The sequence below is a fragment of the Lissotriton vulgaris genome, unplaced genomic scaffold (assembly GCF_964263255.1).
Source record: "Lissotriton vulgaris unplaced genomic scaffold, aLisVul1.2 SCAFFOLD_3898, whole genome shotgun sequence".
Lineage (NCBI taxonomy): Eukaryota > Metazoa > Chordata > Amphibia > Caudata > Salamandridae > Lissotriton > Lissotriton vulgaris.
Genome location: NW_028251505.1, coordinates 73,539 through 198,497, shown reverse-complemented (window position 1 = coordinate 198,497; position 124,959 = coordinate 73,539). Strand labels below are relative to the sequence as shown.

At 44.3% G+C, this 124,959-nt stretch overlaps 1 protein-coding gene across 4 annotated transcripts; it reads left to right on the top strand.

Moving 5' to 3' along the window:
• The first annotated feature begins 11,813 nt into the window (after positions 1-11,813).
• Positions 11,814-92,043, top strand: LOC147662867 (C4b-binding protein beta chain-like). Of its 4 annotated transcripts, XM_086950840.1 has the most exons (5): positions 11,814-11,954; positions 23,246-23,422; positions 57,317-57,501; positions 84,665-84,784; positions 91,877-92,043. In XM_086950840.1, exons 1-4 carry the CDS (start codon positions 11,897-11,899, stop codon positions 84,782-84,784), a joined length of 540 nt encoding a protein of 179 aa, XP_086806966.1. In that variant the 5' UTR covers positions 11,814-11,896; the 3' UTR covers positions 91,877-92,043. The 4 variants fall into 4 exon arrangements, with proteins under 4 accessions (XP_086806966.1, XP_086806967.1, XP_086806968.1 ...); XM_086950841.1 differs by lacking the exon at positions 84,665-84,784; XM_086950842.1 differs by lacking the exon at positions 91,877-92,043 and having other exon boundaries at positions 57,320-57,501; positions 84,665-84,831.
• The last annotated feature ends 32,916 nt before the right edge of the window (positions 92,044-124,959 follow it).

The following is a 124,959-nucleotide window of genomic DNA, read 5'->3' as shown; positions in this document are numbered from 1 at the left end:
CTTTCCTCCCAAAGGTAGGGGGAAGACTTGCTTCTTTCAGCCAGAACTAGCTATCAATAACAAACAATGCATGGGTTCTAGAAACAGTGAAAGGTTTCAAAATAGATTTTGTTTCTACTCCTCACCGGACCTCATCCCCCAGAGAATTAGTCTTAGATCAAGATCAATCAATCCTAGTAGACGAGGAAATTCGTTAAATGCTGGAAAAAGGGGCAATTTTCATTGTGTCCAAGGCTGGCCCCGGCTTTGTGAGCACAATTTTTCTCTCGTGAAGAAAAAAAGACAAAGGTTGGCGTCCCGTAATAAATCTAAGGCTTTTGAACTCCTTCCTTGTGTACAGACACTTCAAGATAGAAGGTATCCATCTTTTGAGAGATATTCTCCAGGAGAGAGATTGGCTCATAAAGCTGGACCTGAAAGACGCTTACTTTACTGTCCCTATGGATACGGAATCTCAAAAATATCTGAGGTTTGTATGGAAAGGTATAACCTACCAATTTCGATGTCTTCCTTTTGCCTTCCTTCAGCTCCTTGGTGTTTCACCAAGATACTCAGGCCGGTTGTTGCATCTCTAAGGAGAAGAGGAGTTCGTTTGATTATATATCTAGACAATATCTTATTGATGTCCCAAAATCAGGACGAACTCCTTCTCCATATGAGGTGGACTGTGGATCTTTTGGAGTCTTTAGGCTTCCTTATCAATGTAGAAAAATCTGTCATGACTCCTTCGCAAAATCTAGAATTTCTAGGTTTTCAAGTAAACACGTCTTTGGCCCAACTCCAACTTCCTTTGAAGAAATTGACAAAAATAAAGAAGGAGGTCTCCTATGTTTTATCAAAAGATTCAGTGAGTTTAAGGGAATTAGCAAGAGTAGTGGGTCTCTTATCATCATCCATCCAAGCGATCTCTCCAGGACCGCTTCACTACAGAGCCCTTCAGAGGTTGAAATCCTTAGGCCTGAAGAAAGGTCTTTGGTATTCAGACCACATTCCCTTGTCTCCAGAAGCTCGAGCAGATCTTCTCTGGTGGCGGAACAACCTAGACAGTTGGAACGGAAAAGCCATATTCGGGAATGCGCCGGACCACATTTTGGAATCCGACGCGAGCAATTTTGGCTGGGGTGCCAGATTGGGAAATTTAGAAACAGGTGGAAAATGGTCCCAAGAGGAACTATCTTTACACATAAATTGTTTAGAGATGATGGCGAGCCTGAATGCTCTAATGAGTTTCAAATCAATTTTGAAGAACAGTGTAGTCTTGATCAAATTAGACAATTTTACAGCCGTCTCCTACATCAACCGTTTGGGAGGAGCAAAATATTTTCTATTGGCAGATCTAGCCAAGAAAATTTTGTATTTTTGCTGGAACCAGAAAACTACGTTGAGAGCAGAATTTCTTCCAGGCCATCTAAATACCAGGGCAGACTGGAACTCAAGGTTCCTGAGGGACGCAAGCGATTGGAAGTTGAATCCTCTGATTTTCAAGAAAAATTCAAGACTTATGGGGTCCTTTCGAAAAAGACTCTTTGCCAGCAGACTCACTTTTCAAATAGATCGTTATTTCAGTTGGAGACCAGACCCATTTGCATTGGCAGTGGACGCTCTTCTCCAGCCTTGGAACACTCTCAGTTGTTATGCCTTCCCTCCTTTCGCTCTAATCCAAAGAGTCCTTCTGAAGGTTCGTTCAGAACGATGCCGGGTTGTTCTGATTACTCCCTTTTGGAATTCCCAAATTTGGTTCCCAGGTGTGATGGAATTGGCGATGGAAGTTCTCGTTTTATTCCAGGGAATTTGGATCTCCTCCTGGGTCTAGAAGGAGACTTTCCTCCCCTTCTCTTAGAAGGAAACATGAACCTTCTTGTCTGGAAGATTTCAGGGGTTCTGCAAGATACTCAGGCCTTTCAGAGCAGGCTAAGAACCTTTTGGATGAATCATGGGCTCCCGGAACAAGGAGAAGATATACCAGTGCTTGGAAAAGATGGTGTAGTTGGTGCATGGAACGGAATTTGGATCCCGTGGAGGCACCTGTAGTGGATGTTGCTAATTTTTTAGCGGACCTTTTTAATTCAGGCCTTTGTTATAGAACAGTTAATTGCTATAGATCGGCAATTTCTGCAGGTCATTCCTTATTGAACGACTTTTCTATTGGTACCGATCCTTTGATTCGTAGGGTAATGAAAGGTATAAGACTGAAACGTCCTCCTAACCCACATATAGTTCCTTGTGGAACGTTAATGTTATTTTTGACCTTTTTTCATCCTGGCCGGACAATTGTTTCCTTACAAGAAAACAATTGTCCATTAAACTAGCTACTTTACTTTGTTTAATCTCTTTCAGGAGAGTATCTGATGTTAAAGCTTTAGAAATATGTAACAGATTTTATTCTCCTGATGGAGCATTATTCGAGATATGGAAAAGAACCAAGACCATGTCTGACTCTGAGAACATATTTTACCCTTATTTTTTAGATTCTCCAAAACTGTGTGTTGTAAGTTGCATGAAAGCATATGATCAGAAAATGAGTATTTTTAGACCTTGTAATGAAAATCAATTGTTGATTTATTTTATCAAACCTTATAAGGCGGTCTCTTCCGCGACAATTGCCAGGTGGGTAAGAACTGTCATGTTTGAGGCTGGAGTAGATTTATCTAAGTTTGGCGCACACTCCTCTCGTGGCGCTATGGCGAGCAAAGTATTTTGGGGTGGGGGATCCCTTTCTGATATCCTGAAAGCAGCAGATTGGTCTAATGCATCAACTTTTGTTCAATTTTACCTTAAACCTGTTGAACATGTGAGCAATGTTGCATTGAGAAGCTTTGAACTTGCATAATGTAGCCTCCGGTCTTGTAATGAAATGTCGATTCTCCAATTAGCATGCAGAGAGAATCTTGATTTCATTAAAGACAACGGAGGCTGATATTATCCCTCCCACCACTCCCTGGTGGATGTTTTATTAACTGTATCCTTGGACTTTGATTAATATGTATTTTACATTTAATCTTTTCTACCTCCTGGAACAAGTATTACTCCTTTTGTCTTTTTCCTTTTTCAGATTCAGCTTCTTTATAAACCTTTTAATTTGATGATGGAAGATTTTGAAACTACAGTCCTTTCCTTCGCAGCTCTAAGAGAAAGTTATCTGGTTGCTATGACACTTGTCTATGTTCTGTGGAATTTTTTATTTATGATGTAATTGTTCCACTTTAAAGGGCTGCATATCTTGGGCAGCAATAAAAGTTATTGCATAATGTCAGCCTCCGTTATCTTTAATGAAATCAAGATTCTCTCTGCATGCTAATTGGAGAATCGACATTGCCATAAAACCTGGTCGCAGTATTGTAGAAGCTCTGCTTTGTGTGGAATCTGTGGTGTTGTGTGTTTTGAGAAGGGTGCACCTCTGTGGGTGCTTATCATTGTACAAGGGGTTTATAGTCTGCTATCAGGAAGTTTATTTCCACATACCCTGCGAGTGTCCAGACTGTAGTGGAGTCTGACATGCTGATGTACACAGGTAAATAAAAAGGCTGGTGGTGCATTAGGTGTGGTCAGTAAGTTCACCAGAACAGCTGCCTCTTTGTTGACTTTGTTCAGCCCAAAAGTCCCACCATCACCTGTGGGCCCACACACAACATTGGCAATGAGGTAGGTTGTGCCCCGCATTTCAGCAACTGCCTTTATTGTGCTGGAAGATTCTCCGTGTAGCTACACACACCGTGGCCGAGTCCCTGAGGGCAAGAACTTCAATGCTGGCTCTCCAGCCCGCTACAGCCTCGCTGCACGCCGGTGTGGGGTCGGCGGCCCCACCAAGGCAGAGTGGCTCCTGTCCCTGGCCATGAACGTAAGCAGGGACTTGCGCCAAAGGCCCCGCGGTGGTGGCCTCGCCCCTGCACTCAGCTGCCATGCCTACAGGCTACTCCAGTCACCCTAGCTGCGGGAGGTGTAAATATTGCCCCTAACCCTTGGGGTGACAACACCGGCTTCAACCCAGATGACTCACTCCTCCATCTGGTGGTGTAGTCCCTCAATGTGGATAAGCCCACATCTGCTTATACCGACCTGCCCCCACCTGAAGGACTGGGTTATTGAAGACCCAGCGGTGCCAGGGGACAACACCTGAAACCTTCGTGGGTAACCTGTTCCGGCGTACAAATGACAGAGGCACGGGACACTTCCTTCGGCGTCAAAGATTCGAGGTTTATTTACTGCAGGGAACACAGAAGTCACGTGAAGTACACAGCATGTAAGTTCGCGGGATCTGATTCAATTTGCTACTGTGGATCGCTCCTTTTTATACAGTTTTCGTTCATAGGTTAACATGGTACACAAAGGTTCACAACTTGGTTCCCATCATTATCCCCAAGAGGGGTCGCTTTGATGTATTCAAGGTCCGGAACATAAGTACAGAAACATTTGGTGGTTCCCAACTGTAAAAACCCATCTTCCCACCATTAGTACATTCCAATCGGCAATAAACAGATCGAAGAAGGAACAGGGACAGGTGTAGAGGAAGGCAGAAACAGTGGGGAGATCGGAAAGGGTGTAAAAGGGGTGGTATTGGGAAACACGAGCTGCAGGCATCAAAGGGACGTGCCTAATGGGATGCACGGCTAAGACAATAGACCGGCACGGCAAGATGTGCCTCGAGCGGGGCCATCTGCCTTACAGTATCATCCCCCTCATCATAAAGACACTTTCAAAGGAAACGTGTCTTCCGCAAGAGTCTTGGGAATCCCAGGGTCGCGAAGCGGACAGCGTCCGTTCGCTGGCTACTTGAGGGCAAGAGACAAAATGGATGCCGTATCTAAGATGGAACCCGTGTGTACAGATAGAAACCCACGAAACAAACGAACGGTTCAGGTTAGCACAGCGAAACTGCGCACACCCACTAAACTCGTCATTTGCGGTTCATAGATACCAGACTCGACTATATCCGTGCGAGTCAAAAACACCACTTGCGATCGTCACGGAACCTCACACCAAGGATGTAGAGAACTCCTGCGACTTCAAGGATTGTAGTTTGGTGAATGGCAACCTGGCTGTGATTTGTTCATCTGCGGCCCCAGGACTTCGGCATTTGGTCGTGTCCCACATCCAATCGCTCAGACTGTGGCACATAAACTGGTAAGCTGCAACCACTACCCACACAGTCACCAGGGCATTGTCGATCATGGTATCCATCCCAGCCTTAGAGCTCTTTGCAGTGACGGGCCCATTTCCTACCCAAGCTGCAGGGTAGAAGGTGTGGATTGAATGCCTTGAGATGTATTTTCTAGTGGTGGGCACAACCTACAAAAGGAAATTCCCGCTGCTTCTCCACTTAGGAGGGGCTGATATACACAAGATCTCTAAAACAGTAGTAGAGGCAGGCCCACCCTGCACATACATGATGCTTAATTCTTCCCATTTTCAACCGTTCGCTAACACGGACTATGAATGTTTCCTAGTATGCCAGCACTGTCTGAAACCCATGAATCTGTGGAGGTTTTCTATGCCAGGCTGAGAGAACTGGCCTGAATGTGTACCCTGTCCAATGAGGATGACGGAATTTGGGTGCAATTTACACAAGGGTGCACCTCTATAACATTTTGAGAGCAGATCCTGCAAGTGGACAACATATCAATGAGAGACATTCTCGCCCTAGGACAGCCCAAGGAGGTGTCTAAGGCATGGGCAGCACACATGGACAGTGCTCTGCAACTACCCATCAAGACGGCGTCGGTTAATGCCGTCAGGCACCCCATCCAGGTGACTTCCCAGCGTAATGGAAAAAGTGTGGGGCTCTTAGTAAACTCAATCACTTTGCCAAAGTCTACCAGTTGACTTCAAAGACACCCAACTCCCATGTCACCCAGACTGCATGCACTGTCGATGCTCAACCTGTGATGACTGAAGAGAGTGACATGGACGATGATGAACAAGGACTATCCATGTGGTGCACACAATAGAGTCTCATAGGTTCTCTGCCCACACAGGAGCCTCCATCAATCTAGTGCCCGCTGATCTCTATCCGAAAGTGATTGCACTACAGAAACTGAGCCCTTTAAGAGTCAGAGTCTACACATTTGGCACTCACACAACTCTCGGTCTGGTGGATGTTTTCCACACTGCCCTCAATCACCTGGTTGGCACCACGAGAGCCAAGGTTTACATGTCCAATGACGGCAGTGGGTTTCTATGCAGATGCCAAACAGCCCCAGAACTTGGCATAGTGCGGTTTGCATTTAGCATCTGTTCTAGTGAAATAGAATGCCTGCTGTAAGAGTTTGCCCCACTGTTTGACAGCATTGGATGAACTTGTCATAGTGCGGTTTGCATTTAGCATCCATTCTAGTGAAATAGAAGTCTGCTGTAAGAGTGTTCCTCCCTGTTTGACCGCATTGGATGCTTAAAGGGCCCAGCAGTCTGGCTTCATATTGACAAGTTGATTGAAACTGTGGCATTCCGCCACATGAGTCAAACACCACCTTCGTCCCAAGGTGGAACAAGAATTGCAACACAGAGAGCAAGCCAGCATAATTTAAAGAGTTGTTGACCCAACTCTATGGGCTTCTCAAATTGTGGTTGCTAAAAAAGCCCAAGGAGCCAGACCAAATGAGAATATGCATAGACATGAGGGTACCGAATGTGAGCATCAAGCAAGGATGCCAGCTCACACCCATAATAGATGATATCATTGGGGAGCTGGCAGGGCTACAGTGGTTTTCCAAGAAAAGTAGAGATTCATGGCTTAGAGCCTGCTGTAGGCTTTCCCCCTGAGCAGGCTGATGAGTGGCTCTCCCTCTGGGCTGCCCACGTTGTTGCTGGTAAGGTCTCTGCTGTTGGGTTTGCTGGCGACCTTGGTACCAGGGAGCGGTTTGACCCCACTGTAGGAAAAAACACCGTAGATAGGGCTTGTAGGGTCTTCGTTTTTCCTTCTGTTTTTCAAGGCCTACTGCTTTAGGGCCTCCATTTTGGATTTCATACAGGCCATCGGTCTGTATGACAGAGAATGGAAGGTTAGGGATCTGTTTCTGGGATTCATGTATCAGGACCATAAAACAAAGCCATGAATGCCTCTAGTCCCTGTGTGTTGGGTGAGGAGCATGGACTGGCCTTTAAAAACACCAAAGATGCTCTGTCTACCAAAACAAACCTTGCATACTTCAACCCAAAGAAAGAGTCCAAACTGGCAGTGGATGCAATCCCCACAGGTTTGGGAGCTTTGCTGTCACAACTTCATAGCTATGGACAATGGGGCCAGGTCAGCTATGAAAGTCGGACTCTGACACTTATGGAGCAGCAATACTCACAAATATAGAGGGAGGCCATTGTAGTCCACTGGGGGGCAGAGGGCGGGGGTAGCAGCGTTACTATGTCTATCTCTGTGGACATCCATTCTTGGTCTACATGGACCACAAACCTTTAGACCCACTCTTTAAAGGATCGGTGCCCAAGCCACCCCCATTGATGGAAAATGGATAATGCAATGGAAAGAATTAAATTTCAAGTTAGTGTACAGATCAGGCACACAAAATCTAGCAGACTTTCTATCCCAGCATACCAGGCCAGTTACTCAAATAAAAGCCAGAGAAGCACACAAAATGGAAGAGTATGTGTGATTGGTGGTAAGATGGTCCATGCCGCTATCCATGTCCCAGGCAGAGGTAGTAACTTCCACAAAGAAAGACGACTGCATCCAGCTGGCAATCACCGCAGTCCCATCCAGTGACTTGAAGACCCTGCCCTTTCACTCTGCACGAAGAACTGTGGAGGCCAGATCGACACTACAAGCCCTGCTCTTAGTGAACCAAGAACACAGAAGGTTGTTTGATGTGAGGGCCCTGGCTAGCTCTACCTTTAAGCCTCTAGCAAGAAGCAATTCAGTGGCTCACGATGCACTCTGGGGAATGGTGAAGATGTTGAGCAGACTTTGCATCAAAGTCTGGTTCCTGAGTTTAGATTAGACTGTGGAAGCTGCTGTGAGAGACTGTACAGTCCTATCATCACAAAAGAGGGACACACGGTTCCATGGCAGCGAGTGAGTGCCGACTTTGGGGGGACGAGCTTTTAGTGTGGCAGCTGCACAGCTTTGGAATAGCCTTCCCTTGGACCTTGGACAGATGGAAGACCTGCTGCAGTTCAAAACGAAAATAAAGACTTCGCTCTAGTCTGTCCTAAAGCATAAGTCTTTGTTTGGCTCCTAGCTGCACCTTGGTGTTTTCCTAGTCTGTACTCATGCTGGTAGGACACATGCCTCTTAGCGCCAGGATGCCCGTTGGGTTATAGTGCGCTTTGTAAGTAGCAATAACATTAACATTAACTTTGGGAGTTTACCCAATGGCACGCACATCTTCATCATGACTGATGGCTTCTCTCGATACCCCGAGGTATCTATCACAGCCTCAGAGGTAATCCAGAAGATGGAAAAGATCATAGCTACGCATGGTCTAATAGGTGAACTTCACACAAACAATGGGACCCCATTTAACAGCTGTGAGAGGAACGACTACCTTTAGTCCCGCAACAAAAAGCACCAGTGCATTACCTCATGCTGGCCTCTGACCTATAGAGTGGCGTAGAAAGATTCTCGGACTATAACAAAAATCATCAGGATTGTGACTGCTGAAGGCAGGAATGTGGAGGGTGCCATCTACTCATTCCTGCAGGAGTACCGGTTAACCCCACACTCCCTGACTGGAGTAATCCGTAGTAGGCTATGTCTAGGCTGCAGTATCAATAACACAATCCCCTCATCACCCAACATGGGTTGAGCACTCCTTCCTACAAATTAATCAGACATTTGTTGAGTCTGCATCAATGAGTACACCTCAGGGAGGAGACAAGTAAAACCACGGCTCATCCTGCAAGGAGATCTTGTGTTGGTGCGAGACAGACAACCAGCTGGAAAATTCTGTTAACTTTTTGAATAGGCCTGGGCGGAGTTCGTGGAGTTCCGGTACGTGAAACTCCGCAAAATGACCAAAGAACTCTGCCGCGCTACACAGAGTTCTGCATGCGGTGGAGTGTGTTAGGTCTTACTGTTCGCACTGAGTTTTAACACCAGGTGTTTGTCTCGCACTGGAAAATCAGCATGAATCGCACCATGCGCAGCACGAGGGAGCTGCTTCCTTCAGGAGCTTGGGTAGATGTTTTAATCGAGCAGTAGCTTCCTTAATGCGAATGGAAGGTTTCTCAACACATGCGGTAGTGGCCATCAGTGACCGCCCGCCTTGAGAAATCTCACCGGGAGGTGGTCTGGAGTGAGATTTTCATCGCTCGCCAACTTAACATTGGCGAGCGCGAGTAAGGAAAAACTTCCTGAGAACTCTGTGCGCTACGCGAAGCGCAGAGTGGGAAAAACTCTGAGAGCCGCAAGCACAATTTCACGCCCAGACTTACTTTTGAACCATCCCCTTGGGTGGTCACTGCCAGCAGAGGAACTGAAACTGTCCGTCGGAACATTTCCCATTTCAGACAGATACAGAGAACTTTGAGCAATTCTGAGGAAGACAGCCAGACAAAGGAATCGGACATGTTTTCTGATCTCACTGACACGGGTCCGAGCAATGGCAGCAGCCCAGCCTTCCTCATGTTATGAGTAGTACCACCCTCTACTCAACCGGCATCTCACCCTCAGGCAGAGGCCCTGTTTGTGGGGTCACATATGTCTCCATGCGTTGCTCTCCGAGGATCCGCTGACTGATACCATCTCTGAGCCAATCCGGTTCCATTCCAGTAGTTTAGAGACTTTGGGCCAGATGTAGGAGCCTTAATACCGGTCGGAAACGGCCGATTTCTGCCGTTTCCGACCGGTATTTGGGCTTTTGAGATGTAGGGGGCATCTGATTTAGAGAATCGGTAAATTTACAGATTTTGTAAATCAATATGTAGGTGGCACTTCACAGAGTGCCACAGGCCCTTTAGGAGTCGGTATTTACCACCCAATCCTATTGGGTGGTAAAATACCGAATTCAGGTGTGCATGCACATCTGTGCATGCACACCTGTGCCATGTGACACACAGACATGCCCTTAGGGCATGTATGTGTGCCACATGTCACACAAGCCTGTACTTGGGGTGCTAGAGGGTGTCAAAGTGACACCCCCTGCACCTTTGCAGGATTCGGTATTTACCGATTTGGGGCCATATGTAGGTGGCCAAATACCAGTCGGTAACGGCCGATTTCGGCCGTTACCGACTGGTATTCGTAATTCCAGATGTAGGGGGCCTGAAAATTACCGATTCTGTATATTTACCGAATCGGTAATTTTACCGAATCGGTAAAGTACCGATTCGGTAAATGTACAGAATCGGTAATTTGGGATGTAGGTGGCACTGGAAACAGTGCCACAGGCCCTTAGAAATTCGTTATTTACCATGAAATACAATGGCATGGTAAATAACGAATTTCTGTGTACATGCAGATCTGTGCATGTACACCTGTGCCATGTGGCACACATACATGCCCTAAGGGCATGTATGTGTGTCACATTGCACACAAGCCAAAATCAGGGGTGCAACAGGGTGTCAAAGTGACACCCTGTCCCCCTTGACAAATCGGTAAAATTACCGAATCAGTATTTACCGATTCGGTAATTGCCATTGATTCCTATGGGCATCAAGGCCCATAGGAATCAATGGCAATTACCGAATCGGTAAATACCGATTCGGTAATTACCGCATATATAATATTTACAGAATAATTACCTACATGGCATTTACCGAATTGTAAATACCGAATCGGTAAAATTCGGTATTTACGATTCGGTAAATGCCATTTACCTACATATGGCCCTTGGTAAATACCGAATCGGTATTTCCTATTGATTCCTATGGGCTTCAAGGCCCATAGGAATCAATGGGCAATACCGATTCGGTATTTACCGAATTGGTAAATACCGAATCTTTCAGATTCGGTAATTGTGTTTTAAAAATTACGTACATCTGCCTCCTTCTAATTTACCGATTCATAAATACCGAATCGGTAAAATTCGGTATTTATGAATCGGTAAATTAGATTTACCTACATCTAGCTTGTGTTGGATTCGTAATCACTCTTCTGAGTTAAAACTGCAAACTGTGCTGTTAATCACTGATACATATTAGTTACATTTGTTGACATCACAAATGCTTTGTTTTCACATTTTTGTTAATGACACACCCTTTTGGTGGCACACCATTGTACAAGGGGTTTATTATAGTCAGCCATCAGGAGGTATGTTCCCACATACCCTTTGGGCGTTCCAGACTATAGTACAGTCTGATGCGTTGACGTGCAGGGGGTTGCGCGGTCAGTAAGTTAACCGGAACAGTTGTATCTGTGTCTGCTTTGTTCAGCCCTCAAGCCCCGCCGTCACTTGTTGGCCCCGACACGACAGAACCCTGTGATTTTTTTTGCTGTTCCCGCCCATTTTGCATAGATGATAGATAGACTGGCGCTGACCTACTCAAAACAAGGCTCTCTGCTTCTGGCAACATTCAGCTTAAACTACCTTTTGCTCTCAAGAGCATGAGAGCTGCAGTTTACATTACTTCGCATGCGAAGCACTGCTTAGAGTCGCATGAACGCCCGTGTGAAACATTAGTAAAATATGACCCGAAGCCTTTTCATCTTTTACTCCCCGAGCCTGGGACACTCGGATTAGCATTTTTAATGTAAAATAAACAGAATTAAATCAATATAAATAATAAAGATACAAAAACTGCCCCAAAAAATCTGCTTGTGCATTCCATTAGCAAATGAAATCTCATGTCTCATTCATTCTTGTGTGCAAATAACAGAGAAATGACACGTCTTGACTTTGCATTCTCGTTTTCCTCCTTTCTTTGCAGCGTACAGAAGTTAACTTGTAGCTCATACAGAATTTTCAAATCGATTAGAGAGTTTTCACGGACTACTCCGAAGCATAACAAAAAGATGGAAACCTGGAAGCTTGTTCTTTTCGTATTTTTTCTGTGTTTTTCAATATCACAAGGTAGGTGTATATTAGTTTCAGAACAATTCAGGATGAATAGTAATTCTTATTTTGCCTGATGTCTGTCTACATCTATCCAGGCATGTCCTCGACATGTGCTTTTGCAACTGCAGTGCTCTGTGCTTGATATATTTGAAAGAGGCATGTTCCATTTTAATTGTTTTATACAGGTAAAATGTATTGAAGGGTATATTTGGCTTGTTTCCTTTATGTTGAATTGTGTGTCTGTGTACTAGGGGGGTGGGGAGGTGATATTTGTTGGTATTCAACAGTATACAAGGAAGTTATTCTAAAAATGCATTGATTTTAGACTAACACGTCTCTCGATAAATCCCTTGGGCACTGATTAAGGGACCCCCCGCCTTTCTTACTCTCATTTATGGTGCCAGGATATATGTGGAGGTAATACTGTAAAGTGGGGAGCACCAAAAGTCTAGGCCATGGGTGACACAAAACTGTCTTCTGTGTCCCTGCAACATACACATTGAGCAGCAGTGGCCACATACTGTTTTTTTAATCCTTAGGGTAGGTCCAAACATTTTTTTCATTTACAAAATTGAGGGCGTTGCCTACCAACCCAATTGTGTGAAAATTCTGCTCGTGTCATTCCCAGAACCTGTGCTGGCATCTGTGGGTGTGTTGAGTGTTGTTCGTGTATGGTGCCTGAAAGCAGGACTCTATGTTGGGTATGACTGTATCTGTGTTGAAGCCAGTGGAATCCACTTTGGATTGCCATTGGTTTTGACATGGAACAAGATTGAGGTATTGATACAGCCACCACAAACAGGAAGTGAATTGCCTTCATTCCTCAGCTTGAGGGTGTATTTCTAGCCACAGAAATGTGGAAGGGTGGAGACACAGCGGCCCCTAGAAACTCAGTGTGGCCTATTTAGCAAGGGGTTGCTGATTAGCCCATACTCAGCAATTCCATTTGGGGACTGGTAGATGAGTGGGACTGGTGAGCAGAGTCAGTTGTTAGATGGAGTGACGTTTCTAGGCGGGGCCTGCACTTTTTTTCTTTCCTTGAGTGGTCCATCGTAAAAGTCTGATGGCATCCAGGTGCAGAGCATCACACTCATTATGCTTATGTTATGGGTAATCTGCACGAAGCGTCATCACTACCTCCTGTGATAGTCATCACTTTACTCAAATAATTGTCTGCCTGCAGAAAGAAGAGGGTGCACCCCAACTTTACACAGTGGCTCCACACCCCCTATCTAGATATTCTTTATAAAAGTGTGACCCAAACCTTTCCACTTGATTACAATTTCTTGCTGCTTTAGTGACAAAGGACAGGGGTATCAGACAAAGTACTTGAAGAGCTGCTGTCATCCATGGCTGGTATCGCTGGGAGTCAGTATCCAAGATGTGAGAGGACATCACTTGAAATTTTACATATTTGCTGGTGAAGCTGTGAGTCTGCCTAAGACCCGAGAGCCAGTCTACCTGCTAAGGGAGCAAAAGGAAAGTGTCTTGTCCTGTAAGAGCTATCTACTTGAAGAGGAGAAGCTCAGCCTCAGAGTCTGGAAGAGGAGCGTCCAAGAAGAATTAGTTTACCGAAGGGAATGTGCCTGAAGCTGACCTGCTCAAACTCAAGGTTCTCCCGACCGCCCTATTCAATAAAAGATCACTTTAGTCATCAAAGATTCATTTAAGTCCCTGCTTCTATAACCACCACTGAGGAGGACCTTAAGACTGTATCTTAGACTGGTATATCAGTGTCTGGACTCGAGTAAACATACTCCCCATTGTAAGTGCCAGGGTTGCGTATCCTTCACTGAGCCTCTGCACCCATAACTGGTCGACATGTAGAGCAGGAACCAGGGCTGGTGAGACAAGCCCAGGTGCCCACAAGCACGACTGCTTCTTCTCAGTAGGGAACAACTGGACAGTGCGTCCTAAGGATCCAAACACAAACTTATAAGGAACATTAAGTGTGAACTGGCTAAACAGAACTGTTTTGTGGGACTTTGAGTTCTCTCTGACACCTGTAAACAAGAACTGCCTACTTAAATATATGAACTGACCTATGGATCACAGAATACAGGAAAGCATCTCCACTTTACGCATTATGAGCCTGCACCTGCACTTAATTAAAAAAGTTCTGTTTTACTCTGTAGGGAATCCAGAAAACCCTGTATTGTTCACCTCTTGAAGGCAACTTATTTTTTACAAGCCATATGATGTTTTGGGTGTGATTGAAGTACTTTCTTTCTAAAATGAAATGCACTTGGCTGGAAATTTGCTAATTGGGGTCTATTCACAAACAGCATTTTGTAGTACATTTAGTAGTTCTACAATAGTACTGCTGAAGCCCTACAATATCTTATTCCCAGAGCTATGAGCCTAACTCTCGATCTACACCTCACCTATCGTTTCTATAGGGATAGCCTCACACTTGTAAGTTTACTACTTAAGGACTGATTCCGATGTCGTTCGGAAACTGTACCGTACGAATTGGTCTCTGAATCGTTTTGCAACAAATCGGGTCCTGCAAGTCCGAACGACCGATTACAATGCCTCCCAATGGACTCGCATTGACTTCAATGGGAGCCTCTGTTCCGAATGAGAACAAAGGGGTGGTTGAGGAAAAGCTTGCAACCTGTGGCAGGCACTCTATGGTGCCTGCCACATTGTGCATGGTTGGGAATAAGGAAACCCTTGAGTATCCCACGGGCACCAATCAGACAGCTCCAAGTGAAGGGGGCCCTCAATTGGCCCCCAAAGACAGAGTCATACAGCAGTTTCATGTCGGGCAGACCGAATCGGAACGGCTGTCCGAATCGATCATCGTAATCACTTGGTCGGAAACCGTGTCCATACAGCTTTATGATTCGGCTCCGAAAGACTGACAGTCTGAATGCCTTTTGGAACCGATTTGGACTGCCCGAAAGGTTTCTGGACATCGTAATCGTTTATTGGGAAATGTGTACAATTTCTTTCGGAAACAAGGGTTCCTAAATGGATTCTGCAATACGAATCCCATCCAGAGCCTTTCTGAACAACATCAGAATCGGCCACTTAGCAGTAAATGTTTGTATGTATGTAGCCAAAAAGCAGCAGAGCACTGCACATGGTCAAAGGCAGACTTAAAGTTGATGAAAAATAGAAGAGGATGATAAGTTGTGGATAGTTAGTGAATTGTGATGTAGTGCTCTTTAAAGAGGTGAGTCTGATGGTGTCCTGGCTGTGGGAGTGCCGAGAACCACCAGAAATGATGAACTTGTTCGGAAGGTAAGCCGTTGTGCTGGTCACGATGGCTTGTAAATGACACAGCTGGTTTTGAAGATGGTGAGGTCTGGCAAGGGAAGCCAATGGAGTTCCCTCATGTGAGGGTGAAGTCATCATATTTCCTCAGGCTCTGGTTGAGACATGCTGTTGTGTGCAGGATTCCTCTATGGTCTGCAATGTGCAGTGTGGGAGTCCATGGTGTAGGGAATTAACAATATCCAGATGCAAGAATTCAAGGTCTTGAACAGTTCTGGAAACAAGAATGTGACTTTGTTTAGAAAATAGAGCTAATACCAGGTAATCTTTGTATTTCAACTACGTGTTGCTTGAGGGACAGTTTGGTGTTCAGGGTGAATCCAGGTGATTTGTCATTCTGTGAGAGTTGGGGTTTGAAGCTGTCAATGTTCACGTCATTGAGCTAGGTTTTTAACCCGTTCCGTGCTTCGAACGTCCAACGGTCGTCGCGTGCACTACCTCGCTAGTGCTGCGCACGACCGTTGGACGTCCGAATCCCGTTAGCGCAATCGAACATCCGCACTGGGGCGGAATGTTTGCGCGCGCTTAACGGGTTAACATATCTTGTTTGTTGTTCTTGGCACATTATAAGAATTTTGTTTGACTGGTTTGAGCTTCAGATAGGCACTGGACATCCAGCTCTGAATGATGTGCAAGCGGTGTTTGAGGTTTTGCATGTCTGAAGTAGAAGAGTTTTTCAAGTAGAGTTGTGTATAATTGGCTTACTGGTAAATTGTGATGCTATCATCTGTGAGTAGAGCACCAGGTGGCTCTTTGCAAAGGTTAAGGACAACAGGAGACAGTATGGGCCCCTGGGTATGACATATGTGATAGGGATCTTTTGTGACCTAGAGGTGCCCATGTGAACAAACTGGTTTTATTTGGAAAGGCAGGAGGAGAACCATAGAAGGCCATTATCAGATAATCCCATTCACAACTCAAGAGTGTGTTATGAGGGATGGATGGTTGACTACATCCAAGACAGCTGAAAGGTTAGCAAAAATAGGAGAGTGGAGGTCCTCTTCATGTGTGGTCAAGAGCAGGGGGAGGCATGAGGAGACCGGGGGAGCATGATGTGGGAGGAACCTGGGGGAGTGGTTGGAAAATGGGTCAGACTTATTACAAAATAGGTGAGGTTTAGTGAGGAGTAAGGAGCAGTTTAGGGAGGGTTAAGGACAGGTTTGGGGAAGCAGGTCCACCCCCTCCACAAAAGAGTAAGTCCATTGCTCTCACAAACTGCACTTGTTAAGTTACTGCTGCCAAAAAGGGACTCAAAACAGTAGCAGATTGCTTCCGCTCAGTGCTGAAGAAGTCCAGCTCCATGCATGGCCAACCACAGGTACTGAAACACCCTTGCCTATAAAATAATGGAAGTAAGGACTTAAACTAAGCCCCATGCCCCATAGGAAATAATATTTATGTATTTATTATAATAGTTAAAATATAAATTCATATAATGTATTGTTAAACAATATTTAAATTAATGCATTTTCATTATTTAATTAGAAAATATTTATTTAACCTTTTTGAAATAAAATTAATGTTACTTTTTTATTAAAATGTAATTAAATTACTTTTTTAAATTCTATGCATCACTTGTAATAATTATTTAAGCGTAATGAAAAATGTTAACTTGTTAATTTAGATAGGAATTTATATTTAATTTAAACTACTTTTAATGTAATATATTTAAATGAATTAAAGATTTAAGTCAATATGAGTTAATGGTGCTGTAGCATTTTTCTTCTGCATTTAAAATACATTTATAAAATTAATTTACATTATTGTTTAGCATTAACATATTTTCTCGAATCTTTTGAGATTTGAGTCAAATAAACACTTTTAATTTTCACTTTCGTTTACCAAAGGGAGAATCTGCATTAAAAATTAAAATTACATTAAAATCATTTTTCTGAGGTTTAAGTTAGAAAATAAATTGTGGTTTAACAAAAAAATGATGCATTACTAAATATTAAAATTGATATATAGAATTAATGAAAATAAATTTGATTATATTTTATTAAAATGTAATGTTGCAATCATTTTTACATTGTAAAAACACTGTTAACATTTTCATAAATAAATAACACATATCTTTTATTTTTATATTTTTTAACTTTAAAATATATTTATTTATAGTTTTAACTATTTTAAATAATGTGATTTAATTTAACTTTATTTCCTATTAGGTTTTATTTTATTTCCATTATATTCTTGGGAGGGTGTTGCAGTATCAGTAATTGGCCACGTATGATGCTGGACTTACTACGGTTTCCTTTTGGAATTAGTAACTTTTACTTACGATTTTGGCTCCACACCTTTTTTCAGGAGTTTGAGACATGTTAAGTCTATGCTTCTGAGTAACTTTACACTCAGATTTTGTGAACAGCCAAAAGTAGTAAAGTTACTCAAACATGTACGAGTGAACTGACCTGTGTAACCTACTCACAAGTGTAAAGTCCTATTTGTGTCTATTGTGCAGTTGTTGAGTTTAGAGACTCAACCTCTCTGAAAAGCATTGGACTGCTTGTCCTCTCTATACTGAGAAGCAATTGCAATAGGGATGTACTTAGCCCAATTTGCAGGTCCATAGTAGGTCCGACCCCATGATATAATTTGTTAATGACTCCAACCTCCATGGTTGAGGCCCAGTAACTTCTGCGTGCCCAGTGGCCCCCTAAACAGGGTGATATGTACAACATGTGTAGTATTAGGGCATCACTCCAAAATTGGGAAAGGGCAAAAATGCGCAGTAAACAAGCTACTACACACCCTGAATACGTGACTACATCACTCTTAATGGGGCCTTCTGTCAATCTTTCTGCCTTTCTGTTTATCCATTTGGTGTTTTCTCTATTCATCTAAGTCTCTCCGTACATCACTGAATTTTAGTTGAAACACTTTCTACCTCTATCTGTCTTCCTCTAGGTATCTCTTTGTATTTTTGATTCTGTGTGCCTATATGATCTGTACACTTGGAATGAGGATAGTGTTTGCTTTCCTTGAATCATAAGACTGGACCACACGTTTTTGACTGGCACTATTTCGTGTCCTTCCTTGGTGGTAAGTTAAGGAAGTACTTGGTGCAAACTCCTTTTTCCCCAATAGTTTGCAAGCAGGTTTATAAAGGTGTCAAACTCAGCAATTGGAAAGAGGGTCCGAGTGCAAGTTTAACGACCCATAACTAGATACATACCTCAATAAATAGTACTCATTACAAAAATTATATCTAGGGGTCAAGCAAAAGTGAATCTCAACTGTAAAGACAGACCTTGACACAGCAAGATGTTTATTACTAGTGGAGGTGAAAAATCCAAATGTGCAATTAAGTGTGACAAGAAATATGTGAGCTAAGACTCAAGGGCATAGGTGAAATTTTCCATCAGTAGCCGTTCTGTACCGCCCTTTTTAACATCATATGGGTTCTCCTTACCCAGAAGACAAAGTCCACAACCTACAGGTGTTCTCAAGGCTGTGCCTTAACCTTTTGCGTGATGTGTTAATAAATGGGAGGTGCAAAAATTGTATAAATATAGGTGGCAACTGAGTAAGCTGTGCAAAAGTGTAAGTGAATGTAAATTAAAATTGGATAGGACAGAGTAGATGCTTAACTTTAATATTATCTCTCAGCTCTTCCAAAGCTAAAAATAATGTGCAAGAACAGATTTAACAGAATATCTGTGAGCAATGACGGTCGACATGTTTCAGCATTAATGGCAATTATGCCAATGCTTTCTTCAGGACCAGGTGATTGCTACTGCTATATAGTGTGAAATAAAATAATGTCACCTGCAAATTCCAGGTTACAAACTCCACCACAGACTATTGTAGCGTCACGTCGAGGATATGAAAAAACAGGAGAAACACAAAGGACAAAATTAACATACTCACAGACAAATTCACAATACAATGATGTGGACAACATTAGGACATCATGTAAGGATTGTCTAGGATATAAATGCGTTTCTTAATTGTACAACTGCAAAATTTGATAGCCACTCACCCATTAGTTGTGGGGATGGCGCTTCACCCCACCTGGCTGCAGTTCAGGTATAGAGGAGCACAGCTCCGGTTTAAAATAAGGAAACATTCAAAAGCATTAGTAGTTGGGTTTATACGGAAGGTATTCCAAAATGTATGTGATATTATCTCTGCGCAGCAGGATATAAGCAAACAAGACGCCCGACCACAGCTCAAGCGGGTCGAGACTGCTGTGATCGTGCAGCTTCACTAATGACTGGTCAGCTGTTATCGATAACTCGCTATCTACTGTTTGAATTATCTAACCAGTATTAGAAGTCATTACTTCAATGCACGGTATCTCTCAAGTTATTACAAATGATATCTGCTTGACCGTGCTCATTTAGTAGGTTTTTAGTCGGAAAAGCATAACCCTATGTGTCTCATTCAGGCTGGCAAGAAAGTAATGAAATCTCGACTGCCTTTCGCCGTGTAAGATATGGGCGGCATATGTCGGCTGTTGCCGTTCAGTTGTCATAACACCAAGCTCCATAAGTATAGCCCTTAGTGTTTCATATAATGGAACAATAAAGTTTTGACAACTCCATTCTATTGAGCCATATGTAGTGCAAGCGGCATTGATCTGCTTTTGCTATTCAATGATCATAACACCATGCGCAACGGGCCCTGCCATATCTGGTCTTTGTTTGCATCCAATTCTTTTGAGCCATCACTTCTATCATGGTTGCAATAGAGTTAAAAATTGCAACCTTGTGGAGCCGCATGCAGTACCGGCGTACTGACTATTTGTATTCAATTAATCCTAACTTAGGAAACCACAAACCGTCCTGGGCTTACCTAACCGTCGGTGTCTCCAGACTTCCTTCTGTGCTGTCTGGGGAGGCACTGGCCGCTTGGTTAGGGCCGTTTTTGTTACCAAAATATTTCCGTGCCCGTGACTTGCAGTCACCGCCCATAACATTGTGCTAGCCACTCCTCCCTTAACCGCCCACCCTCCCGCCCCCAACCAGGGAATCAGGAATACCCTTCTGCTATCTCGCAGTGCGAGAAGCAGAAACATAACATGGTTACCATTTTACGTTTCTGCTTCTCGCACTGCGAGCAAGCAGTGGAGCAACGCCCCGACGCCCACGTGGTGGGGCCGCCACTGAATCCATAGTTTCTTAATCAGAGCAGAACCATCTCTGGAACACGTGAATCAGTACATTAATCTCACAGAAGAACTAAATATTACACAAATCAACGGATTGTAACACAGGGTTATGAGATCTAAATTGTGTTTAGCCATGATACACTATACCCGCGCCACCCCTTTCGTCTCTCTCCCTGCTAGGGCCTGGATCCTGTATCTATAGTGCAATGGTTTAGGCATCATTTAGGGACAGATGCAGAAGCGTGGTGTGTGCAGCTGTGAATCTAAATTCAGTGCTGTGTGTCTGATGCTTCCCTGCCTCCGTGGGTCCATCAGCCCCGACCGGCACCATAGCCCGGATACCCTTGGCACCAGCTCCCATTGAAGCCCGTGGTGTGGCTGTACAGCGCCTCTTTCAGTGAGCAGACAGCGAGGGATGGCATTTCATGTTTCTTCACTTGATAATGATAAGAATGCGTTAAAAAAAATGTAACGGGGACTATTAAGTTTAATGATGGTTACCATTTTACATTTCTGCTTCTCGCACGCCGAGAAAGCAGTGGGGCAATGCCCTGATGCCCACGTGGTGGAGTCGCCACTGTGTGTTATGCTGGGTTGCATATTGTATTGTGTTATCTTCAGTTTGCTTTAGAAATTTCAACATATAATGCTACATTTTTTGCCAAAAGCAGCATACGCCTTTTAAGTTTGTGTGTCAAGCATCCATTTACCTCAGCCTCAGGTGGTAAATTATCGCTGCTCCGACTCTTAAAGTATTTAAGACAACTGTCGCCCCAAAACTGTTTCAGAGAAGGGTGTTAAATTACCATTTGCATTGCACACTTTATATGACATTGCCCATGGTCTCTTGCTACATTCTGGCATTACTTAGCATAGACAGTAATTACAAAGTAGTGTAGGTACGCGAAGTAAAGTAAATTGAAAATTCTAAGCAGAACTCCAATAAAACATACAAGGCCACATGCTAGACACAGCATGTCTCCAAGAGACAGCGCAAACGCTGCCTAGGCAAGGACATGTTTCCTTTCAGGGTTCAGGAAAATTAATTTTTTTTAATGTTAAAATCTGCAAAGAGCTTAACGTAATGTAGACACAGTGTTTATACAAAGCAGGATGAATTACAATCTCACTGCCACTTACATTTCAGTAAAACATTTTCTCAAACTGGATATTTGAATTGGGTTGCTGAGAAGCACATGCCAGTTCTACATTAAACCAGTGTAATATGCCATAGAAAGCTAAAAATAATTGTCCTGATTATGGCAATTTGTAAAATATATTGCACATATAACAAAAGCACTTAACATAGAATTGTTTTTTATACAATTATCATTTGCCACTAATATGTGTACTAAATGTATCGACCTCAAAAGGATGAAGGTCTAGGTCGACTCTGCTGGGCTTCAAATATAAATAACACACAGAAATGTCACCAGAGAGCACCCACCAGGCTGTGCTATATGTACAACATCATCTGTTCTATTCTTCTCCTCAACATCGCTCTCACAGCTAACCTTTGCCAAAGGTTTTTTGTTTTACCCTAGAAGCTGTCCAGTAGGATATTTATTAGTTTGTTATTATGTTATGCCCCTGCCTGTCCAGCTCCTGCTATGTATGCCTTTCCTTTACAATGTCCTCACGTAATTATCTATTAACTTGGAAAAGCAGTGTCCAGTCTAAACTTAAACTAGAGCCATTATCAATATTAATTTCCTGTTGCTTATGCATTTTCTTGTGATCTTCTGCTAAAGCATGTTTCCACTCTGTCCATCTTCCGTTCACTAATTTTAGACACATGACAAAACCTCAGGGATATCATGCCTGCTCTACTTTAATCAATTGATGCCAGCGTTATTTACATATGTAAGCAAATCAAACCTTTTTGTAAACCTTTTCCGGATGAAGATAGTTGCTATTACCCTTCCACTCTTGCTTCACATCTCTGGGCGCCATCTTAGTGCAGGTAGGTTTTTACAGTTTTACAGTTTTATATACTGTGAATCAACTCCCAAAATCTCAAACTCCTCGCTCTCCATGAACTGCCAGATCAACGCCGTTTCATCATCTTGCTTCCATATGCTATGCCTGCTCCGAAAGATCTTCAAGTGGATCACCACCGAGTCCAGAAAGACGGTTACCCACGCACTTATCCGCAGCAGACTCGACCACGGCAATGCACTCTACGCCGGCATCACCCAGAAACTCCTCAAGTAACTGCAAAGCATCCAGAACGCCTCCGCCAGACGCATCCTCAACATCCCCTGCCACAGCCACATCACTTCCCACCTTAGAGACCTCCACTGGCTCCCAGGCAACAAAAGGATCATCTTCAAGCTCTTCGCACACGCCTACAAAGCCCTACACAACACGGGACCCTCGTACCTCAACCACCGCCTCTCATTCCACGCACCCACCAGAGACCTCTGCTCAGGTCAACTGGCCCTAGCTGCCATCCCTACCTTGCAGCAAAGACCTGGAACACCCTGTCTCTCTCCCTAAGGCAATCACCGTCACTACCCTAATTCATGAAGGACCTGAAGACCTGGCTCTTCGACTGAACCACAGTGCCTTGCGACAGATCTGCAGCCATTACCCCTCCCCTCCCCAGCGCCTTGAGACCCTTACGGGTGAGTTATCGCACTTTACAAGCCACTTGATTGATTGATTGATTGAAAATAGTAGTCATTTTAGCATTGCACAGTACAATTTTTAACCTTTACATGGATAATCTCTGCTTGTTTATTCAGACATTCGTATTGTAGGTCATTTACATTTACAAGAGTTGCAAGAAGACTGGTATATCTAACAACTTGTGCTCTGTAAAAGTCTAAAAATGAAATGAAGTACATATGCATTGTGTGATGCTATGCTGGAAAACCCTGGAATGCGAACATTCGCTCTGTTCTTCTAGGCTGTGACAGCATTCCGGAGGTGGAAAATGCTGCGTGGGTAATTGAGAGTGACGCCAGTGGCACAAGGGTGACCTATACATGCAGGTGCGGCCGCCTGATAGGCAGCAGCGTCCTTTCCTGCAATGCCTCGCAACAGTGGGATGCAGCTCCACCGCTCTGCATAGAGCAAAATTACAGTAAGTTGCTTTTCCTGCATCACCGTCTTGGCCAATAAAGCTCCTAGTGCTCCTTTGCATAAAATGTTGTGCATCAGTAAGGGCTGTACATAAGATGTTTTCCTTTAAGATTACCGAGGCAGCTCTTCGTTTACCTGGATATCTGTACATTCCCTCCAAATGGATTGGGTCTGCATGCTTACCTACTTATTTGAAATACTCACAAAGAAAGGAGTTCACTGAACTCATCCACAGTCGCCTCGGGGTTCAGATTTGGTCCAGTGTTTAGGTTGCTGCCCATGAAAGCAGAGATCCCAGATATAATCTTGGGTTTCCAACATTGTCTAGTGTTGGGCAATCACCCTCTGCCTCTGTCTCAGCCCACGCCCGCACACCCTGAAAACTTTGGTAGTGGTAAATGAAAATGGAGATGTATTTGCTGAGGCCTTTGTGTTAGTATGGTGTGCATGTTGTTGTTTTAGGAAGTCATGCTTTTTTTCTTTTCTCCCTAGTGGGCACCCATGTTATATAACTCCACTTTCATCTCTCTCTTTATGGCTTCCAACATTTTCTTCTCTGTAAATCTCTTGCACACCGCCTGGTCTCCTGCTGTTCCTTCCGTGAAGTCAAGCATGTCACGCTCCTGGTCTCACCCTCTTTGAAAAAGCAAAGCCTTGATAGTTGACGTTGGAATGGAACAGCCATGTTGGTTTAATGCTTATTTGACTGATTATGCCTTTCTACAAAGTACAGATATTGAACATATGGTGAACCCGAAAAGAAAGAAAAATAAGCAGGACCTCATAGCTTCCATTCAGGCAATGTGTAGGTAACCAGTCAGAAGCAATGGAAGGAGGGAGTCAGTGCCTTAACATTGACCACAGACAGAATTCTCCTTCTCCCACCCTGTCATATCTTCTATCCAGAGGCCAAATGACTCTCTGGCATTTCTACTGTTGTCGCTTAAATTACGTCAGAGAACTTTGAGGGCTTCTTGGGACAGAGAAGTTGTGAATTTCTCAGTGTCTTAGATGAATGGGCGGAAGGTAGTGAAAAGTAGCGAAAAGTGCTATGACAGTATTGCCCTGATGTAATGGTGGAATTTTTTGTGCCAGCACTTCTGGGCTTTGTGATTTCCTTTTGGTGCTTTTTCATTACATTGCTTTTCTCCTGGTATGTGTGAAGGTGTGTTATGCATGAAAGAGGGACGCAACAATGAACCCATTTGAAGAGCTCAAGATGAGAACCGAGAGTGGTAAATCAAGTGTAAAGGCGGAGAGTAAAGCTCCTGGTGTTACAGTATGTATAGAAATGAGCAGACTGGATAAATCCCAGTGGACCATTCCTGCAGTATCTCTATATTCCTCTTTATGGGCCCGATGCAGGTCACCAAATACCGGTCGGTAACGGCCGAATTTGTCCGTTACCGACCGGTATTTGGTGATTGAGATGTAGAGGCCATTATTTTACAGAATCTGTAAATTTACCGATTCTGTAAATCCCAGATGTAGGTAGCACTGTTTACAGTGCTACAGGCCTTCAGAATTCAGTATTTTATCACCCAATACAATTGGATGGTAAAATACCGAATTCAGGTGTACATGCACATCTGTGCATGTACACCTGTGCCATGTGACACACAGACATGCCCTGAGGGCATGTATGTGTGCCACATGGCACACAAGCCTGGAATTGGGGTGCTACAGGGTGTCAAAGTGACACCCCGTTCACCCTTGCAGGATTCGGTATTTACCGAACAAACGCCCCCGCAGGCCCCGCGGTGCGGGGGGCTCACTCCCTTTAGTAAATGAAGGGCCCCCCTCAGCTCTTCGATGAGAGAGGCTTTCTTTGCGCTGAAGCTAGACTCCCTCTGAAGCAGGTGCAGGCTGTCTGCAGCCTGCTCCGAGCCCCTCGCCCCCTCCCTCTGACTGAAGAAAAACAAAGTATCAACATACTGTATTTCTCTTCAGTCAGAGGTGCCAGGCCCGAAAAGAGGTTGGGGGTGGGGGCCCCAGAGAGCAGGAGACAGCATAGAGCACTGCTGGGACTCTGACAAGGGTGGGGTGGGGGCCCCAGAGAGCAGGAGGCAGCACAGAGCACTGCTGGGACCCTGACAAGGGTGGGGGTGGGGCCCCGGAGAGCAGGTGGCAGCACAGAGCACTGCTGGGATCCTGACAAGGGTGGGGGTGGGGCCCCAGAGAGCAGGAGGCAGCACAGAGCACTGCTGGGACCCTGACAAGGGTGGGGGCAGGGGCCCAGAGACAGCAGGAGGAAGCACAGAGCACTGCTGGGACTCTGACAAGTGTGGGGTGGGGGCCCCAGAGAGCAGGAGGCAGCATAGAGCACTGCTGAGACCCTGGGGTGGGGTGGGGGCTCCAGAGAGCAGGAGGCAGCAAAGAGCACTGCTCAGGATCCTGACAAGGGTGGGAGTGGGGGCCCATAGAGAGCGCATTCTCCAAGCCAAAGCTCATATGAGAAGGGATGAGGCAGCAAAATGGTGCCCTCAGGTAAGCACTCTTGTTAGAAGGCACCATGTGGGCGTCCGCAGGGGGGGCAAAGGGTGCTGAGAAGGGTGAAAGGCAGAGGGGAGAAGGGTGCAAGGTAGAAAGGAGAAGAGTGTAAGGCAGAGAAGAGATGGGTGCAAGGTAGAGAAGGGTTCAAGGCGGAAGAGAGAAGGGTGCAAGGCAGAGAGGAGATGGGTGCAAGGTAGAGAGGAGAAGGGTTCAAGGCAGAGGGGAGAAGGGTGCACCGGGGAGGGGAGAAGGGTGCAAGGCAGAGGGGAGAAGGGTGCAAGGCAGAGGGGAGAAGGGTGCAAGGTAGAGACAAGGGTGCAAGGCAGAGAGGAGATGGGGGCAAGGTAGAGAAGGGTGGAAGGGTACAACGGGGAGGGGAGAAGGGTGCAAGGCAGAGGGGAGAAGGGTGCAAGGCAGAGGGGAGAAGGGTGCAAGGCAGAAGGGAGAAGGGTGCACAGCAGAGGGGAGAAAGGTGCAAGGCAGAGAGGAGAAGGGTGCAAGGCAGAGAGGAGAAGGATGCAAGGCGGAGGGGAGAAGGGTGCAAGGCAGAGGGGAGAAGTGTGCAAGGCAGAGGGGAGAAGGGTGCAAGGCAGAGGGGAGAAGGATGCCAAGCAGAGGGGAGAAGTGTGCAAGGCAGAGGGGAGAAGGGTGCAAGGTAGCGAGGAGAAGGGTGCAAGGTAGAGGGGAGAAAGGTGCAAGGTGGAGTGGAGAAGGGTGCAATGTGGAGTGGAGAAGGGTGCAAGGCAGAGGGGAGAAGGGTGCAAGGGGGAGGGGAGAAGGGTACAATGGAGAGGGGAGAAGGGTGCAAGGCGGAGGGGAGAAGGGTGCAAGGCGGAGGGGAGATGGGTGCAAGGTAGTAAAGGGTGCAAGGGGGAGAAGGGCGCAAGGGGGAGGGGGAGAAGAGTGCAAGGGAGAGGGGGAGAAGGGTGCAAGGGAGAGTGTGAGTAGGGTGCAAGGGGGTGGGTGAGAAGAGTGCAAGGGGGATGGTGATGAAGTTAAAAATGCGCCCCCCCCGGAAACATTTCTGCGGCAACACACACTACTTTGTGAGAGAGAGGGGAGAGAGAGTAGAGTGAGAGAGAGAGAGTGGAGATAGAGAGAGAGTGGAGAGAGGGAGTGGAGAGAGTAGAGGGAGAGAGGGGAGAGTCGGGGGAGAGAGGGGAGAGAGAGAGAGTGGAGAGAGAGAGAGACACTGGAGAGAGAGACACTGGAGAGAGAGAGAGAGAGAGAGAGAGAGAGGAGAGAGAGATTTGAGAGAGGGAGAGTAGAGAGTAGAGGGAGAGAGGGGAGAGTCGGGGTAGAGAGGGGAGAGGGAGAGAGTGGAGAGAGAGAGAGTGGAGAGAGAGAGACACTGGAGATAGAGAGAGAGAGGAGAGAGAGATTGGAGAGAGGGAGAGTAGAGAGATTGGAGATGGAGAGAGAGTGGAGAGAGTGAGTGGAGAGAGAGAGTGGAGAGAGAGAGTGGAGAGGGAGAGAGTGGAGAGAGAGAGAGTGGAGAGAGAGAGTGGAGAGGGAGAGAGAGTGGAGAGAGTGGAGAGAGAGTGGAGAGAGTGGAGAGGGAGAGTGGAGAGAAAGTGGAGAGAGTGGAGAGAGAGTGGAGAGAGAGAGAGTGGAAAGAGTGGAAGGAGAGAGGAGAGAGAGAAAAAGTGGAGGGAAATTGGGAAAACTTCCACGGTCTACTGATTGCAGGGCCCCTGTAATGAATGGACCACCTCCTTAGATAGCCTGCGGGCAGACTAAGCCCAACCTTTACCTCCACCATTCAGTGTTACTTATAGCTACTGGATTGGAGACTGTGGCGTAACGATCGACCCGCATCTCCTGCAGTATGGCGGGTCGCTGGCCTGAGAGCTCTAGACTGGCACGGAGAATGGGGGGGCCCCCTCCATGTAGTTTGCAGGCGGGCCCCCTCAAGTTTCGTTACGCCACTCGACAGTAGTAGATATATATGATTAGCAGTACAGTGAATATAAAAGGATAGTACAATTCTACCATCTTGCAATGATCATGAATACATACATAAATATAAAATGCATGATAAAAGTAAGCACATACTCCTACGATGCCTGTCTAGATATACCTAAGTGTGAGTAGGTGTGAAGCCAAAAATCTCTCTAGGATTTAGTCTAACCCCATTACCTGAAATGAGAGAGTGTGGGACCCCGTCCTGGTCTCGAGTTGTACACCCCGCGAGGGATGTGTCAGACCACTGTCAGCTGGAGCGTCTGCATGCAGGAGCCTCAGCGTCTCTGGTCAGTGTGTCAGATGGAAGTCTCGGTCTCCTCTAGCTAACACTAGCAAGATGTGCTGTTTTATACAGAAAGTCTAGGGTTCCTTTGTCCCTTGTTTCTTGTATTAGCGATTGTGGGATTTGAGGATGACATTTGGGATGAACCTTTTTAAAATGTTACTTTGTGTGTGTCTAGCGATGAAATTATAGGATGCTATTGTTCAGGGAGAACCCTCCTTCTGCGCCCAGGACTAGAACTAGGTGAAGGTTCAATCCTAAAAGGCTTGTTACTGTGTAGGGTAGGGGAGGTAATATAGGTAAAGGTGTATGATATTACCTGGGCACATATTAGGGTTCCTATATGCAACATAACACCCACTCCTCTTCCGAATAGTCAACAAAAATAAAATGCTAGCAAACTATTTTTTTTATTAGGTAGCAGCGCATAAAACTATCAGCGAGCCCCGTACAAACTTTTTAAAATGTTAAAATCTTTTAAAAATAATCTGAGAGGGGGAAAAATAAATTCAGAAAATTAGTTTTGAGACTTGTTACTTAAAATAAAGTCCTAGATGAGTTCATTTATATAAGTCAAACCACTACAAGCGTCAGAAGGTCATGCTTTTCCAGCGAAAGTGTCACATTTTTAGGAAATGTTCCAAATTGAGTTTTGAAACCAAAAAGGAAAAATTCAGATTTCTTTCCCAGTACACGATAAGCCAATTATAGATTAAATGTCTTGGCTGGGAGATGCAACAACATTGTCGCTCACAGCTTCAGAGAATGGTCCCTGTAACACCTCGCAGGGTACGTCCATGGAGCACAGATGATATTCAGAACGCCAATAGCTGGTGCAGAGGCTGCTAGTGCTGTGGTCGATACCGGAGTGTTAGTGGAAGAGCTGATGCTCAACCCAGTTGTAGCAAAAGGCACCTGTGAGTTCTCGAGGAATGCAAAAGACACACAATTGATAGAACAAACCAAAACATTCACCCCCAGTCAAGAGATCTGGGTTAAATCCATCATTCTTTTGCTCACCATGCCACCCCAGTTTAGACCTAAGGAACGCAGCCATCAATATAGGAATACTCTGGGGACATTGTCGAGCATGGGATCTCACGGGTTCCAGCCTGGTATTCAAGTCCGTAGGCGTGTCCGATGCAAGTGTCAGACAGAGATCCAACATGCATTCTTCTCCGCAAACAGGCATCGAAGAACAGGTAAGATGCAGTCCATCCAGCCTGGTCTAAAGGATAGGAACCAAGAGGCTCTTAGTTCCCATAGGCGAGGTGTGGCCAGATGTTGTACCATGCGCTCACTGTATTTTCCTCCAGGAGAGCTTTTGCCATCTTGTTGGTGATTGGGCCGTCCATTGCGTATCAGAAAAATAACAATCAGGATTCCTGCTATTGAGAGCAGGATCAGTGGAAGACCTCCAAAAATGCTTCCAAATACGGAGTGTATAAAACTTGGAATAACTCAGAGGACTGTCTGAAAGGTGCTTAGAAATCCTGACCCTGTGGTCTTAAGAAGGTGTACAATACCACTCATATCAGACATATTAAAGATACGACCCACCATTTCTGCGAAATGAAAGGGGCAGTTTGTACGTATAAGTGCCTGTATCTCAGTTGAGGTCCTTGCGATTTGAAGATCAAAGATCTCTCGGGCTGAGGTTTAAGGGTCCGGTTTGCTATAAAAGCATGGCTTTCAGTCTTCTCAAAGTATCAAACTGTATAAAGGAAACATTCAACAAATGCCATAATGGCGCCTCCCTGACTGTATTCATTGGGGCAAACAATACTTGCATACAGCAAGTAACCCTGAAGTTCACAGTGACCAGATAGGCAAGGCCCGGAAGAATCCCACAGCTACCGTGATCATTCAGCATCAAGGAACTCTCATTCAAGAGCAGCTTGAATACCGGAGTAATCACGGCTGCTGGAGTCCCTATCATACGGCAGGACAAGTTCGCTACTGAACCATTACAAGCTCTGTGCAGTGAAATATCCTGGCACATGAGAGAACTGCTTAAAGCGTTCTTGCAGTGTGTACCGCTTAGAAACACTTCTCGATCCCCCCCTCCAGCATCGAAATCTGTATGGTAATTCCCAAGATTCCTTAATGTATTCCTTACCCATTTCTTCATATTTGCCCGCCTGCCTTTGCTCAAGGCAATATTGAAACTGAAAAGTAGTGACCGGTAGAGTTATGTGGCCATGGATTAGCCATTCTGTTGATGGTGATTCTGTCACCGTAAATGGTAATCTATCCAGTTTCTCAATACGCAGGATTGTATACTTTGCTCCCCTCTGTGCCATTTCTACCTGTTTATCTGTTAGATTGTATTCAGAAAACAGAGATGTACTGTTGATAAAACGCCAAGGCACAGAGCCTGCACGCAAAGATTGCAGCGTCCAGCTTCACAACTTAATAGAACGTATATGAGCTTGCCAGGGTTTCGATATGGCCAAATCTTGTTCCAGTACGTCTATAGCAAAAGATACAATGTTGCCTAGGGAATAAATTATGGAGGCCGAACTTGCTAACCCATTGTCTACTACAGCCAACGCTTTTTCTAAGTTAATACAGTCTATTTCCCATATTCTCTCTCCGGACTCTTGTTGGGATATTTTCCAAATTTCATTATAGGCAGCACAAATGGCAGCATATATGAAACGTTTCTGTTGGGGTTTCCTGAGACCTAGTAAAACATCCCTAAGACTCATGTCTTGTGTGAGTAAGGATACGTGTTGTTTCACTTCTATGAATGTGGAGGTTTCTAGCCAATCAAGGCACAACTTCCCAACACTGTAGGATGTCACTACCCCTGGGTGTTCTCTTTGTACATAGCGTGGGTCTAGCCTATCGATACTGAACCCTTCGGTGATACCCAAGAATCTTTTCTGACATCTGTTCATGTCTAAGGGCCAAACCAACCATTCTTTCCAATTAGGGTCTGATCTACTGTACTGTAAAATGTCATCTACTGTTGTCCCTTCCTGTGAAGTTGAATTGTGCCACCCCTCCATCTGTGATGGTGTTGGAAACCGAGGTGTGTTAAGGTCTGTGTTCTTGGCTAGTCCAAGACAGGATGTCTGTTGCACAGTGTCATTTAGAAATATCATCTGATGTGGAATGAGGCATGCTCTAAATAGCTCTTCCGTTCCTTGGACTTGCCAGGCCCTTAAACCCCAGACTGATTTTAAGTCTATTGTGTCCTTCCATAGGGCGAACCCCTGTTCAGACAATTGGGCGATAAAGGAAGCAGAGTAAATCTGTTTGGTGTTTGTCAACATAATTTTCAGTGCTGATGTCGGTGTACCTTTATAATAAAATGACGCCGGGCCAGAAGTGTTAAACCCTGAAAAATATTAACATTTCTGGCCAAATGTTTGTGAACTGCTTTTTGGTGGTGTAGGGCAATGTTCCCACTGATGGTACTCAAAAACATTTCTAGGTATTATAGATATGTGCAAGAAATTATGACCATAATGTTGGTAACAGTACAAAGTGTCATAGTCTGAAGTACATTCTAGCATTTCAGTGTTCGGAAATGCTGCAGTTTTCTCTAAATCAGACAACATGTCATTAACAGTTTCAGAGTCCCAATCATCAGAAAGTGTACTGGAGGTAATGATATCACTCAATGAAAATTTAAATACATCAGAAATTTTTAAAAGTTCAGTTGGACTGAATATTTTGAAATCAACCTTGTCCCAAACTATACCGTCCGGTATAGGAAATGCTGTAATGTTCACTGATGACAAGTCTCTTTGTTCATGATGAGAAGATTGAAGTGGTTTCAGAATCAAATATACTTTTTGGGCTGTAGAGCTTTGTTGAAGGTATCGGCCATTAATAAGCATGCTAAAAGTCATAACTAGGCCTAGCCAGCAAAGAAATAACAGTATCCCAGTAATTACCCATAGTTCTACCCAAGGCGATATCAGGTAAGTCTTTTTGAGAAAGTTCAGAAAGTCCTTGACTTGTTGCTTGTGTGTTTGTTGGGCTGGCGTTGTTTCTGGTTCACTTGGATCCAAAACATATCAAGGTTCAAGAAGTAACCAGAAGCAGTTCCATCAATTGTTGGAATTGCATCAGGATTTGTTGAAATTTTATTTTGCTCTTGTCGAGGCATGTTGACGTCTGTATTAGGTCTAATTGCAACTTGGTTGTTATTTTGAGTTTTATTTTTAAGTTGAACTTCTGGTTCAAGAGGAACGAGTTCCATAGCATTGTTGCATTATCCTTCATTCCGTACAGGTGACTCTTCGAACGTGATGACTCTTTCCATTTGAACTTCTTGAATTGTAGCGAGAGGAGGGTGTCTGCTACTTTGGAGTCCACATGGCCTACTACTCAGTATCGACCATATATTGTAGTTTGATTAGGTCAATTGAGAATAATCTTTTCTCCTTTGTTCCAGCAAGAGGTGGCAAAAGCACAGTTCTTGTTCCCTGAATTGCTAAGACTGGTACAGGCTTTCTGTATGATGGTCCAAATTCTTTTTTATCCGCTGTTTTCTTTCTGACCAGATCCCCGACTTTTAGGATCCAGACAGGTCTTGCCGGGACTGCCTTGACTTCCCCAGTGGCTGTTTGTTTCACCTGCACATTGCTGTGCAAGGCTCTTGCTTCATTTAAATCCTGGGAGATAGCCAAACGGTTATGGATGTCAAGAGGTTTTTCATCCGCCACTGTGCCTTCACAATCAAGATCAGGTACCCGCATTCTTGTCCCAAATAGGACCTCGTAAGGAGTGACACCCCCTTGAGAACTTCTTGGCTGGTTGCTGAGGGCTCTCTGTACCTCATACAGATCATTGACCCAACTACCTCTCTTGCCTAATACCCTAGTTGTTAAAGATAGTTTTGGGTCACGGTTTTTCCTTTCCACAATCGAATTTCCCTCAGGATGGTACAGAGAGGAGTACCGCAATGCTGCACTCATTCTTTCCATGGCCTCTTTGTAGGCCAGAGAGCTAAATACTGGGCCATGGTCATCAGCCAATGAATTCCCTTCAACGTGAACGCCATCACGTTGGTGACTCAGTGTATGAATCACGTGAGCCCATTGTAGTTCGTTTCTCAACTGAACTACCTGTGCCCATAGCATTTTATGCTTAAGTGTGCCACCTTTCGCATCTTTGAACCCGTTCTGTTCCCAATGATGTAAATATTCATTGTATGATTGCACACAGTAAAAAGAATCATACACTCTCAGTGTGGGTAATTCCTGATCTGCATTCACCAGTATCAATGCTTTTAATTCTGCCAGCTGTGCCATACAGTCCACTAGAGACTGTGTTTTCGTCCAACTTGGATAGAACTTTCCATCCCACATACGACCTTTAACGATTGTGCATGCCCCACTGTATTCCTGATTACTCCCTATGGCCGGCTGAGCAGATCCGTCAGTGTAAATTATATATTCATACTGATCTAATGGCAAGATTTCATTTGGTAGAAGGTATTCGTGTTCGTATTGCAGAAATGCGTGTGTTTTTGGACTTGGATCAAATCTGTATTCATCATCCGTTACAGTAAGAGAATTACCCCATTGTATCCATTTCGGATGTAAGGCTTTTGCATTTGGAATGCTAGCCTTTGCGACAGTTTTGAAAGCTGGTACCAGAGTTACGACAATTATGCGGTTTCCCTGAGCCAGTGCTCTTTCTCTTGCTACAGTGGTCTGAACTGCTGTCAGTGGTTTCTCTGTTGAAGTGAAACGCATTTCTGCGTTTGTGTGCAGGTGTGATTTGTAAGCGATTGGTACTGTTTCACCTTCATTGAAGGTTAAATAAGTTTACCTGTATTGACCTACTATTACACGGATCACTAAGTTTCGTACGTTTACCTGTGTCTGTAAGTGTTTTGAAGCTATCATGTATTCTGATATAAAACATAGGATGTTTTGTGTTCCTGTGTCCATTGTCTAACTGAAAAGTCAAGTTTTATTAAGTCGTAGAAAGGTTTTACTCTTTCTGCGTAATCCAAAATGTATGTTCTGCCGAAATTTAGGAATCCCAGTATTGATTGTAAATTTTTTTATGATTTTGGAAGTTGGAGCAGCTCACACTTTTCTAAAAAGTTAGCTGCCAGACTTTTCCCTTCACTTGTCCGCTCATATCCTAAAAACAGGACATTGAGGTGCGTGATTTTTTATTTTTTTTAATTAAATTTGAGTCTTCAGAGGCGAATGCCATAATTATGGTGCTCACCCTGGTTAAGTGCCTTTCTTAGTCATCGTCCGTCAGATAAATATCATCCACATAGGAGAATGCTTTCTCATCAAAATGGATGTAACTCAGTTACAGTTGCTGAAAATACCCCCAGGCTGTTCTTAGACCCTTGAGGGAGACAACAAAATTGCTTTCAGGTGCTATATTGTGGCAAAAAATTCCATTTGAGATATCAAGTGTAGTTTTGTATTTTTTCCACACAATGTTATTAATTAATGTGGCACTGTGTGCATTTTGGATGCAAATGTCTTTGTGCATGTGTTTAAATGTTTGTAATCTAAAACTAGACAATATGAGTTGACCGGTTTCATTTTAGGAAACAAAGGATTGTTCATTGGTGAGGTGCATGCTTCAATGACCCCTTGATATTCAAGTTGATCTAAGATATCCCTAACCTGTTTTTTAGCTTCTTGGTTTATTGGATATTGTGTATTTGGTGAAACGTTTAACGGGATCACGTGCTGGGTTCAATCCTCATTCCTTCCGGCATGATTTTTGTATAATGCTGGAGCTAGGATAACTGCCCACTCCTATGTATATGTGTGTTTAATATGAATGGGAAGAAGGTTAGAGAAAGCTGGAACAATTATATTTTCTCCCCTGGGGCACTCCATAACGAATGCTGGCAGCCAATTTAGTTGAGCTAATAGAATGTCATAACCAGATGACACGTTCTCCCAAAAGAGACCTTTACCTTTCCTGGGCTTGTCCCCCTCCTTTTGGAATGTTATTTCATGTAACTTATGTAGGACGCATACCCTTGTATCTGGTGTTTCCATCGTGATGTAATCATTCAAGTCTGCTAACACCAGAAATTCCATCAGGTTCTGGCGAGTTTGTTATCTCTACCACACTGTCTAGCATCGTCTGAGCCCATTTCCCGTTCAGAAGTTGTGTCCTCAGAAATCTGGGCATGTCTGATCTTCAGACCTGCAACTTTCGTCTTTTTGAACTAAGGTTTTGATTTTGGCTTTTCTTCTTTTTTGGAAGTATAGTCTTGAGGGTGCTGCTTGTCTCTGGACTTAGGATGCTCTTCTTTGTGTTCGGACCGCCCTTCTCTCTCTGAGTTTTTTGTTGAGCCCTGAAAGGAACGAGAGGAACGTGATACCTGTCAGGTTTCCTAATATTATCCCTATACCTGAGGTTGTACCTCCTTTCGAAGGGCTCCTGTGGAGGAGATCCACCTCTGGATTGAGATCTCTTTTCTCTGTTATTTATTTTATTATTATTATCCCATTTCTTCTTAGGAGAAGCAGGTGTCTGCTTGAAATTGCCCTTTTCAGGACTGCCCACCAATTGTGGATTTAGAGCTTTCCCACCCAAAATGTCTCTGCCTAATTCTGCGTATGCAGTTTCTATCATTTTGGGTAATTCACGTTCTTGTTGCCACTTATGCTGCCACTCCTTTAATATTTGCTAATACTATTGCTGACACCTGGGTGTGGTTACCTAGTAATTTCGTCCCTAAGTTCATAGCAGGTTCTGCCCCGTACTCTATTTGTATTTGTCTTAATACATCTGGTATTACAGCTAAGGATGGTATACCATGAGTTATGGTATAGTACCCCAAGAGGTACAATCCTATAATTGTGGTGTAATCCCCATGGGCAGGCATATTGTTAGCATTATGTGTTTCTCATACTGGCTAGTTTTGGGAATACTGCTTCTAACTGTGTTATTTTCTAAGTTATCCAGAATGGTATCTGTTCACATTTCGTAGGAATTTTACCCATTACTGCGTGTGCTGTTTGTGGAGTAATTTTAGTTGCTGTACTTTGTGTAGGAGCTGTGTTAGTTGTAGCTACTGCTGGTTGAACAGTAAGAGTCCTCATGACAAATAGCGTCATGTTTCTGTAAGTTTTATCAACTCTTTGTGTTCGAGTAATTCATCTTGTGGCATTGTATCAATGTCAGGATATGGTGTCTGGCTGCTAATATTGGCCATGTTGCTCCTGGTCTTCCTTGCAGACCAAGCCTTACTCTCCTTCTTGTATGGGGTAGAGCACCTTTAAACCAGTAATCATGTTCCTGGTATGTTAGTGGAACTTCAATGTCCTCATTCGGAATGTATTCCACTGGTATGTCATCATGTGTGTAATAATGAAACGTTTTTGTTCTTGCATTTGCTGCTGGGAATGTAACCCATGAATAAAATACCTATGTTTGGAAATCTTCGTACGCCTCTATCACAAATCCTACTGTGCCATCTCTGGCTGTCAAACCGTATTTAAGTAGTTAGAGGGTGAGTGCATCCATCATATGTGGATGAAAATGTATTCCATTCGGATCTTCCTCCTCTTCTGAATGAGGATGTGCTTGTGTCAGCGGGTCAATTTCTCCTTCTTGGTTAGTCATTGTGTTTTAGAACACAACATAACTTTCCAAGGAAACTAAGATAAGGTATTTTGCACAATTTAGGAACAACGTGTCCTTATTTATTTATTTATTATTATTTATTTATTTAACTTTTAAGGCGCACAGCTACCCATACAGGGTTTCCCGGCACCAAGAGATAGTCTAAAAGGGTGAAAAGAGAACAAAATGCAGCCTGTTGCAGAAAAAGCCATGTCTTGAGGCCCTTTCAAAAGCTGAAATAGATGGTTTCAGTTTTCAATGAAGTAGGCAAGGAATTCCAAATCTTAGGGCCTAAGTGGGAGAACGAGCGGCCGCCCATTCTCACCAACTTAAATCTGGGAATCACTAAGTAACCCTTTGAGGAAGACCGGAGAGAACGTGTAGGGAAATAGCCATGAATGTGCTCCTGTAAATATAGAGGAGCAACACCCTGTTTGATCTTAAAAATATAGCAAAGAGCCTTAAACTTAACTCTACTTTCAATCCTGTGCCAATAAAGATTCAGGAGGGACTGGGATATGGAGACACGGGACATGGCATAGGAGACGGGCAGCCGCATTCTGCACCACCTGAAGCTTTCTAAGAGCTTCATGACACCCCCCCAAATAAAGAACGTTGCCATAATCCAGGCGAGAGGTGACCAGGGCCTGGACAACCATCGTTTTGGTGGAGTCAGGAAGCATCCAGAGGATTTTATGAAGCTATCTCAAAATGGTGAAGCATGTAGCGGCCACTCTCACCACCTGCTGCCGCATAGAAAGGTTTTCATCAATGAGAAAGCCAAGGTTGCGGACCTGGGCAACAGGTTGGGGGGAGGACCCATTTCTTGGGGCCGGTTTTGGGGGCCCAATAGGCCTTGCGTTTGCCCAAGATGACAACCTCTGTCTTGTCCCTGTTCAGCTTCAAAAAGTTGTTGCGCATCCATTCTGAGACTTTATACAATCCCTGTTTGAGGGCTGAGATGTTATCATCTTCGGTGGCGGAAAGAGAAAAGATGATTTGTGTTTCGTCAGCATATGAAAATACAGAAAGACCAGCAACCTCCACAATGGTGGCCAGGGGTCTAATATAGATATTAAAGAGTAAGGGACTCAAAATAGACCCCTGGGGCACTCCGTACACTAAAGAACAGATTTTAGAAGAGGCTTTAGAGGAAAAAACCTGAAAGGTGCGGCCACTAAGGAAGTAGGCAAGCCAGGCCAAGGCGGGACCTTCCTCTCCCAAGAACCGGAGAGAGGCAAGAAGAATGGAATGCGACACAGTATCGAATGCGACACTCAAATCAAGTAATAGGAGTGCTGTTGTCTCTCCGCGGTACATGCAATGACGCAATCTCTCAGTGACTCCAAGAAGAGTCGTTTCTGTGGAGTGGTTAGCCCTAAAGCCCGATTCGGAAGGATGCAGGAAACCAAATCTCTTCACATGGTAAGTTAATTGATTGTTGACATGTCTTTCCAGGATCTTAGAGAGCACGGGAAGTAACGAGATTGGCCTAAAATTTGACAGTATCAAGGGGTCTGTGCCAACCTTTTTTAAGAGTGGAATAACCATTCCGTGTTTCCACTCAAGCGGGACAAATGCATTTCTCAGTGTGGAATTAAGAAGCTCTTTTAGGACGTTAAGAGAGTCAGGAAGGAGTTGACGCAATATTTTAGTTGGCAAAGGGTCACGTGGAGAGCCCGATTTAATGCTTAACAGACAGTCATAAAAAGACTTTTCATCAAATGGTAGGCAGATACATAATTTGGCTACGGAGTCAAGCTCACTTGCAAGCTTGATTAACCAGCAGCCAATAAATAGGAAAACTAGCAAGATTTGCTGTATTTATACAGAAAGTATCTGGTGGTTCCTTTGTCCCTTGTTTCTTGTATTAGCCATTGTTGGATTTGAGGATGACGTATGTGAGGAACATTGTACATAGATATTACGCAGGTGGTGTAGCTCCTGCCTGGTTTCTAAGAACCCTTATGAATATTCATTCATACTGAGTGAGTCTATTGATGAAGTTATAGGACGCTATTGTTCAGGGAAAACCCTCCTTCTGCGCCCAAGACTAGAACTAGGTAAAGGTTCAATCCTGAAAGGCTTGTTACTGTGTAGTGTAGGGGAGGTAACATAGGTGAAGGTGTATGATATTACCCTGGCCTATTTTAGGGTACCTATATGGAACATAAAAATAGGTTATACTCTGCTGTAGCATATAAGATGGTGTCTTCTACGAGGCATACATCCCTCTGCCCCAGGCTGGAACTTCTAAACCTGTGCATCCTAGATGATGGAGGCTCTGCAGAGCGCAGCTGTGTATGCTCCAATATCCACCCAGGCCTGTTGTTGGTCATGGCTCATCATTAAGGACATTTAATTAGGTGCAACATTTTGTGTCTCTTATTTTGTCACAGAAAAGGGGTATGTGATTGAAACTGGATATGTATCGGGCCGAACCAGACAATACCTTCAGTCTCTTCTCTCAACCATGAAAGGTAATGGATCTAGACAGAGCAGTAAGGCATGAAGAATGGGGGCCACGCACCCTATAATGGCATAACTTCAGAGTTAACAACTGCAAGAACCCTAGAGTGGGCAGAAGCCTTTTTGCCCACAAAAGACAATCAAGTAGGCGATATTAAGACTGGCAGTTTAGGAAAGTTTTAATTCAAGTCAGTCTGTGGTCTGAGATAATTTCATTTGATTAATGTATTAAAAGTGATTCAAAGCATTTCAGTTTTATATGCCAGCCAACACATGTTTTGCCCCTTATGCAGTGCGCAGGCCTGGAGCTTTTTCAAGGCTGTATAAAGTGATTGTTAAGAGTTACATTCATCAAGTTTTAAAATAGTAGTGACAAATGCAGTAGACATGCCAAAATAAACAATTCATTTAGGTTTAAATTAATATACATAGAAAGACAAGGGGACGGGAAATATCAGGAGGCAACAAAAGAACAAACAAAATTACCATTACAGACCGCAGACTTACTTGAATTATAATTTGCTTCAACTCCCTACCCATAATATACCCTAAATAACCTGTAATGAAGTATGCACCAACTTTTGTCTTAATGAACGATTTTGTTTTATTTTGTCTTAATTTCATCTTAATTTCTCACATTCTCAAAGAGTCGAATTAGCACCTTTTGTGGTGATGCTCAGAAGTATTTTACAGTTTTAGTGATCGACCAGGGTTTGCAGCCCATGAGCGCCTTGCCAGCACATTGTTAGCCATCACACTTCATGTGAATTCCCATCTAAAATGTCTTTAGCCTTAGAGATCCAGATGCTTCAATTCTGATTTGTTTTTAATTCTGGGCCATGTTGTGAAGCTCATCGCCTAATGCAGATTGGATGCCACGCAGCATACCTTATGAAATATATGAAGTGTTTATTGTGGAGTTCAGCTAAAACACCAGTCATGTCAGGGTCAGGATTGCTTTGACAGTAACATTGGAATCTTGGATATGTCACGTATGACACATGCCAAACACATGGGTTATGCCATTCATTACATTCATTACAACTGCTTCTAAACAGATTGTAATAGTCATAGGGGAACTGCATTAAAGGCTGCACAAACAAAACAAGATATAACATGCACAATTGATTACAGGCCTCACCTGATGTTTGCAAAAGGCTAAACATGGGAATTTGGTGGCAGCAATAGCGACCCTTGCTTTGCGTTCTCAGCCTCCTTGAAGTGCAGTGCAAAATCTATGATTCAGTCATAATACTGATATTTTCAAACTATGAACATGTGGATTTTGCTTGTTGTAGTAGCTCGCCCTTTGAGCTTATTATCAATCCCCATCATCAGTATGCTACAAAATACCACAACATTATATTTTCAAAAAAAGATTGTTTTATAAAAAGAAACCCACAAAGAACTGAGGGTCTGATGTACAAAGACACTTGGTGATCAGAAAGCCTGACATTTGCAAAATCACACAGTTTGCAACCACAAAATTGCTTTTCTAAATCCATTTTGTGATTCAGCAAGATGTTAGCAAATCGCAGAATGAGTTTAGAAAGGTGCAACGAATTTCTATCTGGAAGTGACTAGTTTAGGGCATCCCTACAAATAGAATTTTTTTAATGGTATCTATCAACGTTTTGTTACCATAATCTGATCGCAAATCCTTGAAAAGTTACAGATTTCCTAGTTGGGTTGGTAACACATGCACAATAGAAGAGATCCAATTAGACCTCTTTCCCTCTGTGTTTCCAAAAACGTTAAATAATAGTTTGGAGCGCATTCATTCAATATGTGCCATGCAAGATTCAAGTCAAGAGCACCCATATTCAAATATAAAAACCTTCCTTTGTTGTTCATTCCATTTTGAAATAAAAACAGCCAACACCTTCCCTCACTTTTTTGTAGCAGAACTTCTTCAGGATTGTGGACAATATGAACATACACATCTAACTTCCAAGGGATTGTGGACAACATGAACATACAGAACTTACTACTTCAGGATTGTGGACAATACGAACATACAAAACTAACTTTTTCAGGATTGTGGACAATATGAACATACAAAACAAACGTATTTGGGACTGTGGGCAACATGAACGTGCAACATTTACATTAATAGACATTCAATGTATAATTCATTGAAATTTGTATGCACAATTTCCCAATTTTTAGTAAAACTTTAAAGCTTTCACAAAAATATATATACAAAAAAAGAAAGAGGCAACCAACCTTGGGATGCACATTATAGAAAGAAAGCAGCTTTTTTTGACAGTTTAGGCTATAGAGGATGGCATAGGACTTCCTATGCTAATCACACTCATTTATGATACATACCGCATTTAAACAACTTATCACGCGTAATACAAGTGTAGCTACAAGGTCACTACACATACCTAATTTATGTCATAGGAGAAAATCAACAAATCTCTATGGATTCGGTTAGAGTCGTTCAACTGCAGTATTTTTACATGCATATGTGCCTTTTCCTAAGCACAGTACCTTTAATGGAATGAATAAATGAACAAATAAATGAGTGAATAAACACTTGTCTGTTCATTAAGTCACCTCAATGCGATTTCTGACCAGGAATAGTGGGTGTAAATATTTCTTTCAAAAATACAACACTGGCTACTCTACATTCATTAGTATGAACTGGTCTGGCAATTTAAAGTACAGAACAGATACCCAGTTTGGATAAGTTATTTGTCATGATCTGATTACTGGGGGCATAGCTTGGGAAAACATAGCCACTAGCTCGCAATCACTTCTGCTTTGTGAGCACTTTGCCCTACTGAAAGTTTGGGAGAGTATGAGAAGACAAAATGTTTGTTTTACCAGAGTCTGGTGCATGCAGTCTCTCCTCGTCCTTACGGATCTGACCTCCTAATGTACAATTCCCAATTTGGTACCAACTGGTGTGCGAATGGGAATGCAGTCTGCAATGTGTTCGGCCTCATGAACATTAACTAGGCAGGCTGCAATCTGTGATTGACTGCAAGTGCAGGGACACAGGCCTGCAAGAGACTGCAGAACTTTTCCTGCATTTGCTGTTGGGGCTAGAGTTTTTCAGTCAAACCATCATTGAAAGGTTTTGCCCCCAACTGAAAACATGGCCTTCGTATTCCTTGATCATCTTCAGTTCCTTCCACACGGAGGGCCTCATCGTAATGGTGGACGGACTTAAGTCTGTCCACCATCTCAGAATGGGGACCAACACCCCACAAGGCGGCAAACCCACACTCCTAATTACAATGTGACCGCCACCATGTCGGTCGCATTGCCTATATTTTGTATTGCAGCGGGGATTCGGTCAGCAGCCCCGCCGCAATACAAAAAATAGGGTGTTTACATATCCCTGCACTATGTGACAGGCACCATGGAGTGCCTGCCACGTAGTACAGGGATATGTAGGGGGGGGACCTAGCCCGGGTACCAGCCCCAAGGGGTAATGCAGGGCTGTCCGCCAGGCGGTCGGAATGCTTCCGATCATCAGACCTGTGGCGGTCGATCATTCCGACCGCCACACATCTGCCCGCCATTATAATATGGCAGGTAGTAAACTTGGTTACTATGATGGCGAGTCTGCCACCAACAACCTGTTGGCGGCAGTCGCCACGCCATCTTAATCAGGCCCTTAGTAGTCTTTGAGCGACTTTCCCAGGATTTTTGTCAACTCTTAAAACTCGAGTCCTGCCTCCATTTCTACACACTTGTGCAAAATGTCCTCTTTTCCCACAACACGACACCCCTTTCCCACAGGAAAACAATTCTTGTAGTTACATGATTGAAAAACGTTCCCTCATCTATAACATGACTTAACTTCAGATGTAGGAAGAGTAATGGCACTTGCATTTGATCTGTTTCTATAGTTCTTACTGGAGTTTAGCATGATAATTTTTATCCTTGCTTCATTCACCTCATCTTTCTTTTCATCAATTGTATCAACTCCTATAGTTTTTTAATGTCTATTCTTTGCATTTCCTTTATGCATGTTTCTGATTCCTCAACTAAATTATCAATTGTAATAGTTTTTCTTTAGGGTTGGATTACTGAGAGCCCACAAATGCTCTTGCATCTGTTTACTCTCACACTGCACGAGCTGATCTTTAATTAGTTTGTCTGTTACAGCACCAAATTGTCACCTAATAGCAGGTCCTCTCAGTCTGGTTACTTATTCAGCCACGGTTTCTGTAGGTTTTTGTGATTGTGTAAAGAGCTCAGCTATACTTCTGGCAACATTGAAAGATCTTAAAAACCTTGTATCATTTTAGCCTTTTTATAAACATCCTGAATGATATTTCATTGAGTCTCTGTCATTGAAAGACTATGCTTGAATATATGTCGGCCTTCTTTCTCAATAGCACTTAACATCAAGGCTTTTTAGCCCGAAAATCCAAACCATCTAGTGCCTCAATATAATTCTCAAACATTTTGGTAGATCCAGCCCTCCAATTCCATGAGAGGTGAACCAGGTTTCAAAAGAAAGAAAAAATTGCAGCTTGTGATATATTCCTACTTTAGGTAGCATAATGCTGGGAATTTTCAATGTGGTGAAATAACGTTTGTGGTACCATATTTAGACTGTACGTGTCAAAGTTTTACTAAAACGACGTGACAGATAAATAAAATGTAATAAAGCTGTGCAAACAAATGTTGGATGGGATGCTGAACAAATCAAATTTTTACCCCTGGTCAAGAGATCTGGGTAAAATCCATTATTCCTTTGTTCACCATGCCACCCCAGTTTGGACACTGCAGATCAGTCTTCACCCTGCTCCTCATGGGAACAGCCCTAACTGCCAAGAAAGGTCCTCCCTGGACCGGAAACAGGCATTTTGGGACCGTTTTCGGGGTATCACCCCTCATCAGCCAGGCTAGCTTGAATATAGTGGCACAGCAAGCAAGGGGCCCATGTCTGGACGTGTCCCTCCCACTTAGGGCATAAAATGCTGCAAAAACATATGATGGACGGAACGTTGAACAAATCAAACATTCACCCCCAGTCAAGAGATCTGGATTAAATCCATTGTTCATGCGAGCAGGGTCAAGACTGATTTGCCTATGGATGGGTCCAAACTGGGATTGTGTGGTGTGCAAAACAAAGGATTAAACCCAGATCTGTGACTGCGGGTAAATGTTTGATTTGTTCAGCATTCCGTCCATCATCTCTTCCTTTTGGTAAAATGTAATAAGTCATATAGAGGCAGTAGACCTCACATTCTGATTGCATATGCACTTGTTGCGTTGCACATTGAGGTGAGAAGATCGGAAGAGGCATGAGATTTGAATGGTGGGTATTTTATTGATGAAGGTTTGTTTTTAACTTGTTTCATGGGCACGGTGCTGTCACTCATGGCAGTTGTAGGAACAAGTGTGCAAGAATATTGCAGCTTAGGATCACATGACAGCAGGGCTCGCTCTGATGTGCTTGTGATGGGACGCTTGTTGGAATTCCTGAAGGATGACAGGACGAAGAAAGATTCAAGATAACTGTTTAATGACCATCCACTCTCCTCACTAGAATACACACCAACATTCCACAGTGAGCTTCAGGATGGAAGAGTCAAACAAGGGGCAGGGAATGGGGGTGGACGGAATGTACCAACAAGGCTAATTGTAACACATCTCCCTTCCTTATAATGAGGGCATTTGTAAGAAAAGAGGAGAGAGGGTTAGTGGTAGGCTGGACGCACCAGCAGAGGAACACAAGGTACCCAACAAAACACTTTATGATTGTGCCTTTACAATATTGTCAAAACTACACCATTGACCATTTTCGAACTGTGCTACATTTTTCAACACTTTAACAATTTTACAGGGAGAGTAAAATTTGCTGGGGGCAGTTCCTGACTTGGTGTTTCTTCTGGCTTTGGCCATGTCTCCTACCTCCCACTTTTGGAACTTCGCTCCATGTTTTTGGTCATACCATTGTTTGTACTTGGTTTGATGTTGTCTGACCTTCTCTCCTGCCTCCTCCCAATCTACTTCCCTGACTTCACCACCATCTAACCAACCGGGATTGAACTTGGTGCATGATTCCCTCCCACGTAAAGACACGAAAGGGGAGACCCCAGTTACTCTGTTAGGTGATGTGTGATAAGCCCACAGACATTCCCTCAAAGAGTTTTCAACATCATGTCCATTGATGACAGCTAGCTGGATATTTTCCTTAATGACCCTATTAGCTCTCTCCACCAGGCCATTAGCTTTCGGACAATAAAGAGCTGTGGTTTCATGCCTTATGCCTGACATTTTCAGAAAATCCTGCATCTCCTCAGAGGTGAATTGTACCCCATTGTCAGTTATTAGTGTGGAAGGGATACCTTCCTCACTGAACACCTCTTTTAGGAATTGGATCACCGATTTGGTATTGATGCTGTGCACAAACTTTTGCTTGATCCAGTGTGAAGTATAATCGATCAGAACTAACATGAATCTTTTCTGCACAACCTGATTCTGCATAGGTCCAATGATGTCCATTGCCAACTTGCTCCATGGCTTGGTTGGAACACTTACTGGAGACAACGGAGATTTGTGTACCATTTTTGTTTTATCACTTTTTTCACATGCTCCGCATTCTCTTACTACCTCTTCCGTCATGGCATCCATTTTGGGGAACCAGAAATTGGTTCTTACTCTTGCCTTAGTAGCACTGCGTCCAAGGTGGCCTTCATGCGCCAAGTCAATGACTCTCTTTCGTAATTCTTTGGGAGGTATCACTCTATTATTGCGATAAACTTTCCCTCCAATGATACTTAGTTCATCTCTGACTTCCCAAAATTCTTCCACTTCTGCTTCAACATCTATCTTCTTGTTTGGCCATCCATTCTTGACAAGCTCTTTTAGGACACTGAGCTCATTGTCCTTCTTCATTCCATCTTCCCACTCCTTTTCCGTGATGGCCGGAAAATCCATCATCATTATCGGACTTTCCAGAGCTTCCTCTGTTACATCTTCTTCTGGAAGGGGTGATCTAGAGAGGAAATCTGCAATGGTATTTTCCTTGCCCGGCACATGTTCAATCTTAAAATTGAAGTGTTCCATCCCCAGTATCCATCTGCTGATGCGTGGGGTGCAATTCTCCAGGCCTTTCACCGAGAAAATATATGTGAGGGGCTTGTGATCTGTCCGTATAGTAAACCTTAAACCCCATAGAAAAAACTTAAAATGCCTGACCGCCCAAAAACACGCCAAGGCTTCTCGTTCGATTACCGAATAGTTCTTTTCTGGTGGAGAGAGGCTTCTGGACGCGCAGGCAATAATCTTTTCTTCATTTCCGTTTTTCTGAACCAGAGTAGCACCCAGCCCATAGTTTGAGGCATCAGTTGCTAGAATAGTTTTCTTAGTAGCATCAAAAGTCCCGAGGGCTGGGGAGTTGATTAAATCTTCCTTCAAGGCATTAGCAACGGCCTCCTGCTCCTCGTTCCACACAAACTCTTTGTTTTTCTTTAACATCTCTCTCATGGATTCGCACTTAGCAGCAAAATTTTCCACATATTTTGACATGTATTCCATGAGTCCCAAGAAGGACTTTCGCTCATCTTTGTTTCTTGGGTTGGGAGCTTCCTTTACCGCCCGGATCAAACTGCTCTTTGGCCTAAATCCTTCTTCCGAGATCGAATGGCCCAAGTATTCCACTGTTGTACTTTTATCTTACACTTTTCCTTCTTCACTGTTAGGCCGGCATCTGTGAGTCTTTGGAAGACTTGCCTCAATACTCCAACGTGTTCTTCTGAATTTTTTCCGAGACCAATATATCATCTTGCAAACACATTGTGCGTTCCACACCTTCCAGGATCTTCTGCATAGCTCTTTGGAAGATTGCAGCAGCCGATGCAAGGCCAAAAGGCATCCTTTTGAACATGAATGCTCCAAAAGGCGTGATAAACGCCGTGAGTGGCCTTGAATCTGGATGTAATTTGATCTGGTGGTACGCCATGGATAGATCTATTACGCTGAAATACCTTGCAGGGCCCATGGTGCTTAGCATTTCATTTATTACTGTCAAGGGATGTCTTTCTACCCAAATACTGTCATTTAGACTGCGCAAGCCCACACAGAGGCGGATGCCCTCTCCATTGGGTTTGGCCGCGAGAACTATCGGAGCCAAGCACTCGGAACAGTCTATGGGTTGAATTATATCCAAGTCACATAACTTGCGCAGCACATTTTCTAGGGGTTCTCTCAATTTATAAGGCACAGTTCGCAGGCCGTGCACCACAGGTTAAGCTTTTTGCTTTAATTTAATCCTATGCTGAAAATTGTGCAGACATCCCAGTTCCTCTTTAAACAGCTGTTTGAATTCATCACAAATCTTTCCCCCCCCCGGAAACTTCTCTGTAAGTAACACTTGTTCAGCACTATTGGGGTCCAGTATGATTCCCAACTCCTTTTGATGAACCAATCCTAAAAGGTTTGAACCCGACTTCACAACATATACAGTCCCATAGGTTTTCTTATCCTTGAATTGTAGCTGCACATCCTTCATGCCCAAAAGAGGAATATTACCCTTGTTGTACCCTGAGGGGGAAATATCTGGGGTTTTAAGCTCACTAATCTTATTCTTGCCCGTGGACATATAATCATCCTTATTTATTAAAGTGAACGGAGAACAGGAATCTGCAAACATTTCAACTAGATCATCATTAATTAGTACATCACATTTTGGATAAATAGAATTCACTGTGTCACTGACATCTTTCACTTGCAAAATAAATGTTTCCACTTTTTGTTCAATGCATTTCACTTCTCTACTAGTGGCCCTATCTGTATTCTTTTCATGATCTCTGGTGTGCAACTCTCCATCATGACACACCCTGGCGAAATGCCCCAGCCTATTGCATTTCTTACAAGTGACATACCTGGCTGGGCACTGGAAGTAGGTGGCAAAATGGTTGTTGCTACCACAACGGTAACACTTGGGACCCTTCTCTTTGTAATCTACCTTGGTGTTTGCATTTTCTTTAAACTTCATTTTATACACGTCATTCCTGTCTTCTACATTATCAATGGTAGCCACTATCTCCCCATCAGGCTTCATTTCTTTCACACACTTAGCTGTGTGTTCCACTGACTTGCCAATTTCTATAGCTTCTCTGAGCCCTGGATTTTTTGCCAACAGTTTCTCCTGGATGCGCGGATTATTCGTGCATCTTACCAGTTGGTCTCTTATTAAAGAGTCTTTGAGATCACCAAATTCACATAACTGTGTAAGTCCCCACAACACTGCAATATAATTCTGTACTGACTCCTGTTTCCCTTGACACCTTTTAAAAAATTTGTGGCGCTCTAGAACCACATTGATTCTATCCCCAAAATGTTTTTCTAACTTCTCCATGGTCTGCACATACACATCTACCTCTCCAACAGCATTACCATCCTGCTCAGGCACAGGTAGAGATTCATACACCTTACGCCCTTGTACTCCCAAATTATGCAGCAAAATATGTTGTTTTCTCACTGAATTGAACCTTTGACCACCTATGGCTATCAGATACGACTCAAAAAGTTTCACCCATTCTTTCCAGCTAATCTCGGGTTCCCCTATATCGTTCAGGAAAGGCGGGGGTTGATTCATGCTTGCTGCTGCCATTTTAGTGACTCTGGAACAATAAACAAGAGGGACTAGAATAACTGTAAATTACAGTACTGCACAACTTTAACTTGTGATGGATTATATGGTACAGGAATTTTTTTCAACAGTACCCCATTTTACTATGATGATGCAGGAAAAACACAAAAACGCTGCACACTTTAAAGTTACTGTGGTTAGGTATGGGACCACTTAAATCCGTGTAGCACCAGTAGTCTGTCAACTTTTTCCCGTTTTACCAGTTCCTTACTTGTAATCTTCTCACCCGACTAAACTCGTTGGCCTTTAGATAAAAAGTTCACACAACTTCTGAATTGAAATGCTGCTCCTTTGCTCCTGGTGCGCCGGCTTGAATCGGAACTCCTGATACAGCTGATCTTCTGAGGCGAGTGAGAAAAAATAGGCGGCCCTGAGCTCCTGATGCGCACGTAGGATTTTTACGGCCAGGAACCACTCGACAACCCAGCAATCAGCTTCCTGCCGGCCGACAAAGAGGTTGGGCGCAGGCGCCAACCAAGGACACTATCCGTCAGATCTGTCAGGAAATCTTGTCAGGCACTAGGAAATCACTCGCTGAGGGGGGTTTAGCGCAGGCGCCAACCCGGGTCACTACCGTCGGAACCTGACGGGAAACCTTATTGTAGCACCATGGAAACGCTCGCTGATCTCCCGCTGCAGATAAACATAAACGGACGGCACTCTTTCATCTATTCATACACCACGGGACTCCCGCAGCGCAACAGGTACGTGTGGGGCTAGCGGTGCTTTGTGCTATGAAAAGTTGTTTCTTCCACACTGCACGTCACGCGTTGCACACACAACGGGGAAACCTACTCCTCTCGTTCACTTATTACAAGGGTTTTGGTTTACATCCGCATGCCATTCCTTAAAGAATTATTAACAGTAGCTCTTGATCTCAGGCTGAACTGCAAGCCTTACCCGGTTCAAAGGCATGGACACAAAGTGCCTCGCACGATCTGACTCCACTCGCCCCTCCTGGTGAATAAGTCCAAATACAATCGAAATGTAATTTCCTTCTACACGTATGGAGAGACTACTCAAAGGGGAGATTGCCAACACTGCCCCCTGCGCAGTTCCGTCGCCAGTGTTGGAATTCCTGAAGGATGACAGGACGAAGAAAGATTCAAGATAACTGTTTAATGACCATCCACTCTCCTCACTAGAATACACACCAACATTCCACAGTGAGCTTCAGGATGGAAGAGTCCAACAAGGGGCAGGGAATGGGGGTTGACGGAATGTACCAACAAGGCTAATTGTAACAACGCTCATATATTTTTTTTACCTTGCATTTGTGATAAGGAGGTAAATTCAGTTTGGGGACACTCCACTGGCATAAAGTGGAAGAATGGAGTATAGAAAAGCAGATGTCAAAGTATAGTGATAGATCCTAAAGAAAATAATTTCAACAAATGACTGATGAAAGCTGGTATTTTTCATAGCGTTAATGATTGCACTATTGGGGTTGACCTTGTTCCTGATGCTGCTGACCTAATCATCGCCAACATGTTATGATTAAATTGGCTCAACAAATTGTAGTACTTAATTGAAGAGTTTACTCAGGAACAACCCTTTGATGCTGCCTTAAGTAGGCTCTAATCCAGCAATTTACAACCCTATTTCCAAGTTACATGCAGCATGGAACCCTGTGATCATTGTACTTCATTTAGAGAAACAACAGAGTACCAACAATATAACTGTTAGACCGGACATTCTTGGCATGGTATTCCTGCAAATCTTTTGCCTTCAACCTTCCAGTTTGTTTTGTTGGCTTTAGGACTCTGTGCGCTTTACCACTGCTAACCAGTTCTAAAGTGCTTGTGGTTTCTCCTTAAAACATGGTAAAATTGGCATACACCTAATTGACATATTGATTTTACTTGTAAGTCCCTACCAAATGGTACTACATATACTTAGGGCCTGTAAATGAAATAATAGTAGTGGGCCTGCATCCTTACTCTGGGTATATATATTCAAGTACTTATAACAACTTTATATATCTTTCTTACTGCCCACTGGGAACTCCCTTTTTTAATGGTCAGAAAAAGACTGAGGAATAATTCACTTATATTTGTCTTTATGAAACAAACATTAGTCACAAAAATTTACAAAATTAAATTAACATCACAGTATTACAAGGACATATACATTCAAAGGTGCCAAGTATGTACTTCATATTAACTAACATACAAAACATAAAAAAGTGACCAGCAGATATTAGTCTTTTTCAATCATATAATCAAAATTCCCATTCTCATTGATTAAAGAACTCAATAGGCCAAGGGGTAGGGTATTTTTCAATCTTATTATTTGTTTAAATTAGGAATCAGTCACCATCACTCCCACTGAATGACGCTGATGCATTTCAATTTTCTTAGGGGCCATCTTTAAATGAAGGTCTACTTCAGGGCTGGGAAATCGTATACCTACTATCAATCCAAACCTTGGGCTGGTTCAGAAACGTATATGTGGTTGACATCATGGTGCTAATCCGTGTTAAATGTGAAGTTAGCAGACTTCCTAAACATCCAGTCACTATCATGTTGTCCTGTGGCCTTGAGTGGCCCCAGGCACCCCACCCCAGAGGCCGAATATAGTTTCTATGGGGAGGGAAGCTGGGAGGCCCCCTCCGATGCCTTAAGAAACCCCAGGTAGACCATCCCCGGGTCCGAGACGAATGTTTATGGGGAGGTGGACCCTGGGGACCCAACACCCCTGGGCACCTCAGAGGCTATGTCCCAGGGAGCCTACCCCCGGGATATAGCAGTTTCCCTGAATGCAGTGGTGTGGGCAGGAAAACTGTGTTTGCTTCTGCTTGGCAGGTGTGAAATTTAAATCTCATCCCAAGTTGGAGCAAATAACAAGTACGCTTCCAGCAGGCAGGAGCATAAAAAATGCTCCTTTCAGCTGGAAGTGGATTTTAGATCTGCAGAGATGCGGGCAAGGAAACAGATCTAAATATTACTCCCACCTGCAGGAAGCAGCATTATAAACTGCTTCCTGCGGGCAGGAGCCCCTCAACCCTGAACAACAGTGTGGTGGGTGCCCTGGGTGGGCACCTGGGTACCCAGCTTTTGATGAGCTGGGCCCTGGGAAATGGGCACTCCAGGGCTGAAATCAGCCCGGGAAGAGGGGCCTACAGTCAGGGCCTGCGACAAACCTGCCGCATGCATCTAACCCATGCACCCCCCCCACTTGGCCAATTTTGACCCCAGGGACCCAATACCCCTGGTCTACCACTGTATCTATAGGGGACGTAGGCATGCAGCCCCTCTCTCTGGGACAATTTTGGGCCCTGGGGACCCCACCTCCCAGGGCCCAGCCATATTGTAAATGAGGGGGGGGCATGCAGCCTCCCCTCCCTCGGCCAGTTTTCTCACAAGGAACACAATTCCCAAGGACCCGGCACCTTTTTAATTGATGAGGGCACAGAGCCTTTGGCCATGCATTGCAGGGGGTTGGCCACAGGGCTTGGCAAATTAGGCAGGAGGGAGGGGGCTACGCATCCCCCTCCCTGGTTCGTTTTTGACTTCTGGGACCCCATCCCATGGGGCCCCGCCTATAAAGGATAGGTGCCCTTGAGCCCACCCTGGGTGCCCAGTGCATCTCTTTATCACTAAATTAGAAAAAGGGCTCTTTCTGGGCCAAGATCTACCTTTCAGACAAATTTAGTGTAATTCTACCTAGTAGTTCGGAGTGTAGTCGTGAAAAATCCCTAAGGAAAATTGCATGGGGAATACACTTTTGGATACTACCCCTTTTTTTCTTTGCCCCTGCTTAATGAATCATCCCTAAACTTTTCAAACAGCAGCTGAGGTGAGTGGCATACTAGGTTAGCAACTATTGTGAAGATTCGTTAAATGGCAACAAATTTATTGGCAAAACAAAAAACGCTTTTCCTGTACAAACTAGGTTCTTACTATAACTACCTACTGGCGACTGCTGGTAGGTAATATATCTATATATTCACTGAAAAACAAAGGTTAAAGTGATATGATAGTTAGGGGAAAATGTCAGCTAAAAAAAGTAACATGTTAAACTAAAAAACACTGAAATTCAACAGTTAGAGGTATATCAAGTAACTATAACTCATGCCTCACAATGCACAGTGTTGATGTCAATTATGTCAGTTCAGTTGTCATCAGTAATGTTATCAATGATGTCACAGAATATGTCATGATTGTTGTAATATGTGACTTCCTAAGAAGTGTATGGCAAGGACATAGTTTATAGTTACTTGAAATTCCTACAGCTGTTGCTTTTCAGTGTTTTATTTTAGTTTAAAACATTACATTTTAAGTAACGTTTTCACCTACCTATAATGTCACTTTAACTTTTATTTTTTTCAGTGAATTTCTAGGTGTGTTTTTTAATATAAAGAAATATTTTATTATTATACCTAAGGCCAACATGGAGTTGGCAACATGGCCTGGTCTGTGGCCAGCCCCTGTGCCCAACCCCTGTGCCCAACCTTCTGTGTCCAACTAGCCCCCCCACCCACTGTCCATGTCCTTTTACTGTTTTTTTTTAATCCTGTGAGACTCCTACAGGAGGCAGCGCGACTCCAGAGGGACTCCTGCAGATATTGGGGGTTAGCAATCCCCCCTGTAAAATATATCCAGATGGTTAGGTTAACCCTATGCTGCTCCCTTATACCTTATTTAAAAGTTCTCAGGACACAATTCTGAAATGGCAGGCTCAACATTTCTCTTCATGTTGAAGCCAGCTAAACATAGCGCGAGCTACCTCAGGAGTTAGTGCAAGCCTTTAGCTCCAGCTGCAGCAAAGTAGCTGACAGGGGAAAAAAGCCTCCTCGGCCAATCAGATCAGCCTATTATTTGAATTTGCATGATCGGAGGAATCTTGCGAATCTCTTGCGAACCCAATTGACTAGATATACAAGTATTTGAACTTTAATTTGTCAAAAACTACTGAACAGATATACAACACATCACAAAAAGCACGCTTTTTTGCAGTTTTGTTATTCAATTTTTGGAAAGTTGCTTGTGGAAGTTCAATTTTGGGACCTCCTTTTTTCTTGGTCACTCCTTGATGGATAACCCTGAACTTTTTCAGGAACGCACTGAGGTAGATGGTGGAGTCATTGTGATGGATGCTACAGATGCCCATAGTCAGGCAATTGGCGCCAGTATGACAGTTAGGAGACATGCCTGAATGCGGTCTATGGTCTACTCGGGGGATGTCCATTCTTCCTTCTTTCATGGCTCACACCTCTTTGGCAAGAAGGCAGAATTGGTTCTAGAGCGCTTTAAAGACAGCAGTGTCACAGCATGCTCCTTGGGCCTGACTGCCCCAGTGTGTCAGTTCCACTAGGAGTTTCACCCTTTGTACCTATGGTAGGGGCTTTCATTACCGGCAGTACCCACCCATGCAACCAGTCCAGGAGAGCCTACAGCCTTTTTGTTGCAGAGGCCCTGGTAATTAAAGGCCATGTGGACAACAGAGGCAGCGTGCAGGCCAAACCCCGGCCCCCTCCACCTGCCACAGCCATGAATCCTCTTTAGTGTGCATTCAAGGCTCACAGCCACTCTGTTGGGGGCAGAATCCAACATCAGGCCGGCTTTCGCCCTGCACACTCCACGGAATCCGTTGTTCTCTCCGTGGTGGATGAGCTCAGGAGAAGCGCCAACATCAATTTCCCACAGGCTCTGGTCCTGCTCGATCTGTCTGCCGCCTTCGACACGGTTGATTATTCCATTCTTCTCAACCGTGTCGGGGGCACCGGCATTCGGGTATCGGCTCTAGCCTGGCTTTCTTCCTTTTTAGTGGGCCATAACCAGGCCGTTCCGTTGGAAGGCTTTTTGTTTAGTTTCCTGTGGGGTGCCCCAAGGCTCGTCTCTTTCCCCTCTCCTTTTCAATCTTTACATATATCCTCTTATTGTTGATTTACAGGATATGGAGGTCACGGTGTTTAATTATGGCGATGACCTTCAGCTTATTTTTTAATCTTTCTTCCTCCCCTGACTCTAGTCCTAGGTTCCATTCCACACTGACATTCATCTGCAATTGGATGAACCTAAACCAACTAAAATTGAACCCCGATAAGACGGAGCTGGTTCTTATCGGGGGTCCCTCTAGTCCCTCTAATCCCTGGACTTCCGCTTTTTGGCCCCCAGCCTTCGGCTCCCCTCCCGTTCCCTCTGCTTCTGTGAAAACCCTGGGCATCAAAATCGGCCAAGACCTTTCCATGCACCCTCAAATCAGCTCGGTGGTCTCTTCTTGCTTCCTATCCCTCAGAACCATCCGCAAAACTTCCCGTTACTTCTCTGTTGAAGCTCTCATACTTATCATCTTGGCAATGATTCTAGCCCACCTGGATTATGGCAACGGCCTGTATGTTGGTATTCCTGCATACGAGCGCCATCGTTTGCAGCTCATCCAAAACCAAGCTTCCGAAATCGCATCACATTACTCCTCTGCTGAAGGCACTTCACTGGCTCCCCATATGGGAACGCTCATTATTCAAGATGGGCTGCCTGACTTTTATGTCGCTAGCCGGCACAGCTCCCTACTTCATCAGATCTAAGATCAGGGCCTATGTGCCCGGTAGAAGCCTTCGCTCCTCTACCCAGTTCCTCATTAGCGTTCCTCGCTATCGAAGGAAAAACTTTGGCTGATCCAGATTTTCTATTCTTGCCCCCCTCTTTTGGAACGCACTTCCTCTTGCTATTAGATCCATCTCTACCTACATGGACTTTCTTATAGCCCTCAAAACCTATCTCTTTTTCCGAGCCTATCCATCTTAATTCCCCTTGCTTCTTTCAGGACAGTCTTTCTGCAGCGCCAAGAAACCGCTTGGTAGTAGAGCGCTTTACAAAACTCTTTCAACTTCAACTTCAACTTCAACTTCATTAGGTCCCAGTTAGAAATTATCGCGGGGGGTTCCCCAATGTTAGCCTATGGGGGGTTCAGCCTCACTGCAGTAGCAGGGGCTTGTGACAGAAATGCCAGTGTCACAATGTTTTAGGGGAGAGCACCTGCACCTCAGCACTGTTTAGCAGTGGTGAGGTGCACAGAGGCCTTAGTCCAACAGAAAGGTACAATAAAAATGGGAGGCACAAGGATGAAAAAGGTAGGGGAAGACCACTCTAAGGCAGACATGTACAACAATTTTTCTTTTCAAAACGCATTGTGTTTCCCTTTAAGGAAATCGGGCTGCATTTTTTCAAAAAAATGCTTAATCGAAAACAATCACAGACATGGTGGTCTGCTGACCCCTGCAGGTCACTATCCCTGTGAGTTTTGTGATTCGTACCCCACTGACATTCATGACGTATGTCTATTTGCAACCCACTGGGAATCGCAAAATATGTAATACTGAAATTTGCTATTTGGTAATTGCAAACAATTATCTACGTACTTCTTTTGTTTGCAATAGCACTGCATACCGTACTTTTATCATTGAGAATTGCTGTATAAACAGATATTATGTATAGGTGGTGGCATGTTTTCTTTTTGTGTTACATCCAGCGCTTTAAATGGGCAGGTACTGTCCAATACTGAGTACCTGCACCTCTCAAACTTGAAAGGCAGAGTGCCTGCTCTTCTCATCAGGAGTGCAATACTTTTAATGAGATAGTACTGGTACTTCTCAGTAGCAAGCAGGCACTCTTGGATAGGGAGTACCTGCTCTTTTAAATTTCCATTTTTAAGCACTGGTTACATGTGCTTTTAATACTTCATTTTGTGCTCAAATAAGTCCACATTCATGGTTTTCTTGTAGTGTGAGTGATCTTGGAATAAAAACGTAGCCACTGCTGATGGCTGATGACTGATGGCTGATGGCTGATGAGGGTTGAAACCCCGAAACCGGTCCTCGGATGCTGGTTTGTGGTCCAGGGAAGACCTGGCTTGGCAGTTCGGGCTGGACTATTCCCATGAGGCACAGGGTCAAGACTGATTTGCATATGGCCAGGTCTAAACTGGGGTGGCATGGTGAGCAAAAGAATGATGGATTTAACCCAGATCTCTTGACTGGGGGTAAATGTTTTGATTTGTTCTGCATTCTGTCCATCAATTGTGTCTCTTTTGCTTTCTCGCACTAAGTGCGCCGGGTATGCCAGACGTGGGTCCCGGGCTCACTGTGCCACTGGATTCAAGCTATCCTGGCTGATTAGGGGTGAAACCCTGAAACCGGTCATAGGATGCTTGTTTCTGGTCCAGTGACGACCTTGCTTGGCAGTTCGGGCTGGACTGTTCCCATGAGGCACAGGGTCAAGACTGATTTGCATATGGCCCAATCTAAACTGGGGTGGCATGGTGAGCAAAAGAATGAAGGATTTAACTCAGATCTCTTGGCTGGGGGTGAATGTTTTAATTTGTTCTGCATTCCGTCTATCAATTGTGTCTCTAAAGGGACATTCACCAGGACTGTTGGTGTGGATCTGGCTCATAGTTTTATACTGCTTTAGTTTGCCTTTTCTACAGCAATAACAACCATTATAGATATTTATGATACTGTACCTTTCTTTCAGCAGCCAAATCCGGGTGTCTGAACTTGGATCTGCTCAATGGCGAAATAACATCAGGATTGAAGACACAGTATTCTCCTGGGGATAAGGTTAAGTTCCAGTGCTACCCAAGTTTTCTGTTGGAGGGTAGTAGAACTATCACCTGTACGCAAGCAGAGACCTGGGTACCAGAACCACCAAAGTGCATTGTGAGTATTCGTATGGAGGTGTGTTTCAGGCAGCCTTGTTCAGGGAAGTACGCTCTTTTAACATTTGAGTCACTTATACTATCCTCCTTCTTGGATGGTGTTAGACCTAGATTTCTCTAGACTACATAGGGTAGCCTGGCACAGAGCGGGTAGAGCTCAACCCCCCAAGGCTTGTGTGTAATGCTTACAAACTCACCCGCAGTAACCCAGCGACGAACCCCCAAAAATAAGGACACCACACCAAAATAGAAAAATACTGTTTCCTTTTATAAAATTCTTTAGCTTAGGTTTCTTTTCTTTCGACAGTACAGTACATTCAGCTCAGTACCTTTCATCACCTTCAATGATTAGTACACTTTAAATTCCAAATGACAGTTCTTATACTTCTGTCCCCCAGTTGCAGAGATCACATTGAAAAACCCCTACAACTTACATGTGCGGAACCCCACACTTTCTCACAGTTGCTTTGGGGCACAATCAGGTTTCTTTACTGAAAATTAAGTGGTTACATTACTTTTGTTTTGATGCAGCTTCCTCTCACAGTTTCCACACCTTCCCATGGTCTCTTGTGTGTCTAGATGTGCACTGAAGGAGACAAGTAAATAATCACTAACTTGCCAATCAATTCTAGTACATGCCACAACCATAGTAAACTGAGGTACCAGGTTAGAGTGTTCCCATCGCCCTGTTTTATCTTACTTTTCCAGCTATTTTTCACCAGGGTCTATTCGTGATACCACCGATTCTCCCCAACCTCCCGCAACTCATGCTTCAACTGTGACCTTAGCCCTCAACTCGCTCCCCCACCTCTGGGTGTTCGAAATGCCACGTTAGTGCTACAGAACCTTTTCCTCCCAGAGCGGTTTGGCACCCGATGTCACAGATTACCCCCCAGTGCGAACTGCCTCATGAGGGTTCTTTCCCTCAGAAAATATCAGTCAGGATGAGTTCGGAACTTGAACAGTCCCTGTGCCGTTTGATCCGACGAGGGTCGGGGCAGGTCTTCACTCTCTCCTCCCCTCCCGAGTACTCTCCCGGCTTACTTGGGTTTAGGAGACCTCCGAAAGTTCACTCGGCTGTTCTCCCGAATGGCCTGGCTCCGCGGGCTCCCTCGGATGCGTCAGCCTTCACAGGTTCGGCGAGGGTGTTCGTCTCGGCGGCGGCAGGCTCCTCCCACATCCGGCCTTCAACCTCAGTCACCCCGCCTCTTCCGATGTCAGCTCCCACGCTACCCGGCCTGAAGTCACCGATCAGCTGGGCCCTGCTTCCTCCGCTCCGCAGTCCGGACTCGCACACGGCGTCGAGCGCTCCTCTCTTGACAGGATGACAGGTGGTTCTGCCGCTTCCACATACGGTGAGTAAATAACTCGCTCACTCTCCGCTGACACAGGAGCTTGTTCCTAAGTTCCCTGCTCTTCCTTCAGCAGCGGAACAACGCATCAGGAACCAGCCTCAATACTGATGCTTTTGCATATTATTTCTATCGGTTCACTTGGTGATCTCGCACTAGTGCCTCCAGCTACTGCGGGCCTCACTAAAGAGTCTTTTGGCACTTGTCTGAAAATCGGTGCCAGTGGGGTTTGGTCAGCTCAGGTGGGGTCACTTCCATGCAGGGATATAGCCGGCCCAAGGGTCGATCGTGCCCCCTCACTAGTGTGAAATCCTCCTCGAGTTTCCTCCCTCCTCACTGGTCACTCCTTGACTGCACACAATGGCTGCCTGGTCACTGGCCTTTTATAGCCTGGCCTCAGACCACTAGAACCTGCTAGAGGGTTCCAGAACCTTCCTCATGCTGTCCTATGGGTCTGCCTCACTGGGGTGACCGTTATGGCAGTTGCTGGCCACCATTTTAGGTTCCTTGATTCTCTCTCTCGTTTCAGGTAGAAGACTAGGCCTCAATAAGGAGGTGAAATGGTGGTGTCAGGGAACACCTAACCCCATGACAGCTCCAAAAAAAAGAAAATTCCTGATGGACACAAAAGAGAATAAAACATATGGAGGCCAAAAGGGACAAAAATAAATAATGATGGGAGAGGAACACCAAAGGGGCAGACAGGTCTAACAGATGGTAATTATTTTAGTAACTATTAGGTAAATGTATCCAGAAAGAAGAAAATGTCACTGCCAAAATTGCAATATTCACCAATCCCCTCTCTTTGTTTTCATTCCACTCTCCCTCTAGTTTCCTTTGCTGTAACAAGGCAAACTGGATTTACAACTTGAATTTGTTCAATTTGTTCTAAAATCCCCAAGTACCTGCCAAAGAAAATCAAGATCATAGGTGGACAGCACTTGAATTGGTGTAAGGAATCGCTCCTGTTCAGTACCCTTAATATTACAACCCTGGCACAACGCTTCTCAAGATGTTGCCCCCTGATTCTCGAACTCCCATTAGCTACCCAAATATAAATGGAGCAGGAATCACAGGTCTCATCTTCATATGCATGTTCAAGTCAGTTGACTATCTCATCCTTTCACCAAAGAAGTGCCTTGAACTGTCATATTCATGGGTGTCATATTTAGCTTCACAAATCTGCCAAAATGCAGAAGTTATCCAAACAAGATAATCAATGGTCATATTCAATAAAAGTGGACAATGTACAAATGGGTTGATGCAGATAAAATTAGCTTTTAAGTCCATGCAGTTTGAGCAGATAATCTAGGGATAATATTTCTGTGATCAATCTATCAATTCGCATTTGTAGAGGGTGGCACAGTCACTCTTGGGGGTATCTGGGTGCTTTGATAACACTCAATAGCTCCTCCAAGGAGTAGTTTATTCCATTGCCATCCTATTGACAAACTATGAGGCATCTCTTTCAGAATCACAATGTGTTTGGGGTCTGTCAAGAGGTCTCTCGGATGCACTCCTAAGTGAACAAAAATAGAACAGAAATAAAGTTAATTACAGAGAAAGGGTAAGAAAAGGTTGATGGCCACAGATGTTTTGGTTCTCGATTACGGGAGAATCAAACAGACTTTTATCACTAAGGACCCCAATGCTCTCACCACCTCCTCCACATTTGCTGCCTTTGATTTTTTCAATGCCTTGGAACCTGATGGCAATTAAATAATGTTGAAACATAACATATTGAGCTAGTTTTTCAAGATCTATTGGCTGCTTTTGATATTGTCGACCATACGATTTTACTGAATCGTCTGAAGGTGGCCGGTCTATCAGGTCAGGCTCTGAGTTGGGTATCCTGTTACCTAGAAGACCTAAAAGACCGCACACAGGAAGTGCAGCTAGGCCCATTTTCCTCTTCTAAAGCCCATGTCATCTGTGAGGATCCCCAGGGCTCAGCATTATCTCCTTTGTTGTTTAATGTCTGAAGTAGCCCATTGACCTCAGCCCTCGATCGTCGTGGTTTGTAGATTCTACAACTACGCTGATGACTCTCAGCTCATCTTCTGGCTTGACAGTACTGATCAGTCCTATCAGGAATTTCAATCTACCCTGAAGTTCATTTGGAACTGGATGAGCACAGACTCCCTCAAGCTAAAAAACGATAAGAATGAGCTGGTTATTCTAAATCACAGGACGGATCTTAAGACCAACACCCACTGGCACTCTCAGCTCAGTGCCCTTCCTTTCCATGCAGCCTCTGCCAAGAGCCTGAGCATTGTGGTAGACAATAAACTGTCCATGATCCCTCAGATCAAGGCAGGCACGGAGAAGGGCTTAGACCTATTCAAATCCATTAGGAAGTCTGTTCCACTGCTGTCACTGAAGGCTTTGAAAGTGGCTATACCAGTGGTAATTGGGTCTCACTTGGACAATGCAGACTCCCTGTATTTGGTGCTCCCTGGAACCATTTACGACAAACATTTGCAATGCAATAGGTCTCGCATTAGGAAAGTTTGAGCTATTGGTATTGTAAATGACAAATATTTTATTTATGTGTTGGTTTTGAAAATAGCGAAATTAATAGCTTTGTCATTTACAATGCCAATAGTTTTAACTTTCGCAAACGTGACACCTATAGCATTTTTAATGCAATATGTGTTGTATTTACATGACTTAGATGTATTAATATTACAAATAACAATGGCTTTAATGTTTTTAAATAATTAATATTTAAATAAAAGTTATTGTAATTTATAATGCCAATAGCTTAAACATTTGTAAATAACTTTTGGGAAGATTATGTTAAGTGTATTTTATTGTGAGGAAAATCCAAGAGCAGCAGTGAAATATTAACATCTTCTTGTGACATTTGTAATAAAGCTTGAAACATTGAGAGAACATATTAGAACCAGCTGTTGTTGAATGGTTGCACAGAGTGATGCTGTGGCCTTCAGTGGTGCTGAGTGATGCTGTGGCCTTCGGTGGTGCTGAATGATGCTGTGGCATTCAGTGGGGCTGAGTGATGCTGCGGCGTTCAGTGATGCTGAGTGATGCTGTGGCATTCAGTGGTGCTGTGGCGTTGAGTGGTGCTGAGTGATGCTGTGGCGTTGAGTGATGCTGTGGCATTGAGTGATGCTGTGGCGTTGAGGAATGTTGTGATGTTGAGTGATGTTTAAAATTAAATTGATACTTGTATAGCGCACTACTCACCCGCAAGGGTCTCTAGGCGCTTGTACAAATACCGCTGTGGAACCCATCCTGGCTTTTCCTGTGAGGCGTCCACTCCTGGGCACCCCCAAGGTGGAGGCCAGGCATCCTTAGCGTTGTGGGAGCCGTTGTGGAGATTAAGCAAGCTATTGCCCAGAGTTGCAGAGTGGGACTCCATGATTGGAATAGGCACCGAGGCGAGAATTATCAGGTCGGTGGAATTTTGAGCCCAAGACCCGCCGAGGCGGGGAATTGAACCCTGGTCCCGGGCTAGACCTCTGCATCAGGGTCTGCCGCTCTAATCATTGACAAAAACAACAAGTGATGGACCGAATGTGGATCAATGTCACACATTCCCCCAGTCAAAAGATCTGGGCCCAAATCCATCGTTTTTTTGCACTCCACACCACCCTGGGTTAGACAATGGCGATATGCAAATCAGCTCTGACCCTGTTGCCCCATGGGAACAGTCCAGTCCGAACTACAAAAGCCATGTCCTTCCCAGAACGGAATCAAGCATCCGAGGACCGGACCGGTTTCGAGGTAACACCTCTCATCAACCCGGCTAGCTTGACTCCAAGTGGTGTGGAGTGCCTGGGACCCACGTCTGGGCATCCCCAGCGCACTTAGGGCGGCAATTGCAAAAACAACAAGTGATGGACCGAATGTGGATCAATGTCACACATTCCCCCAGTCAAAAGATCTGGGCCCAAATCCATCGTTTTTTTGCACTCCACACCACCCTGGGTTAGACAATGGCGATATGCAAATCAGCTCTGACCCTGTTGCCCCATGGGAACAGTCCAGTCCGAACTACAAAAGCCATGTCCTTCCCAGAACGGAATCAAGCATCCGAGGACCGGACCGGTTTCGAGGTAACACCTCTCATCAGCCCGGCTAGCTTGACTCCAAGTGGTGTGGAGTGCCTGGGACCCACGTCTGGGCATCCCCAGCGCACTTAGGGCGGCAATTGCAAAAACAACAAGTGATGGACCGAATGTGGATCAATGTCACACATTCCCCCAGTCAAAAGATCTGGGCCCAAATCCATCGTTTTTCTGCACTCCACACCACCCTGGGTTAGACAATGGCGATATGCAAATCAGCTCTGACCCTGTTGCCCCATGGGAACAGTCCAGTCCGAACTACAAAAGCCATGTCCTTCCCAGAACGGAATCAAGCATCTGAGGACCGGACCGGTTTCGAGGTAACACCTCTCATCAGCCCGGCTAGCTTGACTCCAAGTGGTGTGGAGTGCCTGGGACCCACGTCTGGGCATCCCCAGCGCACTTAGGGAGCGGCAATTGCAAAAACAACAAGTGATGGACCGAATGTGGATCAATGTCACACATTCCCCCAGTCAAAAGATCTGGGCCCAAATCCATCGTTTTTCTGCACTCCACACCACCCTGGGTTAGACAATGGCGATATGCAAATCAGCTCTGACCCTGTTGCCCCATGGGAACAGTCCAGTCCGAACTACAAAAGCCATGTCCTTCCCAGAACGGAATCAAGCATCCGAGGACCGGACCGGTTTCGAGGTAACACCTCTCATCAGCCCGGCTAGCTTGACTCCAAGTGGTGTGGAGTGCCTGGGACCCACGTCTGGGCATCCCCAGCGCACTTAGGGCGGCAATTGCAAAAACAACAAGTGATGGACCGAATGTGGATCAATGTCACACATTCCCCCAGTCAAAAGATCTGGGCCCAAATCCATCGTTTTTTTGCACTCCACACCACCCTGGGTTAGACAATTGGGTCCACACCACTGGAGTCAAGCTAGCCGGGCTGATGAGAGGTGTTACCTCGAAACCGGTCCGGTCCTCGGATGCTTGATTCCGTTCTGGGAAGGACATGGCTTTTGTAGTTCGGACTGGACTGTTCCCATGGGGCACAGGGTCAGAGCTGATTTGCATATCGCCATTGTCTAACCCAGGGTGGTGTGGAGTGCAAAAAAACGATGGATTTGGGCCCAGATCTTTTGACTGGGGTGAATGTGTGACATTGATCCACATTCGGTCCATCGCCTGTTTTGTTTGCTCTAATCATTGAGCCACACTTCTCCACTGTTGTGACATTGAGTGATGCTGTGGCGTTGAGGGATGCTGTGCACTGAGAGTTGCTGTGGCGTTGAGTGGTGCTGTGGCATTGAGTGGCGCTGCAGCGTTGAGGGGTGCTGTGGCATTCAGTGGTTCTGAGTGATACTGTGGTGCTGAGTGATGCTGTGGCGTTGAGTGATGCTGTGGCATTAAGTGATGCTGTGCTGTTGAGTGGTGCTGTGGTGTTGAGTGGTGCTGTGGTGTTGATTGGTGCTGTGGTGTTGAGTGGTGCTGTAGCGTTGAGTGGTGGTATGGCGTTGAGTGGTGCTGTGGCTTGAGTGGTGCTGAGTGATGCTGTGGCATTGAGTGATGCTGTGCCATTGAGTGATGCTGTGGCGTTGAATAATGCTGTGGTGTTGAGTCATGTGGTGGCGTTGAGGGATGCTGTGGCATTGAATGGTGCTGTGGCATTGAGGGGTGCTGTGGCATTCAGTGGTTCTGAGTGATTTTGTGGCACTGAGTGATGCTGTGGCATTGAGTGATGTCGTGGCATTGAGTGGCGCTCTGGTGTTGAGTGGTGCTGTGGTGTTGAGTGGTGCTGTGGCATTGAGTGGTGCTGTGGCGTTGAGGGGTGCTGTGGCGTTGAGTGGTGCTGAGTGATGCAGTGAATTTGAGTGATGCTGTGGTATTGAGTAATGCTGTGGCCTTGAGTAATGCTGTGGCATTGAGTGATGCTGTGGCTTTGAGGGATGCTGTGAGCTGAGTGGTGCTTTGGCATTGAGTGGTGTTGTGGCATTGAGTGGTGCTGTGGCGTTGAGGGGCTGCTGTGGCATTCACTGGTGCTAAGTGATTCTTTGGCACTGAGTGATGCTGTGGCATTGAGTGATGCTGTGGCATTGAGTGGTGCTGTGGTGTTGAGTGATGCTGTGGTGTTAAGTGGTTCTGTGGCATTGAGTGCTGCTGTGGTGTTAAATGGTGCTGAGTGATGCTGTAGCGTTGAGTGATGCTGTGGCATTGAGTGATGCTGTGGCATTGAGTAATGCTGGGGCATTGAGGGATGCTGTGCGCTGAGTGGTGCTGTGGCGTTGAGTGGTGCTGTGGCATAGAGTAGTGCTGTGGTATTGAGGGGTGCTGTGGCATTCAGTGGTGCTGAGTGATTCTGTGGCGCTGAGTGATGCTGTGGCATTGAGTGATGATGTGGCATTGAGTGGTGCTGTGGTGTTGAGTGATGCTGTGGCGTTGAGTGGTGCTGTGGTGTTGAGTGGTGCTGTGGCGTTGAGTGGTGCTGAGTGATGCTGTGGCATTGAGTGATGCTGTGGCATTTAGTGATGCTGTGGCATTGAGTAATGTTGTGGCATTGAGTGATGCTGTGGTGTTGAGGGATGCTGTGCGCTGAGTGGTGCTGTAGTGTTGAGTGGTGTAGTGGCATTGAGTGGTGCTGTGGCATTGAGGGGTGCTGTGGCATTCAGTGGTGCCGAGTGATTCTGTTACGCTGAGTGATGCTGTGGCGTTGAGTGATGCTGTTGCATTGAGTGGTGCTGTGGTGTTGAGTGGTGCTGTGGTGTTGAGTGGTGCTGTGGCATTGAGTGGTGCTGTGGCATTGAGTGGTGCTGAGTGATGCTGTGGCATTGAGTGATGCTGTGGGAAGCTAATAAGGAGGATAGATAGAGGGTAGGAAAGAGAAAGGAGAGAAGAGGGGTGAAAGAAGGGTTGGCGTGGAGATGCAGAATGATGCACTAAAGCGAGGAGAGAAAAAGAGCAAACAATGAGAAAGGGAAGGGTATCTATGAGACAACAAACAGGAAGAGGAGGTGTGAGAGCAAGAAAACGTATGGGCCAGAGGGAAAGGGGTTGGAAAGCAAAGTGAGAGAATAGATGAAAACAAGCGATGCACGCTCTGAGCTGGGGGAGGGCCATTAGCCTGTAAGAACTTGCGGCGGACATCAAAGGAAGGGTGGGAGGGACATTGGCGAGCGAGGGGCGAGGGGCTATGTAGCCTGGTGAGTTGAAGTGGCAGCAGAGGCGGAGCGCGGCGCGCACAAAGTGTCTGGTAGCAAATGGTTACCGTAGGTGACCGGGGGTGGGGGAGACATGGTTTGGTGGGACAACCGAGGACAGGGTTCTGCAGATCTGGAGGCCTTTATAATAGAGCTTGGGGAAGGGTTTAGGGCGCATAGAAGAAAGCGCGAGAGGGAAAGGATGCTGGGTTGGATGTGAACTGGCTATCCAAAATAAGTCAAGGAATTGACCGGTGATTGAGCTGGATTAGATAATATAAAATCTGAAATTAAACATAAACACACAGGATCGAATATCATTTTTTTTAGACTGAAAGCTTACCCTTAACATTGTAAATACAGCTGTAAAGTAGAGGTTATAAGTTAGAGTAATATCTACCAAATTTAAGCAAAGAGGGCAAGAAGTATTCCACAGTAAATCTGGACACAAAAAATATGCTATATTTCTCCTGTGCCAGATGCATGTATTACAAATTCTCACACATGAACAATTCTTAAATTCTTGTTGAGCCAGAAACAGACGGCATCTCAAACGTAAACAGTTTGATTCTGAACTTTTCGCTATATCTGAAACATACAGGAAATGCTAGTGTTAATGTGTGGCAACGTTCAGTACAATCTGCAAAAGGGCTCAGACCATCACAAGTGCTACTTACATGGAGATCACTAAAAGCAACAGAAAAACATGTTACAGAAAAATGATTTTATTTTACCTTTTGCAGTGAAAAACAGGCGAGTCAGGTGAAGGGCTTTAATTTTACAATTCATAGTGTAGCCCCTTGCATGTCAGCACTGGGGAAAGCCATTTTTGCAGGACTGCTAGAGTAGCAGCCTAACACCGTGGGCTTGAATGGGAAGCCGTGCAACACATTTAAAGTGCTTTAACAGCGTGTTTGCTTTATTCTTGAATGAGAATGTTTAGAATGCTTGTCATAGTTATTACAATTAGTTTGCTCTTGTGAACAAACGGATTCAAGACTCTCCACGAGACTAAACATGGAGCAAAAGTTCTATACAAGTGGGAAATCTAGGTCTACCATTTAAATTCAATTATTAAATTCCAAATAAAATTAAGGATGCTGAAATTGTCGAGGCTGCTGGTTATAACAAAATGCAAACTAAGCGTGCCGTAGATTTTTCAGCAGAAAGAAAGACAAAAAAACACGCAAGAAACACGAGGAAGGAATGCCGGGGTAATTAAAGATTGGCTCGCGCGCGCTGGGGAAGTTTCACGCTTGAATGCCTGAAGTCGGAAGGGTGGGAGGGAACTGGGGAAGCTTCAGATACCTTACTCGGGGAGCAAATGGGAGCGAGGCTGATGGGTTTGTGCACGCTCGTCTCACACGAGTGCACCACATGAACTGGACGTAATCCGCCCTTGTTCAAGAGTTTGTTTCCCCTACTATATGTCAGAGCTATATAATAGCTCGACCTAAAAACTACAAATCAATAAATATACAGCAGCGAGGATAACCTGTAAACCCCATTGACATGCGCCAATGTCTCCTGCCTTAATTAAGATTCACTGGCTCTTCATCAAACTGAGAGCTCTTTTATCAAAAGGCTTGTATTATTCACAAATCCATCATAACCAGGTTCCAGCCTTTGTACTAAGCAGAATTAAGAGATATGTTTCTACTAAAGCTCTCAGATCCTCTCTTGCCAACCAGTTGAGGGTCCCATGGTTCAAGCTACAGAGAGCAGGGGGCAAGAGCTTCTCTGTGTTGGCACCCATCTTTATGGAACTTTCTATCTTCCTCGGACAGGCTGGAACCTATTTTCTTGATGTTCAGGAAGTATTGAAGGCCTGGCTTTTAAAGCAAGCTTTTGATTATCCTGGGCTCTCTTTTTCTCCTTTTTTCCTGTTTGTCCCACCATCAGGAAACCCTTGGGTGTACATACACTTAATACGTTTTCCTTACATACCATAACATGACATATTATTTATGTTTTGTTTGTTCAGTACCGTTTAAGTGCTCATTTTGTGTTCAGGGCAGGGTGTTCAGCTTTTAATTTTTCTTTACTAAGTAAAAACTATCACCTTGCCATGGCAATCTATGCACAAAAATTCTCAGTAATGGATCTTCTGCTTGTTGGTGTTACTTTAGGTGATAAATATATTTATGGTTAGCGATGATGTTATGATTTGAACAATTAATCCTTTCGGTGCGCATGAAAGAATGCCTCCGTCATGCGCCACAGTGCTCGTCATGTGCACACAAGCACTAAGGGGCGCATGCATCATTGTAGGAATTTGCATTTCCTAAATTGCGAAAATTAAGGAATCGCAATTTAGGAATTGCAAAATCCTATGCATCAAGAAATCCTAACATTTTTTAGGATTTCTAAATTTTCGGAATTTTCGATTCCTTAATTGCGAATCGCAATTAAGGAATGGCATTACATTGATTCCTATGGGCCTAGAGGCCCATAGGAATCAATGCCGTTTTGCATTTCTATTTTTTTGAATTCGCAATTTGTTGATGCATTGCAAGGGTGCAGAGGGGGGTCCAAAGGACCCCCCCCTGCACCCTTGAAATGTATTTTAAAGTGCATGTTTCACACACACATGTCCTAAGGACATGTGTGTCTGTAACATGACACTTTCCAAAATGCATTTTTGTGCTTTTTTAAAGAATTTCGCAAATTAACACGAGGGTCAACCTTGTATTAATTTGCACTTCCTATTTCAAAATTCGCATTTTTAAAAAAATTGATGCATTGCATTTAAGGAATCTCACAAATGCGATTCCTTAAATGCATTCGCATTTTTAGGAAATGCAAAAAAAAGCGAATTTTGAAAAATGGTTTCATGCATCCCAAAAACGCATTTAGGAAGCGCAAACGGCCGAATTTACCGATTCGCACCGTTTGCACTTCCTAAATAGGTTGATGCATGTGCCCCTAAATCCCTCTGCTGTAAACAGCAGAGGAATTTCCTTTTTAGGGCTCGCCTGCTGTGCGCATGCGCATAGCTGGCGAAGCTCTATAGGGGCTTAAATAAGCTTTACCTAGACTGGCGATTGACTGGCGATTTGATGCTGTGCCCGTGCGCTTTTAGGTAAATGCGCAAGCGCATTTACCTAAAATGCGCGTGCACATCATCAAATCGCCAGTCAATCGCCAGCAGCACTCCTCCCCTGCTGCTTCACACCCTCATGCCGCTCTCCCCGCTCCGCCCCCTCCCCTGCCCGCCGTGTCGCATTTCTCATCCCCCCTCCCCACAGCAATGCCCTCAGCCGGCCGTACTGGTTTGATGGTGAACGGATCATTCCCCGGCGCATCCAGCTGGCGGGATATCGAACTCACAACAATAATATTAATGAAAGACAGCAATGTAAAAAAGTACCTTCTTTTCGAAGTTTCACAAAAATGAGGCTCATTTTCATTACTCTCCTATGTATCCTTGTGTTATACTTGTGCGACTTTATGGCCACTTAATGCTGTATTGTTCAACTAGGACTCTTATGCATCCCCTCATGTGCTCTTGTAAACGTCATGGCATAACATGTAAAGCGCTCTGATACCTTCGGGTCTAGCTAGCGCTATTTAAAACTCAAAAGAATATATTATATTTTTGTGCTAATGTTATTGTAAGGTCTTAGGAGAGGCTCACACCTCAATGTCGGCACTAATTAGCATCCATCGCACTCGCCCCCAACCCCACCCCCCCCACACAACTTCCTCCTTCAGTTCCATTTCACTGTCTCTTTGCTTCATCATCAGTGCCTGGGGAAACATTGGAAACAGAAAAATACACCTTTAAATCTTAAGACATGTTACAAGTGTGTGTGTGGGCACAGAGTCCCTTTGATGTAAGGTGTGATACGTGCATTAATTCAGATTTATCTACTGATATCAGTTGAAAAACAAAAATGGAATAACTGTTTTGCCGACTGTCCTGGAGATGCTACCTCCCTCTATTTGCAAACCTATAGTAAAGGAGCCCCAAAAACACATGATAGGAAATCATACAATGGCTGTACATGTCACCAAAATGACACAATGGTACTTTCCAAACGCGCGTCAGCACATTTTTTTGTGTTTCTTGCACATTGTATGTCATGTTGCTTATATGTTCATTTTTAGCCCAGTGTATGATTGCATTGTTTTTTCATTATAAGTTTTTCTCTGTCTTTGTCATTTTGGAGATATGTACAGCCATTGTATGATTTCTTATCATGTGTTTTGGGGGCTGCTTTCATATTTATATATAAAGTTGTCAATTGTTTAATATATGTAGTATGTCTGAATATATTTTTTTATAAAGATAAAAAATCTGAACAAAAACAATGATATATAAAATGATTTAAATTACATGGTTTGTGGGACATATTATCCTGGATACATTACCGACCACATCCACCACCACATCCACCACCACCGCATCCACCACCACCGCATCCACCACCACCGCATCCACCACCACCGCATCCACCACCACACCCACCACCACATCCACTACATCCACCACCACATCCACTACAACCACCACCCCATCCACCACTACCACCACCACCGCATCCACCACATCCACCATCAACACCACATCCACCATCACATCCACCACCACCACCACATCCACCACCACCACCACATCCACCAACACATCCACCATCACCTCCACATCCACCATGACATCCACCACCACAGCCACCACCACATCCACCACCACCGCATCCACCACCACCGCATCCACCACCACCACATCCACCATCAACACCACATCCACCATCACATCCACCACCACCACCACATCCACCACCACCACCACATCCACCAACACATCCACCATCACCTCCACATCCACCATGACATCCACCACCACAGCCACCACCACATCCACCACCACCGCATCCACCACCACCGCATCCACCACCACCACATCCACCACCACCACTACATCCACCACCACATCCACTACAACCACCACCCCATCCACCACATCCACCACCACATCCACCATCAACACCACATCCACCACCACCACCACATCCATCAACACATCCACCATCACCTCCACATCCACCATGACATCCACCGCCACCGCATCCACCACCACCGCATCCACCACCACCACGCATCCACCACCACCGCATCCACCACCACACCCACCACCACCACACCCACCACCACATCCACTACAACCACCACCCCATCCACCACTACCACCACCACCGCATCCACCACCACCGCCGCATCCACCACATCCACCACCACCAAATCCACCACCACATCCACCATCACCACCACATCCACCATCACCACCGCATCCACCACCACCACATCCACCACCACCACATCCACCACCGCATCCACCACCGCATCCACCACACCCACCACCATCACTTCCACCACCACATCCACCACCACTTTCACCACATCCACAACCACCACATCCACCACATCAACACCACATCGACCACCTCCACCACAACCACCACCACCACCACCTCCACCACCACCACCACCTCCACCACCACCGCCACATCCACCACCACCCCCACATCCACCACCACATCCACCCCCACATCCACCACCATCACCACCACATCCACCACCACCACATCGCCCACCACATCCACCACCACCACCACATCCACCACCACATCCACCACCACCATATCCCCCAGATCCACCACCACCACATCTACATGTGTGTGGCTCTGTGTGTGTAGGTGCAAATGCAATGTTCTTGGATTGTCGTCACAATAAAATACACTGAACATAATCTTCACAAAAGTTATTTACAAACGTTTAAGCCATTGCCATTATAAATTGCAATAACTTTTATTTAGGTATTAATTGTTTACAAAATTAAAAGCCATTGTTATTTGTAAAATCAATACATCTAAGTCACGTAAATACAACACACATTGCATTACAAATGCTATATGTGTCACATTTGCAAAAGTTAAAACTATTGACATTGTAACTGACAAAGCTATTAATTTTGCTACTTTCAAAACCAACACATAAATAAAAAAAGTGTCATTTACAATACCAATAGCTCAAACTTTCCTAATGCGAGACCTATTGCATTTCCAATGCTTGTTTTTCTTTGAGACTCAGCAGGTTGGGGTAGAGCTTCCCGAACCTCTGGAGGCATTTTTTTTCAATGAAATGATGATCAGCGTACACAGCATGCTGATGTCATTTCACTGAAACCGAAACTGAAATAAGCCTATTTCAGTTTTACTGTCTACGTGCTTGGGTGGCTAACTCAGCCTCCCAAGCATGTAGGCAGACGGAAGAGGTATTGTTGGATAGGGGAGATTCCAATGGTACCATTCTCTAGTGGAACCCTGTTTGGGTATTGCCGCAGGAGGGCGATCCCCAAACAGGGATCCATCCACTAGACACAAGGGAGGGGGGAGCAGCCCCTTGGTCAAGGGCTTTTGCCTACACCCCCCCTTCCCGTTTTTGGCAAATTTAAGTCTTTCAGTCCCCCTGGGAGGCAGATGGGGCAATAGAGCACACTAGTCACCAAAGATTTATTTAATTTATGTATAACGGGTTGGGGCAGCCCAAAATGGGCATGCCAATGCTCCAACACACCCATAAAAAGTTCAACAGTCTTTCTGCCCCCCCCCCCCCCACCAGGAGGCAGATGGGGGCAATGTAATGTAAATGTAAATAGCCCCATATCTGCCACCTCCACGGGGCAGTAAACCCACTAACCACCAGGGATTATATTTTTTTATTGTACGTAGGGGTGGGGGCCTAAAATGGGTAGGCCAATGCCCCCACCCCCAAAAAATATTGCAAAGGCCTTCTGCACCTCGGGAGGGAGATGGGGGAAATAGCCCCATATCTGCCCCCCGGGGGGCAGAAAGCCCACTAGGCACCAGGGATTATGGATTCTATTATACATAGTGGTGAGGGCTGCCCAGAGTGGCTATGCCAGTGTCCCCATCCCACCATAAAATGCCTGTCTTTCTGGCCCCTGGAAGGCAGATTGGGACAATAGCCCCTTATCTGCTACCCGGGGTGGGGAAGCACACTAGAAACCAGGGATTACATTTTTTTATAATACGTATGGGTGGGGGCTTCCCAGAATGAGAATGACACCGCACACCCAAAAAATTTGCCACAATATTTCCACCTTCCCGGGAGGCAGATTGGGCAATAGCCCTTAATCTGCCCCCTGGATGTCAGAAAGCTCACTAGGTGCTGGGGATTTTTTTTTAATACAAAGGGGTGGGTCTTGCAGAGAATGGGCATGCCAATGCCCCCACATGCCAAACACAAATGTGACAGTCTTTCTGCCCCCCTGAGGGGCAGATGGGGGTTATTTCCCTCGATATGCCACCCCAAGGGGGCAAAAAGACCACTAGACTGTTTTTTTTTTAATAAAAGAGGGGTAGGGTCTGCCCACAATGGTGTTAGCCATTCCCTCTCCAAGCATAAATGGGGACTGAAGTCTTTCTGCCTCATCTAGGGGGTAGGTGAAGCAATAGCCCTATATATACCCTCCCCCCCGGCGAGGGCAGGAAGCCTAATCATTTTGTTTCTTAGAATAGGGACGGGGACTGCCCAGAATGGTCATGCCGTGCCAATGCCTCCACCCCGCCCTCAACAAGTGGCCACAGTCTTTCTGCCCCCCTTTGGGGCATATCAGGGCACTAGCCCCCGAACTTCCCCTCCCCAGGGGTCAGAAAGGCCACAAGGCACTGACCTTTTTTTTGCAATGTGCCAAGCTGTGGATTTTGGGCCCTAGCACGTATGGCACCTAAAAAACCTGTAAAAAAAATGTAAACCTAGGCACCCAGGGGAATCACAGATGGGGTCACTTATGCGACCCTCGCCAGGTCCTGTTTTGCAGAATCCCTTGCAAACCTTAAACTTTGTAAAAACAAAACACATTATTATCTCATTTCTGTGATGGAAAGTTCTGGCATCTGCTGAGAGCAACAAAATCCCCCCCCTCCTAGTATTCCCCTAAGTCTCTCGATAAAAATGTCACCTCACTTGTGTGGGTAGGCCTAGTGCCTGCGATAGGAAATTGCCCAGAACGCGGTGATCCCAGACAGAAATGTATGGAAAATATGATTTGTTGGCCACATTTGAGTTTTGCAGGGGATTCTGGGTAGAAGAACATGGGGGGATCCACGCAAGCCATACCTCCCTGGACTCCCCAGGTGTCTTATTTTCAGAAATGTCTGGATTTGGTAGGTTCCCCTACATGGCCATCGAGCCCTAGACCAAAAACGCAGGTGCCTTCCTTGCAAAACCAGGTTGTTTGGTGATAGATAATTTTGATGTCTTCACCGTATGTTTTGGGCCCTTTCCTGCCGTGGGTACTTGACCCACCCACACAAATGAGGTACAGTTTTTATCGGGAGACCTGCTGGGGGAGCGCTGGGTGGTAGGAAATTTGTGTCAGCCCGGTGATCCCGCTACTTTCCCACACAGAAATGTGAGAAAAATGTGTTTCTTTTCAGATATATTTGAGGCTTGGAGGGGATTCTTGGTAGGAAAACATTAGGAGAGCCATGCTGTCTAGTTTTCAGAAATTTCTGGGTTTGGTAGGTTTCCCTAAATGGCCGCCGAGCCCCGGACCAAAAATGCATGTGCCCTCTATCGATCACAACACCACCTGGTTTTGCAAGGGGGCATCTGTGTTCTAGGTCCCGGGTGCAGAGGCCATCTAGGGAAACCTATCAATCGCAGACATTTATCAAAACTAGACACCCGTAGGAATCCAGGGAGGTGTGGCATGCATTGATCCCCGAAAATTTTCTTAACCAGAATCCCCTGTAAACCTCAAATTCATGAAAATGTTCCTCACATGTTTGTGATCACCGGGCTGACACAAATTTCCTGCCACTCAGCGTTCCCACAGGTCTCTCAATAAAAATGGTGCCTCACTTGTGTGGGTGAGCCAAGTACCCGTGGAAGGGATGGGCCCAAAACTTTGTGTTGAAACCTGGGGTCGATGGCCATATAGGGAATGTACTAAACCCAGACATTTCTGAAAACTAGACACCTGGGGAGTCCAGGGAGATATGGCTTGAGTGGATCCCCAACATTTTCCTACTCAGGATCCCTCGCAAACTTTAAATGTCACATTTTCCTCACATTGCTGTGTGGAAAAGCTGTAGGATCACTGGGCTGAAACAAATTTCGTACCACTCAGTGTTCCTGCAGGTCTCCTATTAAAAATGATACCTCATTTGTGTGGGTGGGCCAAATAACAACAGCAGGGAAGTGCCCAAAACGTATTGTGGAGACATCAAAAGGACCTATCACAAAACAACCTGGTTTTGCAAGGGGGCACCTGTGCTATGGGTCCCGGGCTCGACAGCCATCTGGGAACACCTACCAATTCCAGACATTCATGAAAACTAGACATTCGGGGGGAGTCCAGGGACGTATGGCTTGCATGAATCCCCCAACATTTTCTTACCCCGAATCCCCTGCAAATCTCACATTTGTCTGAAAGTATCATATTTTCCTCACATTTCTGACTGGGATCACCACATCGGCATAAATTTCTTACCACCCAGCGTTCCCCTCAGTCGCCCGAGGAAAATTATACCTCACTTGTGTGGGTGAGCCAAGGGACTGAAATTTGGAGGGGCCAAAAATATAGGGATTGAGGGAATAGCACAGCAATCTGTGTTTTTTATATACATTTTTAGGCGATTCTGCATTGGATACCCACACAAGTGAGGTGTCATTTTTATTGGGAAACCAAGGGGAATGCTGGATGGTAGGACATTTTCGCCGGTGTGGTGATCCAACACAGAATTGTAAGGAAAATGTGAAACATTTTCTCTAAATTTGAGGTTTGCAGGGGATTCTGGGTAGGAAACCATTGGGGGATCCACGCAAGCCATACCTCCCTGAACTCCCCAGTGTATCTAGTTTCAGAAATGTGTGGTTTGGTAGCCTTCCCTAGATGGCCGCCGAGCCCTGGAGCAAAAAATGCAAGTACACCCCTTGCAAAATCAGGTCATTTTGTAATAGATAATGTTGATGTCTTCACAATACATTTTGGGCCCTATCCTGCCGCGACACTTAGCCCACCCTCACAAATGAGGTACCTTTTTTATATGGAGACCTGGGAGAATGCTGGGTGAGTGGAATCTTGTGACTTCCCACAGATTCCAGAACTTTCCATCACAGAAATGTGAGGAAAATATGTTTTCTTGTTACAAACTTTGAGGTTTGCAAGGGATTCTGGGTAACAAAACCTAGTGAGGGCCTTTCAAGTGACCCCAACCTGGATTTTCCTGGGTGTCTAGTTTTAAAACTTGTATAGGTTTCACAGAAATGTGAGGAAAATATGTTTTTACAAATTTTGAGGTTTGCAAGGGATTCTAGGTAACATAACCTGGTGAGAGCCACACAAGTCACCTCATCTGGGATTCCCCTTGGTGTTTAGTTTAAAAAAATGTATTGGTTTGCTAGGATTTCCTAGGTGCTAGCTGAGCTAGGATCCCAAACCAATAGCTAGTAACATTGCAAAAAAGGGTAAATTTTCTGTGTAAAAATGTGATGTGTCCATGTTGCGTTTTGGGCCGTTTCCTGTCATGGGCCCTAGGCCTACCCACACAAGTAAGGCAACATTTCTATCTGGAGACTTGGGGAATGCTGGGTGGATGGAAGTTTGTGGCTCCACACAGATTCCAGAATTTCCCATCAGAGAAATGTGAGGAAAATATGTTTTTTTGTTACAAAGTTTGAGGTTTGCAAGGGATTCTGGGTAACAAAACCTAGTAGGAGCCTTTCAAGTCACCCCAACCTGGATTTTTCTGGGTGTCTAGTTTTAAAAAATGTATAGGTTTGCTATGTTTTCCTAGGTGCCGACTGAGCTAGGTTCGAAAATCCACAGCTAGGCATATTGCAAAAAAAAAAAATGGTCAGTTTTCACTGGAAAAATGTGATGTGTCCACATTGCGTTTTGGGCCATTTCCTGTTGCAGGAACTAGGCCTATCCACACAAGTGAGATACCATTTTTAGCAGGAGAGTGAGGGGAACACAGAATAGTAAAACAAGTGTTATTACCAATTGTATTTCTTTGCATTTCTGCCTTCCAAATGTAAGACAATGTGTAAAAAAAAAGTCATTTTGAAAAATGTCCTCTATTTCACATGATGTTATAGGTACCCACAATTTTGGAGATGTGCAAATAACCACTGATTCTAAACTTTATATTTTGTTCCCATTTCGGAAATATATAGGTTTCCTTGATACTTATTTTTCACTCTTTACATTTTACTAAAATAATTTCTATTTACCCTGTACACCATGAAAAACCATTGCAAGACACAGTACAGTTATTGGCTTTGGGTACCTCAGGTTCTTGGTCAACCTACAAGTCCAATATATATCCCTGTGACCAGAAGGATCCAGCGGACGTACCAGTGTATAGATTTTAAAAATCTACAATACTTATAAGAAGGTACAGGTGAAAACGTTGCCACAAATGGCCGTGTTTTTCAACTCAATTTCAATATATTTTTTATTTCAACTATTTGTTTCTATAGGAATACCTTGAAGGATCTGCACAAATGACCCCATGATGAATTCAAAATGTTGTCTACTTTACAGAAATGTATAGTTGTCCAGGATCCATTATTGCTTTTACACCCATTTCTACCATTAACTGGAAGGAGGTTGAAAGCACAACAAATACAAAAAATAGGCCCTGTCCCAGTAAAATGCTAAAACTGTGTAGAAAAGTTTGGTTTTCTGACAAAGGTTTGCCTGTTACTAAGAGCTGGGAATATGGTGATTTTAGCACCTCAAACGCTTTGTTGATACCTTTTGCAAAAGAAAAAAACAGATGCTTTTTTCTGCAGCACTTTTTCCCAATTTGTTCGAGAGAAAAAATACAAAATGTATCTGTATTTTTGCAAATTTTCCAGTCCCCGCCAGGGGAATCCACTAACCCTGGGTACCTTTATAATCCTCAGGATGTTCGAAGAAAAGGATGCAACTTTTGGCAGGGATACCTTTGGTGAACAAAAAGTTGCAGGGGCCTAAGCGTGAACTAGCCCTAATAACAAAAAAAGCTTAGCACAGGGGAGCCGGAAGGCCTATCAGCAAATGGGTTCAAAGATTTGTAGTTCTTTGACTTGAGGCACCCTGTGTTGTTGATTATAGTGCATTTTCCGAGGTCATCTAGAAGGGGGTTGTCAAATTGTATCACCTCTTTACTGCATGGAACCAAAGGATATCTGGACAATATCAGATCAATGAAACTATTATTGGTAGAAAAGGACTACCTCTTTTTGTCCTCATATCAGCATTTAAACTGGCATTGGAAATTAGCATCTAAAATATCATCTTACAAGGAGCATAGTCTTCATCAGGTTCAGATCTAATTTTTGGACTAACTCTCTGTGTGCTCTTGACATAGAACTCAATGTCTACTGATCTGAGGTTTGAGCACCAAAATAGAGTTAACAATTAGTTATTCCAAATCAAACATTCAGTTGCAGAAAAGGAATTTAAAACACAGATTGCAAAAGAAGAAGGTAAGGTGCAGGTAGTATTAAACATCTGAAGAAATTAAAAAAGAGAGAAAACCAATGGGAAGGAAGCCAGCCTATGCTTTAATTAGTGTACACAGTATGTAATATGTAGTCTGTCTCTGGCATTTGTTTAGTAAAAGTTTAGTTCAGTTGGAAATTTCTATTTAATTTGATATAAAACTGTGTATTGATTACAGCCAGGCACAGCACATCTTCAAAGAAGTTACAAAATAATAAAAGATTCGATTTGACAAACATCACTCTTATCTGAAAATACAAAAACATTCGGAGCCAATTTCTTTGTTCACTGTTGCAAATCCTTAATATAGCCATCTAATCAAAAACATGTCTCATATATAATAATAATTTTTATACAACTAGGTTGTTTTAGTTGTTGGAGTGAAGACCCAGACATATCTCTTATACTTCAGTGTAACCTTGCCCTCTGACTCTTGTTGGTGCCTGTCTCCTGCACTGAGACCTAGGCCCAAGGTAATTGATTGATAGGTAACATGTGGGATGTCACATAGCTGGCGGACAAAAGCCTTAGGAAACCTTAGATTATTGAATATCAAAGTATGGCCTAGTGGACACATGTGTCTCTCCTAACCTCTACATGTGGCACCTTGGTGTACAGCAGCACTTGGCTGCTCTTTACTAGAGGGATACTAACAGTAAAAAAGATGTAAAACAAACAGGCAAGCATTTATTTAAAGGTTAATTTGTGTTAAAGAAAATAAGTAACTATTGTGTCCTGCACCACTTAACTTTAGGAGCACCTTCATTTTTAAAGCGATCTTGCAGCAAAAGGGTAAGCGTATGTAAAAGTTTCTTCAAAATTCAAAAAGTTTGTTTAATTAACATGCAAAACCTTTTCACTTTAGTTCATCAGATTATATCAGTGCTTTGAGCGGTACTATTTTAAAGGTGATTGTTTTCAAATATGAATTTAGAAAAATTAATTCTTCCCTCCACCCTGACAGCAAAACCAATAGTGAACTAAAGAGGCAAGCCAGTTGTTATGTGCACTCTTTGGGTGGCCTGGGTTCCTATTATACAAGTAAAACATTATAGTTTATTAAATCAAACACAGGAGAAGGTTTTGTACAACGTACATTCTCAAGTCATATATTTCGAGGTCCTTGTATATGAAATAATGAAGATAAAGAAGGGAAAGTGAAATAAAACTATTGCCTAGGATCAAACAAATTTGGTAAAGTGGGGAAGCCAGGATTAATCCAGGGTTTTCTGGTTTCACATTGCACATTTTAGCAATTAGATGTGTATGCTTTGCTTCACCTACACCCACCTTACTGCCAATGCTCCCTGTTACAGCCTCACCCCTGGCCCGATCACAGCCTGCTGTATCAATGCAGCCATTGGTAAAATCGCGGACCACAACTTTTGGCCCCCAGGAAAATGTTTGTGAGTAATCATTCCTTAGCTCAATCCCACAGATAGGCGCAGCAACACTATAATGATCAAGGGAGATTGGCCCCAACAAAGCATACATGGCTGGACGGGGTATGCGCTCTCTTAAAATACCAAACAGTCAGATGACACATGAGTTAGGAACATATAGCCAATCCGGACAAATCACATGCAGTGATCACTCACTCTCCATACCGCACATCTGGACATGTTACCTACTGGCCACTTTGTGTCCACACAAGTTTGAGGCCCACCTGCATTTTTCATTAGACAATTAATATATGACTCCAAATGCATCAACTTAAATTCCTCTCCCTACATGGATTACCAGAAACCATTTTTCACCTACAATGAACTGTAGAAAAGAGAGCCGCAGAACAATTGTAAATTGGGACAGTCCTTACATCCTGTGCCTGTAATTGTTCTCCCGGCCACTATGTTTAATTAAACAAACTGTTCCTGTTTTGCTCAACGCCCCTTGTGTCTTGTTTTTCCAAGGTAGTACACGTCCAAGTAACACCTGCTTTTGTGTATTAAGTTGGATGTTTTCTCTTTACTTTTCTTTTCGGACTGCTGCGTTCATGAGTGAACATAGAAGAATGGATTCTTAGAAATAGCTAACCATATCATGGAGTACTTAGTTGAGGGCATGTTTGCAAGTATATATTGGTTTAATAACGCTTGCTTCCTCCTTCCTGGCCTCCTACAATTTTCAGCAATAATAAAAATGTCATGATGACTCTGGTGATTAATGTTCTTCCTGGAGAGAGATCAGAATGTTGTCTAGTGGAAGTTTTGACTCATGAAAGGTAGCTCAGAGGGTTGATGTACCGGCTGCAAAGAACCTGCGCCATGCCGATCACAAAGTGCACATAATGTAAATAGGTCAGTGGGCTACTGCTTTTGTCAGAGAGATCCTTTTGTTACTTGCAGTTTATAAGCTAAAATCCTAACTTAGAACAGTGAGCTATTAACTGTCATCTAAGAGCTGCATACAAACTGCAAGGTATAAATTAGAGCGTTATGTTCCACCCCCCTCCCCCCCCTCAGTCTTTGATTATCCTAATGTCTCAAAAAGTGTTCTTTTGGACAGAAATCAATTCTGATTATTAAGGAGAACCCCCAACCATGGTATTCCGGGTATTGTGTTTCTCCAGACCAATCACTATAAAACTATACGGGCTACTAGTATGGTTGTCATGTGACTCCTACACCTTGTAGTCCTTAGTCTTATGTAACATTTTCTATACAGTGATTTACACACATATTGATTGTCTCTGTGTAATGTGTGTGATGTAAAGTGCTCTGACACCCTACAATGGTATGAGTGGCGCTGTACATCAAATTAAATGCATCTGAGAGAGAGTGGTTATGGAAACTTGGGGGGCACAGTTAAAGGGTGGTAGTGAGGGAATCCATGGAAGAGGTGGTCATTGGAGGGCACTAACAAACATTAATGAACAGGACACCACCAGTGCTATGGCTGGCCCTACCCTTGAGGCCAGTCTACCTCACCCATAGGTACCTCCATTGGCCTTGTTTCAGCAGTAGTAGCTGTAACTCACCAGGGATTGGCAATGCAGGACTTGCACGCACACCAAACTAAGTTTGCAAACTTACAGTCACCCGGCTTCATTCACAAGCACTTTTAACATGTGCTGCCTGCTGTGGGGCCACTGGAATTAATTATGCAGCAAAGGATGACAACATTATGCCGTAGTGTTGACTAAATTATGCATTAAAAAAAAGCTGCAGCGTAATGCAGTATATTTTCAGATATTGTATTATTTTGACGTGTGTACACATGCCAACAGTCTCTGGAAAGATTTTGCCTTATTTGTACCAGAGTAACATACAAACGCAGCAGTGGGAAAAGGTGACCAGCCAACCTTTACAATAGGCCATCCACTCCGCAGCAACACAACTCACATTTTATATTAACTTTTGATATGTTTGAGCTACAAACAATTTATTAGTTTAAATGGTCAGATAATGCAGCAGATCCTGCATTATGAGGCAAATATGGCAGAGCCATAATTTTAGAGAAAACATTTACAAACTAGGATATTTTGCCATTCATGTTTGAACTGCTGTTGTGGAAAAAGAGAGTAGTGCTGATGACAGAAACTCCATGGCTCGGAGACAAATGGCTTGTGTTTTCACATTTTATCGTATTTGATACATTCTGTGATTAGAAGCATATCCCACTTTGTGAATATATTTTATGTTAATAACTCAATATAACCTTAAATAATCATGTGTATCCATTGGTTGATTAAACTGGGCAGTGAAATGCCAAACAAATACTAAAAATTGGGATGTCTGCGCATTCTGGTCACACCTCTGGCTCCACCCACTGATCCAATCCTTGGGTTATTCCCGCCCTCTGATTCTCCGCCCACTGATCCCCTACTTGTTTTCCCCCACTTCGACCACTGTGTAAGACTCAGCATCCCTGGACCTGTGATGTGCCACTGCTGCGGGCGCCGCATGTGCCACACATTTACGGGGCCGGGCTTTCGCATAAGGGAGCTGGCCATTATTGTACCCCTAAATGTGGGCACGTTGTCAGTTTGACATTCACTACACGTAGAGGAACTCTAAGTTTCTTTTAAAACATATAGCTAACATTTGGACCTATACATTTTATTTTGTATAAATTAATTGAATGTGTGTAAAATTTAGCAATGCCCGGGGAGATCTAGTAAAGGGAGCACCCATTGGCGAATCAGTAGCGTGTGTGATTGCTGCAATATTTATTACTAACTTTGACGTTGTGCTTTACCTTTGGATAAAAGTTATCATGAATTCTAGCACCAAGAAGCCAATATTGGTAAATATTTGTGCTACAAATAATCCCTAACATACACTGTGCATACAGTATATTCAATCTGGTGCTTTAATCATAGGCTATTTTAAAGTATTCTGATAAAAATCGAATCGTGCTGAAGACAGCCTTGATTGGTGTTGGATCGAGGACCCGGAAGTCTGCACACCTAGGAGACAGAGATAAAGCACCTTGTCAGAAAGTTTAGCGTTTTCCCTACAGGTGGTGTTTGCTGGCCTATGGCAGGGTCAGTCACTTGTCCTGGATTCCTGGCATTTAATTAAGTCTACCCCAGTTCTGCGCCCCAGTGTTTCTTGCGCCCCACCTGGCACATATCATGTTAACATTTTGCCCCCTCCCCAACCCCCCCCCTGGAAAAATATCTGCGGACGCCCATGGAAAAGGCACAGCATACTGAGGGATCTATTTATGTTTTATAATTTCATGGTACTCGTTGGGGAATACGGTTCAGGTTATATACATGTCTGAGTATACATACCTGAGTATATGAATGTACAAGTGAAGTGGTTTGCACAAGCAATGGATCACGGAATGTGAGAAGTTGGGTTTGCCTTGTTATCTTGTTTTAACCTCTCTACTCCCAGTTTCCTTTGGATATGATTAAAACTGTGCACGAGTATGTTTCTCGGCTCATCGCAGTGACAAATGAAAATATGATAAATGTCATATTGATGTTACGTATTGTATTCTAATAAAAGATTATTGCAAAAAAAGTTACATGAAAGACTGTCATCAATAATAAAATTCGATAACAGGAAATAACGGTATGATTACACTTAGAAGCAAAATATAACCTAAGTGAGGAAAAGTCCAATAGCAGAGATACACAAACTTTCACTACTAGGATGAGTACTTTGTGTACCGAAGGGATGGAATAATGCATCTTTCGGAAATTGCCACTATAGGTGCCACAAGTTGCCCTTTCCATCAAATTGCATGCCGCTATATACTTTATCTAGTAGGGGCATTTAGTAGGACCCAAGGGCCCATAATGTTGCACTTTTGCAAATGTACAGATGGCAAAAAAAGTTTACTGTGGTTAGCAATTCATTTTGTGGGGTCAGGCAGCCTGGGAAATGGCTGCTAACTTTACTTACTTCTGCCAACTCAGCCCAGCACTTGAAACATCAGTGCCGGCCAAGAGAATGCCATGAGCCCCACTATGGTGCTGCTGAGTCCCACACAGCCATCACAGCGCGGTAAAAGGCTAGGAACGAGAGTTAGCACAAATTAATGCTACCCCATCAGGGCAATGGGAAGAAGGTCTGAGAGCTGGGAGATAATCTCCACACCTGGTGAGGGGGCTACTATGGTCTGTTAATACCCGTCGAGGTGGCCAGTATGGGATTCTACCATGGGCAGGGGGATCTCTGGCCCCTCCTTGAAGGCAGATGGGAGTCCCGAGATTAGTCTGTTTGCATCAGAACCCATCCATGCAAATCAGGGCACACCTGCTTACCTCTCTGCTGACATTGAGAAGGCGAGGGATGATGCTGAGGGGGATTCACTAGTAGCCGGAGGTCATACCTCTCACCATTGCCATAGAACAAAAGACCCGCCTGGTGGTAGGCGCCTTGTATTTTTTCTGGTTTATTTTAATACATTGTTACACCAATTCCACCCTCTACGACGGGAATAAGAAGGTACCAGTGGCATTGTAGAAAGTAACAAATTAGTTCTTAATCGAATGAGATCAGAACAAATTGTGTGTTTGTAGAGCATGCATATGCAAACAAAAGCAATATAACATCTCTGTTACCCCTGTGTTTTCATCTTTCTCCTACAGAAAAGGGAGTTTACCTATTGTGGAGTAGAGCTGGAAGACTGGAAACTCGCTCTAGAGCAAGAAAAGTTGTGTCTTGGAGAACAAAAAGCAGAACTGGAGCGCCTGAGTAAAGCTGTTTAAGTATGTCAGGCACATGTGAAATAAAAATGGCCTATTTAAATAATCTATTTCTATCTAGTGTGTGCGCTTTATGAGCCCGATTCACAGAACTAACTTAGACAAAATCCTAAACTTACTACCATTTACTCATTTTGGTATTCACAAAACTACAGGGTTAAAACCATGTGCTGACTACAGAAACCAGATGTAGGTAACAGAACAGCATGTGGTGTGCCTTTTGGGCATGGGATGCATTTTCAGTTGTATGATGAGTGTGCTCTCATGCTCCTGAAGGCGATCTGGGACTGTGAAGCAAAACTGTACCTCAGGAAACATAGGAGGAAATGACACACCTTCCTAAAGTCCTACTCCCATTCCAAGTAAAGGGTGCAGGTCTGCTTTTGCTCCTGTTCTCGAGACAGGTATTGTTCACAGTCCAAGTTGAAGAAGACAAAGTGGGACTCAACTCCATCTCACCGTTCTTTATCTAAAGAGAAGTTGCAAGGGTGTCAAGTGTCAGTCGATCTCACTCCAGATCCCCAATTGAGGAGACGATTCCACAGCTGATCCTAATGCCACCTGAGATTCCCGGGCCATTAGTGATGTGTGCTTTTAGGTCATAAGGGTCCGAAGTGGTCTCTACTCAGATTACCACTGACAGATCCGTCCTCAGCGCTGTCTGAACCCCTAGGACATAAGTTGGGTTTCACACTGACTCTGGTGCTGACTTCCATTCTGGCTCTAAGGCCTGCATCAGTTCCATGTTAATCAATGCCACTCTCATCATCACCGGACCAGTGCTGAATCTAAAGCGCAACCCCTAGCTGAATCTGTTTTGAACCAAGCAATGTCATGCTCCGACTCCACTACAACACTCATGGTTTTTATTCTGCATGGGTAAGACAATTTACTTTAACTACAGCAAAGCCATTCTTGGGGCAGCATCATCTTTTTGGGTCCGATTCTCACCAGAGATGACAATGGCGATGATCATGATGAAATGGTTTACCCCTACATTACGATGATGACAGTTTATACATGGGTTTAAAGAAGGCCAGCAGGCTTGATACTTCTGCTATAGGGTTCATTTCCCCTTTATGCCACCAATGGAAGTGAGTGCTTCCTTTGCTGTTTTATTTCGATGTGCTGCTGAGGTCCTGAACCTACAACTGCCTTTTGTTAAAGTTGAGAGAAATTTCCTTTCCAGGGGTGGGTGATAAATTCTGCTCCGTTTGCGGAGCTTAGCCACCTCTGTGTTACACCTGTAGCATGGAGTTCCAGTAAAACCCCTGCGTCTCAGAGTTGTGTCTTGCTCACCAACATTAAGTTGGTGAGCCCAAGTGACAATTTGTATCCTCTAGCATGATTTACGGTGCTAGAACGGCACCCAGCAAGATTGTCTCACTGCGGTCGGTCACACCATTTGCCATGAGAAAGCCGCAGCTCAAATAAAAATCTACTTGAGCAGCAGCAAAGAAGCAGTGCCCTCTGGTTTGCTGCATGGTTCCAGTCATGCTGATTTTGCAGGGTGCAACAAGGTCCCAGCACTAAAAATCAGCACAAGCATCATGACGTATTGATTTCTGCCTACTCTAGGAACCCTGTGGAATCTCGCAGAGTTTTTATGTAACTCCACAAGTTCCGCCCACCCTGAACCCTAACAGAGGTCCTGTAATCTGGACCATTATCCTCTGAGCCCTTACTCTCATTCAGAGAAGCCTTAACTTTGATGTGCACTTGGTCTAAGTCTTGCTCTTGCCTGCTTGTTGATGGACAGGTGGCCAGACTGCAGAGACTCATGCTTGGTGACCCTGATTTTCTTTTGCAGCATCCTACTCCTACGAGTTTGGTGGTTCAACCTTCCACTAGCAAGGTAAATCCTAATTCATTCCCCCTATACCCACCCCTGGACAGGGAGCAGAAAAGGATTGAGGGATTCAGAAAATGTATGTTCTTTTCAGGCAGCCTAATCTTAGTTTGATCAACATGGTTTGCCTATTAGACCACTACACATGTGCTCTCTGACACATGGCCAGCGATAACTGCCAGTCGTTCTGGAAGAATTTAGGACCTCCCTGGCTCAACCCATGTATGTCTATGTTGAGAAAAATCAAGATATTCAGGCAGCATTTGAAAGAAGCAGTAACCTCGTGATGGTAGCAATGTGACATATAAGGTGGTACAGTGGCACAAGAAGGGTACAAAGTTCCCCAATGTGAGTAGGAATATGAATCTAGCGTAAAGAGAGAGGAAAAAGGAAAAAAGGGCGGGGAATTTCCCTTTTCGGAACTAAACCCTCACACACCCAGCAAGCTAGGTGTCATGCTTCATCATATGGGTTCTGCTCCTCGTCAGACTGGCGCTGCAATGTCTGACGGGCACCCGCGAAGGGGCTCTTTATCGGAGATCTTTTGTTCCTGCCATATTTTGCATGCGTGTAAGAGGGGAAGATAAACGCGGGTGAATGTGTAGTTGTGAAGTGAGTGTAGATTAAAAAAGGTAAGTCAATCCAGTGGGTACTTTATTAGTGTGGTTGACTCCCTTGGTTAAAAAGTGGGAGGGGAGATATGTACTGGTGTAAGGTTCACAGTAAAAATCTACTACCCTCTGTTCAGGTCAACATGTTTCTTGCCTTATAAGCAATTCGTCAGGACCTAAGTGCAAAGTACTACATAGTGAATAAAGAAATACAACCTTATGTCTTGAGGTCAATGGTAATGCAGGCCGATTGGTCCTGCCCCTAGTGATGCAACCCTAAGGATTTCCCTAAGGTGCCACAGCAGTCACCTCCTGTGGAACCAGCACCTTTGAGTAAGGTACCCAAAACGGTGCGGGGTCACAGCCATCATCACCTACCCCCACAGCGTCCGGTAATGACTAGGAGCAACTGGTCATATATAAGGTGGTACATAATGCAAAAATTGAGAGGAGATTCTGCACATGCTGAAGCAGATGTATTTTGATGTTTTCCCTTACATTTTGGCATACAGTATAAAAGGGGATTCGTTTAGGTGCCCCTGGTTTAGTATGGCACTAGATGAGGGAGAGAAGATACTTTCAAACAATAGAATTGTATTGCCTGAATTCCTGTGGGTGGGAGGTGGTGGTCCAGAACTTGAAGTGAGAGTGTTGGTGACAGGACTACCTTTAGAAATTCATGTGCATTTTCTTAGCAAGGGGCTGCAGACTTGTTCTTCCTGAGCACTGTCCTTTGGTAGTTGAGAGGAGAGTGGGGCTGTAGTTTCTGATGTTCTAGGTAAGGAAGTTCTGTTCTTTGTCTGTCCCTAATTGCTGTGTTAGGACGTTTGAGGTGAAGAGACTGTGCCTCTTTTGCATGTGTGTGTGATGTTGTGAGTACTTCTGCTTGCAGTCAGTGCCAGCTCTTCTTGCTGCGAGAAGCACAGCAATGGCTTTGTCCCGAGAGATGGAGGTGTGGGGGGGGGGGCAGATGGGGAGGGGGGAGGGAGGAAGGGGAGGGTGGGTGCGCCCAAGAAGGGCACTTAAGAGAGAACAATCAGGTTTTCCACCAATGCGTCAACATGGACCAAGAAGTGAGATTTTCCAGCAAGCTGCATTTCTTTAAATAATGAATTCTATTTAGCTGTCACTGGTTTCTGCTCTTTTAAATGCCCTGTTAATTTAATACAAGCTATACCTTACTGCTGCACACATTTAAAAATTATTGTAGGTTCAAAAAACACCTTCTATAGTTGAGACAAAATCTAAACTAGGCACAATAACTATTAAAGAACATGATTTATTAAAGGGAAAGCATCTGGTTAAAGGCCCAGGAATATCAAAGCCTAATGTTTTCAATTGTTTCCATCACTAATTGCCTGCATGCCATGCTTAAACCCAAAGTCAGATTGTCATTCTAATTTGTAATGCAAGTCAATTTTTTTTTCAAATTAATTTCCTTCACCAGTCATAAAATCCAGTGAGTTAATGCACCTACTGCACTGATCTTCATATCTGCTACAGGTTTCACATTTTTAATCCCAGTGAGAAAATCTAGTAAATTAATACGCCTTATCTAAAAGATTGTGTGCACTGCATGGACCACAGGTTCTAATCATAGTGAGATAGATCAGTGGGATGACACACAATATTCAAATATCTGATCATCGAACCGAGAGCGATCACAGGCCTTTAAGAGCATCCTTCAGCCTTTCCATCGCTGCATCCTGCAGATTCACACCTATAGGCGAATCCACGGGTGAGGAAAACAAGCAAATTTCACGCAGGATTAAATGGTCCATCAATTTAGATTCAAAACTGGCTGACTGGGTAACGAAAAACGATCAAGTAAAAATCGCTATTGGCCCACAAGCCCTCCTAAATAATTGGCCTATTCTCTTGAGAGATTTGCATCAGGCTCTGGGGGGCTCATCTGCCGATCAAGAAAAACGGACGCCAAAGGCTCTCAACCAAGCTTCAAACCAGGAAACATCTGAAAACAAACAAAAGAGGCAAAATGGCCTAAATAGAAGGAAAAAAGGAGAAAGAGCAGCCCAGCGAGCCACAAAAGGGCCACATCGAGCAGCCAGCAAGAAACGTGCATGGGCCCAACGGAACAAACACATAGAGGAAGCCTGGCTAAAAATGTTCGGTCCGATTCTGGAGACACATCAACCAGCTCAGTAACAACGGCCAGACTAAAGAAAACGGGGTTCCTGAGAATGTATTGGTGGTTCAAAAAAACGCTTTATAACGGCGGGGCAGGGGAGCTGTCATCCGCCTCCCCGCCCCAAGCTCCACTCAACGGAAATGCCCTGGGCCTGGCCACATCTGAAATCGCAGTAAGCAAGATCATCAGCCGCATGAAGAACGATGGGGCGCCAGGGCCAAACGAAATACCCGCAGCAGTCTTTAAAACATTTCGGCAGTTTTGGGCAGAACTCCTTACACCCCTCTTTGGACATGCTTTCCTCACAGCCACAATTACACCTACTTGGCAGGGCTCAATACTACACCCAATCTATAAAAAGGGCAATCACTCAAGCCCGGCCAATTATAGATTAATAGCTTCGTTGGACATTGAAGCCAAAGCCTATACCCGTGTTTTACTGGCGGAACTAGAAAATTGGGCCAGCGAAAACAACCTCTTGCCTCACTCCCAGTCAGGCTTTAGAACGAGCTGCTCCACGATAGACAATATAATAGCACTGTCCTACCTGTCATGGAGAGCTACCTTGGCCAACCAGCTACCTTTATTTTTCTGCTTCGTGGACTATAGCGCAGCTTTCGACAGAGTCAATCGAGGGACGCTATGGCACAAATTAAATTCCTGGGGGATACCATCTCCTCTTCTCTCAGCTCTGATATCCTTGCATCATAAAACTTGGGTTAGGATCAAAACAAGTGCACAAACATTATAGCAAAAAATTGCAACTAAAAAAGGCCTAAAACAAGGCTGTGTACTAGCTCCGCTATTATTCAATCTCTACACTGTCAAAACTGGGCGGGACACGTCTACAGACAATGCAATATGCCAATGATATTATTATCATGGACCACACGAAAATGGGACTGCAAAGATCGCTCACGCTCTTAATAAGTACAATACAAAGAACCATCTTTTGATGAATGAATCCAAAACCAAAATCTTGACCTTTGGGAACTACAAAAAAAGAAAAATCTTACTTGGAGGGCAGGGGGACTACAAATAGCGACCTGCACCAGCTATAACTACTTAGGAGTCTAGTTTAACGTTAGGGCAAACCAAGCAGCACACCTTAGACACTTAAGGCCTAACGGCATGGGGATCATTCACAGTCTGAGGCGCCTGAACCGTCACTTGCACAGCCCTTCAGCCGAACCAATCCTAAGGGTGCTACGGGCCAAACTACTACCTGCAGCGACCTACGGCCACCTGGCCTTCCCCGTAAAAATGGATGCATTTCTGGGAAACTTACAAATAAAAGCCTACAAGAAAATCTTCTCTGTCCCGCAACACGCAAGGAGGTCGAGGACGAGACATGAGCTGGGCCTGACATGCGCAAACCTGTATTGCCTGGGAGACTTAATCAAATTTTACATCCACACCTTACGAGCTCCAGGACAATCTATGAAAGAACAATTACAAGCTGTGTTCAAGGACAAACATTCCCCTTGGCACAAACAGTTGCACCTTGCTATTTCCACACTAAAGATTGAAGCCACCTCCTTCACTAATCCAACTATCCCCCTGTCAATGTGGAAAAAAACAATAACAAATCAAATTATTTCAGTTTCATTCCAGACAGATGCTGCCGGGCTCTCTAAAAATTTACTTTTCACAGCTCTGAATGAATCATACATCAAGGGGAAACCTCAACCATATTTTAACTACTCCCTTAATCCCCAGACTCGCAACAAAATACTATACATGAGGCTGCTAGCCCTACCAATTTTTGACTTCAATCCGCAGTGGGCCTGGTGGAATGAGCAGCCCATTTGCAGGCTTTTCAATTACATACATGCGTCCTGGCTCCACCTGTTATGCTGCTGCCCATTCTTTGCTACCGACCGACGCCGCTTACTGATTCCTGTTTTCTGGGAACAGTCACTGAGACATTGTAGGGAAGCATCGGCTTTGTGTTTTAGCAACAATTCAGCCCAGGCCCTAGCAAGAGCTGGGAAGTTTGTTAATATTATTTTAACAGCACTGCATAATGCTCAGCATTAAGAATCTGACCACGACTCTGTACATTTTAAAATTTTACTCTATTATGTATTGTTATGTTTGTACATTAGGGTTTTCATTAACTGTATAGTAAAGTAAGTAAGTAAGGCACACCTGCCTACCTCTCTGCTGACATTGAGAGGGCGAGGGATGATGCTGAGGGGGATTCACTAGTAGCCGGAGGTCATACCTCTCACCATTGTCATAGAGCAAAAGATCCGCCTGGTGGTAGCCGCCTTGTATTTTTTCTGGTTTATTTTAATACATTTTTACACCAATTCCACCCTCTACGACCGGAATAAGAAGGTACCAGTGGCATTGTAGAAAGTAACACATTAGTTCTTAATCGAATAAGATCAGAACAAATTGTGTGTTTGTAGAGCATGCATATGCAAACAAAAGCAACATAACATCTCTGTTACCCCTGTGTTTTCATCTTTCTCCTACAGAAAAGGGAGTTCACCTATTGTGGAGTAGAGCTGGAAGACTGGAAAATCGCTGTAGAGCAAGAAAAGTTGTGTCTTGAAGAACAAAAAGCAGAACTGGAGCGCCTGAGTAAAGCTGTTTAAGTATGTCAGGCACATGTGAAATAAAAATGGCCTATTTAAATAATCTATTTCTATCTAGTGTGTGCGCTTTATGAGCCCGATTCACAGAACTAACTTAGACAAAATCCTAAACTTACTACCATTTACTCATTTTGGTATTCACAAAACTACAGGGTTAAAACCATGTGCTGACTGCAGAAACCAGATGTAGGTAACAGACCAGCATGTGGTGTGCCTTTTGGGCATGGGATACATTTTCAGTTGTATGATGAGTGTGCTGTCATGCTCCTGAAGGCCATCTGGGACTGTGAAGCAAAACTGTACCTCAGGAAACATAGGAGGAAATGACACACCTTGCTAAAGTCCTACTCCCATTACAAGTTCCTGCAAAACAACGTCAACCCCTGCGTCTCAGAGGTTTGTCTTGCGCGCTGCTCACCAACATTAAGTTGGTGAGCCCAAGTGACAATTTGTATCCTCTAGCATGATTTACGGTGCTAGAACGGCACCCAGCAAGATTGTCTCAATGCGGTCGGTCACACCATTTGCCGTGAGAAAGCCGCAGCTCAAATAAAAAATCTACTTGAGCAGCAGCAAAGAAGCAGTGTCCTCTGGTTTGCTGCATTGTGCCAGTCATGCTGATTTTGCAGGGTGGAACAAGGTCCCAGCACTAAAAATCAGCACAAGCCTCATGACGTATTGATTTCTGCCTACTCTAGGAACCCTGTGGAATCTCGCAGAGTTTTTATGTAACTCTACAAGTTCCGCCCACCCTGAACCCTAACAGAGGTCCTGTAATCTGGACCATTATCCTCTGAGCCCTTACTCTCATTCAGAGAAGTCTTAACATTGATGTGCACTTGGTCTAAGCCTTGCTCTTGCCTGCTGGTTGATGGACAGGTGGCCAGACTGCAGAGACTCATGCTTGGTGACCCTGATTTTCTTTTGCAGCATCCTACTCCTACGAGTTTCGTGGTTCAAACTTCCACTAGCAAGGTAAATCCTAATTAATTCCCCCTATACCCACCCCTGGACAGGGAGTAGAAAAGGATTGAGGCATTCAGAAAATGTATGTTCTCTTCAGGCAGCCTAATCTTAGTTTGATCAACATGGTTTGCCTATTAGACCACTACACATGTGCTCTCTGACACATGGCCAGCGATATGTGCCAGTGGTTCTGGAAGAATTTAGGACCTCCCTGGCTCAACCCATGTATGCCTATGTTGAGAAAAATCAAGATATTCAGGCAACGTTTGAAAGAAGCAGTAATCTCGTGATGGTAGCAATGTGACATATAAGGTGGTACATAATGCAAACATTGAGAGGAGATTCTGCACATGCTGAAGCAGATGTATTTTGATGTTTACCCTTACATTTTGGCTCACAGTATAAAAGGGGATTCGTTTAGGTGCTCCTGGTTTAGTATGGCACTAGATGAGGGAGAGAAGAGACTTTCAAACAATAGAAGTGTATTGCCTGAATTCCTGTGGGTGGGAGGTGGTGGTCCAGACCTTGAAGTGAGAGTGTTGGAGACAGGACTACCTTTAGAAATTCATGTGCATTTTCTAGCAAGGGGCTGCAGATTAGTTCTTCCTGAGCACTGTCCTTTGGTATTTGAGAGGAGAGTGGGGCTGTAGATTCTGATGTTCTAGGTAAGGAAGTTCTGTTCTTTGTCTGTCCCTAATTGCTGTGTCAGGACGTTTGAGGTGAAGAGACTGTGCCTCTTTTGCATGTGTGTGTGTGATGTTGTGAGTACTTCTGCTTGCAGCCAGTGCCAGCTCTTCTTGCTGCGAGAAGCACGCAATGGCTTTGTCCAGAGAGATGGAGGTTGGGGGGGAGGGGAGGGAGGGAGGGGTGGGTGAGTGCGCCTAAGAAGGGCACTTAAAAAAGAACAATCAGGTTTTCCACCAATGCGTCAACATGGACCAAGAAGTGAGATTTTCCAGCAAGCTGCATTTCTTTAAATAATGAATTCTAGTCAGCTGTCACTTTTTTCTGCTCTTTTATATGTCCTGTAAATTTAATACAAGCTATACCTTTCTGCTGCACACATTTAATAATTATTGTAGGTTCAAAAACACCTTCTATAGTTGAGACAAAATCTAAACTAGTCACAATAACCATTAAAGAACATGATTTATTAAAGGGAAAGCGTCTGGTTAAAGGCCCGGGAATATCAAAGCCGAATGTTTTCAATTGTTTCCATCACTAATTGCCTGCATGCCATGCTTAAACCCAAAGTCAGATTGTCATTCTAATTTGTAATGCAAGCCAATTTTTTTTAAATGAATTTCCTTCACCAGTCATAAAATCCAGTGAGTTAATGCATCTACTGCACTGATCTTCATATCTGCTACAGGTTTCATATGTTTAATCCCAGTGATTCCGGGGGCTTCAAACTGCTAATGTGCAGCTTCGAGTCGGGTACGACCCACTACTTTGAAAGAACGCCCATACCGGTGTGTGCTGTAGCGTCACTGCGTATTTCCTCAGGGTTGTGTTCCTGGTCCAGCCCCCGGAAGATTGGATATATATTCACGCTTGAATACATCTTTTATAGAAGTGCCGATTGGATTTTGCACACAATACTTTGACAAGGGACTATAATCGCATACAGGGGTCGGTAGCTTCTTCACTGATATTCGTTCATCCATGGTCACAGGCCCGGCTGGGTCGGAATTATCACCAGCGGAGCAACCTTCTGGTGTAACAAAGCCATATAAAGCCCTGAGGATTCGCAATAGCGATGAAACACGTGTCGGCTGGCTGTTGTACTAAATAAAGGACTCCATCGGGCTACTCTTCCTCTGGAGATTCCCACATCTCTCTGTCGCTTTGTACACTGTTTATTCGTCTGAATTTTACTGAACATATGTTTTACTTTTGAGTGCATTGGGAATACCTGTTATTCTTGTCTTTTGGTAGTTTCTCTACCAAACATTGAGTGGTTCTAGGGCTCCCCACTCACCCAGGTGCACCACTCTACTTGCTTAGCCTTTATCAGTGTGTCTACTTTAGGTTGTGCACCCATTGTCCTTTCCTGACCAAAAGCCTTGAGAGTCTTTCCTAACTGCGCCTTTATCATTTGGTCAGGCACTTATTTGTTTTTGTTTAATTCAATGAGGTCACTTCCTCTAATGCTATTTGGAAAACGACATGAGATGTCACTTCCATTCATGGTACATGTGCATGCCCTCTACAAACGTCCTCCTACTCTTTCCAAGATGGAAAGGTTAAGGGGATGAATTTGTGAATGCAGTCAAACAGCCATGTTTGCGGGCATTCAATAACTTACAAGGCTAAGCACGCATTGCCCAATTCCCATCCCACTGGGTGGAATTTTATGTGTTCAGGGGAACTACTGATATACTACTTAAATATGAAATCTGCAACAGCATGAACACTGTATGAAAAACACATTTTGAGCATACATTGCAGCTTTTTTATTGCTAATTAGGCATTTTGAAATTGCAGCGTGCATTACAGATCAATTGATGGAGAAGCACTTGTCATTCAGAAGTAGAACATATCAATTTCAGATCAAGGCACTAAATAGAATGTAGAAGACTAATAGCATTAGTTATTTATTTGGTTGGGAAGAGCTCTACTGAAGCAACAACCACAATACTTGTCAGGGTGAACCACAAAAGCCACCAAATTAACCTGTGCTTAACACTCTGGTAGCTTGACATAAATCAATCAGGTTTAACTTAGAGGCAATGCGTAATTAATTCATGCACATGATGCGCTGGACCCAGGTTCTGAGGGGCGTCTCCAATTCACACTCAAGTGTCCTTTTAAAATGAAGTATTTCAGAAGCTGTAAAGTTTTTTTCAACAATTCTTTTATTTATTTAATTGTAGTTCTTTATCCTTAATTTACTTCCCTCTTTTAGTAACATCCATTCCGAATGATCAAACTCATATATTCAAAACGAAAATGCACCCAATGTATTTCGGGCTTTACCCTTCATCAGGGGATTTTATCCTAAAAGCATAGAAGAACCTTAATCTCAGTCCTAGTGGGTACATAACTGTAGTTCCTGTAATGTATTCATTCATGTATGGTGCAAGTGATTCTTTGTTTCATAATCATGCAAGGTTTGAACTGAAGCTTATGGTATGGTGCATCTTGTGTAACATGGATTAGTCTATTGTGCTTAGTGGGTTCACAGTCCTACTTAAAAAATAGTGGTTTGTGGCATTTCAAAGTGATATTAAAACCTTCTTTTTTGTCCAGGTTGATCAAAATAACTTACTCCATATTAACAGCTTTCAAAAACCCTCACTAAATTTATTTTACAGTTTTCTCACTTATTAAGGCTGAAAAGGATTTTATCAAATGAAGAACAATACAGGAAAAGCATGATTACCACAGTTCGAAAATTCAGAGAACTAGGATACCCGGAAAAGATTCTGCAAGAGGCAATCCAAAAGGCACAATACAGAACACGAGAAAGTTTGTTAACCTAACAGCAGAGTACAAAGTTCCCCGGGGAGCGTGTAACAGTGTGGAGCAAGAAGTAGGTATTGTCAATACCGTGGATATCACTGAAGGGTTCCTTAGTCGGAACTTAGAGAGCCTCACACACCCAAAGTAATAGGCGTGAAACACACCCTTACTGGAGGGTGTCCGGTGTCATCATCGACTCCCTGCCCCTCGTCAGACCGGCGCTGCAATGTCTGACGGAGTCCCCAAAGGTACTCTTTTGGCGGGGTTCTTTTGTTCCTTGCCGATGGTTGGTGTAGGTGAGGATGAAGAAGGGTGTAGTCAGTGTAATAGTGAGTGAAAGTAATGAAAAAGGTAAGCAGTCCACTTTCAACTTTAATAACGTGGCTGATTCCTTAGTTAAAAAGGGGTGGGAGGGGAGTTTAGAGACCGTAAAGGTATACAGAACAATAACTCAACCCCCTAGTGTGGTCAACATGTTTCTCGCCAAGAGGCGATTCGTCAGGACCTCAAAAAAGTACTACACAAAAACAAATGTGGACTCAATACTCAATCTCTATAAAGAAAGTGAATACAACCTCACTGGGTCGGAGGACAAGAGGGCCAAGGGGTCCTCCTCTATTTAGGCGACCCTAAAAGGATTAAAATAGGGCCTCGCAGCATGCTCCCGTGAGGCCAGCGTTATAAGGTAGAGTTCACCTCGAAGGGAACACTGGCGCGGCGGAACACCTACCCCTCACGCTCGCGGCACCTGGTCAGGGTGCGGAGCAGCTGGTGGAGGTTTTCTGCTAGTATCCGCCGTTTTGTAGGCGGATACTAGCGGAAAAAAAAAGTTTGTTAACCAACATGAATACATCAAAAGATAAAGAAAACAGAATGGTTTTTGTATCAAAGTTTTCTACCCGCAGTTTTCGATTTAAGAACACCATACTGAAATACTGGCCAATGTTAACAATGGAAAAGAATTTTAAGAGCATCTTTGAACATCAACCAAGATTTGCTTATCTTCGCACGAGAAATCTGAAACAAATACTAAACAAAGCACAGGAGACAAAAGAACAGATTTATTGGGGAAGATTACCCTCTGTGAATTGTGGCAGCTGTAACACAATTATGGCAACACTATACCACACCCTACCTGAGGTACAATCATCAAACTAAAGGTGACAGCCACATGTAACAGTAACAACGTGGTTTACATGCTGAAATGCCCATACAGATACGCGTACGTGGGAAAGACAAAGAGGAAAAGTAAAACATTTTTGAACGAACACAAGAGCAATATCTGCGCGAGGAATCTCAAATCAACAGTTGTTACCCATTTTAACACTTACAATCGCAATATAAGCCAATTGAGGTTTTTGATCTTGGAAAAAGTTCCAATCCAACTGGGAAGAGACAACAAACAATGTTTACTACAGAGAGAAACATTTTGGATTAACTGTCTAGACTCTGTCAACCCTAGAGGTCGTAATGTACAATTGGACCTAAATTGTTTTTTGGAGGCATAGAGCAATCAGCCACTAGAAGAAAATGGAACAGGAGTACAATCATCTTCATATAAGTAATACACATTGAATGCATATGGGATTGATGTATTTGTTATCACATTTAATGTCTCATTTTGTCACAATAGTAGTAGTTTTTACAGCATTTTATGACCAGGAGTGTAACAGGTTTGAAAAATAGAAAAATTGTATAATTGAGGAAATAGTGATATCTTAGTCGGAAATTTCATTTACACTTTCTTGTACTCCAATTGTGACCACTATTATGTCGGGAACCAGCCCGCTCGAGCAGTTGTCGCCCTCTACACCTTACTGGCCCGACCTTCTTTTTTCCTTGCAGCTACCGCTTGCGGATCAGTATGTGGAAGACCAGGGCGAGAGTCAAGACCTGCAGAACTGGCCCTTTAATACAGCATCACAGCTGTTCTTTCCCAGGTCTCAAAGGATGGACATGAAAGGCCCGTTCTCTTCATCAGACGAAAGCTGTTTCCCCGGGAAAAACACTACCCAACCATAGAAAAGGAGGGCCTGGCTTTCAAGTGGTCCATTAAAAAACTCCAGTACTATCTGGAAGGCAGCTGCTTCACTCTGTTCACTGATCACGCCACCTTAGTCTGGATGAGCAGAAACAAGGGCAGCAACCCGCAGGTGATACTCTGGTTCCTGTCCCTCCAACCTTTCCCCTTTGAGTACAACACCGTAATGGCAAAATTGACTCCAATGCAGACTTTCTCTTCTGTGTCCACTTTCTTCCCGAGCGGGAAGACTCTGGGGGAGGAGAGTGTCTGAAACCAGCCCCCTGCCCGCGCGAGCAGTTGTTGCCCACTACACCTTACCGGCCCAACATTCTTTCTTCCTTGCAGCCAGCACTTGCGGATCAGTATGTGGAAGACCAGGATGAGAGTCAAGACCTGCAGGACTGGCCCTTTAATCCTCTTCAGCTGGATGGATTTGGTCCGCCCCCATGCGGGTGGGAACCGGCGATGCTGGCCTCAGCTAAGGCCATCTGGAGTCGATCCCCGGAAAGAGAAAGAGGAAGAGATCCAAGCTGGAACCTCCGAGATTCGACCAGAGAGAAGAACGCCAGGAGACGGAGGAAGGGACCGGAGCGACCCGGAAGAAGGAGAGACAGAGAAGCCCGGAGGCCAACGAACCCGCTCAGCACCCAGCCACGCTCCAGGAGGGACGTGGCTCGACTAGGTACAAGCGTGGCTCTTGGGAACAGGGAGGAGGGTGGAAATAGCACCAGCCAGGTCCGCACAGGCTTCTGTGTCCTCGCAGAGTTCAGAGCCTGCAAGCTAAGATGCCGCAACGCGCTCCTAAACCTGCTTCCTTTTGGTGACGGTCCCCCGCCCCTTCCTCAGACACCACCTCTACTTCGATGGGTGAAGAGGTCCTCACTCCCTTTCCCCCAAATACGGGCCGAAGTAATGCACTAACCACTGTGCTTTTCTTTTTCTCCCATCTATACCCTGACAAACGGAGGGAATCCCAAAATAAAAATGCCAAGGAGGGAGAAGAAGGAATCCCATGAAGAGGACGTCAGTTTTGGAATCTCCCCACCCCTTTTTCATGAACTTAATGAAGAGCTTGTTTCCCCAAGCTTGAATAAAGAGAGTGTCAAGCATCCTACAGTGTCACACATTATTCCTGCCCCGCGCAACAAGTTGTGGAGAATGCGGGCAGCGTGACATCCATTGAAAGACGAAATGGAAGCCCTAATTCAACATCTGGTTGAGGGACAGAAGAAGCTGGATCTTGCCCACACAAACCAAGAGAAAAGTCAGGTATGACAGAAACACGTCTATGACAAGGACACTAAATGGCAAACCCTGCAGGTGAATGATTGGGTGCTGGTCCTCCAACCAGCCTCCCTCTCTACCATAAAAAGGGAATGGATGGGGCCATACAAAGTGGTAGCCACTATAGGAAAAACCACCTTTAGGCTCCAAATGGGCCCAAACAAGTACCAGATGTACCATATCAACCTTCTGAAGAAGTGGTTAGGACCTTTATTGCAAATTAACCATCTAGTACTAGCCCCAAAAAGCCCGGTCTGTACATGGGAAGAACTGGTGGTTAACAACACCTTAACGGATGACCAGCAGAGTGCCCTGTTAGATATGTTAGAGTCCTATTCATCCCTTTTTTCTGACCTCCCCGGAAATACTAACTTGGTGGAACACTGTATCGATACTTCCCCGGGAAGGGTGGTCCATTAGCGGCCGTACCGAATACCAGCTGCATGCCGAATAGCCGTTTCTGTGGAAATCAGAAAAATGCTACAGATGGGGGTGATTAGACCCTCCCGGAGCGAGTGGTCCTCTCTCATCGTTTTGGTTCCCAAACCGGACGGGTCCATCCGGTTTTGAATCGACTTCCGCAAAGTAAACGCCATCTCAAAATTGGATGCTTACCCCCTGCCTAAAGTTGATGAACTGATTGAAAGGTTAGGAAGTGCCCATTATACATCCACCCTAGACCTCACAAAAGGCTACTGGCAGGTAACACTGCGAAGAGCTGACCAAGAGAAGACAGCCTTTTCCACCCCTGACGGTCTGTTTGAATTCATGGTACTTCCCTTTGGCCTCCAAGGGGCCCCTGCAACTTTTCAGAGGTTAATGAATCAGGTCCTACTAATGCATCAGAGCTACCCATCTGCTTATTTGGATGTCATCCACAGCCCTACCTGGAAATCCCATCTGGAACACTGTTCCCAGATACTCCAGGACCTATGAAAAGCAGTACGAAAAAAATCCCGGGTAGGATTTTTAAAGAGTGAAGTATCTTGGGTATCTGCTAAGGGACGGATGCATACAGCTTCAGGAGGAAAAAGTCAAAGCCATCACTAGGTTACCCCTTCCAACAACAAAAAAAGAGGTACAAGTCTTTTTGGGTCTCCTCGGCTATTACCGAAGGTTCATTCCAGGATACTCAGAGATAGCAGCACCTCTTACCAACCTCTTGAAGAAAAAAGTTGAGAAAAGAGTACTAGAAGTTCCTTCCCCCGCTGTCCTGAATGGAGTCAGAATACTGAAACAGGCCATACCCAGCAGTCCTGTTTTGATCTCCCTGACTACGATCAACCCTTCATTTTACAAACAGATGCCTCCGATGTCGGCATCACAGCTGTTCTTTCCCAGGTCTCAAAGGATGAACACGAAATGCCCGTTCTCTTCATCAGACGAAAGCTGTTTCCCCGGGAAAAACACTACCCAACCATAGAAAAGGAGGGCCTGGCTTTCAAGTGGTCCATTAAAAAACTCCAGTACTATCTGGAAGGCAGCTGCTTCACTCTGTTCACTGATCACGCCGCCTTAGTCTGGATGAGCAGAAACAAGGGCAGCAACCCGCGGGTGATACTCAGGTTCCTGTCCCTCCAACCTTTCCCCTTTGACGTACAACACCGTAATGGCAAAATTGACTCCAATGCAGACTTTCTCTCCTGTGTCCCCTTTCTTCCCGAGCGGGAAGACTCTGGGGGAGGAGAGTGTCTGAAACCAGCCCCCTGCCCGCGCGAGCAGTTGTTGCCCACTACACCTTACCGGCCCAACATTCTTTCTTCCTTGCAGCCAGCACTTGCGGATCAGTATGTGGAAGACCAGGGTGAGAGTCAAGACCTGCAGGACTGGCCCTTTAATCCTCTTCAGCTGGATGGATTTGGCCCGCCCCCATGCGGGTGGGAACCGGCGATGCTGTCCTCAGCTAAGGCCACTTGGAGCCGTGAAGGGTGTGTTGATCCCCGGAAAGAGGAAGAGATCCAAGCCGGAACCTCCGAGACGCGACCAGAGAGAAGAACGCCAGGAGACGGAGGAAGGGACCGGAGCGACCCGGAAGAAGAAGAAACAGAGAATCCCGGAGGCCAACGAACCCGCTCAGCGCCCAGCCATGCTCCAGGAGGGACGTGGCTCGACTAGGTACAAGCGTGGCTCTTGGGAACAGGGAGGAGGGTGGAAATGGCACCAGCCAGGTCCGCACAGGCTTCTGTGTCCTTGCAGAGTTCAGAGGCTGAAAGCTAAGATGCCGCAACGCGCTCCTAAACCTGCTTACTTTTGGTGACGGTCCCCCGCCCCTTCCTCAGACACCACCTCTACTTCGATGGGTGAAGAGGTCCTCACTCCCTTTCCCCCAAATACGGGCCGAAGTAATGCACTAACCACTGTGCTTTTCTTTTTCTCCCATCTATACCCTGACAAACGGAGGGAAGCCCAAAATAAAAATGCCAAGGAGGGAGAAGAAGGAATCCCATGAAGAGGACGTCAGTTTTGGAATCTCCCCACCCCTTTTTCATGAACTTAATGAAGAGCTTGTTTCCCCAAGCTTGAATAAAGAGAGTGTCAAGCATCCTACAGTGTCACGCATTATTCCTGCCCCGCGCAACAAGTTGTGGAGAATGCGGGCAGCGTGACATCCATTGAAAGACGAAATGGAAGCCCTAATTCAACATCTGGTTGAGGGACAGAAGAAGCTGGATCTTGCCCACACGAACCAAGAGAAAAGTCAGGTACGACAGAAACAGGTCTATGACAAGGACACTAAATGGCAAACCCTGCAGGTGAATGATTGGGTGCTGGTCCTCCAACCAGCCTCCCTCTCTACCATAAAAAGGGAATGGATGGGGCCATACAAAGTGGTAGCCACTATAGGAAAAACCACCTTCAGGCTCCAAATGGGCCCAAACAAGTACCAGATGTACCATATCAATCTTCTGAAGAAGTGGTTAGGACCTTTATTGCAAATTAACCATCTGGTACTAGCCCCAAAAATCCCGGTCTGTACATGGGAAGAACTGGTGGTTAACAACACCTTAACGGATGACCAGCAGAGTGCCCTGTTAGATATGTTAGAGTCCTATTCATCCCTTTTTTCTGACCTCCCCGGAAATACTAACTTGGTGGAACACTGTATCGATACTTCCCCGGGAAGGGTGGTCCATTAGCGGCCGTACCGAATACCAGCTGCATGCCGAATAGCCGTTTCTGTGGAAATCAGAAAAATGCTACAGATGGGGGTGATTAGACCCTCCCGGAGCGAGTGGTCCTCTCTCATCGTTTTGGTTCCCAAACCGGACGGGTCCATCCGGTTTTGAATCGACTTCCGCAAAGTAAACGCCATCTCAAAACTGAATGCTTACCCCCTGCCTAAAGTTGATGAACTGATTGAAAGGTTAGGAAGTGCCCATTATACATCCACCCTAGACCTCACAAAAGGCTACTGGCAGGTAACACTGCGAAGAGCTGACCAAGAGAAGACAGCCTTTTCCACCCCTGACGGTCTGTTTGAATTCATGGTACTTCCCTTTGGCCTCCAAGGGGCCCCTGCAACTTTTCAGAGGTTAATGAATTAGGTCCTACTAATGCATCAGAGCAACGCATCTGCTTATTTGGATGTCATCTACAGCCCTACCTGGAAATCCCATCTGAAACACTGTTCCCAGATACTCCAGGACCTATGAAAAGAAGTACGCAAAGAAATCCCGGGTAGGATTTTTAAAGAGTGAAGTATCTTGGGTATCTGCTAAGGGACGGATGCATACAGCTTCAGGAGGAAAAAGTCAAAGCCATCACTAGGTTACCCCTTCAAACAACAAAAAAAGAGGTACAAGTCTTTTTGGGTCTCCTCGGCTATTACCGAAGGTTCATTCCAGGATACTCAGAGATAGCAGCACCTCTTACCAACCTCTTGAAGAAAAAAGTTGAGAAAAGAGTACTAGAAGTTCCTTCCCCCGCTGTCCTGAATGGAGTCAGAAGACTGAAACAGGCCATAACCAGCAGTCCTGTTTTGATCTCCCTGACTACGATCAACCCTTCATTTTACAAACAGATGCCTCCGATGTCGGCATCACAGCTGTTCTTTCCCCGGTCTCAAAGGATTGACACGAAAGGCCTGTTCTCTTCATCAGACGAAAGCTGTTTCCCCGGGAAAAACACTACCCAACCATAGAAAAGGAGGGCCTGGCTTTCAAGTGGTCCATTAAAAAACTCCAGTACTATCTGGAAGGCAGCTGCTTCACTCTGTTCACTGATCACGCCGCCTTAGTCTGGATGAGCAGAAACAAGGGCAACAACCCGCGGGTGATACTCTGGTTCCTGTCCCTCCAACCTTTCCCCTTTGACGTACAACACCGTAATGGCAAAATTGACTCCAATGCAGTCTTTCTCTCCTGTGTCCCCTTTCTTCCTGAGCGGGAAGACTCTGGGGGAGGAGAGTGTCGGAAACCAGCCCCCTGCCCGCGCGAGCAGTTGTTGCCCACTACACCTTACCGGCCCAACATTCTTTTTTCCTTGCAGCCAGTACTTGCGGATCAGTATGTGGAAGACCAGGGTGAGAGTCAAGACCTGCAGGACTGGCCCTTTAATCCTCTTCAGCTGGATGGATTTGGCCCGCCCCCATGCGGGTGGGAACCGGCGATGCTGGCCTCAGCTAAGGCCATCTGGAGCCGTGAGGGGTATGTCGATCCCCGGAAAGAGGAAGAGATCCAAGCCGGAACCTCCGAGACGCGATCAGAGAGAAGAACGCCAGGAGACGGAGGAAGGGACCGGAGCGACCCGGAAGAAGGAGAGACAGAGAAGCCCGGAGGCCAACGAACCCGCTCAGCACCCAGCCACGCTCCAGGAGGGACGTGGCTCGACTAAGTACAAGCGTGGCTCTTGGGAACAGGGAGGAGGGTGGAAATAGCACCAGCCAGGTCCGCACAGGCTTCTGTGTCCTCGCAGAGTTCAGAGGCTGCGAGCTAAGATGCCGCAACGCGCTCCTAAACCTGCTTCCTTTTGGTGACGGTCCCCTGCCCCTTCCTCAGACACCACCTCTACTTAGACGGGTGAAGAGGTCCTCACTCTCTTTCCCCCAAATACGGGTCGAAGTAAGGCACTAACCACCGTGCTTTTCATTTTCTCCCATCTATACCCTGAAAACCAGAGGGAAGCCCAAAATAAAGATGCCAAGGAGGGAGAAGAAGGAACCCCCTGAAGACGACGTCAGTTTCGATTCCCCCCTCCCCCTTTTCATGATCTTAATGAAGAGCTTCTTTACCCAAACTTGAATAAAAAGAGTGTCAAGCATATTACAGTGTCACGCATTATTCCTGCCCCGCGCAACATATTATTATAAGAATAGGGCAGACAGCGATATATGATAAGTAACACGATTTTTCTACAACTTCCTTTAAGAATTATCACCATTGATGATGGAAGGTGTCTTCTCGTAGAGTGTTTTTTCTATCTTTAGCCACCTCCTTATTACTATGAAGGTGTCCTTCGGAAAAAGTAATTTTTTCATTTTCATATACACAGTAGTTTCGATGCACCGCTTAAATTTATACACTTTCGGAGCACGTACATTTATATCCGGTTGATTTCACACACGTTGTAACATTCGAACAACGGTATTGCGGTAATCAGCGGATGCAATGACATGCACCCTATGGGGTAAGTTCAACAAATATTACTAACAGTCTAAATTTACGTTTTTGACTCACTCTTCACTTACTGACAACAGATAATAATGCAATTTTCATGTTAAAACTTGGTAATTGAATACACAAATATTTGAATCCATCCGTTTTCTACCATCGCAGTAAGTTTTTTACCCACGTTTCACTAGCGTTTACTATCTGTTTAAACAGCATAAATCTGTCAAGCACAGGGACTATAAAAATGTTATTCTAATCTTCCAGTATCCAGTACACGGTTCTTTTTATCTAGGGACACACTGGTTATTTTTCAAAGATTTTGCAAAAATCACCAAACTAATCAATACTCTTGTTCACACTACGAGTTTTTTAGTACGGGCACAATTAATTTCTCACTATCGTTGCATGAATATATTGCATTTTTCAACTGTAATATTCACGAAACATCACCCTGGACAAAAAAGAGGGTTTTAATATCACTTTGAAATGCCACAAACCATTATTTTTCAGTAGTACGGTGAATCCACTAAGCACAATAGACTAGTCCATGTTACTGAAAATGCACCATACCATGTGCTTCAGTCCAAACCTTGCACGATTATAAATACAAAGAATACCTTGCACCATACATGAGTGTATTAATTACAGGAACTACAGTATGTACTCTCTAGGACTGAGATCAGGTTTGTTCTATGTTTTTAGGATAATGCCCCTGATGAAGGGTAAAACCCGAAATGCATTGGGCGCATTTTCGTTTTGAATATATGAGTTTGCTCATTCCGAATGAATGTTACTAAAAGAAGAAATTAAATAAAGGATAAAAAACTACAATGAAATAAATAAAAGAATAGTTGAAAAAACTTTTCAACTTTTGAAATACTTCATTTGAAAAAGACAATTGAGTGTAAATTGGAGACGGCCTCCGGAACCTGGGGACAGCGCATCATGTGAATTATTTATCCTCACACTCCGGAGGATTCACCAATTAGCACCAGTCAAAAAGGTTCAACATCATTCACCCAATTTACCAACAATCTACCAGTTCCTATATGGATCTAATATAATTTATTCATAAAGCATCCAACCAAATGATAAAGTGAAAAACACAATTCAAGAAAAATCCCAAACCAATTTAGAACAATATACCAGAACAGTAGAACCGAATATATTCATTTGAAACGTTTTTGGTGAAAATAGTGCCTAAAAGCGCCACTTGCAGTCATCTGGTTGCCCTAGATTGGGGTAAAGTTACAAATTCAGGTTGACTGTGATGGAGGGCGGTTTGGATGCCGGGACTAGATCCGTCCAGCTGAAGAGTTACTTTCTGACTCTGACATGAAGAGTTCCATTTGCGGTGGAGGAGGCTTCGATGTGCACATAAAGCATCGCAGATCACTGTCACTGTTGCATGAAGAGAAGGCTGGGCGTCATGAGCTGTCATCGCTGTGGCTCAAAGAGCAGGTCATGCGTTGTGGCCTATCGTTCGCATTGACGTTCAGCGTGAATTGTTATTGCTCTAGTGTGAGGTGTGGCTCTTGCATTGCCAATCGTCGCTGTCAGTTACTGTATCCTGAGGAGCAGGTCTCATCGGAGCTTTGCTTTGGAGGTTATTGTTGGCAGCAGCATCTCCTTGAGAATGGGGACCTTCATGGTTGCGAGGAGCTCAAACTTCAGGATTGTCACCTTTTCTTGCAGAGGAGTACACTCTGATTCACATCATAGAAACTATCCCATACTTAATCTGTTGATTCAAATGTAAATTGTCAACCTCTAATTAAGCACCCCACCGGCACAAGAAAATAGGAAAAAACTTGTTTTTCTTTTTCTCAGACCCTGATCCACTCTAGTAGTAGCATTCTTCATCATCAGGTAAAGTAAGTAATCCATATTTGTAAAGCGCAAACATATCACCCCTTATGTTTTTGCGGCGCTGGGGGCCATCGGGGAGAATAAATGAGCTATATTGCCCAGAGTCACATTATGCTGAGCTGAGCTGCCATCAGCGCCAGGGTTCATACCATTAACCATCCCTCACTGGTCCCTAAAATCTAGGAAAAGGCCGACCATGTTCCACGGTGAACTTTCAATATTTTTCCCACCGGGATCCTATTGAAGATAAAAATACCTCAAATAACCAAAGTATCCCTTCATTTGCAGTGTTTGGGTATGGTTACAAAGATATGTTACAGGGGATAAGGATATAAGGTTCCTAAAACCCTACTATCGTTGGCATATTTTAAACCTCCCCCTCCATTATTAAACGCCACTTAGGTCCAGGGCTTTCATCAGGACGTACAAGTTAATTTGCCCCGGTGTACACATTCCGGCACTCAATCCATGCAACACATGCATGCATGCATGCATAGTGGGGTTACTGTTACATGGTACCTACTAATTTTGTAGGAGTGTGTATTAGGTCAACACAACTTCACAATATAGAGACTAAGTCTACTCATATTCATCAGTATGTTGGTATGGCTAGCTCATAGTAGGCATTTACACTCCTAACCCTCCAGAGTTGTAAATGCTGATGGTAATCTTGAACATGACCCCTCTGATTCACAAGGAATTTGTGAAAACTGATCTCACACTTTTGTTTGCCACTTTTGCAGGCCCAAAGTTTTTACAAAGAAAAGAAACAGTAATGCTTTTTGAAATGTTTATTGAAATGTTTTAATCTTGTAAATAAGCTATGAACTGCGATTATTAAACAGATGAGACACATTGTTGTCATAGCATAATTAGAATGATGAAAAACACAAACAATTCTACCATGTTAGTAGTTCCTAATCTTACTCCTATCTGTCAGAATGAATCCTACTCTAATTGGAGCATGATGGAACTACCCTTCTGCCAGATCCAGTGTAGGAAGTGAAATCCTTGCATCAAATAAAATGAATAATCCAAATTCTGTTGTGAAGATGTGAGATTTATTCCATACAGAATACCCACGACTGAACACATCAGGAACTGCCACTAGACTGAAATATGCATCATAACAATTCTAGAATATAAAATACATAGACTCAGAGCAACATGGCTACCTTAAAGGAGTACACTCTCTACACACCCCCTTCCTATAATATATTACACCAAAAAAATAAAAAATAAAATAAATAAATAAATAAAATGTAATAATAAACAAAATCATTAGAACGGACAGGATTCCTGATGCGAGAACTACATCTAATAGCTGCATGATCTCCAGAATCCCCAACAGAATTTTGTAAACTTTCAACATTAGGATGAATAACATTGTTAGAATCACCCTCCCCAACATTTACAGTTGAATGAGAAGAAACACAATGCTCAATACTACTCTTCTGAGGAAGAATCTCAAAATCACACCAACTTGAATCAGTTTGTTTTAAGGATCTTCCGTAAATTATTTTTGCTTGTTCTTCAGAAATTCTAATAAGAGCGTTTCTGTTCCACCAACTACGACCCTGTAACATCACAGCCATTTTTGAAACTTTCTAAATTTTAGCAGGCACTGAAAATTTTGATTCACCCTTTGTAATTCTCTTGGTTTCTTTCTGATTACCGAATCGCCAGGAGACGAAGAAGTAACTTTAACAGGTTTTCTTAAATCACATTTTTTTTATAAGCAGCTTGTTTACACTCAACTTCTTTTCTGATTTTGTGTAAATCCACATTCGGACTTTCATCATCTACTTTACTTTTTAACCAAGCAGGATTAAGAGATGAAATTGTTTTTCTCCATCTAATCCATAAATAGGGAGAGACACACGTGGTAGAATGGGGAGCAGTATTATAACTCCACACTTTCTGACAAAGATACTTGCAAACATCTAAATTATTAGAAACAGCGGTTTGGATACCTTCCTTTAGCAACCGGTTAGCTCTTTCCACCAGACCATTTGAAGAAGGACTGTACAAAGAACCAAAACATGTTTGATTGAAACATCACCCAAGAAACTTACAAACTCACTAGAGACAAAATGAGTTCCATTGTCCGTCACAATTTCCACCGGAAAACCTTCAACCATGAATAAGCGTTGCCAAAAATTGACCACAGAACCAGAATCAGACCTTTTAACAAACGGAAAATAGAGCTATTTTGAAAAGTAATCAATGACCACAATCAAATACCTATTTTCAGAACTAAGCAAATTAAAAGGACCTGAAAAATCCAAGCCCAATTTTTGCCAAGGACCAGAAGGCCATTCAACAGGACATAAAGGTGAAGTAGACAGGCGCCAATGCTTATCTGAACATAAACATTCGGGACATTTATTAACAAAATCCTTAACTTGTCCATCAATGCCAGGCCACCAGTACGTATCCTTTATCTTCCTGATAGTACTTGAAGTACCTAAATGCCCCTCGTGAGCAAATGAAATGATCTTTGGACGAATACCCTCTGGAGGAACTATTTTGTCCTCCCTAACCAAGATATTGTCTACAACAGACAAATCTGCCGCAACCTGCGCAAAACATCTATCTTGCATAGACATACTCCAATCACAGGGCCAACCATGCACCAAATATTTCTTAACTCTTTGAAGACAAAGATCATTTTTATCTGCAGTTAACCAGTCATTTTCAGAAATGTTACTAGATTGTGTCAGATCACTTATTTTAAAAACAACATCAAAATCAATACCTTTCACATCAGATGTAGTGTCTGTTACTTCCAAGGGAATACGAGACAAACAGTCAGCCCTAACATTCTTTCCTCCTGGAATATAATTGATGTCAAAATTATATTCCTGTAACCTAGCTAACAATCAGACTAATCCGGAAGAAGCTCTATTAGAAAAGCTATCACCTAGCATATAAATCAGAGGCTTATGATCAGTAAAAAGTTTAAACCTAGAACCCCAAATGTACATGCGGAACTTTTCAACTGCCCAACAACATGCTAAAGCCTCTCGTTCTATTGTGCTATAATTGGACTCAGCACTATTTAAAACACTTAAAGCAAAAGCTATAGTATATTCTTGGCCATCAATCATTTGGCTCAACACAGCCCCTAAACCTTTAGAACTAGCGTCTACTGTGACCATAGTAGGCTGTCCATGAGAAAATGCTCTAATTGCTGGTGCTTCCAAAATCAACTTCTTAACATTAATAAAAGCTTCTTGCGTATCAGTAGACCAAAAGTATTTCGCATTTTTTTAAAGCAAATTTCGGAGAGGCTGTACAATCAATGCATAACTCTGTACAAAACGAGCGTAATATTCACTCAGTCCTAGAAATGCCATCAACGCATCCTTATCTTGCGGTCTCGGAGCATCTTTGATGGCATTGATAAGAGACAGTTTGGTTTTTATACCATGCATAGAAATATTATGACCCAAGTAATCTACATCTTGAGTAATAAACTTACATTTGTTTTTATTTACAGTCATACCAACACTCTCAAGCTTTTGCAATACCTGTTCCAGAAGATTGTAATGAGATTCTAAAGTAACAGAATGAACCAAAATATCATCCTGAAACGCTTGTATGCCGTCAATGTTAGAAAATAACTGATCAATAAGGCGTTGGAAAACACTGGCAGCGGACGCAAGTCCGAATGGCAAGCGTTTGTACATATAGACTCCAAACGGAATAATGAAAGTGGTTAAATGTTGGGAATCTTTAGCTAAGGGAATCTGGTGGTAGGCAGATTTCAAGTCAATAGTTGTAAAATATCTGCTACCACCTAAATTCGCTAACATTTCATGAATTCTTGGCAAAGGATGGCAATCAATAAGGATATTACGGTTCAGTGCCCTCAAATCAGCACAGAGACGATTCTCGCCTGAACTCTTACGTGCTACGACACTAGCAGAAACCCACTCAGATGATTCTACAGGAGTAATGATGTCTTGAGAACACAAGTCTGAAAGCATTTTTTTAAGATCATCACGAGCAGGTAATGGAATGGGTCTACATTTCTGAACAACAGGAACTGCGTTCTCCTTAAGAACAATGTTTTGCTGAAAACAATTAACTAATCCAACTTTATCAGAGAACACTGGAGCATATTTACCTAATAATTCTGATAAAATAGGGTTATCAGTAGTTATAGGAACCTTCTCCAAAACAGAGAGAATTGGAAGCTCACCCAAAATAACTGGATCTGCATGCCCGGGTTTCAGCATAATTCCCAACTTCGTCTGATCCTGCCAGCCCAATATGTCACGACCGTTAACAGACACATATACTTTTGTAAAAATTTGTCTCCCTTTGAAATTAATAGAATCCGAAAAATAACCACACATAGTGATATCGAATTCACCAAATGCCTTTGGATTCACATCAGTAGGCTTCAGTAAAACATTGCTCCAAAATTTTTCGAAGGTTCTTAGATCCAAGATGGTGATTGGAGAACCCGAATCAGCCATAACATTGATATTGATTACTCCAATCAACATATTGCATAAAGGACCCTTACACTTTTTCGTGTCACTATCCAAAGTATTAATCTCTATAGTAGATAGAGTATTGCTCATAGCTTGGCACAATTCATCCTCATCTATTTCAAGAGAATTTACCTTTTTCTTATACTTTGCAGTTCTACACATAGTATTAAAATGTCCAATTTTCTTGCAGGTGATACATTTTTTTCTTTGAGCTGGGCATGTAGGATTGTTGCCCATATGGTATTTAGAACCACATCTATAACAGAACCCTTTACTTTCAAAATGTACATTGGTGTTCTTAGATTTAGTAGCCACAACATTAACAGTGGGATCATTGCCTTTTATACTGGCGGAAGAATCCACAGTTGTGAATTTACCAGAAGCATCTTGTGTCAAACTTTTTGAAGAGACTACAGACCTCTCAATACTACGAGCGATGTCCATAACCTCATCCAGAGATGGATTTTTACAGGTTAAGATGCGCTCTTACATTTTTTTATTGAAACAGTTGAAAACCAACTGATCCCTTAATGCTGTATCCAAATAATCACCAAACTGACATTTAGAAGCTACAACTCTCAAGACAGCCAGGTAATCCTCTATTGACTCATCTTGCATTTGCTTTCTCTTGAAGAAAACATGCCTTTCTACCATGACAGAAGGCTCATCAACGTAATTTCTTCCGAGCCTAGCTAATGCCTCTCTGTAAACATTCCAAGCGTCATCACCAGATGGTGTTGCTACAACAGGCAAATTGTCAAAGACATCCTGGCCAGCACTACCTAAATGATTAAATAATAGCGCTTTCTTTCTTGAGGCTATTTAACAACAAGGGGTGGTGATGGACAGAGTTTCTGAATTAAGCAGAATACTCTCACCCAGTCAAGAGATCAGGGCTAGATCCAACACCGTTTTTTAGCTCACTGCACCATCCCAGCTCAGAACCTGACTATATGCAAATTAGTCTGTTCCTGTCCCAGTGCATGATGGGAACAGGGAAAACCAAACTACCAAGCCAATTCTTACACTGGGAAGGAAACAAGCTTCCGGGGACCGGTTTCTGGCATTTCAGCCGTCGTCGGCCCGGCTTGCTTGAATCCTGATGGTGCAGTGAGCAAGGGACTCATGTCTGAGTATACCCTGCCACACCTATAGTGGCCAAAAACGATTCAGAAAAGGGGGTGGTGATGAACAGAGTGTCTGAATTAAGCCGACCACTCTTACCCAGTCCAAAGATCAGGGATTGATCCATCACCAATGTAGCCTGTTGGCAAGGAGCTTCACTAGGATCTTGGGCTCCGCTTTTAGTAATGAGATTAGTCTGTAGGATGTGCAGTCTAACCTGGGCTTTCTTTCCTTATGGATCGTGACTATTGTAGCCACCCTCTGATCTGCCTGTAACATTCCCACCTCCTTACTTGCTTCATACATGGCCTTCAAATAGGGGGCTAATCTATCGGGCCTAAGTTTGTATAGTTCGATTGGGATCCCGTTGCAGTGATCTAATGGCTTGTGCTATCTCATTAGCAGTCAAGTTGCTGTCTAGGAAGCTACGATCCTCATCAGACAGCGTGAGGAGCGCTATATCGTGTAGTAGTTTGTGTGAGTCTTCCTCAGTGTAGCAGCAGCTGCCGTGTACACTGCGCAAAAATGGCTAGCAAACTGAGATACAATATCCTGTGGGTCAGTTTTACAGCTATCCCCTTCACCCCGTAGTTCAGGAACTAAGCGACTAGCCCACTCCTTTCTGTCAAGCCAAGCAATCAGTTTCCCAGTCTTGTCTCCCAGATGATAAATTCTACCCAGCTTCTCCCTCCCCAGGTACTTGGCCTTGCCTTTGCCAGAGTTCTATATTCAGTTTGTTTGAGGTGTAATAGGAGTAATTTCTCTGGTGTAATCCCGGTATCCAACTCCCGCTCCAGCCGGCCAACCTCTCCCTCAATTTTTAAGATGTCCTTCTGTCTGTCTTTATTCCGCCCAGCTATTAGAGACATGGCCTGTCCCTTTATTACAAATTTAAAGGCCTCCCAGAGGGTCAACTATGATCCCGGAGATACCATAGGTTAATGGGAGCAATTTTTCCTATTCCCGGTTGGCCAAGAGCCAACTGCAACCACACAGGGGAATGATCGGAGACGCCTCCAGCTAAGTGTTTAATGTCCTTTATGTGTGCGACCTGCGATGCAGGGGTTAGGATGTAGTCTCTTCGGGACAGGCTACAGTGGGCCCTGGAGTGGAAAATGTACTGTATTGTGTCTGGGTTAAACGTCCTCCACCCATCAACCAGCCCCAGGGCATCCAGGAAGTCGGGCAGCCATCTTGCGGCTGGACCTATATCTTGTGGGGGTGAAGGTCCAGTGAGCCCGAGACCACTGTGTTAAAGTCACCTCCGAACACCAGAATCCCCTCTGGTAATGAGAGCAATATGGTCCCCAAGTCAGCAAATGTGCTGTACTGCAGACCCGAGGTACAGATAATGACATGATGGTCACAATGTGTCCCTCCCATTGACCCGTTATTCCTATCTATCAGCCACTTATAGTAAGGGGAAAGGAGCTCCTCATCATGATGCCAACCCCCGTGAACTGGTCGTGAAGACGGTGTGAGCCACCATTTTGAATCTCCATCTATGTAACGCCTTGCATGAACTCCCAATTAAATGTGTTTCCTGAAGTAGGATGATGTCGGGGCTTGTCGTTTAGAATACTGTAAGACAACACTGCGCTTAACCTTGTCCCCCAGCCCGTTAACATTCCAGCTCATTATTTTAACACTTTTATCCCTATGCACACTCATCACTGTAGTAATAATTTCCTGCGCCCTCTGTAACCAAGTGGATATATCTGGTCGATGATGAAATCATAACAATCAACAAACGAAAATTCCCCACCCAACAACCCCCTCCTTGCTTCCCTGCCCTCTGGGCGTGAAACTGCCCAATGAAACTAGCAGAGTGCCTGTCTCCCAAAGAGTGAACTAAAAGAAGAAATAGGGGGGAAGCACCACTCTCCGTCCGTCCATCTCCCCCTGTCCGATCAAAATGTCTTAGGACCCTAGGCAAGAGAGAACCCAGTGGTCTAAGGCTGGTCCCCGGAAGCAGTTCCTCATCAGGCCTAGACAGATATGGGTACCAAGTACCTGAAACCCAGCAGACCTCTGAGTTTGGTCTAGTGACCTATTCAATGATGTCTGTAGGTTACCCTTTCAGCTGCGTATTCAGGTCGTCCCCATCGTCATCAGGGCGATAGTCTTGTTCCGTTTGGTTCTCCAGCCAGTCGGCAACCACCTCTGGTTGCTCAAAAAACCAAGCCCGCCCCTTCGCTTCCACTCGAAGGCGTGCTGGGAACAACATGGCTTACTTGTACCCTCTGTCTCTTAGGTTTTTCTGGACCATCAGGAACGATCTCCTGGAATAGTGTTATCACTGCGTTGTCGTAGCGGAGCGGGGGCCGCCCTCACATTCTGGAGGATCAGTACTTTTGCTAGCATGGGGCGAGGGGGGGCCCCAGTTTGGGACGGCCTCCAGGGACTCTATGTGCTCTCTCAATGACAAAGAATTTACTGAGGCCTTTAGGCTGTAGGTGGTTCATGATTAGATCCTCCACGAAGAGGACAGATAGCTGACCTTCCGCTTTTTCCAACACACCCAGTATGCAAAGGTTATTCCTCCGGAGAAGCCCTTCATAGTCATCCAGCTTCTGCTCGGTGAACTCACAGAAGGCATGTCATTCGCGGACCTCACTTTGTCCTTGCGAAACATCTTCCACCAGGTTTGTCGTGGTGAGGTCCACCTGCTTCACCTTCTCTTTCAGCTTTGTGAAATCCACCCGGATGAGATCAATCTTGATCAACATGGTGTCCATTTTGTTCTCCAGTGAGGCCTTGACTCCAGCAATCGCCTCCATCACATCCTTCAGCGTTAGGACTTGAACCTCCCCCTCCAATTCACTTGCGGGTTTGACTTTGGGGTTTGGGTCTTGTAGCGTCTCCTTAGAGTAAGTATAACGATCCAGTTTGTTAGTCTAGAACGTTTTGGGGTCCCTCGAGCCCAACGTTTTCAATTTCTCTGAGGTTGCCATTAGAGCAGGGGTAGGGTTCCCAGTCCCCCTATCACTCCAACACCAAGGGCCACAGAGTAATAGGGCTGAGATGGCGGGAGGGGGCCTGAGTCTCTTCTTTCTTGAGGCCACTGTTTTCTCCTTCACTCAATCAGCCATGCCAACACACTGACCCCAGCCAGACACAGAGTTGTGTGTGTTGTAGAGGGGGAGTATTCGTGCACCGCAGTCCTCTGCTCCTCAAAACCGATATTGCAGGTGGAGGGAGGAGGGGGGCACGCGTAGTCACCCTGTCATTCAAACCAGTGGATGGTAGGGCGAAACTGCAATGCACCATCCCCACGCACCCAATCCTTTATTCACTGCTGTTCAGGGAGTGCTCTGATGCACTGTCATGGCCGCCACCGAGTTCCTTTTGTCCTCTCGGCCGAGCTGACGTCTGCTCTGCTTTCCCCATGGCTCATCCGCCTCCCACTGTCTACCGCAGCGCACCGCCAGGGGATCTTCTGGGAGCCGCGGCTCACTCATTTACCGCCACTCAGAGCGCGGGCCTCTGCCGCCAGACTCGCTTCCTGCCATTGCTGTACCTTCACGTCCCCTCCAAGGCAGCAGTCCGCAATTGAGGACCCGGATTAGGCAGGGCACAGTCAAGGATACAGGCCATAAACTTGCGGGCCTTTGACAGCCGCTACCGCCGGTGGCTGGGTCCAGAATTACCTGGTCGGCTCTCGGGCACCCTCGGATCGCTTTTGGGTACCTAGGGTCAAGGATTATTAGTCGGATAGGCGTGAGGGAGACTGTCAGAATGGAGCTTCTGGATTAAGCGGCCATATCGCTTCTCCACTCGGCCACACAAAACTTTATGTTTGATGTATCATATTTTTGGTATGTTGGAAATTTTTTGTTCGGACAGCATAAGGAATTTTACCAATCTACAGTTCAATTGTATGTTATCTGGGTTTAAGCAGGCCAGCACTGCTTGCCTCCTGGTGCGGGCGCCTTTCTGCTTAAGAGGTTCTTTTAGGAACTGTTGCTGTTCTTGATGCAGTTCCTTGCATGAACAGATTAGATGTAAAATATCTCCTTGCTTGGTGTTACACAGCCTGCACGTGTCTTGTGCTGTTTTTCTCAGCCATGGTGGAAGATGCTGAGCACACAGAAAAATCCCCAGCCTGTACCTTAGAAAGTTCATTTTTATGGCTTTAGGATGTCCCTGATTGAAGATTGTTTGTGGGGCAAGTGACTTATAGGAGCTCAAGGTCATTAATGCATGAGATCTATTTGAGAAGCTTGCCTTGTCCTCCACCAAGGACATTTATTTTATGCATTTCCAGACTAGTTTTTTAAAGGTTAGATTGCCAAATTGCGTGTCCCAGAGTGCCTTAAGTCTGGTAGATTCCAGGGCTAGCTGAAGGTAGCTTCTGGCTTGGGAGAATTCCCTATGCTGGATATCGTGCCACAGCAGATGATTTAACCTGTTTGAAGTGGCGCTTCTGATCTTATGCCAGCAGAAGATGTAAGATCTGTCCCTGGCCAGTCTGAACTCCAGCCTTCTTTGAGCAGGTGAGGTATAGGGTGGGAAGCAGAAGATGGTTCTAAATGCTTTGACCAAATGTGTTGTCCAGCTCCTTAGCATCTCTTCCCCACATTGCCTCACTGCCATAGGCAATCGAGGGGAGTAGCTTAGCCTTGACTAAGAGGGGTCACCGTCAACCCCATCAATTTGTTTGCAAGGTTTTTCATTGACAGAGCTATCAACAAACCTTTCCTTCTTATTTCCTCTTTCTGGCGCTTAAATGACCCTGCCTTATCGATTATACCTCCTAGATACTTGTACTCGTTAGTTGGTTCAAGTTTAGTGCCACCCTGAAACCAGTTCTTCTGCAGGTTTTTTGTTGTTGTTTATTGTCATTGTACGAGTCTTACTAAGATTTATTTTTAAGTTTTTTTCTGTAGCGTTGTTCTGGATTTCCATCAATAAATGTTGAAGGCCAACATTAGTGTGACTAAGGAGAACTAAGTCATCTGCATACATAAGATCGGTCAATGTTTTTCCTCCTAGCTTGGGTGAATGAGAATTGCAAGCATCGAACGCCTTTGGGAGACCGGCCATGAATAGAATGAAGAGGGTTGGTGCGAGCACACAATGCTGTTTCAGTCCTTTTGTTGTGGGTATTTTTGAAGAAAGGTGGGTGACCCTGCACCCAGGTGTATGTAGAAGTGACAGAATGTTTAAGATAGGCTGTGGTATGCCCCATCGCGCCAATTTCCCCCAACAGTCTGCCCATCCCTACGTTGTCAAAAGCAGCACTAAAGTCAATGTAATATAGGTGTAAGGGTAGTTTAGAGGTTTTTGCTGCATCTATTAGTACAGAGATTGTAAGGATGTTTGTTGATGTGCTGGCCATTTTGCAGAAACCAGTCTGGTTCAACTGTATTATCTGGTACTCCTCTGCCCAAGATGTGAGCTCCTCTAGTATGATGCCCGCAAAGTATTTTGCTTCATTATCTATCAGGGCAACATAGGCGGTAGTTCTTAGGCTCAGGCTTATCTCCTTTTTTGTAAATTGGCACAATTGTCGAGCCCTTTCAAGATTCAGGTATTATGTTTAGCAGCCTGACTTCCAGAAAGAAAGGTTGCAGGATATCAGCCCAGTCCTTCGCCTTTGCTTTGAACAGTGCAGGTGGAATGCCGTTCGGTCCCGGATCCCCTTCTTTCCTCGCTTTGGCAATCTGTTTTTTAATTAGGAGTAACAGGGAGCTGCTAGATGTGCATGGTGGTCTGTTTTCTGTGGGTGGCAACGTCTGATCCCTCATCTCAGTGGCATATGCTCCAGCTTGTTCGTCTGGTGGACAGCTTTTAAGAGTTTGTCCTCCAACGCCACCTGTTTGGTTATTAAAGGGAGTAGTAAGGAATTCTACCCAGATTGCTTCCAAGATGTGTGATAAGATGTCCTCATGGTGAGGTGTGGATGATCCCATTCATGGTTTTCCAGAAGCGGGCACTGTCATTGCAATTTGTGTCATGCAGGAATTTTGCCCAGGTTGCATTCTCTTGATCTCTGTTCATGTTCCATTTCAGTCTTGTAAATGATGTCCTTTGGTCCTTCAAGAATAATCGTGAGCTGGCATTTCCCATAAGTCTTCTCAGCCTACACAGAGTCCTATTTATTGAATTTTTGAGGGGCTTAAGCTGATCTCTTTGGTCTTTCGAATTATGTTTTTTCGATATGATTTCTGGGAGTTGTCTTTTATGGAGAAAGTAGCTATGTGTTGTTCTAGAAGTGTGGCTGTAAACTGTCCCCAATGGGCGATTTGGTCTTCTAGACTGAGTGCTTGAGATTTGAAAAGTTGGATTGCAGCTTTGGCCTGGGGATTTATGTTGTTTATTGAACATTTGATCCTTCTTAAGTTGAAGGTGAAAATGGGCCACAAGGTTGAGTCTGACTTGATTGCTCTAGGTGCAGTGTCTGTTAGCTGAAGTTCCTGAGGGTGATGGTCGCTGTCCTCCTTGTCCCCCATTCTGAAACCAAGGATGTGTGGGAACAGAGAGAGGCTTGCAAAGGTGTAATCCAGTATGGAGCTTGTTGTTGCAGAATAAAATTAATCGACTGGTGGGGGGTCATCAGGGAATCTGCTGTTTAATGCTCGGAGGTATAGATGTTCTAGATCCTCAAGAAGGCGACTTTTGCAGCATTTCTTCTTTCCATGCAATGGGACGCATTGTACGGGGATTTTGTGGATTCCAGTTTGAATAGATACCTCCTCTCCTTCTGCTGAGCCAAAGAGATATTGGTTTAGGTACCCTTCCAGGATAAACGTCAGTGTTATCATCTCTGATACGTACTTTGCCACTTGGTCAGTGAGTTTTTTTTTGGGATCGACATATGAGTTTGATTAGGCACACCTCCGTTTCTTCAGCCTGGAGGAAGATGGTAATTGTAACTGCTATTATTGCAGTTGACGTCGAGCCCATGAGAGTTGCTAAAGGTATGCTTGTTGTGGATATGTAGGTGGCAAGCCCCCCAGAGCATTGTCCGAAACTACCACTCCTTGTATCTGGTGTAACGAAACACATGTAGCCCTGAATGTGCTGAGGATCTGTGAGCCAGGTTTCTTGTAGCAAGATTATATCAAAAGCTCTGACATAGCTCAGGAAATCTGGGTTCTCTATTTTTGTTGCTAAACCATTAATGTTCCACGAGCATAGTCTAATTGGGGACCACTGTGTAATTATAGTACTGGATGTTACTTCCCTAATGAATCCGTGGCATGTTGAGGAGGCTGCCATCCGTGGTGTTTCTTGTCGGTCCATCTGGCTGCTAGCACTCTGTTGTCGAGATCTACCCCGAGCTCCTCTAAGTATGCAGTTTGAGTTGAGTGTGTATGATGTATTTCTGGTCCAGGGCGTACGTTACTTAATAATGGAAATGGGTAGGCTGGTTTTTGGAAGGCGGCGATATCAATACCCCAGTTTTGCAATGTGCCCAGTTCTGCTAGGATTATTTCTGCAGTTTGCCTTGAGTTCCATGTTGCCTTTGTGGCCTCTGGTCTTTGAGGATTGGCAGTGCATATAAACTCAATGCTGAGTAGATCCTTTGAGCTTATGCAGGCGAGATTTGGGATTGCCTTCATTAATCTTCAGATATTACCTCGTTTCAACTTACACTGATGGCCTTGGAAGTGTATTGGGGGTAAAATACCAAAGCCTGTATTTCTTGCTCCCTGGTTCTTGGTGTTCGTGCTGCTGGGAGATGTAGATGTGCTGTGGGCATTGGTTGTAGTATGAAGCTGGTTGCTTCTTTGTACTGGATTTTCACTTGATTGCTTCATGCTCCTGCTGTAGAGTTCCTTGGGTCTGTCTTAGATGTTGTCAACTTGGGGGGTATTTCTTTTGAATCTTGCACACCATCCTGAGCCCCTTTTTCCATGAACCTCCATCTGTGGCAATCATTGGTTGGTGGAAGAGGCCATTTGGGCTCTTTGAGCAGTGTGTCCTGGTTTGGCCTGTCTATCTTTCCAATGCCTCCTCTTCTGGGTCCATTGTTTGAGCTCATATTAGTATCTTTGTACTTTATTTCTGTCGAGCTTGGGGCTCCAGAGTTGTCCGCCTCCCACTTGACTGTTGGAGGTGTGCAGAGTTATTGGATAAGACCCATATCTCTCCTCTCGGATCTTGGCAGTGAGTTGACTGTTGACTATGGCCTCTGTCAGGTTTTTTTTTATTAGGGGGATGGTTGTAATACCTCGTCTTTTTTCTTCTTTGTATTTTGCACTAGCCCCTGGAAGGGTTCCTTGTCCATTTCCTTCTCCAATTTCCGTGTGGGTCCGGGATTCGTATGTCTATTCTGGAACACCACCTTGTTCCGGGGGATTGTTGGAGATGTTTGGTGACGATTGTGTTTAATTTAGAATACTTGATTCACCTAAGTTAATGTCCCGTTTGTTGTGAGAACCTGAGAAGATGGAGAAGTAGGCTGTTGCCTTTATGGGGTCTTTTGGTTGCATCCTTTCCTTTTCTGTTGGCGGCGTTGCTTAGCATTTAGTTTTGGTGATCCTCCATTGCTGGGCCCTCCTGTCTTCTCAGTGTTTGCATTAGAATTGCCTGTGTGCGTCTTACTGTTTGATTGATCATTGGTTGTTCGCTCTTCAGTGTTGGGATTGCCCTGGCCTTTATTTGTATTTCCCGCTGTTGAGCTTTTAATGTCCTTTATCATACTACTTAGCATTGAGGGCAGAGTGGATAATTTGTCGACGATCTGGCCGCAGTTGCAGCTGAGGTGAGTGTCGGATTGTTCTGTCTTTATCAGGCCATTCAGGTTTCCCAATTTCTTGTCAATGCCTGTTGTGAAGACTGCCAACGTATTCAGTAATGTAAGCTGGATCTCCATCTTTTCTTCGTTAAATTGCAGTGCTTCAACGACCAGTTGTATTGTGTTTAATAAGGAAGTTCAAGTACCAGCAGTTTATTCATTTGTTTGTGCATTCTCCTTTGGGTCATTTTTGATCTGGTCCGTGTGAGATGGGTTCAGAGGAAGCTCTTGGGCAGGGTGTTCCCTTTGTACCTCGTCTGGTGAGTAAGTGGCAAGCATGTCTTCCCATTCTTGTGTGTTCAAGTAGGAGATAATAGCCCTCCCATCCTCTTTCTGGTTTGGGTCCAGAATCCCTGCACGTGGTCCTCCTTGTTGAATAGGAGGACTCGCTTGGGCGAGGAGTAGTAGGGTAGTTGGCGATTTTACGTTTACTAAACGAGATGTTTGGATGGGGGTGCTGTGGATACTGGTCGTCGTATTAAATCTGGGGCTGAAGTTTATTTAGTTGATCTGATCCCCGTTTACTCTCCTTGAGGCTTCTATAATGTCACTTATATCCTAGGTTTTTTTGGTGACACTGTCCCCAGCCCTGACGCCGGGTGGTAGTAGTATATTTAAGAGAAAGTACCAGCAAGGGTTTTATTTTGAAAATCAGAGTTTTTCAGCGTAGTGGGGTCTGTCTTACTAAGACTCCTCAACTGAAGAAATCAGTCACTGTTGTAATTATTAGTACAGTTTAGAACCTCATGGAAGCTACCACACTAGCCCCGAGGAAATCAAACAGTTTGAAAATGACAATTCTGTTCATCAAATGAAATTCAGAAAGAAGAAAAATAATAATAAGAAGCAACACAGGAATAGTATTTCAAAGAAACTTATTATTTGTATCTTCAAATCAAATTCATATTTTACAAGGGTTCGTAGTCAAAATAATTGAAAATGAATCTTAGGTATAAGGAAGCGACAAAATCATTCCATCAATACATAAGATAATTGATCCAGTCTGTAAATAAAATGAAGAATTGACTCCTTGTTGGAATAAACAGAAAGTCAGATGTAGAGTGTAGACATGGACTGGTGTGCCGACGTTTCGGTCCTATATGTTTTTATCCCAAGACCATCATCAGGATGGAGAATTTTAGTGCTGTATGGATGACCCTTATAATAAAAACATAGATAGCACTGCGAGCATTCAGAAGTGCAGTTCAATATGTAAATTCATATCCTCAGGGATTTAAAAGCTTGTCCCTTTAATTGCGTTCCAAGAAGTGATTCAAGCCAGATTTTATTTCAGGGTGTTTAGTACCGGATACGATTTTGATCGAAGGAAAACGGACGCACAAAGCCGCAAGTGTCGGGTCAAAGGTGATCACCTTTGACCCGACGCTTGCGGCTTTGTGCGACTGAGGGCGATGTACTTGGGGAAGGTGCTTGCGACGGTAGGGGTTGCAGCAGAGTTTGCAGGCATTTGAAGGTTGCATTGCTGGATTTAAGGACAGAACCTGCATCCTTTATAAAGTTACATTTTGTATGAATTTGGGGTTGGCTGGAGTATGTAACGTTGGTGAGTCCTGTCCGTGCTTTTATCTCGCTTTGGTCCTGGTCTATTGCATTGAATTTTGGTTCAGTGCTGTGCTGTGCTGAGCGCAGGGGTTGTGTTTCTTTCCTTTTCTCCCCCCTGTCCTGGTGGCATGGTCACTTTTGTTCTTCCTGACCTCATTGAGCCTGTGAGGTCTAGGGAGCAGATCAGCGGCTGTGATGAGCAGGGGAGAGTGCACGTGACGAGTAGTGTAATAGCTTGCATGACTGTTCTGCATTGTGCTCTCTCCTGTGCGTTGTCTTGGGTGTCACCTGACCGCACTTCTGGCTGCATTTTGATGTTGCCACAGAGGTACAAGGAAACGGGCAGGCTGGTGCTGGTGCTGGCAGCGCTGGGCGGGCAGGCTGTAGAGGCTGTGAGAGGTTGCGGGAAGCCGGTCGCGGCTGCAGCAGCTTCTCCTCCTGCTCCTCCTCCTCACATTTGGCATTTAGCGTCCTGCTGGATTATATACCCTGCTGATTTAGAACCACTTATCAGTAGGGTATATAATCCAGCAGGAAGAAGGAGTTTTGGAAACAGTAGCGTAAACTAAAGGAGGTACGTTATTGTCCTTATCTTTTGCCCTAGTACACAGAAAGCATAATAGGATCAAGAATTAGAACATCAGAATATGCCATTGTATCTTACTACAGAGTCAGGAAATAAGCAGCAAATGATTGCACTACCTTAAACGCTGCTCACCATAATCCTAGGAAGAAGGGAAGCCTACTGCACATATAACATCCGAAAACAAAAAGTAAAAATCAAAGATAGAAAGGACTTGCTGTTAATAAAATTGAGGGAGTTTAACAAGGTGGAGTAACAACCCAAAAACCTCTCCTGTTGTAGATTAAATCACAAAATACATTTTTTTTTAGAAGAGAATAATATCCAGGAATAGACAGAAAAACTACAAACAGAAGGTAATGGCTGAAAAAAGAAAAATACAGGCGAGATACTATTTAACGATAAGGGTATATTGATATGAAAATATTTCATTACAGATCCCACCCAGATGGGCGGAAAAACAAAAATATAAACTATGAAAATTGGAAGAAGTATTAAGCGAATATGATATAAGGTAAAGACATGAAATCAGTAAGACCAACATCACGGATTGGCCCCTTATGTGTCCTCGGGGGTGGGAGGCAATAGGTAGTCCGATTAAATTTGGACACACATAACCCACTTGTCTAAATGGAAGGGGTCAAGAGAATGAGCATTAAGAGCCCAAAAAAGATAAGAACTGAATAGCAAACAGTAGCATAACAAGTTGTTTTACCATGCTGGTACAAATTATAATGAATTAAGTATAGACTGTGCAGAACTTGGCTTACAATGGATCTAAATGATGAGTGTCAATAATAATGTGATTGCACTAGATAGGTTTGATTTATTTTACACACAATACTTATTGAAGTATGTCTATTCACAGGATTTCTTTGAAAGTGGCAAACATCCAGTGCCTGGAATAGGAGAGACGTATCTATTCTGTCTTGAAAAAGATGGTCAATTGTAATTAAACCATCGAAACGCGTCAAAGCCTAGATTTACATAATCAAGGGACAGAGCTGCATCCATAGATACTAAAATTAGAGTGTGTCCTGGATCAGTCTCCTATAATCAGGTTCCCTGATATGTACATATATGACAAATAGGATTGTCTGTTTTGTTCTCTCCTTTCTCCTTCTTTGATGATTATATATGCATTAGTAACCTTTTTTTTAGCAAAAATCTGTTTTTTATTGTTCACTTTTAATGTAATGTGGTTTTAATGTACATGTATTTGAAT

What these genes read in the sequence shown, in the direction of transcription:
- LOC147662867 (XM_086950841.1), top strand. Translation starts at nt 11,897, where the DNA reads ATGGAAACCTGGAAGCTTGTTCTTTTCGTATTTTTTCTGTGTTTTTCA. An exon ending in GTGTTTTTCAATATCACAAG is followed by an intron (nt 11,955 to 23,245) that starts GTAGGTGTATAT and finishes CTGTTCTTCTAG; the next exon opens with GCTGTGACAGCATTCCGGAG. An exon ending in CAGAACCACCAAAGTGCATT is followed by an intron (nt 57,502 to 91,876) that starts GTGAGTATTCGT and finishes TTTCTCCTACAG; the next exon opens with AAAAGGGAGTTCACCTATTG.